The sequence below is a fragment of the Perca fluviatilis genome, chromosome 13 (assembly GCF_010015445.1).
Source record: "Perca fluviatilis chromosome 13, GENO_Pfluv_1.0, whole genome shotgun sequence".
NCBI classification, from domain to species: Eukaryota; Metazoa; Chordata; class Actinopteri; order Perciformes; family Percidae; genus Perca; species Perca fluviatilis.
The window spans coordinates 21,087,277-21,231,455 of NC_053124.1; the positions used below are offsets into that span (position 1 = coordinate 21,087,277).

Genomic DNA, 144,179 nt, shown 5'->3' on the forward strand with positions numbered 1-144,179 from the left:
GTAGGTATAAACATCAATTTAACGTTACAGTATCTGAAAAAAAAATTGTGGGTTTTAGCAAACAGCATCGAGTTTACAGTTTAAAATTAAAACGTACACATGCTGAGTGTATTATAAGCCGATTCCAGTATTTTTTAGACTTAATGTGTTTAAATTTGACTAAACTTTTAGGCCAACAAAATCATATATTAATAAAGACATGTGCCCCATTTTATTCTTGCTAGTTTGAAGAAGGCTTTGAAACACAATCTAGACCTTCAGATTAGAAAATAAAATTCACAGAAAGGATTATTGAATGACTGAATAAATAAAACACGAAAAATCCAAGTAATTTAAAAACGTAGTTCTGGTCAAACATTTTAAGAGTCAAGGGTGTGTTAGGGGAACTCATAGTCTCGCTTTGCCAGACCATCCTGCACACGCTGCAGAGGAGGGAACTCCTGACATCAATATCTTTTTAAAATTCTGGCTACAGCCCTGTTGGTGATCCACCATCTTCTACAACTGAAATAGCAATTCAAAAATATTAAGGTGTAAAGCTTGATTACAATATTTAGAAAAAAATTTAGAAAAACAAATCAAGAGGAACAACACAGTGACAAGATACCAACTGGGCAAAGTGGGCCCCAGACCATCAAGGGGTTGCAAAAGCTCCAGGTTCACTGTGTTGGGGGAAATTGTGAAACCAAACAGGGGCCCACAATTCATGCCTTGGGGCCCCCTAGAGCATTAAAACTGCCATGGCTAGCCTGTTAGTTATATTTTGACAACTTTGTGGGAATAGGTTGATGAAGGCCCTTTCCTGTTTTAACATACCCTGTACACAAATCAAGGTCTGTAAAAAAATTGTGTTTGGTGTGGACTGAAGAAATTGATCTCCACCCATCAAACACCTTTGGAAGGAATTGGACCAGAGACTGCGAGCCAGGCTTTATCGCCCAACCTCTGTGGCTGACAACCCCCCAAAATCTTGTCCCAAAATCAGAGGAGTGGAGGCTGGTAAAGCAGTATATTTATGCCCATGGTTTTGGATTGAGGTGTCCAACAATCACTTATGGGTGGGTTTCCACATAGTCTTGGCAGATTTGAAATTGAGGAAAATTGGGATTTAAGCTGTTTTGTGACAGATAATGATAATTAGCATTATGACAGGCTTTCCTGATAATGTTGTAAACTGTATATTGGAGTAAATGGGAGACAGGCTTAGCTAAAGGCTTGTCCTAATTTTATTGAAAACTTGTTTGAAACTATGCACCACTAAAGCACACTATTAATAAAACAAAGGGCCCCTTTTAGTTGACAGTGAGGCCCTATCTTGAAGAGAGTCTTTGTGTCACACATTTGTTATTATGTCGCATATTCATAAATGTTTAATTAAATTACCACACAATAAGAGGACAAAAGCGGCTGTTTTATGGGACATGTTTGGCTCGGTTTGCCTTTGGCTTCCTTGCAGGTTAATCAGGACATGGAATTGAGCCTGGACCATTTATTTTGGTTGACTGAAGGTACATCCCTTAAAAGAATAAACATATGCTATTGTTACCCAGAAACATTGTCCTGTGCATTTCCAAGCGAATACCGTTTTTAATGCTGGTTTGCCCAAAATGAGTGCGGTTATTTTTTAAATGAGAAATATACCTTCAGTATGAGGTTTTGGTCGATAGGGGCGCTAACTGTGCTTCATCAGGTGCTGGGGGCGCGTCTGCAAAGTGGGAAGCGGGTTTCAATTTCAAACCCAAACAGTCCGAGTGACGATGAGCCAGTGGGTTGTGGGATAACGTTAAAATCAAATAGTTATCGTGTTTAGAATTTGTAACGTTATTCAAACATAAACCAGAACGGTGTCGTTATCACCGACCGTGGTTAACGTTAGTCCACAGAATCCGCGGAAAAAAAAGTCGCCCGCCGCGTCTTCGCTCCAGTTTTCCGCGCCTGGTATTTGGATGACAAACCGACGCTTGGCTTGTTTGCAGCAGGTGTTGACCAATCCGGACATTGCACTACATTAAAACTACTAGCTATTGTGTTTTAATTCATATATCTGATATAGCAAGCCATTTCTGCAAGAAACATGCCGAGGTCCAACAGGCAAAAAGAATACAAACCTGGAGATCTTGTATTTGCTAAAATGAAGGGGTATCCTCACTGGCCTGCGAGGGTAAGCACTCGACATTAATTTCTTGTTTCCAGCTTAAGGTTTGTTATTCATTTTAGTCCTTTTGGCTGCATGTTGATATCACTTGTTTACCTGCAAGGCCTAACGTTAACAGTTAGCTACCATGAGTTAGCCTAGCTGTTAGCTCGGTCGTTGCCCAGCATCCACACACAGCCAGCCAACTGTAGACAGTTGCAAATTTCTTTCGGGTGAGTCATCGTGTAGACAGACACCAAATTACCCTACTCGGTTAACTAAATATGAATGTTGTTGCTAGCTCCTCTCTGCCACCAACGCTTCTTTTCATGTACCGCTGTCGTCTCCCAGGGGGCCTGTTAGGCTAATGTTAACTTAGCTTACCCTTAAAAAGAGCAATTGGGTAACGGGGAGAGTCAGTTACAAGTTAACGGTCATGTCATACACAACGTTAACGTCTGTCCAGTATAGTTAGCTAGCTAGCGAAGGATATCTTAACGCAAAGTTGGGCTATTTGAGGACACAAACAGGAATCCACGTTGTAACTTAGCTAACGTTAAGTTACACGATAAATAAGTTTTCCTTAATAACTGTTGCATTTTACAGACTACACATGGCTGCTTGTGTAGCCATATGCTTTGATACTTTGTAAACATGCCCACCCTTGTTGCGACAAGTAGCTAGCTAAGTGTTTCTGCTTGTAATGTTGGAATGACTTCCATTACGGTACAATTTTGTCTAATAAAAACAGTGGTAAGACCATAACGTAATGTCTACCAGGTCCATAAACACACAGCAGCCCAACATAGCACTTAGCGTTTCCTAATCATTCAGCAAGGGCGAAAACGAACTTTTAACTGGGTTACATTTCCCTCTCAAACGCAGCATCACTCAGAGCTTTATATGTGTGTACTTAATAAGACAAAATGTGGATGAAAAAATGTGTTATGTGGCACTTTATGCAGCAATAGAGCCACAGCTATAACGGATAAATGTGGAAACAAAATAACTTGTAACCCCCAACCACAACTGGCCTGAGCAACTGAAAGGATTGAAGTTTCTGTTTTGATGTAGCAATCTTTCCTACATTTTAATGATGGAGCAACCCATACAAAAAACACTCTTTTGGTTTATTGAGTGTCACTAAATAAATTAATCTGTACTATCACCTAAACTAGTTAGCTAAGTTAGTGTAAGTATTGATCTGCTTCTTCCCTCCTTTTTCTCAGTCTTATCAGCCATGTCCCTTGTCAGCAGGCTACAGGTCCTGCCCCACCTATCCTGACACAGTAGCCCTATCTGGGAATGCCAAAAGGCTTGTCTGGCAGTTTGCAAACGGACGCCATGCCTTCCTGTGCCCCAGTCGCTATGCTCTTTTGTAAAATACCAATAAATATTGTCAGAGTGGTGGAGCCAAACAGTGTACTGCAAGGATGTTAAACATGAGAATGGGTGCAAAATGTAAAGTGACCCCTGTTCTCAATTGGCTTTTTAGGAGTTGAATTAGAAGGGATGTTAACAGTACCTGGTAAAACCTATTTGAGTTGAGCAATCAATTTTAAAATTATTTTATATTTTATATATATATATATATATATATATATATATATATATATATATATATATATATATATTTTTTTTTTTTATTATTTGGACTGTCTTGTTTTCCAAATTTGAGTTTTTAAAGTCATAACATTCTTCAGAATATTAGTGACCGTCATCAGTTTGTTGATCCAGTGGTCCTGTGTTTGTCACTTTAGTATTTTAATCTTGATTTTTTTGATTTCTCAGCATCCTCTCTCAAGAAACTGTGTTTATAATTCACAGATTGACGAGTTACCTGAAGGAGCTGTGAAGTCCCCCTCAAACAAGTACCAGGTGTTCTTTTTTGGGACCCACGAGACGTAAGTAATGTGTGTTCATGTTTTCTTAATCAGAGTGGACCCGAAATGATGACAGAAACATTAGGAATTGAATAAAATGAAAACAAACATCCCTCATAAACTTGTTTCTGCCATTTGGAAAATACTGCTGAAAACTAGTTTCTTATCTGTATGTGTCCATTTAGGTGCATTACATTAACAATGGAATGCACCTATGCAGTACATATAAAGGTTCAGAACAAAACATCTCTGTAGCTATTTCTATGACCCTGTGACCTTCCCTGAACACTGTTGTCGTCAAAATCTTCCTTGATCCACTCTTTTGTCCAAGATGAGTTATCTCAAACTGGCCTGATTTCCATAACATTTTACATCTTCAGAGTTCACTTGAATGTGCTTGTCTGCAGATAATCCATTATATTGTGTTGGGTGACTCTTTGACAATTTTTGACCTCTGAACACAAAACCTTTCAAAGTCCAGTGCAAGCTCTCTCCAACATAGATAATTACAATAATTAATATTTATCTACTTGATGAACAGTCAGTTGTCAAAATAGTCATTGATTCATTTCTGTTGATCAAGTAATAATTGACTAATTTTGTCATTAAAGAAAGTTGATTCAATAAAAAAAAGACTATCTAATCAGATGAGTCACTTTATTCAAATTGAGGATTTTGTTCGAGGATTTATTTTTTTAGAGTGATGATGTCATAAAGACAGACATTCGAAGCTTCATTTGAAAACCTCAAAAGAGGCTTTGAGTGTTAAAAAAAGACATTCGGTACAGCCCTACTCATTGAGTTATGTTTGACCACCACAGGGCGTTCCTCGGGGCCAAAGATTTGTGCCTGTACGATGAAAATAAGGAGAAGTTTGGAAAAGCAAACAAGAGGAAAGGCTTCGCTGAGGGACTCTGGGAGATTGAGAACAATCCCACCGTCACGCATGAAGGCTACGAGGTATGTGTATTTCTAAGATAGAGGCCAAGTGTGTTTTATTGTACTGTCAGTAATCAACATTATGTTTGTGCCCTGTGTAATGTCACATGTTGTAAAGTAAACAAACTGTAATAGATGAAAGCCAAAAATGGCGGCAACAGAACACTTGTCAAGAGTTTTTAGTACAACCTCTCTTTACTTGATTGTTGAGATGCAAACAAAGGCAAGAAAAATATGTATGAAAAATAATGAGATGCTTTTTCTACCAAGCAACACAACCGATCATACGTTGAGAGTGTGATATAACTTGTAGTCAGTGCAACACTTTTCTACAAAACTCATGTCTGTATGAACCTGGTGAAATCAGTTTCTGCACAAGTTAGTCATTACATTAACCAGCATTTTAGAATGTGAGAGAACGGCACTGTTTACTAATTCAAGACATATATTAGACTTTGGTGTGTGCTCTTTGTGTCCACCTCCAGACTTTGCTTCCCTTTTCTTACACTATTTTTTCAATCTTTGCCTGTAGTCAGCGAAGAAGGAAAACGCGTCAGAAGGAGCAGGGGATACAGGCAGTTCAAAGAAAGTCGATGCCGAGGGCAGCAGTGATGAGGATGAAGGGGCCCTGGTCATCGACGAGAAGAACGAGAGGGCAGGAACTAAACGAAAAGCAGAGGAGTCCACAGAGGTGAGCTTTGAGTCGGTCAGTCGTACACAGTCCAAGTATAGAGCTTTCTAGTCACTTCATAGTTGAGCTTTCTGTCTCTCTGACCCTTCCTTAAACCTTTTGCTAGGCATCACCCAAGCGGCCGAAGGACACAGAGGCAGAAGGTGATTCTAAAGTAGACTGCAACAAGTCTAACGTGGAGGCCAAGCTCAACGATGTGACTGGACCCAAGGTAACTGCTCCCTCCTCACAGAGCGAGTCAAAAGCAGAGGCCCAGGAAAAGGCTCCAGCAGGAGGCCAGCTAACACCAGATAAGGTGAAACACTTGCCTTATTCAGCAGTAATGTTAAGTATAGATACTTAAGGACCATGCAAAAAATAAATGATAAAATTGTATGTTTATGTTGCATGTCCGAGACACTAAATGTAATAATTCCTTTAATTGCTCTCCCCTGTTCTCCCTGCAGCCTGTGACAGACAGCGCTTAACGTCAATTCTCAGAAGAAAACCAAGAACCTTTGATGCTTTTCTCTCTGGAATTTAAGCATCAACACGATCATTTGCAGGATGCCAGCTATCAGCTGTTTAATTAATAGGAGAATTTTAAAAACCTAAGTGTTTGTATTGAGAGACAAACAAATCCTCATTTGCCATTTTTGGGATATCATATATCCCAGAAACAAAACGTTTGCTAATCTGATTTCAAACAATTTAACTGGGCACTTTAATGCTCATTTATAAATGGATTTTGGTGTGTATATATTTTTTATTTCTAAGTGCAATTACATAATTACGAAGACTGAATGCTAGGTGTCAACAAAAAAAATCAGTTCAGAGGGAATAAAACACTGAATGAATATATATATATATATATATATATATATATATATATATAAGATTAAAACCACAAAAAAAATGTGATGGTTTTAAAACGTAAATATTGTACAGGAATATGAACAAATTTTCACCCATGCTCTCAGCTTTAGTTCAGAAATGACTTCCATTTTTTTCACCTAGCTTATCAGCCTCATCTTAAATCATATATTCAGTTATTGGATACATGATGAATTGCACTTTCAGAATTCAAAAAAAATAATAAAGTCCTGCCCCATTAATCATTGTATTATTCACTGTATGACGTTTTTATGCAACACAGGTTTTGTTGCTTTGGTGTCGTGAATGCTTCATTGCAAGTGACCAAACTACGTGATTCATTTTGCTAGATTGAATATGTAAAGCCCATTTGAGAAGAACTATTGTAGGATTAAAACAATTGGTTTGTAAACCCCTCTGTAACTTTCTTAAGCTGATTGATGATTATTGAAAGCAGAAAGACATTCCTGAATGTTGTTGCGTCAGAGCTCGGTCTTGAAACTTGGGTGGGGATAAAAGTTACTTGTCGCCACCTTTTTCTGGGGAAATGATCTGGAAAACACTTTAAAAATCCGTCAACTCAAATATAAATTTCATGTTATGTACAATTTCTTATTAAGCTCACATTAATGCTGCCATTGCTTGATACTTGAGATGTAGTTGGGTAGAACACTTAATTGCATTCAGTAATTTGTTGTACCAAATATGTTTCTTTTTCAAATATATTACTGACAGTTACTCAAATTGCAATTATTATTATTTTTTTTTTGTTGAAAGAAATTAATAGGATTGGGCATCAAGAACCGATTCCTACTTGGAATCATTTCAAAAATTACGATTCCAGGAGAATCGTTTCTTTATTGGAATCGTTTTGAGGATTTGATTTCTAATCCGATCATCACTTCCCAATTTAATATGCGCAAGTTTTAGTTTCCGTAGCGGCCAGGCGCTTGTTGTGTTGCAGCCTTGGAGCACAGTAAGCAGTGCTGTAGTGTGGCTTTATTTTACAGTGAAAAAGCTGTAAAACTGCAAACCACCTTTGAATGATAATAAAGCGTTCCTCTTATTTGTGAAAGTAGGCATGTGACCCGTTTCAACTCCACCCCTCAAAGAATCGGAATCGAGAATCCATAAGAACCGGAATCGAAAGGAAGAATCAGAATTGTTAAAATCCGAAACGATGCCCAACCCTAGAAACTAAAAGAATCTACAGTGAACCATCTTGTTTTCTGACCATTTGGTTACCAACCCTCTCAACTGGATTATGAGTCTGTTTAACTTTGGATGGTCTTATTTTGGCTGTGAAATCAAGTTGTGATGTTTTGAAGATGTGTTTTATTTCAACATTTGTTTAGACATGTTCAAAATGTGTTTATTTTCCATTGTAGGTAACTTTTAAGGTTCAAGTGTTTTCATAATGCTGGAGCTGCTCACATGTTACTTGGATGTTGTCATCGCTTTAGTGTTCTTTTCCTGTATTTGGCAACACAAGCCCACAGTTAATCAATTATGAACCTAAGGGTAATCTCAGCTTTTACAAGTGAAAATAACCCTCACTGCTGTTCCTAACATGGGTTATACCCACCTATAACATACTGCTGATTTCAAACGATAAAATGGTCAAAGTCAATTCCAATTATTAATTCCAAGGGTATAATTTGACATTAAGGTGTAATTCTTTGTTAAGCGTTCACTTTTACTTTCGGAAGCTGCCATTCATCTTCATCTGCTGCTTAGTTTACTGTTGTAGTTGCCAGGCCATTTAATAAACATGTTGATAAAAAAAAAGTGTTTCTGTCATCTCTATATTCAGTAAATCCTACTTGTTTATTGTAGATCCACTTCCTCAGTCTGGAAAGCAGCTAAAACAATCAGGTCTTAGTCATAGAGTTCTTTTTAATGAACAGGATTGTCTGCAATAACTTATTTTTTTTATTTTTTTATAAATCATCCTCTTGAGTCATACAGTACCTCCTAAACTAGGTACTCGGGTTGAATCTCTTACTTTTCAACCCAACCAAACCTAATTAATCATTTTAACATCTCATTTTTCATTCTGTTAAAAATAGAAACTAACAACACCTTTTTTCTTTTTGCTCTCAAGTGAGCCTCGCAGCACAGTTTAGGGCTTTGGGGCTGTGATATCTGAACTAGATTTGGTCTTGACAGCTTTGTGTTTGTCATGGGGTTTGGTGAGTAGGAGTTTTTTAAAAAAAAAAAAAAAAAAAAAAGGAGGCAAAGTTTTAAATCCACTTTAATTTGTCATTTTTAGAATACCCATGAGGTGCTGGCATTAAACGTTTTGATTTGTAAAAGTTCTCTGTGGGAGCTGGTACCTTGGGTTGAAAAGATTAATGACTGCTTCAGAGTGCTTACGTGTTGTTTGTGGTATATGGGTTCTATGAATATGAACTATTTGTTAAACTTATTGAGTTTTGTAAATAGTTTGCGTGAACACATTTGAAAATAAATCACAATAAAATTGCAAATGAGCATGAGATTTTTTTGTTGTTGATCAAAATATATTTCCATTTTATTTACCATAACAAAAATAGTAACGGTAAAAATAACTAATTTTGTAACATTTAATTGTGTAGTTATGTTTTTCTGTAATAATCTCATAGCAATAAAAGAATTTTAGATAGAAACCATGGGTTTTTTAAACCCCATTACATTTGTAATAAAATGAATCTCTGCGTTTTTACAAAATACAGCTATGTCACCTTTAACATTTTGTGTTCATAATGTTGCAAATGACACATCTTGGTTGCATTTGAAAAGAAAATGGTTATTATTAAATTATGCTGTCAACACAGAGTAGGCAATGGTCAATTCACACATTATAGAATGAGTGAGAATGACTTGAAAACTTATTTCCTGAATATGCTGTAGTATTGTAAGTATTTATGACTTTGTCAGACTTTGTTACAGTAGGCCATATCCTACATTCATACCAGGCAAAATGATGATTGTGAATTAGTCTGTTTTGCATTGACCACAAAGTGGTTGTTTTTATTCAAAGCTTACATATTACTATATTATATCACTTGGAAATGTATGTACGTAAAGTAAGTCACAGTACATATACAGTAAGCTATAGTATACCGTAATGCTCGTAAGGATATAACATTTAACCACAATTTACTATTCTGAAACAGACATTGAATACATATGAACAGGATTTTTTTGAAAAAGAAAATTGCAATTATTTCCCATTTTTTCCTTCATTGCAATGCTGCTTGTTGAATTAAGAATACATAAAGCCTGTAAACACATTCTTCATTGATTACGTGATGTGCACTAATAAGCAATGACATTTGTGCTGATATAAGGTGGATGTATGCTGAGGAGGGAACATGTGATTTAGTGTTTTGTACTTTGCACAATGGCACTATTGTGAAAAACTGAGCAAAAACAATTGTATAATTTCAATTAAGTCCAATTCCAAAATATGTTCAACCTTGGAGAGATTTTCCTTTGTCTGTGCAATTTGTTTCACATATCCGTATTATTTAATTTTGACTGTGAGATGAGATGCAGACTTCCAATAAACTACACTGAAGCGCAAAGCTGAAGTACACTGTCATCTTGCTTTCAGTGGCCTGCATCCTGCCCACAAGTCAATTTCAGCTGCTGCAGATGCATTATTTGTCTCCTGCGCATGCGTACAGTCAGGTCTTACCCTCCTGCCCACTAGGAGGCGCTGCCTACTGGTGATAGTTGGTGCCAGTCCTTCTACATGTGACATTGACACAACAGAACAACAGAGGGTAAGAGCTTTCTGCATGTTATACTTGTTTTTGTTATAACACTACAACGCTTTGATAAGGTAGGTAGCAGTCTTATATAATAGTTTAGTGTGTTAAAAAAAAAAATAATAGTGGCGTATGTTTAGGCGCTGTAACACAACGTTGATGATAGCTTATCAGCAAGCTAACGTTAGCATAGCTTGTGTTGAGAGTGTTCCAGTTGAGACTGGACACCTTTTAATAATGTACTAGCCTTGATTAATGTTTTGTCCCTGCAGCACAATGAGGTTGACCGCTCTCCTGTCTATGGCAGCCAGGGTGGTTATACCCAAAGATTACCGCTTTGGTACCAACAGACCGTGGACGCCTGCTGCTAAGAGGCTGAACCCTCCGGGGAAGAAGAGGAGAAAGGTGTTTGTGGAGCCGATAGCACCAGAGGACTGGTCTGTGCTTCGAGGGGACACGGTGGGTAACTTAACTTAAGTCAAGTCCCAATACTTAATAAGCAAACTGCAAGTCAGTAGCAAGTCCTTATAATTAAATATTCAATGTGTGTGAATTTGCCAGTCCTGTTGTGATTTTACAAGGTAAAAACTTAAACTTAAATGTGTTTGCCTTCTACTTTAAAGTTAAGTCTTTAGATGGTCAAGTCTCATGTAAGTTCTGTACAAGTCTCAAGTCCTGACTTCTTGTGACTTCTTTTTGTGAAGTCTCACCTCAGTCCAAGTATCAAGTTCTGTACAGTTGTGAGAACCTTTGTAACTCAGAACAATTCTAACAGGACAGGACATCAGTTACAATGCAGAGGTCAGAAGAACATACTTACTAAAGGTCCCATGACATGATGCTTTTTATATATATATATATATATATATTGTATCTGAAGTCTCTTTCCTGAAATTCAGCCTTGGTGCAGAATTACAGCCACTAGAGCCAGTCCCACAATGAACTTTCCTTAGAATGTCATTTCTTCTGTCATCTCGTTTGAAAGCCATGATGTCTCTTTCTCATGGGTGGGCCAAATTCTCTGGGCGGGCAAAGCAGAGAAAGGGGAGGTAACCTTGCTCATAAGGAGCCATAGTCCAGATTGGCCCATCTGAGCTTTCATTTTCTCAAAGGCAGAGCAGGATACCCAGGGTTCGGTTTACACCTATCGCCATTTCTAGCCACTGGGGGACCATAGGCAGGCTGGGGGAACTCATATTAATGTTAAAAAACCTCATAAAGTGAAATTTTCATGCCATGGGACCTTTAAATCTCTTTAAAGAAGGAACTATTTTTTTAGACGAATGAGCACAAGAAGTTCACTTCCAAGCTCACACTCATTTACTTTAGTTACATTAGTTACATTTTAAATTCTGAGCCATCTTTACATTTTAATGAGGAATTACAATTTTTACTTAAGATGTATAGATTTCTTCCGCCAGTGATAACACAACTCATGCAAGAAATATTGTAGCTACAAATATTAAAGTAATAAAAAAAAAATGGAGCAATTACTCCAAGAAAATCTTGTGGGTGACACTCTTAAGGCTCTGACACACCAATCCATCGGCAGAAAAGGCAGTCGGACTGATCATTCATAAGAAGATACTGGCGTTGTCAGCTCTCAGTGCTTCTTCGCTGTTCAAGGGCTAGCACTCCACCAATCAGATTGGTCATTGAGTCCGACTGCCCACTGGCCGATCTAACAAGTCAAATCGGCCAAAATGGATGCCGACGGCTCCTCCGACTGACGATGGCATGGAACACACCGAACAGACTCGAGTCACCGACCTCGCCAGACTGTCCAACGGCCGATAATCGGGTTGGTGTGTTAGAGCCTTTAAACGTTGTTGGCAAAACTTGAATTGACAAAATTAACTGGTACTACGAAGACTTAAGTATCTGCGTTTCATTCATTTCTCAGGTCGAGATTCTCAAAGGGAAGGACAAAGGGAAGCACGGAAAAGTGATCCAAGTCTTCAGACACAGAAACTGGGTTATGCTGGAGGGCCTGAACACAGTAAGGATCTACTGTCATTTGTTTCCCAGAGGAAACTGGAAGCTGTTTAGTGTATCGCAGTATAATTGGTGGTGCTTATGAGAGGATAAGAAGTTGGTCTCTTGCTGTTCTCTCTACACAGAGTGCTGATGCTTTATTATGCATTTAAGCAATTTTGGATACAGAAATGGCTTGTGAATCATCTTCTTTCACCAAAAAGTGAAATTAACAGTAAAGTTTTTGTGTTAATTACTATCGTAGCAGTGTCATACACTGTGAATTTATTTTTTCGCTCCACCAGATGGAGACAGCTGTCTAGTAGAACTTCAAGGAGAAACAATCTGGCAAAGTGCACCATAAAAATCCATTTGGCCACCACCCGGTTTTTAGAGTTGGAACTGTTGTTTTTTGTCTTAGCATTATAGGTATATTGGAAAAACTGGGGATTACCGTGGGACCTACATTGCCAGTGAAGCTCCCATCCTGCTCCACGATGTTGCACTCATTGACCCTTCAGACAGGTACAGTAAACCTCGCTAGACACAAGAAAAAAAGTGTGCCTATGCAAGTGCATACCCACCTCAGGACGTTAACACTAGCTGAACCACAGATTAGCAGTCAAAATGAGTTGTAATCCTTTTTCTAGATGGTCTTGCATTATTTTTATCTGGAGTCCTAAGTAGCATGTGCTGAAGTTGTGCTAAAAAGCTCCAATTCCTGGTGTTATTCTGAATGAATTGTAATAAATAAAAGTGTTACCAACAGAAAAAAATTCTGTTTGGGAGACTATCAACCTTTTTGCCAAATTAGCAAAGAAAAGAATCTGTGTACACACATTTTACATGTTATTGTTGATATTTGTGGGGCTTTGAATGATGTCATTGTGCATCTGTAACAGTTGTGTGCTGTAGTTCCTGCATGTTATTTCTTTACACTATCATCAAGATAAGTGCTGAAAAATAACATCTCTACACTGCTTTCAGTTATCTAAAATAGTCCAGGGTTGTTTACTGTATTGGTTTCATAACAGATTAATTATGACATGCTGATATTGATCTTCCAGGAAGCCAACTGATGTGGAGTGGAAATTCACAGAGGAGGGTGAGAGAGTCCGAGTGTCTCTCAGGACTGGTCGAATCATCCCGAAACCTATTGTAGAGAGACGAGATGGCATTGTACCACAGCAGTGGAAAGGTGGGGGGATTCTTTCAGTAACTAGTTTATTCCATGTGTAGCTAAGAGTCAGCACATAAAACTGTCTTGTAATTAATTTTTCCACCATTTGCAGAGTTAAAAAAAAAAAAGGGTCTCGGAGTGATGCAGTTGGATTGTTGTATAGTGGAAGAAACACATTTCTTTCTAAACTAGAATACAAATAGAAAAAGTAAACCTTTACCAATGCTGAACAACCTTCCAACTTGATTGTACTCCCTAAAGTCTGGGGTGTGCTCAAAACAAGCTAGTTTGTACTGCTCATCTGAAAGCACACAAAAGCTCAAATTCATGCCTTCTTATTCTTATGCTTTTCAAGTTGAATAGATTTTTGCATGTGACTGTTTTGTTTTCTTTCTGCTTTTACAGATGGTCCGAAAGACACCAGTCCAGAAGACACTTTAGAAAAAACCTACCTACCGTCTCTTAAAACCCTGGAGGAGGAAGTCATGGAGAAATTGGGCATCCAGGAGAAAAGAAGGCCCCGAAGGTCCTACTGGTACTGACAAGAAAAATCAGAGACACTCAGGACCCATTGTGCTATCCAGTTTTCACAGGGACTCTGAATACAACATTTTTGGTGAAAGTCGAGCAGAAGAACTATGAGGATGACATGAGTAAGGCTTATGGACTGTAAAATACTGGTGCAACATACATGTTATTATTAAGGAAATATGAGGAGGTGAAACGGCCCTGAATGGGTACAGTTTCAAGTGTTCTCTAATTACAGCAGAATTAGAATTTTGTTTCTTTCTTTGTAATTGTGAATAAATGTCATACGTAAACTAGTCTGACTCAACAGATGTACATTGCTGGGAAAAAGCCTGAAATTGTGCCGGATGTTTCCTCTATTTCCTCTATCAGCGCCACCCAGCACGGCTGTGATTGGTTTAAAGAAATACAAACAAGCCAAAGCATTTTTTTACTCTATCCCAGAATAGATAGCGGTGTAGCCAGACCATACTCCAGCACGGTGGAGATAGGTCTGGCAATGCAAGACCACATAAACTAATTTTTTTATGTATAACTGCTTCTATTCTGGAGGTTCACTCTACTCGGTAGAGGAACTTAATATTCTCAAACAACAATAGTATTAAACCACAATGTTTCCCAACTTAAAGATTTGGCTTTGATATATCAGCATCAACATGCAGCAATTTGGGCAGAGAAAATCCAGTTTTCCCCACACCAGGCAAATACTTCAAATATATTTACAGAGCAGGAATGAAACAATATTAATGCTAAGAAAACTTAACATTGTCAAGTAAGCTTGTATCAAAAAGCCATCATTTGAACAGCCATGACTGCTAGTTCACAGTAGATTTTGTCTCCGAGGGAATAAATCGGGCCATTAAATTGTAGAATGCCTCATACACTAGTGTAGAGTCTGCATGATTGGAAAATGAACCTTATTCTTGGTATTGGCAGGGTTGCTAATGGTAATAGTTGCAGCCTGTTGTGGTCATTCATAAGGCTGAAAATAGTCCTATTATTTAACAGAAGCCCAGACATGTTGCTCTCCAAAACTCAAAGCCTTTAGACAAATGTGTCTCTCTTTCCTACGTGTCTGGGAAACTGAGCAGAAGGAAATGGCTTGGGAGGAGACTACACAAACTGGCTAGTTTCAACAAAGTTCTCTCTCACCTCATTTGACTTTATACACTGGCACTGCATGTTATTCCTGTGATATGGTACAGGTTTTACATGTTTCGACTATGATCTCACATAGGAAGACATTTGGTCATGAATTTATGATCAAGTTCATCTGTATGATATTAAGAAAACAAAGTTCAAAGCAAAATCGTTACAATAATTTCTCATACTTTCAGCCACATCATGCATAGTTTGGTGCATAAATCTCCTATAAGTGACATATTGAGTCAGGGAATTCTCACAAAATCAATCCTAGTAGTAACCCAATCAAAGAAAGTTATTTTCAATGCATTTTAGAATTAAATCTCATGTCTTTTTCCTTTAGACCCATCCCCCATGTGCATGGTAGTGCAAAGTTAAAAGTAAAGGAGAATTAGCTTTATTATTAAGAATAATTGAAAGTAAGCAATTATGTTTAAAATACATGCTATTCAAGTATATCTGTAGTTACATAAAACTGATTAAAATCAGTTTATATAAGTGTGGAGAAGGCTTTGAAACAACATTTAGACCATCATGTAGGGAGTTGAAATGTACTGAAATTAAAGTGAACAGTACCTCAGTATTTTTTTTAAATCTTGGCTAAATGGTGTTGTCTTTAAATGTGTTTAGATGATCTTAAAATAGCCCTTTGTATCTATGAATATCCAGTTTTATCGGTTTCTATCAAAAGGATAACCCAGTCTTCTTTAAGCTTCCCTCAGCTGCACATTTATCTGTGATATATGAGGGAGGTGGCGAAATCTTTTTTTCCTCGCTGGTTAACCACGAGTGCTGATTTACCGGAAGACCAGGCTTGCCGGATCTCCAGCTGTAGAAGCAACTAACTTTGTTGCCAGGCAGTGACAAAAAAATGATGTGTCACAAATAATCTAACTGCGTTAGATTATCACAGTGGCAACCCATACCCTAATTTCTGGTCAGTGCAGTTACTTTGCGCAGTTACATCATGCAGAAAGCATGGCAAGTCGTTGGTTTGGCTGGTGAGTGGATGCAGCAGTTTCTCAGACTTGTCCCTCCTGAACCAGTTTGCCTCTCTGCATCTAAGAGGGAATAAAAGCAGCCAGTCAGCGGAAACATGGTTTTGAGGTTTTGCTTTTATGGGAGGAAAAATGATTCAAAGGCTGGTCATCTTTTCTGTCAATGCATGTGTGTTGTATGGATTTCAGTCTGGGCTTAGAGCAAAGGAAAGTGTAATGTTGGTGAAATGGCACCTTTGTATTGCTTCATTTGTCTTTATTCTTTCCATTTACACAGACAAAGCACAGATTTTGACTGTCTCTCAAGTTGTGCACGGTAGAATGAGTTTTGTGAATGCCTGTCTTGTTATTTCTACTTTGTGGTGAGTTGACAGCAATTCTGGTAACCCAGTTAAAGGAAACCGCGGAACATGACTCAAGCAGAATTAGGAATAAATAAAAATAAACTGCAGGCTGTGCTCTGTGTTTTAGCTGAGTCATATTTGCTTCACAGCCACGTAAACTAATGAATCCCACCTGGTGGTGTAGGTTGCAAATGTCAGAGTCACTAACAGAGTTTCTGCGAAGATCTTTTAAGAGTTTTTGTTCATGTAAAAACTGCTTACAGTATATAGCTTAATGTATTTCAGACAAATGCTCTTAGTTACTTAGTACTGTCTCTGTCTTTATATAGTTAGTGGTTGCAAGTTTGCTGTGCAGTTTTTGCACATAAAACAATGATTTCAGAAATACACTGCTGTCTGACTAGAGGTATTATAATCTCCTTGCAGAAGGATTTGTGATCGCTTGAACATCTCCAGAACATCTGAAGACACTTTAAAACTAAATTTGAGTGTTGCTTTTGACTCACTTGATGATCTAAGATCCGCTACAATATAATGATAGTGTCTAATTATAGGCTGGTTGTTTGAAGGCTGCTGGAAAATGTACCGTTAGCTTGTATGCAGGTCTGAGGCATGGCTTGCATGCATGTGTAACTGTGTTTGGTCTAATTTAGTCTCTTTCAGCGGATTCTTGTATATGGCCTCAATATGTTATGGTTAGCAGCTGAAAAGGAAGGTAGAACACTGCTTTTACTTTTCCTGTCAGACTTCAATTCCCTTGTCCAGGCTTGATTTATTGGTTTTATGTTCACTTAATTAGCAGACCTGTAGTTCACAGCTAAAATACTCTGTGCATAGCTTAAGGTATTGTATAAGACTATATTTCTAAGAATTACGGCACACACATCTGTGCATTAAATATCTTCCTTAAGTATTTTAATATTATCAACCACATGTGCTTAAAGAAGCAAAAGTATGCAGTAATATTATGCAGAGTGGCCCCTGACACTGTTGTATTATTATCTTTTATATTATTATTAAATTATTATTATTGTTAGCAATACATAGAAGCATTTGATTCGGTGTAGGTTGTAGTAACAAAAACCCCTGGGCGTGTTGAGCTGAGCAAGAATGTGTTTTAGCTGCTGTTCTATTAGCTTCTTTTATTCGATGCAATCTCTCATTCAGTCTTTCTGTAAAAATGTGATGTGTTTCTGGGTTACTTTAAGTTTCCCCAAAGCTTTTCTTCTCCAGTTTTGTAGTTGTCATCTCTGCTGTTAAAAATCTACAGCATTCAGTCCTCTGTCCTGCTGTTATTACAGACATGTCTGAGATATCTGCAGACCCTTGACTGGACATGGACTCGCTTCTTTTGTCGAGCTGTGATGTGGAGTCGCAAAGGTCTGGGACTTCTGGGAAATAATGTTCAATAAAGGCCACCAGAAATATTGAGTAAACAAAAATATTGGATTGCTTTTCAAAAAATGACTGTCCCACAACACATACTGTTTAGAAAAACTAAGTTTCAAAGCTGGTTGATTTTGGGTTAGAATTGTTATAAATGGTAATAGGATTTGGAATGAGGTTTCACTTTGGCTCTCTATTGCTGGAAAATTAAACTTTTCATTAGTCAATGCAAAATTTGATTGTATTCCCTCAGTAGTTACATATTTTCACATTGATGCTGAAGTTCAAGTTCATTCTTGACCTTAAACACTGCAGTTGAGAAAACAATCTCACCATGAGGTGCATTTAGTAGCTGTTCTGGAGATTTCCATCTTATTGCAATATCTTCATCAGCAAGTTATTCTCTTGTTTGCCCTACTCTACTCTTAGGTCAAAGGTCAGATGTGAGGAACAGCTGTGAAGAAAGCCTCCCCTGAATTGACTCTTTCTATCATAGAAGTTTCTGTTTTAAGGATGGCCTTTGTTTTCATTATACCATCCTGCTGCTAAAGACGAAAGACAGCAGAGAGGATGATGTCTCACAGTGAGCATAACTGCTGACTAGACTTGACTCAGTCTGGGTCACTGTGACAGTCAGTCATAGCTGGAACATAAAGCACACATCTGATCTTTGTCTGCTCTCTGAGTTTGACATTTCCTTCCCAGACACTCCTGTTGGTATCTGGGTGTCAGATTCCTCAGGTGTGAAGCACCAACCGCTGCTGCCGAGCCACAGGACGACCTCTACAAAGCACCATTCACCCTGTCTGCAGAGGGCACAGGTACACACCTTGACCTTATTCATCTATTGCATGTCTATGTTATATACAGTATGAACAGGTGGCAAGATACGGTAGTAAGCCTAGAAGATCCCTGAAAATATGCTGTATGTAACTCATAATTGGCACACAGCACGGCTATAAATCTTTCACATTATAGATAGATAGATAGATAGATAGATAGATAGATAGATAGATTATTGAAAGGGCAGAGCGGGCACCTGCTCCAGAGCCCCGACTGAAAAGGTAAAGGTGTCAATATGCTTTGAACAAAATGCCCGTCTGAACAGCATGATTGCTGAAACAGTAGTCAAGATTTTAATTTCTCTTTTTTTCATTCTTCAAACTACCCATGTCACTTGTGTTGTTTGTGCAAATGAATACAACACCATGGATGGCTTACAGGAGAGACTGAAAGTGTGCATCATTACCCCCTATGTAGTCTCGTATTGCCAGACCCATTTCCACAGCGCTGGGTTGTTTGCATTCTTTAAACTAATCACTATCATCTTGGGCGGCGCTAAGCTCCAGACTTAGTGACGACGCAGCAAAATGATCTCGGGAAGGAACTTGTTTTGGTGAAACATTTGCACCCGGCAAAAGAAAACGCCACATACAATATTAAACGAAGTGAACTGCACACAATACAGTAACGTGAGCTATATAAATTAGCTGGATTACATGGTTAAATGTAATTTGCTCTTTCCAGTGTATCGCAGTTTGTACTTTGTCCATAGCAAATCCCCACTACTCGGTCCCAAAACTTCCCAGTTAGATATTAAAAGTTGTAAACATATTCTTTGTAAATCTTTACAATCATTACCCAAAAGAACCAAGCAGACCTGCATTGTTGAACAATCAACATTTTTCAAAACTAAGCCATTTTCTATGTGTAGCTCGTAAGTTTGTTGTTGTTTCCCAAAGCGAACAGAGTTTCAGAACGGCAACACACAGACCGGAAGGTGAGGGACATCCTGTCATGTCAGGCAGTTGTCAGGCAATTATCCTGGAAATGTACTTCCGTTGATCCACACTACCCTCTGTGACACCAGGCTTTTCATCCTGCCTTCAACTTTGGCCATTTTAAACAACTATAAACTTTTAGAATATACTAAATACATTTGTTTACTTTAAGATGACAGGATGCATAATGCACAAAGGAAATATTGCATATGGTCAAATGCTCAGGGACCCCATGTAGATTTATCTGTCCGTAAAACCACAAACGCATTTATTGCTCTTCAACAGCATTTAAAATTTGAGCTTGCTTGATCATTCACCAATAGTCAACAACAGCCTAAAATATAATTGGTGCATTGGTGTGTTTGTATCAACAGAAAACTTCTATTTTAATGCTATCTGTTTTTTTTCTAAATGAGCTACAGTCAATGACTATTAAATTGTGACATATGCCTGATGAATTTATGGGTCACAAATCAAATGCTGCATGGTGTCAAACAAGCCCTGCAGATTGAAGTTTTAAACTGACAGACTGAGCAACTGCTGCTGTGGTCTGTCACACAGGGACTAATCCTCAGCAGGATGTTGCTAACTGAAACTGCTGGTGATACATTCAACATTCTTCAAGGTGATTTAAGAAGACCAATAGTCGACTTTGGTGTGGAGGAGGTGTTACTGTCAGCTCCCTCACCTTCCTCCTCCAGTATACAGTAGGTGACCGTGCTGCAATATCAGTACCTGCAGCAGCAGCAGCAGCAGCAGCAGCCGTCTATCGCTCCTGCGCTGACTCCAGATGACGCTCAATGCATTTGTCGTTTCCCTGCAGGCAAAAAAACAACCTCATAGGTCATCTCTCTTCACTTCATAGCCTATTACATCGGTTATTTTAGATGTCATCCCTCCCAATCCCCTTTGACAAGCACACGCCATCTCCATCCAGATTGTTGGGTGGAAAAGTGGGCAGTGATTAAATGTGATTTCATATCTGGCTTCACTTTCTCTCAACTCCCTCTTTTCTTACCGAGCCTCGGAGTCGCTCGGACCGCAATCCAAACTCCCCTCATATACCTGCGCACAGCATCCAGAGCTGCGTTCCTCCAACAGGACAGTCGCACTGCAGCAAGCTGAGTGGAGCTGACGGAAAATACTTTTTACAGCCGAGAAGTCATCCCGCATCAGCTGAAATGCTGCTGAGAAGAAGCCGGTAGGTTATTTTTTTTAATTATTTTATTTTTTTGCTGTTGTGTTAATGATAGGCAGTTGATGCGGTCTAACTTCTTTTAAATGTATAATGTCATTTAAATGACGGTGTCATTTAAGAAAATGACCAGTTCGTTACCAGTTAATGGCTTTGCAGTAGTTGCTGTCCTCAGGGGAGGTCCTGAAATTGTGGCCTTAGTTCATTTTCTCTGCAGAAAATGTCATTTTGTGGAACTGGCGCACTTAGCTAAGTATAACTTTCTTCTAATTGGCTTTGTGTTTTGTTTTTTTGCCAATCACGAACCCGTCACTGTGTTTTAAAAGAGCATAGCTGGTGGACATGTTTATCAATGGCGTTTGCCACTTCAACCACATCATCGTCAGTCCCCATGGTTATTAAATAATTGTGAGACGTTGTAATGATTTTTCACACAGGTGAGCATGCTTTCAGTGTTCATGAAACTCAATAAAAAACTGCGACAGCATTGACTTACTGTCCTCTGCATTTATAGAAAGCATAAAGCAAAACCTATTCATTTATTTAATTTAAATGTTATTTTCTTTGGGAGTAAAGCCTGAATGCTACTGATTTTAAACTCTGAAATGATGTGCCCTGCAGGAGACACAAGAAGCCAGCTTTTTGTCTTTAGTGCACATCTATCCTCTTCTGTTCATTGTCTCCACCTGAGGGTTCAGGTAGACTTCATTAATGGACAGAGATATAGTAACAGAGAGATAACAGACTTTTAAGGATTCCTATCTCTTTTATGTGATGGTCCAGTTGCTCTCTGGATATTAGCCAGTGGAGCAAGTCAAACTAAAAGCACTGGTTTGGTTTCTTGTAATTTCTGATCAAAATGTAGCCATTGATCACCTAAATATTTATAATATTTGACCCATCTGTGGCAAAAGCATTACAACTTGAAGATGGTCTCTTGTTAAACATCAGGTAATAGAAGCAGATTCTCAGTAAAGTGACTCTTGATTCTATGATGTAAATATTGTTGTCATCAGCGCTCATATTGACACAGAATGTCTGAAGAAAAGATTTTCACACTATTTTTTTTTACAAGTAGATATTTTATAAATTGGCTGTGCATGTTGTATAGAAGCAAAGGGCAAGAAAACCCACTGCTGTAGGTAACAGGTATGATGTTGAAGATGGTGACCAAACAGCCAACATGGAGACTCTGAAGTTCTAGCTGTTCTTGTGGAGGATGACGGGCCCAGAGTTGTAGTAGAAATAATTAAACATCTCTGCAGATTTCAGAATTGCTGCCCACATCTTTTTTCAATGACTCAATTTCTCATAATAAATAAAAAGTGCAAACGAAATGGCAATTCAGCCGAATTATCTGGCTAGAAACAGTGAGGTAGGACGACGCGATAAAATTGCTGTTTCTAAGGGTTTATGCAGAATAATACTTCTACTGCAATTACATTATAACAAGTCTGTGTTGAAGCAGAAGTTGAAGATACAGATTATTTTACTCATTACTCATATTCTGAGGATTGTTGATCCTTAGGCATAATATAAACTGTCAGGCCATTTATTTTCTAATAAATAGTTAATCATCCTAGAAAGAAATGCCTAGTCAACAATGTGAAGTAGCCAATGAGTATGTGTCCCCTTATTTTTAGTTAAAGCTGAGGAATAGCTTCACTGATACCAGAAATAACCAAATACATAATGCTGGTGTAGGAATAGTTGACTTTAAAATAAAGAGTTCTGTTTGCCCAGATTCTACTAAATTCATGGTTTTGCATGGTTTACAATGGGCTTTCTAAGCAAAGGCTGTGGTCAGTCCACGGATTTGATGAGTCAGGCCAGAAATCTGGTATTTGTTTGATCCTTTGACTCGTTCCCAGGCACGTTGGGTGGTGAATTATATGGTGGGTGGCTTTTCCAAATTGGTTATCTGGTTGGGAGGCAGACAGTGGGTTTAATGGAAATGTCTGCACAGTTTGGGAGGTGGGAAGAGTTCTTTGATTGATTGCAACTCATCGGATGTGTGGAGGTGTTACGTTTGATGGTGCAGAGAGTTGGAGGATCGGTGTTGAGTGAACAGTCCCTGTTAGGTCAGACAGGAGTACACAATGACCAGTGCTTTGAACTTGTGTTTTTGTATTAAGAAGTTGTGATTAATTGGGGATTTCTTTTTGATGGGCTTTTTCTGGTGCTACGTTACCAGGTGAATGTCTTCAGCATAGATAAATTTAAAGGATCCGGTCATTTGTGTTTCATTGATACAGAGGCCAGTTAGGCTAGGAGCAAGACATGATCCTTGTTATTCTGTCCTATATATACACTTAATCTGTCTGTTTGTTGACCTGAAATTGCAATAAAGACAATTGCTTATTTTGGCCTGATTTTCAAAATTCAGGGTAGAATAACAGAAAAACATGACATTGATGTTGGTGGCATGTTTGCATAAATGATCCAAGTGGCCCAACTGTTAGATTAATTTAGCCACTTCTGAAAACCTTTGATTTTAGCTATCGATAAAATGGAGGATAGTAGGGAGCGTCTGTAAGATGATTGTCACATTTTAAATGTAAGAATAAAAGCATCGGAAAGAGGGAAAGGTCCATGCCAATTTAAACTGTCCATCTTTGTTTAAATTTATGTTGGTATTACATTAAGATAAGACAATGTTATATGTAAATCAGGTGCCTTCTTAAAGAAACTTCTACCTTTGTTTAAGTAATTTACGTTGCACTTCTTTTCAATTGTACATTTAGTTTGAACTCCATACCATGTAACCACAGTCTTGAGTCAATAAATCTAAAAGAATTAGAGAGGTTTGGAGATGAAAGGAGAGGAATAAACACTCATGGGAGACATAAACGTAGACTAGAGTGGATTTCTACATATTTAAAACGTGCATTTTAAGAGATCCATACTTAATTTTATCATAGACTCATCACTGCCAAAGCCAGTCCCAGCTCAGCGCTCCACAGGGCTTACATCAGTCGAACCTGTTGTCTCTGTTTGACCTGGCTAAACTGAGATCAGGAGTAATTTTCCTGCTCGTTGGTGGAGTTGGGGTTTGCCTGAGTTGACCTTGATGCAGAGTACTGCAGAGGCCACCCACAAGATGTAGTGAGCAAGCTTTAGTAGTCAGTACAGCACCGACGGGGCTGTCAGCATCTGATTTTATGTTTCTTGTTCACTATAATCTATTACATTTTAGTTTCAAGTTGAAATACATGCAGTAGGCTTAATGTGGATTTGACTATGTTTCTGCAGGAGGAGACTGGATTAGTTCTGCTTGTGAATAATGCATTGGCTGCAGTTTCTAGACCTGTAAATCTGTGGGTGGCATTTATTTTAAGCTCGACTTTTCTTCATTGTTACTCTCATTAAAGAGTGCAGAGTTCCTGGTCACGGCGAGGCCAAAGACTGTGATCTAAAAACAAAATAACCAGCAGCAACAAGGATTTTCTCCTCTGTCATCAATCTGAATGCACAAACTCATACACAAGCAAACTCACAGAAGTAACACCATTTGAAACAGTGTGCAGTGTCTTAATGTGGCCTTTTGTACAAAGCCTGCTCCAGAACCATTCTTAGTGGTTGAAAACTTCTTTTTCCATCCTTTTAAAAGAAGCGAAAGAAAGGAAAGAGAAAAAGCAAGCAAGTGTGCCAGTGCCCCGTCCTTTAATTTCCTCCGAGGCCTTTTGTGAGGGAGTCGGCCCGAAGTGAAAGCACAGTGTGCAGCTGTCCTCCTGGCCCACTGCTTGCTTTTTGTGAGACATTTTCCCATCAAGAATACTAATAGTGATACCAGCCCTGTGGAGTCCACCCAGCTGGCTGAGGAAACAGACAACACTTATACTGCCATCAAAGAAGGCCATTTAATCTGACACAAGTTAGCGAGCTGTGTTTGTGTCGATGTATTTGATATACAGATGCAGAGACATTTTATCAATGCTTGTTTAACTTGTGGCTCACTTTTGTGGTTCTGGTAATATTTATAATTTTTTCTTTATTTACTAGAACCACCAACTTTCCCACCTTGAACACATGTATACTGTGTGTCACCGACATGCCTGTTTAGACGACTGAATGGTATATGAGTGACACATTATGCCATCTTATGTCTGTTTATTAAAACTTCCTTTTGACAGAAGTAAAGGAGGCTGACACACACACACACACACACACACACACACACACACACACACACACACACAGTACCGCTTTTGTGCTTAGCTCTTTTCATTTGTCCCTGGAGACTGATTTTGAAGAATTGGAGGTTTATTTTAGGAGTGTTGTGTGGCAACAGTCAAACAATCTTGGACTCTTTTAAGAGTTAAAGCTTTAGTGTGTAACTTTTTGATATTAATAAACGTCCGTTACATTCAAGCCATTGCCAAATGAGTTGATATGAAGCTAATTAAGACTATCAGCTCCACACAACTCTCTCTGTATTTCTCAGTATGGCTATGTTCAGAAGATTGTGTTGTCCGGTGACTTTACTGCGCCGATAGTTTTGTTGTCATTACTAAAAATTCCTCATGGGGGCGACAGAAACTACGGACTATAGCTTTAAAGAGTTTCTCTGATGAAAAAAAAATGCTTACTTAAGTACTACTTTATACTTCTACTACTACATTTCACAAGGAAATGTTGTACTTTTTACTCCATTACATTTATTTTACAGCTATAAGTGACCTTTCAGATTTAGAAACCAAACATATGACCGATTTATAAAATCCCCTCATAGTATATAAAGCAGTTATAATTAGCTCCACATCGACCAACTACAACATTGAAGTGCTTATTACATGGTAATACATAAATGATAATGATCCAATAATATAATATATAACTCTGCAAAATGCACTTTAATCCATTAATGGGGAATTTTGGTATTTTTCAACCTGGTTTTCCTGAGAAATGTAACAGGATATGTAACAGAATCTTGATATATATTTGATCAGTGCTGCCTAGTTTTACAGTTTGACTGCAGTTCACAAGCAATCATTGACACTGTCTCAGAGAATCCTCGGCTCTGATTGGTTGTTAAAGGTCCCATGGCATGAAAATTTCACTTTATGAGGTTTTTTTTAACATTAATATGAGTTCCCCCAGCCTGTCTATGGTCCCCCAGTGGCTAGAAATGGTGATAGGTGTAAACCGAGCCCTGGGTATCCTGCTATGAGAATTTGGCCAACCCATGAGAGAGAGACATCATGGCTTTCAAACGAGAAAAGTGGCAGTTGGTCAAGGCCACACCCCCACCATCCACCTTGCCACTCCCACTCTCCTCCTCAATAGCTACAGACACAGAAATGGCACATACTAAGGAAAGCTCATTGTAGGACTGGCTCTAGTGGCTGTAATTCTGCACCAAAGCTGAATTTCGGGAAAGAGACTTCAGATACAGTATTAGGGGACCACTAAGGTCTATATAAAAGCATCCAAAGAGCACCATGTCATGGGACCTTTAATCTCCGGGCACGGTGGAAACTTGCAAATGCCATTAGGGGCACTAAGGGGAGGAAGAGGAACATGATTTTTTTTCACATATAATCTGTTTTATGTAGCTCTGTCAGGATATAGTGACAGCACAGTGACAGTACATTTACAAACAAGCAAGAAAACCTGCAAATCGTTTAAAGGAAATGTAAAGTAAAATGGAATTCAGAGAGCTGCTTTTAAATGATAAATGAACATTTGCAGCTTTATAGTGGCCGCATCAGGAGGTTGTGTGAGGTCACTGTGAGCGTCCTGCCATGCCTTCTGGGTTAATAACAGGGCCATACTGGTGACGGAGAGCTGGCAGGATGCTGCTGGGCTGAGACGCCGTGCCATTAGCTCCCGGAGGTGATGAATGGCTTGTGGTCACTGAGGCTGTGCTCCCAGCTTGCCTTTGAAAATCCAAGAAGTTGCTCTTTAATACTTCATACATTCACTGAGCTTTACGATACATTTTTTCAGTTTCTTGTGGTACTTATGTGCTTTACACACGTTATTATGATTTTTTCCAAATGTACAATACATACACTCAGCTGACAGTTTCTAAGTTACACCTAGAGAAAACGAATGCAGTCTAATACAACAGTTTCAGGTTATAATATCCTGTTTTTTGGTGAAAATGTTTGCAGGAGGTGTTGATTCAACTTATTAGTTTTGGAGGCTTTAGCCTCTGTTGCATTTTATTGCATTACACTTGTAGATGTTTTTGATATTATTTCAGAAGATGTGTCAGTTTATTCTATTTTTAGGGTGCCTTTTTAACATCTTGACAAGGACAAATAGATGTAAATTAGACTTGTAGACTAATTTTGGCTCGTTCAGGTCTTTTTCTCTTGATCAATGAGAACTGTCCCTGTTGAATATAGTAATGAAAAAAAATTTCAAATCCATTTATATCAGTGAGAGTAGACTAAATATAAAACACCTCTTAGTGCTGTAAGTTTTCTACTGATATTTTATATCTGTACCCAGTATACAGGACTAAAATATCTCAACTATTGGATGGATTGCCGTGAAATTAATGTTCCCCTTAGTGCTAAACTGAGATGTCAACATGGTAACATTAGTATTTAACTTAAATCACTTCTGTTCCTACATACAGCCTCACAGATCCCTTGGCATCACTGTAGACGCTTAATCTTTTATTTATTTATAATATCTACTCCCAAGGGAAGGTTTTAGAGTGAACTTATTTTCTTTTGTTTATAAATGATATTGTTCCTCTCACCTTAAGGTCTAAATCCTTCCATTTTTACATAAACCCACATACAATAAAGCTTTTGTTTCTGTCTTTTTTACAGCATAAAATTTTGTGGTACAATTCAGCTTTAAACAGTATTACATAAGCATTAAACGCAGATAATAAGGCTAAAATTCAGAGCATCACAGTGTAACCATGGGTCTGTCTCTTCAGCTGCGTATCTACAGTATATATGTGCAAAGCTAAAACCACAGTAGGTGGATCCTGTAGATAGCACAAAGGTCTGCAGGTTTTGACCTTTAATAGTACAATAAATCAGTTAGGTGAGATCAGTGGAGCTGAATCAGCACAATACATGACTTCCAGGGTCAGAAATCGCTCGCTCTGCCTATTAAAGGTTAAACGTGTGAAATTGGAAACTGGTAAGGAGAAAAAAATATCATTAATTTGTTATTTCTTACCCTGAGTTTACAACAGGAATGCTTTATTAATCTTTGTGTGTCATATTTTATCTAATACTAGTACTACTACTAATAATAATAATAATAATAATAATAATAATAATATAATCTTGTGTTTCCTCTTTATCTCCACAGACATGTCCAAATACTTCCACTTCTCATTGAAGTCTGCCGCCTCACTCTGGCATTCCCCACACAAACTCCATCTGCATTTGGTACGTCTACATTTTCCCATTATCTCTTACTTTCAGGATCCATTCACATTCAGTTGTAAGCAAAGGCAAAGATAGGCCATGATTCACTATTCTCAGCAAATTTACAGAGCTGCTCACTTCTTCACACTCTTTTTTTTCCTACAGAAGATGTCCGGCAGCTCCAGGTGAACATCCCTCACTCAGGTCCGGTTTCCGCCCCACTGGGCAGCTCCATCTCCATCCCCTGCTTGGTGTCTCTGTCCTCTTCCTCCCCTGTTGCACCGCGGGTCAAGTGGACCGTGGTGTCTGGTGGCGTGGAGACGCAGATCTTGGTGGCGCAGGGTCAAAGGGTGAAGGTCAATGAGGTGTACCGAGACCGCGCTGCCTGGCTCAACTACACTTCCTCCCCTGATGATCTGTCACTGTGGCTGGGAGATTTACGCTCCAGTGACTCGGGTCACTATCGCTGCGAGGTGCAGCAGGGCCTGGAGGATGCCAGCGACCTCGTACAACTCAAAGTCAAAGGTAACAAAATGAAAGACGTGGATCATCACTGAAGCTTTGGAAAGAATTAGATGTACTGTATATACAAGTGATATAGGATACAACATATAGTGTAGTGTAGTAACAAAGAATATAATTGCGTGCTTTGTGATCGTCCTGTTATAAAACATCTGAATAATTTTATTAGATTGATGGTCACATTTGACATAAATCAACATTTACTGGCCACATACTGTTGTTCAAGAAGCATTTTTGTATAATCTGAATATACATGTGTGCTAATGTGTGTTTGTGTAGGTGTCGTATTCCACTACAGAGATGCTTTGGGCCGCTATGCGTTTTCTTTCCATCAGGCCCAGAAGGCTTGTGAGGCCATTGGGGCACAAATCGCGACTCCTGACCAGCTGCTGGCGGCTTATTATGACGGCTATGAGCAGTGTGATGCAGGCTGGCTGGCAGACCAGTCTGTCAGGTATCTCATTGCCTCTGTATCTGCTTGTTCCAACATAAAACTTAAACACTAATGCTTTAATGGCTGCACCTCTTTGTTTAATGAAAATATTCCAAACCTTTTTTTAACATTTCCCCAAAATTCAGCCTAAAGTGTAGATTATTTGGTATATTTGGAAAGTACATTATCTCCACCAGAATTTAAAGCCACTTTTTTAAACTTCAAGGGGTTAATATTACGGGAGAAATGCTGATTGTTTCCATTCTTGCAGGTACCCAATCCAAGTGCCCCGTGAAGGTTGTTATGGAGACATGAATGGTCAACCAGGAGTGAGAAACTATGGGACAATGGATCCAGATAATCTATTTGATGTTTACTGTTATGTGGAGGAAGCTGACGGTATGAATAATAATTAATAAATAAATAAGAATGAATAAGAGCTAAAATAATAAAACAACAATATATCAGCCATTATTTATTTAGAGTTTGAGCAATGTAAAATTTTTATATTTTGTGTTTGTAGGGGAGTTGTTTTATGACTCCATCCCACAGCAGTTGTCATTTGACGAAGCACAGTCATACTGCAGAGCTGGAGGAGCAGAGCTGGCTACAACAGCACAGCTGTACTTGGCATGGAGTGAAGGTCTGGATCGTTGCAGCCCTGGCTGGCTGTCGGATGGCAGTGTGCGCTACCCAATCATAGCCCCGAGAGAGCGCTGTGGAGGGCCTCAGCCAGGCGTCAAAACCCTCTATCGCTTTAGTAACCAAACTGGCTTCCCAGAGCCATCCAGCCTTCATGACATGTATTGTTTCAAAGGTGTGTATTTTGCGTCTTAAGTATTTTGCTGCATTCAATAATATTAAATGTACATGTCAAAAATGCAAACTGTTTATTCAAAAGAAATGTGTTTTTTATAATTCCAAAATCTCATTTTTAATCAGTTATCTGTCCTCTACAGATAGTAAAATTACTCCCACCGACTCTCCCATGGACTACGTGGCCACAGAGCCTGAGGACATTGGACAAGATGTTGTTATTCTTATGAAAACAGATCAAGAGCTGCAACTGAACCAACATTCAGAACAGGTGGAGCTCAAAGCTCAAAGGGTATTCGAATCTTTTCCCCTTTTCTCCAGCTCTTCCACTGAGGCAAATGACACGCACCCAACAGTTAGATCAGACACAACAGAGTCTCCTCTCCACACCACACCTATAGTGAATCTCCTCCAGGCATTGAATGAAACTTCATCTACCACAGAAAAGAGCTCCCAGCATCCTACAGCACTTATGAACAGCACTATCAACACCACAGACACCTATGATTTCCCACAAAACACGTCATTACTGCCCAGCGTTTACAATGAGACAGATTTCCACCGTAACTTGAACTTCACCTTTCACCAGTCTGAGCCTGAAAGCACCACAGGGTTTCCAGAACCATCATATGAACCTAAGACACATAACCAAACCATTCCAGACACTCATCCTGAACAGAATACATCTGAGAGGCCAAAGGATTCCCAAGAAATACAAAAGACCAACTTGCATTTTGACAAATCGCAAGCCAATTATAGTGAAAAGAACAGCAATCATGCTCAAGAGGAGAGCTTCTGGGAGTTGACCTCAATGACCCTTGACCCCGTGGTTCAAATGAAGATGGATGAGGCAGCAGTAGAAGATTCTGTGCAGGTGTTACTCTCAACTCAGGCCTCAAAAGAAGAAGGAGAACTTCTTACACAACCAGCTCAAACTACAAAATCTTCCATTAAAGAGCTAACCTCATTGTGGGCAATTCTGGATGGGTCTGGAGATTTTTCTCAAGGTATGTCAAGCATAGATTTGAGTTTCTAAGTCTTACAAAACAACAAACATCAATATCTCGGATGAATCGTTCAACATTTGAGAATTAGATGAGAAGATTATTAATACCACTCTTGTGTCTGTAGTATGGTAAATATTGAGCTACAGCAGGCAGTTAGCTTATTAGCACAAAGACTGGAAACAGTGGGAAACAGCTGGCCTGGTTCTGGTCAATGGTAACAAAATTAAATCAATTTACCAGTACGTCTAAAACTCTTTTTTGTAAGTATAGTATAGTTATATCTTGTTTGTTTAATTCGTATATAAAAAAAGGAAGTGTAACAATGACAAGTTGCGGTGTTACGGGGGTTTATGTAGTGGACTATTTCCTGGCTAGGAGCAGCGAGTTCCCCAAGTCTTGTCATGGCATATACTGTAAACTCCTGTAACACCTCCACCTTCAACTTGTTATTTTTTGTTTTTTTTTACGGATTAAACAACCCGGATAAAATGTGTTTATTAGTGAGTTTTAGAGGTACCGTAAGGCGGATTTTTACAGAACTGACTAGCTGTTTCTCCTTAAGCTAGGCTAACTTGCTACTGGCTGTAGCTTCATATTGACAGATATGACAGTGGTATCAGTCTTCTCATCTTAGTCTTGGCAAGGAAGCAAATAAGGGTATTTACCAAAATGTTAAACTCTTCCCCTAATAGATGGATATCCAGCTCTGAAAATGCATTATGCTTTTTTTCTAGAAAGTGACCTTGACGTCGAAGCAGTCAGCTTCATCTCCACATCAGATTCTTCAACTTCCGGCTTTACCACTGCAATCCCCGATCTAACCCGCTCATCTGGGTCACGGCATTCTGACAAACTAGGCTTGGATATCCTCGCCACAGCACCACAGTTGTGGGAGTCCTCCATTTCTAGACAGGAGGGAAGTACAAGTTTAGAATTTGAAGAAACAGTCACTTTGGAAAGTGACAAAAAACTTGTTTCTGGAGTACGTTTAGCTATTACTGAGTCTCCAGAGGAGTCAAACACCACCCAGCTGCCTACTGATTCCTCCAAAGCCCGGTTTCGCACATCAGGTTACAGACTGTATTTGGATACTGTGACCACTGGGTATGAAGAGGCAAGTGGACATGAACTTGCTACAGTTACTGCAACCCTTGGAGAAGATGTTAAAGTTGTCCCAACCTTTAAAGGGGATGTTAAAGTTAGCCAAATCATTGAAGAGGAAAATAAAATTACCCCAACTCTTGAAGAGGAAGTTACAGTAACCCCAATCCTTGAAGAAGAAAAAGAGGTCTCCACAACTCTTGAAGAGAAAGCTAAAGTTTCCCTTTTTCTGGAAGAAGCTAACGTTGCCCCAATCCTTGAAAAAGAAGTTAACGTTACACCAACCATTGCCCTTGAAGAAGAACCTAGCGTTACCCCAACCCTTGAAGAAGAAGTTACCGTTACCCCAACCCTTGAAGAAGAAGCTGGCGTTGACCCAACCTTTGAAGAAGAAGCTAGTGTTGCCCCAACCCTTGAAGAAGTTAACATTAGCCCAATCCTTGAAGAAGAAGCTAGTGTTGCCCCAACCCTTGAAGAAGTTAACATTAGCCCAATCCTTGAAGAAGAAGCTAGTGTTGCCCCAACCCTTGAAGAAGAAGCTAGTGTTGCCCCAACCCTTGAAGAAGTTAACATTAGCCCAATCCTTGAAGAAGAAGCTAGTGTTACCCCAACCCTTGAAGAAGAAGCTAGTGTTACCCCAACCCTTGAAGAAGAAGCTAGTGTTGCCCTTACCCTTGAAGAAGAAGCTAGTGTTACCCCAACCCTTGAAGAAGAAGCTAGTGTTACCCCAACCCTTGAAGAAGAAGCTAGTGTTGCCCTTACCCTTGAAGAAGAAGCTAGTGTTACCCCAACCCTTGAAGAAGAAGAAGCTAGTGTTACCCCAACCCTTGAAGAAGAAGCTAGTGTTGCCCCAACCCTTGAAGAAGAAGTTAACATAACCTCAACTTCTAACTGGGATCTCCTGACCACCACAACTGGACCCCAGGAGTCTGATCTTGATCTTGAGTACAGCGGAAAAAATCCCTCCATCACCTCCACAGCAGTTCCTGATTCTTCCTCAGGTACAAAACCCACTGCTGCTACCACAAAGACGACCACCACCACCATCACAAGCACCACGCACTGGTCCAGACGCACCTGGAGCCCGACCACCTCAGCACCCAATGTTTTCCACAAGACAGCTGAGCCCCGGAAGGTGACAGCCTTCATACCACCAGTGGATCAAGGTCTGGTGGATGTTGAGTTTAGTCTCACCCAGCCGCCCACCCTGCTTATCTTGCCCAATGAGAGGGCAGCTGTAGGCGGTACAGGGAAAATTTCAGGTAATGTTAAAGCCACTCTCATCAGCCTAACCGTCAACCTCTTGCTACTCGACGCAATGATGCACTAAAATCCCTGATCTGTCCTCAACCCACCTTTTTTCCATTTTCTGTAAAACACCTCCCCTCCTTTTTCAAACGACTTCCCACGTTTGTTTCACTTGTTGTCTCAGAAAGCCCACTCACCCTTCTGACTTCTCCCGCTTCACCTTAAAAAGCTCCTCACTTCTCCCCTTGTGACCCCCACCTCCCCTTCGAGATACTCACACTGGGACAGCTCCCGTTTGACAACTGTCAACAGCCCACTCTTGTTGTGCATGATGTTTTCTTCCTCATCCAAGGATTGACTTCTGTGAAGTACTGTTGTAATATACTGGTATGTTTATGAATGAGTGTTTCAGTCCTTCTTCTACAGTGATTTTCTGCCATACTGATGGTCACGTTGGTAAACCTTTTCTTAGTATCTTGATCAGTGGGTTTTATTTGAAAAAAATACATCTCTGCACCAAACAAGCATAGATTATTCTCTTCACAATAACTTTATTCTTGCTAACTCTTTCACAGTGTCTTTTGCATTATTCTGGAATAACTTGATAAAGGAACTTAATCTTTCAGTGGAATGTAACATCGATCAGTGCAACAGAAGTAATGTTTTATATTTAATCCATAACTTCACATCAAGTGTTAAAACTGTTTCCTCAGATTTTTAGTCTTCTATAGTTTTGTTGTTTCAGACAGTGTAGTACCAGAAACACAGAGGGTTCCATGTGTATAAGCACAAATATTGTTCAGTGTTGGTTTGTTGTCAGTGGTATCATTTAGCAGTATGTTTTTCAATCTCCTTTATGGGTCATTAATGTTTTATACTCAAGTCATGTCTTATTGTTTAATTATGAGTTGTACATTGTTGTGGTTTTAGGTGTAAGAATGATAAAATTAACTAGTCAATGTTTGTTTCTCGTGTCACCGTCAGTTGATAAATGTTATTTTATTTTCCTTCAAGCTCAAACATTTAAGTTTACTGTAAAATGTATATTTTGTTCCTACTACTAAAAATGGCAGCTGCAGAGTCAGTATTTTTGCAAGAATTGCCATCTATTTTTATTTTATTTTGGCTTCAACACAGTAGGTAGTTACAAGTCTTGTATTGTAATCAGAAAACAATACGAGGCAATTTAATTTATATGGCACGTCATTACAGGAAAACTCAATGTACTTTATATAAGATGCAAACAGCAACAGAACAGAACTTAAAATGATGCACTAACAAACTAGAGTGGCACTTCAAACTAGAGTGGCACTTCAGTGTGGCTCCATCCATCTTTACAGATGCCATCAGTGTTCTGCATCACAAAATAGACTTCTCTTTTCCGGCAATTCTGTCTTAGCAACTCCTTTACATGTTTTAATCAGCCATATTTGTGGTGATAATTGACACTGACTGCAACAGCTTCACTCAGCACATTTGCATTAAAATTGGTATCTAGAAATAATCTTCAAATTAACAATAGAACAGAAGTCAAAAAGATAACAATTGGAATTACGGGATATACAATAGCAGTTGATATAATAAGTTTGGGTGATTTACAATGTATTTTCATTTAATGGGGGTCAAATTACTGTTCTGTATTATGGTCTGTATTATCTACATTTATTCACATTTAAACTCAAGACTAACAATTTAGTTTTCTAGTGTTGTATAGATATTATGTAAACTTGTTTTACTATCAGCATGCTACTAATCATTGTGATGAAAAAAATGAAAAGCATCCACATAAATCTTCATGTATTAAGACGACAGAGATCTTCAAATGTACAAAAGCTTGCATCAGTAAATTAATATTGCTTTATTTTTTTCACATTTAATATAAGCTGCAGCGCCTCCATTGAAGTTTGGTGAGCTGTGATGACTATATATTGGTCTATTCATGGTGATGAAGACTGGAGACCCAGCAGTTTATGACAGTGAGAAAGCCACCACTCATTTAGTAACTGCAGTACTAACTTCACATAATCATTTACAAGCAATTTATTGTCTTGTTGTGTTTGAGGAAAACTTCACAAACAGGGAAATCTTGCAGACGTTTTGTAGAAAGGACTGAGAATTCAACCAATATCCGTGTTGCTGTGCAAACTTGAAAAGAATCGAAGTAAAGATGCCAACATACATGGGTGACAGCACATGGTTTCATTTTCAAGTAAAAGCAAAACTGAATGATGGTTTTACTTTGAGTGCATATGATTCTCATTTGACTTGTGTAAAACAGTTATTATCTTCCACACATACACACAACATACACACACACTGACCCACAGAGAAGTATGTGAGTATGCAGTATAATGACAGACACTGTAGAGCTACATTGTTTATAGGGTGTCAAAGGAAGCAAACAAACTAAATCCACTTGTAAAATGTTTAATTTCAATTTGGACATGCATGCCCTCCATTTTGCCTACTTTTTACAAATTTAGAAAATTGAAAAAAGAAACTCCAACCCCTCTTTTTCTTCAGGACTTTAAACAACTATAGGCTATTTATGTAACAACTACGTTTTGACAGGGACACTTTGCCCGAAGCCAACAGATCTTTTTCTTGTGCAGTGTAATCAGGAGTTTGACTACATAAAGTCATGCTAACAAAAGCCAATTTTCCAAATAGGACATCAACAAAAGGAACAGGTGTTATGGGAAACAAGAAGTGACTAACAGATTTATTTTATATTTTCCTCGAAATCCCTTTATTACCTCCACTAAATAATCTGCAAATTGCAATTAAGTTTTTTTCTTTAACATAGTTTAGAAATTATAAATAATGGTCATACGCAAGTATTTTTAAAAGCATGGAAGAAGAGATGCAAGTGCGAAACAAATGTACAGAGGTTATTTTAATAACGGAGTAGCCTATGTGAATTGCAGGGCGAGAGTGAGCTGAAGTTAAGTGTAAAAATATTTTAATGCATAGCATCATCATCAGAGAATTTTTCACAGGAAGGATCCAACACCAGTGTCTTTATCAGTATGCACCATTATGTATTTGTATGTGCCATAACATGTTTGACATACTATGACAGACCGTATGCTTTGGTAGAGAGTAAGCTATCAAAACAGATCACAAGAAGGTCTGTTGATAATCATGTGTAACTGTGTCCTTGCATTTTGATTTGCAAGTCTTTTTATGACCCGGTAACAAGAGTGATTGTATTTGGCATCATTCAGGCTCCACCCATTATTATTTGAAAGGTTTATTATTAATGAAAAGTGCAAGCAGAAGAACACATAAAGAAGAAGCTCTAAGACGCCAGAGATGTACCAAAGAAGACAGAAGAGGACCTTAAGAGTTTGACCTCGTGTCAAGTCTGTTCTCTGCTGCCATCTGTTGGCTCAGTTGAATGCTGGCGCTTCAACATGTCCTTTTAATGGCCTGTAGAATGCCACTATTATTATATTTGTACATATATATCTACCTCTGTAAATATAATAATGTAATGTAATAATGTATAATTCACTGGTATGCATGCACAATTGCAATTAGTGCATAATCACACTTTAATCTTTATTTCTCAAATCTTTTGATTCAGCAAATCCATGTTTTTCCTGATATTTATACACAACATAATACAAGCAAAAATTTTACTTAATAATATAATATAATCAATAATTAAATTAACAAAATAAGAAAATATGCAGACTGCAAGCTGTGCTCTCATGTAGTTTCAGCAGCAGAACAACCTGAAGTGGCTCTCTGTTTCGTTTCAGATGCATGTTTGGACGACCCCTGTCTCAATGGAGGCACCTGTACTGACCGAGACGGGCGGATTCAATGTCTTTGTTTGCCAACATATGGAGGAGACTTCTGTCACACTGGTAAGCTCTCTGCCTTTTTCCACTGGAAATTGTTTCTGTCATGTCTGTCAAACAAGTTGGGTAGCTGGTATCTGTTTCAAAGTAAATAAATGGGCCTTCCCACAATTATATCTGCAAAATAAAACCTGTGAAGGCATGTCAAAGACTCTTTGGTTGTCCGGTCTCCTCTGTGATGTTTTCAGATTTGGAGCGATGCGAACCAGGTTGGGATAAGTTCCAGGGTTTCTGCTACCGACACTTCAGCCAGCGTCTGAGCTGGGAGGTCGCAGAGCAGCACTGTCGCATGCTGGGAGCTCATCTGGTGTCTGTCATAACCCCTGAGGAACAGAGTTACATCAACAGTAGGTTATAGGTTCAACAGGATAGTTTGTCCTATATGAGTGATTAATTTACGTATTGTATCTTATGGACTGTTTATAATTGACTTATTGTGCTCCCCAGACCACTACAAAGAATACCAATGGACCGGTTTGAATGATAAGACCATTGAGGATGATTTCCGCTGGTCTGATGGCAACCCACTGGTGAGGAATATAAGAAACCATGAGTGTGACTGAGCTCATACAACAAATCTACTCAGTTTAAACATAATTTCACCCATGTCTCTTCTCCCCATGCATGCAGCTGTATGAGAACTGGTACAGAGGGCAGCCAGACAGCTATTTTCTGTCTGGAGAAGACTGTGTAGTGATGGTGTGGCACGATGATGGACGCTGGAGTGACGTACCCTGCAACTATCACCTTGCATACACCTGCAAGAAAGGCACCTGTGAGTAATATGAATAAAACATTTAGAGCTCCTCGTGAATGGTTTCAACTCCCTCATGTGGTTGTTTTGGGCTGTTACACCATCATACATCAGCCCCAATGAAGACCTAAATTGTGTCATCTCTCTTTTAACAGCCTCATGTGGTCCTCCACCCAAGGTCCGAAACGCCTCCATCTTTGGAAAAGTTCGACAAAGATACGAGACCAACGCAGTTGTGCGTTATCACTGCGCCAAGGGTTTCCAGCAGAGACTAAATCCTCTGATCAGATGCCTGTCTGCAGGAAGGTGGGAGAGGCCCCAGGTCCTGTGCATCCCAGGTAAGAGAAAATATTGTCATAACCCTGACAAACAAATCTATATTTCTTAAAAACCTTCATTAAATTATTTTTTTAAATTCTAAATTGTAACTTAAAGTAGAGTGTTCTTCCTGCACTCATATATGAAGTGATACAGTGACTATGAGGCTGTTGTAGGCTGTCACACAGGGCAAGTCTTTTCATTTTACTGATAAGGTGTTTATGTATCTTTTTGAGTGACATTTCCCTTCATCACTATATGGGCACTGAAGTTTATTTTGAATCAATCCCACACATACTGTAGTCCTGCCGTTAATACTGAGTCTAGCATTTTACATTTCTATTTACTGATACATATTTGTGACCCATTTCTAAAGATTTACATCTTCAGGAGGAACAGATAGGCTTGGTGTGAGTGCCACAGACAGGGTATAAGTCTGAAAGTATTAAGACACAGACAATCATTGGGGTTTGTTGACAAGAACAGAAATAAGGAATAACTCTTGAACGTTGTTTATGAATTACCTTCCAGAGGCCGGAGGTCCAATTCAACACCCTGAAGTGACGTCACTGACCAACAGCAACTCTGCTGCCATTGAAGATGACTTTGAAGCCACTAAAGAGACACCACAGTACTGGGACATCAAGTTTTAAAAGTCAGCCATGCTTTCCTTCCTTGTCTTCCTTTCCTAAATTCTGCTGTTGTAACATAACAAGGTGCCAAGAATCAAATCCTTTTTACCAATGAAAGCTCAAACAGGACAAAATGAACCACAGACGCAGAAAGACACAAACTGAAGCTTCCTTTCATCCAAGAAGCCTGAATGCACAGACAGGCTTTGTTTTCTTTTAATGGAGTTAAACATTCCTACGTTTTGATGACCTTTTCTACTGTATTTTGTTTTATCGTTCTGACTAGCAGAGCGCCAAATAGCTTAAAGAAAGAAAGAAGAAATACAGTAGGCTAAACTCCTAATTATTGTCAGCTCCAAATCTACAGAAAGAACTCTTCTCTTTGTGGTTTTTGTTATATCAGGAACCTTTTTATAAATGGTGCTAATGTCTTTAAAAACCTTTGTCTCCAACCAAGATATTTGTTTTCCCTGCTTTGTCAAAGAATCTAATGACTCCAAAGCACAAAGTCAATCTTAAGAAATTGTCAATAAGTACTGTACATATATTCGTTTTCACACCTGTTATTATTGCTGTCCACATTCTTCTGAGGGAAACCTTTTATTTCCAGCAGACGCAGTTTTGTTCGTCAGCTTTATGTTGTAATAAAGTTTTGTAGAACAGAGCAAAGAATAAATCGTTCTTTAATGTTACCTTTAGCACTGTGTGTGGGCTTCATTTCATGTTTAAGTAGACATCCAGCACTCACATTGACAACACAACAAAAAAAACTTTTGAGTTTTTATTTTCTATTACTGTTGGACAGAAAAAGTGGGAAGAGTAGTAATATCACTTTTATGGATTATGTGGCATTTCAAGAGAGGGACGGTGACAGATAAAGGTTTTGGTGAAATCCTTGAGGAAGTGAGTGATTAAACTCTTAAATGTTGTAAAATCGATTGGATAGATAAACTGCCCCTTTCCTCATGCAGGAACACCTGGGATGTTTATTTTGTTCTTAGTTTTATTTCTGAGGCTGCATCCATCACGCGGTATCACTTTTTAAGATATAAATGGTTTAAGGTGTAACTACCTTCTTGTTGACAACAGTGGAATTTAACTAAGTACATCTACTCAAGTACTGTACTTAAGTACAAATTTCAGGTATTCATACTTAACTTGAGTATTTCCATTTTATGCTACTTTACACTTTTTCTCCACTAACAAATAGTGTACTTTTTACTGAACTACATTTATCTGACAGCATTAGTTACCTTTCAGATAAAGATTTGATACCTCAAACATATGATCAGTTTATAAAATATGCAGTTATAGATGAAATTACCTAACAGTACATACAGCTGTTAAAATTAGCTCTGCCTTGACAACATTCAGATGCTGCTTAGGCGGTAATGAATCAGGAATAAAATTCCAAAAATACATATATAATAAATGTAACACTTTGAATGGGGCTATTTTGTATATTTACTTTTGATATTTTAAGTACAATTTGCTGCTAATACTTAGTTTTACTTAAGTAAGGTTTTGAAAGCAAGACTTGTACTTGTAACATAGCATTTTTGTTTATTGTGGTATCGCTACAATCTGAGTGGTTCTTCCACCACTGCTTGTTGCTCAATAATTCATTTATTAGTTTTTGAGATCATAATAAATATTTATTTTAAAAACTTTAGTGAAAATTCCTGTTGTATAATGGAAACAAATACTACCCCATTCAAAAGCATACTAAGAAAGCCACATTAGACAACAGACAAACTACCAGCAACCTTGTTATTCTAAACAGTGAAAAAATAAAGGTCGATGAACTCTTATAATTTTCTAACTGCACTAAAAATTAGAAAAGTTAATACAAACTGATTAATTGTCACCCTAATATAGAAAATAATAAATGGAGGTGCCATCTAATAAATATTTTCTAACTGCATTATCTAGGTTACAACAACAACAACAACAACACAATCATTTGGGGGCTTTTCCCTAGAGCCCTTTGGCCTTACCCAATTCCCATTTAGTCAGAACGTGTGTTTGTGCGTACGTGAAACCTGCAGATATGATATGATATGTTGCGTCGAGGTTTCGTCACTCAGGCAAAAAAAATGATTGAAAATTGAGGAAGCCTGGGATAACAACGAAAGAAAAAGATGTAAGTTCATGTTTATAAATGTGTGTTTGTAGAAGGTAAAGTTATCAAGTGTACATCCGGGAAACCTTCAGTGATAAAGAAGAGAACCGGTGTAAATTTGAACACATTTGTTTGTGCTAACGTGCGTATAGCTACCTGCCGCAGGTGAGCTAGCTTTCCAAAAAGCTGCTGTTGTCTCACCTCAAATAATTAATTTTATCACAAAAACAAGATGTTACATATGCATAAAGTAATATTTAACAGAGGCCTGGTTGTCACTGCATGTAATTAACAGCTAACTATGTTATTCTGTTCCCAAAGATGTTTCAAATCAGAAGTTTTGTTTACACCGGTTTCTGCATGTGATTAAAAGCAGCAGCTATATTACTTTGCCACCAGATGGCATCATTGTTCCATTATTTGATGGAACTGCAGGAAACTAATGGCAAAATGTCAGGGAATAATAAAGTGTTTGATATCATAGCCGAGTCCATACAAAAATATTTTGATCACCACCATGTTAACAGTAGAAAGGCTGAAACCAACATAGCTGCTACCAAGAATTGTTGCTAAGTGAGATACACAATAGCAACAACTTCATCAGTAACAATTTAAAGAGGATATGTTATCTCTGTTGTTCAGCTTTGACTGTTACACTTACTGCTGTCTGCCTGCATGTATTAAGAACATCATCTAATTTTTATAAGTGGCCAACACTGCTCTACACACTTTCCATCTTCCTTCAGGAAAGTATGCACTTACTTACTAACTGTACACTTGAATGTGCTGTTATTCTATTTTATGTAAGTGATACAGTTTATTAAGTAGCCATTTTTTACTAGATGACAAAATGTCTTTTGTCTGAAAAAGATAAATGAGAGTTACACCTACAACCTACCCTGTGTAATACAGATAGTAATGCATTTTAATAAATGCAGCACAGGACCTGTTTGAATCATTGCAAGCAGATAGCCTTTAAAGTTACCTTTAGTCTACAGTATGGTATTATTTTGACATTGTTCATTTTTACTTCCTTTGATATCTAACTATGACTACATAAATGTATTCGATTGAGTACAAATTGTTGGGGTAACACAATTAGGAAAGTCTACCAAAACGAGTGACAAAATGTGTATTTGATGCATGTGCCTTACCATGTGCAGCCAAATATACAGTAAGCCTTCATTCTGAATTAATCTGTAACCCAACTTTTACTTAAGTGAATAATCAATTTATCTCAGTTGATCAGCTCAATAAAAATAATAATTTCATAATCGATTAATCTTTTAGCAATAGGTTATTAAGCAAAAACACCTAACATCATCTGCTTTTACCTGTTGTATATTGAATATTTTTACGGTTTGGGATTGTAAATCAGACTAAGAGAGTGATTTGAAGACATTCCTTTGGGCTCTGAATCCAACTGCATTAAAGTTACTGCTGTTACAAGTAAAAGTACAAAAGTATTAGCATTGAAATATACATAAGAATAATGTATATTATGTAATTGGATTATAATTATTTATGCATTAATGTGTACATCACTTTAAAACTGCAGCTGGTAAGGATGGAGGTAATTTTAAATACTGTGTATACTGCTGATTAGCTTGTGACCCTGAGCCCCTAACCCCTAAATAATGTATTTTAAATTTTTTTATATTTTAATAATACATAATACTATCAAAAAATTAACTAGTGAAATACTAGTTAACTAGTGAAATACTCAAGTAAAGTACAAGTAGCTCAGAATTTGTTCTTGAGTATAGTACTTGAGTAAATGTACGTAGTTACTTTCCCCGACTTGTTTAGTGTAATATTGTACTCAGTTAATAGTGAGTTCAGGATCAATGGTAGACAGGCCAATAAACGTATTAAACACACATTTCCACCATTAGTACTCTGTATGTGCACTTGTCTTTATGCAGAATGCAAAAACATGTGGAGCAGTTTCACACCGAGGTAAATGGGAAGCACTTGCAGCAGTGTGCCTTTGAGCAAGGCATTTACCCCCAAACAAATCCACAGATTAGTGCTGCTCAGTGGCCAAAAATACAGGATTATAGTTGCTCCCGGCTGCTCCCCCGGTGTGCAGTATATGTGTGCAACCTTTCTTCCTTCTCACCAGCTCAATTAAGAAAGACCGGTCCACATTATTGGACCAGATCAGAGGGTAAAGTTGATTCATAAAGCTGGGCGGATGTTCAGAGAGGTGTTGAAGCAGGACTGTGGTTCTCAGGCATTCAATAGTGTCACGCAGCTCAGCCTGAATGCAGCGAGTTGCTGTCCGTCCCCTTGGTCACAGAGCCGATAACACAGCTCCACATGGGAGTGTATTGTGGCCTGTGACCCCGAGGTCACGGGGTCAGAACAGAGTGAACAGAGGCCAGTCGTTAAGGACTCCTCACAGAGTTCCTCTTTCTTTCAAAGGACGTGTGGCTCGCTAATTGAGGGCCCACCTCCCAAAACCCCAAGTGCAAGGTCCTTGACACCTAAAAATGACCAGTGGTGTGAACTGCAGGGGGAGGAGGGAGGTGCAGGGAATGAAAATGAGTGCGTTATAATTATTTTATCTGTGTTGTTAGAGCTGCAACTAATGGTTTTTGCTATTATGGATTATATTATTGGTGTTTTGTAGTGATTTATAAAATGTCAAATGAGTGGTAATCATGCATCATACATGTATTCATATTTTTTATTATCAATTAATCTATCAGCCACTTTGTTTTGATTAATCGTTTAGTGTATGAAAAGTCATACAATATGGTGTAAAAAATGGCAATTAAAAGTTCACAGAGCCCAAAGTGTTGCCTTCAGATTGCCTCTTGTTCAATTAACAGTCCAAAACCAAATATATTGAATGTAGAATGACATAAAACATAGAATATCAGCAAATCATCACTTTGAGAAGCTGAAACTAGAGAATATTCAGCATTTTAGCTTTATATATAATGTAATTATGAATTTATTATCAAAATGTTCCATTCATTTTCTGTCATGAAAATGTCTGTCTGTCAGTGTCTATCTAGATATATCTAAATTATGTTTTACCGCCTAAAACAAGGAAGTGAAATTCTCTTAATTCAAAGACATCACATCAGCTGCAAAACCCATCCACATTTCAGTTTCAGTCGATGTGAGGCGACTCCTGGCCAAACTGCCAGATTTTCTGGAAACGACAATGTTTGAATGGAAACAAATCGGTAATAATTGTTCTGTTAGTCCACACAGTCAAAAGACAGAAGGGTGGAAGAAGTTGAAAAGATGTGCCAATTTGGCTGGGAACCTCCACAGTAAGCGTTACCCACAACCCTTCACCCCCATCACTGCTCAAACAACCTTTGTGGCTTTTCTTGCTCGTGTTTTTTTGGGGTCTGAGCAGCGTCCCGACTTCCTTCCTGGTCTTACTACTACAATATGCAGGCATACATTGTGTGTGTGTGTGTGTGTGTGTGTGTGTGTGTGTGTGTGTGTGTGTGTGTGTGTGTGTGTGTGTGTGTGTGTGTGTGTGTGTGTGTGTGTGTGTGTGTGTGTGTGTGTGTGAGACAAAATTATTTAAGCTCTACACTTTCAATTTCTTACTTTACAGATTACAGAATAATCCATATATTTTAAAATGAAGATCCATTATGAATCATTTTTCTTTCAATGGAGCATCTTAAAACAGACATTTAAATCAGGTTGTCTTTTGTGGATAAAAGTTATAAATATGAACTTTACTACAAAGCCCAGGGAAGAAGGATGTAGGATGCTCTCAGGTTTTACTTGTGAGCTGCTCATTATAATCTTTTTGCGAACTTACCTGGTAAAAAACTTTGTGCTTCTTTGTCAATGGATAAATCTTTTATTTTGTTTTTATTTTTATTTTTTTAAAGCTAAAATAATTGTTCATTAACTTCTCCGGGAAAACACACCACAAAAAAGCATGCATGACTACACGGTTTCTATCTACCTCAGACGTACAGTATTGTTGGTTCTATCGTCCATCTTTGACAGTACTTATAGGTCGATTGATTGGCGGGGCTCTAGATCCATTAAAAAAAAAAGGTAAACCAGTTTATGATTTATTACTTTTTAAAGATTTTAACTATTTTGGTTAATAATTCAAAGGTTAGAGTAAAACAAGCAGTATAACTGTGTACAGCCACATAATGCCCAGGTTTGACATTTTCAATATTTCATAAAATATTGAGTTGCAGCTTAAAGGTGTTCAACTGAATTGATTAATCAGACCAATTTTCCGTATGCACCAAACATTTCATTCTCCCCACTTATTGGGCCATAAAACTATCTCCCAAAACCAAATACATCATTCTATTGTGGTAGTAAATATATTCTCAAATACAAGTCATTGTATCCATTTCATACATACACTGTTTTTACCATCGGCAATGCTGTGTGTAGAAGTAGTGAGCTGCAGCAGCTGGGTGCAGCTGTATCAGTTTCTCAGCATGATAAAAAAGTGTGGGCTGCCTGCAGCTCAGCAGCTCAGCTTTCAGATCAGCTCCACTGATATAATGGCTTCTTTAATCCGAGCCAATTAGACCCACAGGGCATGGGGAGTAGCTGTTTTCACACTGCACCAATTTGCGCTGGGGGTGGGAGGACTGATTGACAGGCAGCCGTGTGAAAACATTGAGACAAATAGGTTATAATTTGAACCCATGGAGAGGCAATATGGAGGACGCAGCCTGCATGGGAAACTATTTGTGGGAGTTTTCTTACTTCAGAAACAATCATTCAGAAACATTTGATCAAACTAAATAAGATAATTAAACCACTTGGACCATTAAAACACATTGATAGTTTCTCCTCAAATTTTCTATATAAACAATTAACCATGTAACACAATGTTAATTTATTCTAAAATCGTAGTTCCCAATTTTTTTTGTATTGTGACGCCTTAAAAACAAAAGCTGTGACCATTTGGATATGTTTACAAGCTGTAAGCCATATGACAAAGAATTATTTTTTTCTGTTTAAATTGTTCCATACATGTTTTACAGGCATGAAGAGATAAAACTGTGATCCCACAAAAAGGTGGTTGTTTTTCTTCTTTATCTCTGAAATAATTTCAATCGCCTTAGATTTACCTTGACTGCAGGTTGGGAAACACTGTTGTAGTCACTGTTAAAAAATACTCTAAGGTCTTTGTTAATTTGATGCTAATTTCCTATTAAAGCAAAAGCAGGCGGATGTTTTCTGTTCATATACAAAGAAAAACATTTAAACATTTCTGTGAACTACATAATTTTTTAAAATCTAGAAGCAAATCATCATAATCAACTCAAATTCCATCTTAAAAAAAAAACGAAAATAAATTGCCAAATAAATCAGCTTCAGGTTGAAAATCATACAGTTCTTTGGTCACAGGAGGTGATTTGACGAAGGGTTAAACATCTTGATGCTGGCTCTCAGTCCTGGCAGTGGTGCAAAGCTCCAGCTGGGGGCGCTCTGAGCTGAAGTTTACAAAAAAAATGACATGACATGCATGGGATTTACCTTCTTTTCAATATTCAGTATCTGTTTCAGTCAGTGTGATGGGAACGTGTGGGCAAAACTCCTGAGGATTATTGTTGAGTGTTCGTGTCATTCATGATTCTGTGAGGCCGTCTCATTCTCACAGCTGTTCCTCCGCACTGACCATTGATTTTCGTGTGTGTGTGTGTGTGTGTGTGTGTGTGTGTGTGTGTGTGTGTGTGTGTGCGCGCGTGTGTGTGCCTGTGTGTATGTGTGTGTGTGTGTGTGTGTGAGCTGTCACACACACGGATACCACATCCAAGCCCCCCGTGAGTGTTTAAATGGTGGTACATTATCCCCATAACACATGTTTTTTTTCATGTGTGTAGTATTTTTTTATATGTTAGTTTTGTTTTTAGCATTTATTATGTAGTGGACAGTAGAGACCTAACAGGAAATTAAGGGAGATGGAGATGGGATTCTAGCCAGACTTCAATATGTGATTACATGATCAGCATCTTAAACTCTAACAACACCAGGACACACTGTGATGTGTTGGTATTAGGGTCTCGCTGCATAACTTGACTGCTCTACAGTCTTTAGATACTAACCCGAAATACACTTTATCTAACACGAGGAAACTCACTCTTTTGTATAGACTACTTTAATTCATCATTTTCAAATGGAAATGGGAAAGAAATTGCTGTTAAGGCAATGCTCCCTTAATAACCACTGTAATTGTGTAAATAGAAGAACATAAACAAAAGAAGAACAGTACAAGTGTTGGGTACAACCAGTGGTAGAGATAGTATTCAGATATTTTACTTAAACATCAGTAGCAATACCATGATGTAAAAATACGCTTCTTACTTCAGTAAAAGATAATACAAAGTATTATCTGCAAAATGTACTGAAAGTACCTCAAGTAAATGGCCCCTGTGAGTATTATGACAATAACTGTGGAGCTAAATGTAACTATTTTACATTGTTGGGTAGTTTAATCTATAACAATGATATTTTATAAGATATTATAAGACAGTTTGAGTTGACAGTTTACATGTAAAAACTTAATTTTGTAAAATATCTAGTAGCTCCAGATGCCAGAGGGGAGTCAAAAAGAACAATATTTGTGTCTGAAATGTAGTGGAGAAGATGTAGCACAAAATCAAAATAATCAAGTACAAGTACCTGAAAACTGTATTCATGCACAGTGCATACGTACAAGTACCCATAGTATTATATAAAAAATGTATTCCAAAAACACATTTTGACAGATATGACTCAAAGTGTTCAGTACTCTGGTGGCTTCTGGTGACATTTTGGATGCAGTTTGTTCATCATAATTTTCTCTGCCATCTCATTCATGCTTGCATGTCCATATTTCATGTCATTTTGAAGGACATCCCCAATTTTAAACATTAGGCAACCCTAAGTCCTTCATATCCACCAGTTAAGTAGACATGTCCATCAAATGTGAGATTGTGACACATTTTAAACCGTGTCTTGACGTTATACTCACCTCCGACGTGTTGTTCTTGTGCTGCTCCAAAGCATTACCATGTGAAAGCCCTCAGTTCCTGTGAACTTATTTGACCTCTGACCTCTCCTCTATGTCTCGCAGACAACAAATAGCTGCAGCTGCAATGGAGGCTTCCCACTCGCTTCTCACCCACAGACTCCAGTTCAGATTGACTAGGCCATGTCTGCTCAGTGGCAACAATAAGTGAGTAAGAAGTGATTATTGTAAGTGGTTCTGACTTGTTTTGACCAATAATGACTTATTGAGACACATTCTTTATGCTCTCTTATACACTGAACATAGTTTAAACATATCCGAGGCTAGACCAGTATGAGCAGACACATATGCGTACACAGTGCAGATTAACAGCAGATATAAAAAAACCTTGTAAGACTGCAGATATTTCTGGAAACGGCCATATGATATTTGCTCACCTGCAGAGGGTGCTGTGTTGAAATGACAAAAAGTATGACAACAAATGACACGGAAGAATGTGAGGGAGCCATTTGATCCAAGCATGTCATGTTAGCTTGCTGGGAAAGACAGTAAATGCGTTAGAAAGCATTTTTATCTCTCCACTGAAACATTCTCATGGCTGATGGATATACAGTAAGTTCAGTTATTGTTCAACATTCACATTATTTACCATTTTAATGTGATATCTGAATATACCTCTTCATGAATTGTGATATTGTCAATATTTAAATGACAGATTTTTATACTCTACCAAGTCAGGGAATCACAAAACACCTCAAACATGTTCACACGATTACACAAACACACACACATGTGCCAGACACATTCCTACACGCAGACCTGCACAGCCGAGACTCAGACATGCAAACGACACGGGTACACACTTTCTCACAGCACCATCCAGACACATACACACCCACAGTGTGACGCAGACAGTTTGAAGGGCCTCATCTCGCCTGCCTTTCTTTGCCTGTCTGCTCTGTCTGACCCAGCCTTTTTATATGTCTAATTAAGTAGTCAGACCCTCCAGCGTGCCATGACATACTCATGGCTGATTTCTAGCCATGTTTTGTGCCTCTGTCTTCGTCTGGACGGATCGGTTTTATATCTATAAGATATTGTTTTCCCATCGAGCTCGCTGCCCCTGCTGTCAATGGTCTGGGAGAGTTGAGGGATGATTCAGAAAATGTTCAATAGCCCCCACAAGACTGTTTTTGTGGGAAACCAACGAGTGGATGACTTTTAGACAAAGGAAGAAATTTCAGATAATGTTCATTTGTGTAAAGAGGTTCCACTGAGCATTCCCATACATGATCTTTGTCACGCATTTATGAGCTGAACAGTATGTGGTGACAAAAAGGAAAAGTCAAGAGATTCTTTTAAAAACTGTGTGGTCAGTCTGTACTGGGTTTGCACAGTGTATGCATAATTTGAAAAGCCGTCAAGTTAGGATGTGTATCCGTCTGTGGACACGTGTGTAGAAATGCATTTCCACGGCTCACTGGGGATGGACGACACACTTCGTCCTCCTGCCTGTCCCCTCGACCCCGCCTGACTGAGTCCCGACCTCTGAGCTTTCATCAAATAGGAAGGCCAAAAGGTTAAACTCCGCAAACCAGGAGGTCAACAACCTCTTTATTCCCCCGCCCCCTCCCACCCCACCGCCGCTCTGCAGTTTTGAAATAATCGATTGACATTTCCAAAAACTCAGTTTTCTTTGTCAGTTTTTACTGTCACCAAACTGCTATCATACCCTTCAGGCTAAATTAGATGCTTTGGAAACCTTAAACAAGCTGAACATTTAAATTAGTAAAGAATTAGAAGTAAAGAACATCGTTATTGAACATTGTTTCTTTGCATCATGTAATCACCGAGTGCTGGAAAGCAACTAAGTAGCCTACTTTTACTTAAGCACTTTGTTACTTTATATTTCACTACAATTCAGAGAGAAATATTGTACTCCACTGCATTTATTTGACAGCTGTAGTAACTTGACATTAACACTTTACATAAAAACATAATAATCGTATCAATTTTAATATTGTTTAAGATTAAGCCAGTGATTTCCAACCTTTTTGGTGCATGAGCCCTCACAAAAAAGCAATGCTTAGTTGGAGCTTCTTGTCACATTTCCGATGTCCATGAGTTGTTCGCAGATGCACCTAAGACACATTTCCCCTCTAAACTTCTCACATGGTTTCATTTAAATAGCTGATCAAGGCACAATGAGGTACATGATTTAATATTGCACAAAAATGCAATTAAAGTCCAAAAAGCAGACCTTTTTCAGTTTTTTTTCTGCAAAGCTACTACTTGTACTTGTACTTTACTGTAAGTACATTTTGATGACGATACTTATGTACATTTACTTGAATTGTATTTTAAATATAGGACTTTTTCTTGTAATGGGGCATTTCTACATCATGGTATAGGTTATTTAACTTAAGTAAAGGATCTGAGTACTTCCTCCACCATTTGCTGCCCATTTTAGCAAGAAGTAATGGTATAAGGTCAGGAGGGTGTGACTCTATAAAAACTAACCAGCAGGATGTTGCAGGTGTCTTTATGAGAAAACTTTGCGGCCTGCGAGCACACACAACAATGAGAGGGATTAAAGGTCAAGCAACTTGTGGATTTAAAAGGCCATCTAAGAGGTTCACACAGCAACACACACACACACACACACACACACACACACACACACACACACACAACACACACAACACACACACACACACACACACAAACAGTCAATTGTTTAGAGAGGTGGTGAATTAAGAAGGAAGTGACCTTTGTCCGTCTGCCCTGAGGTCAGATCTCTTCATGTCACACTTAATTCCTGACCTTTAACAGGCTAAATATGTTACCTATCTTTTGGTACCAATACCAAAACAATTTTAATACCTTACTTTGAGAAATATTATCACGTTTTTCTATAACCCCTCGTTAAACTCTTTTTTTTTTTTTTTTTAACAAGGGGAGTAAATAATGAATCCTGTTTAAGCTAAACATCTTTACAATAACTTTGGCTAAATAAAATGCAGTCTAAAATTGGTGAAGTTGTAATTTAAATCATACACTGTAATTAAAAAAATAAGACAGCAAAACTACATGTCCTCAGTCTGTTCTTTCACATCATTCAGGCTGAATGAGGTCAGATGCCTTGGAAACAACAAATAGGTTAAGAAAGTCAAAATATGTGAAGATTGAGAAGTGGAGACATCGTCACTTCAGCAAAACAGTTATAGTATTTCATCTTTCTCTTGTCATGTGATCTTTGAACATTTTGCATAGGTATTACTCTTAATTAGACCGTGTCTTAATTGAGATTATAAGTAAAGAAAAGTGTAAATCTGAGAAAACATTTGATGACCAACTTTTAGCACTTGATAGATATTTAGTGCTACACTTTACTATACTATACTATATACTTACTATACTTGTATTACAGGTGGCATCAAAAATAAATAAATGTAGTGTAACTACAAATTACTGTAACATATGATATCTCCATATATACCAGAGAACTGTTGGAAGTTAAGATTTAATTTCAAAAGTCAGTTGTTTTGCTCTTGTATCATTCTCTCCTTTCATATCTGTTTTCTTCAATGTTTAATGGACTTTTGTTTTAGAGCAGAAATAAATGATTGACTAATAGTACATATATATATATATATATATATATATATATATATAGTATAGTTGATCGATAGAAGATTATTTTATATTCAAGCATTTATTTTCAAGCAAAGATATTTCCTGTAGTTCCAGCTTGTTGTTTTTCTTATGTGACAGTAAATTGAATACCTTTGGGTTTTGGACTGTTGGTCAGACAAAACAAGCAATTTGAAGATGGTAACTCAATGTTTTAGGAAACTGTGACCAGCTATTTTCACTATTTTTTGACATTTCATGAAATAAAAGATCTTCATCAGATAAATTGATGATAAAATATAGTCGTTAATTGCAGCCCTACTTTTGTCTGTAGTGTGAATCTTAATCTCTCTACACTGTCTGCTGCATTCAAGTTTTAATTCCAATTTGACATTTACATTTCAGATTCAGAGACGAAAAACGAAGCACATTTGACTGTTTGTGACTAGGCATGGGCCGCTTATCTGTTTCAACGTATACCACTGTTTCAAAAAGTCCCACCCAGAACCACTACATTTCTGTTACGACAGAAAGTGAAGTTTAGAAATCCATCTCCCTGCCAGTGTGCACTGTGTTTAAAAATAAAATACATTGTGTTCAGTGTTTTTTTTTAAGACATTTCAAAATAACACATTTTAAAGCTGTAATTGCAATACCGGGAAACCGTGATCATTTTGCTTAAGGTTATTATATTTGTGACCGCCTTTAAACTTTCTTTTTTTAAATTTTATTGACAAATCTGAAGCCACCACAAATGTGTGTTTTTTCTCTCGGTTTTCAGATAGTGTGTCTTCGGTAAGTTTCACCACAGTAACAGATTTAAACAGTTGTAGACACAGTTCAACTCAGACAGGATTCTTTCAGAGACATTTTGTCTTCATCACCTCATCATGCAGACAAGCATTTGCCGTTGAACTTGAACCCAGTTCCCTCACACCGCCTGTATTCATGACGGTGGCAGCCTCAAACCCTCCAGCATATCCACCCCCACCCCCAGCCCCGCCGTGCTTGTCTTTGTGAAGCTGTCTTCCTTGACTTTCCGCATCCCCCGTCTGGCCCTCTGCAACCTCTCTTCCATCTCTGCCCCCTCCCCTCCCGCGCAGCCATTCTTCACTTCTGGGTTGGGGGGCTCCAGGAGACGGCCCACAGGGACACGCAATACAGAATGCTAATCAGGCACTCAACGGCACTTCCCACGATTTTCCTCCCAGACATGAGCTTTTGTTTTGTTATTGATTCCATTATAATCAGATGGTTCCCGTAACTTTCCTGCTGTCTGGAGGCCGGTCTGCAGTGCTGACTGCAGCAGAGGGCCTACCTGTCATATAGCCTTTCTCACATTCAGTCAGGATTTAAGTTTACAAGATCTGCAGTGGTACGTGTGTTTGCAGTAACAGTGGGATTTTGCATTTTGGATACACTGCCAGTCAAAAACGTTTAGTCACCCTAAAATTAAATCTCCAAGAATATGGCCTAATTTCAAATGTACTGCAAATACCACAGTGTGAAATGAGAAATGTAAATATGTTGTTTATCTTGTTGAAAATATACTTAATCAAACTAGAAATCTGTATATAGACATTAATAAAACAGACAATTAACAATGTTCAGGCTCAGTGAAAGCAGTCAGGTGTGTAGAAAATGATCATTGAGACCACTGCACTAAAAGCAAGGACGGTCTTTCCTAGATCAGTCAGTTTAGTTTGTTCTTTGGGACCACTTCTCTTTAAGGCCATCTTTCCTAACTAGTAATAATAACAGAGCTGATATTTGCCTTCTGTGATGACTGTATGCTCTTGTTTTTAGTGCCTTCTGATTCAAAAGTATCTAATAACTGTTAAGCTCTTAAATATGTTAATATGTGGACAGTGGTCTTCCACTTTCTGATTATGATTCAGGCCTTCCAATTATACATATAGGCTAGGGGGATTTCAAATAATGGCAATTTAAATTATAAGCATTACTAAACTCACAACTTTACCAATCTGTACTCAAGTTTTATAACTTTTAGTGTATATAGAACAAGTACAAGTGAAGATATTTAACCAAAAAGGCTAGAATGAAGAGTATTTGGTAGAATTAGACTGATTATAATAGCAGTGGATGATTGTAAAAGGCATGTCTGAGTTTTAAAATTAAAACAAAACTGGGTTTTACATGCAAATGAAACTCCCAAAGCTAAATCTTGATGATGTTCGTTCTGACACTTTTGGGCACCTTCACTGCTGGACAACTTCATATATCGATGCATGTAAAACGGCAAGAAGATCACAGAACTATCATTAAAATGTTCAACATTCAATCATCTAAAACATCAAATTTATACTAACCTCCATCACTCTTGTCATTATCATTTCTGTCCTATAGTGAGTTAAAGGACAGTTTTGCGTTACGTACGCTTTGATAACCACTTACTATAAAAGATTCATATCCATCGTGTTATGCCTGAAACAAAAGCTCAGAAACTTTTTTCCTCGAGATCTTTGGCCCCGGAGTGTGTGAGCTGAACAAGAAACACGTCCTCCAGATGTTTCTAGACGCTGCACGCAACACAGCAGCAGCTGGATCCACTGGCCTATGCCACGCTGTCCCCAACGCAGCACATCATCCAGATGTGACTCTGATTTTCCTCTGCAAGGGTACAGCGCGTGTAAACATTGATCAGTGATTGTGTTTAGTGTTCATATGAGCATGTTGTCCTCTGTTCACTGCTGGAGCGATTCCGGCTGTCTCTATGAGGGTTTTGTGTATTAAGCTGGTGAGTACAGTTATATTACATTAAAGGAAGTAGAGTACAATCACATCTTGAATTCATGCCGGCATAAAATCCCAATAGAGCCGGCTCAAATTCAAACACGTTCCAAAATAGTTTAATTCAAATGGATCCACCTAACCTGAAACTTTATATTTTTAAATTCATCTTTAAATTCACAGCAAGGCGGTTTCTCACAGCTCATGCATTAATCATTAAATTTACCAAGATTATGTAATGTAAAGGAAAATCATCTTCAAGTCTGACAACTGGCGTCATAAATATCTCGAAATACATTCTCTATCGCAGACAACGCTGGTTGGATTTGAACAGAATTTGGGGAAATGATGCATCACTGTTCTATTGTATTTTCACATTGGAATGATTCTTCCCCACAGATTGTTCCAATTACAGGTTACAGGTTAAATTGAGTATAAATCAAATGTGTGAGTGGATAAGAGTCTCATGCTCCAGTGTCAGACCTGCTGGGAACCGCTGGGTAGGAAAGTAAGAGAGCAAGTCGTCTTTACGACTATAACTGGCGTGCCATAGAGCAAGGCAGCGAACCACCAACTGACGGTGACCGTTAAGGACTGTACTGGATGACACGACACCCAAGAGAGAATGTGTGTAACTGACCTCTTTCATAAATACCGTAAGTGATAAAAAAAAAAATCAGCTAATAGCAATACTTATAAAAAAATTATTTAAAATGATTTTAAAGCACACAGCTCGATGCTTATGAACCAAAAACACAGCCCCATGAAGTAGTGCACGCTACAGTAGGAATTAATCCACATCACTCTAAATCTAATCTCAATCTATAAATGAAGCTCCATGCAGGACAATCATCACTTATTTTCTTTGCGTCTTCTGTTGCAAAGTGGGAGTCTGTTTTTTTTCTTCTAAATTGTTGCACTCAGTGTGGATTTGCATGATTTAGGGACTAAACCGGAACAGAAAGGCTCAGATCTTCTCTTTAGTTTTTTTGTCAATCGTGTAGTAATCATTTAAAATATCTCATACTTCATGATTTAAAATGTATTTTACACATAACTGGCAAAATGTGCATGGCTTTTCTTGTGTTTATGAAACATCAGTATGTGGATGATGAGCTGTAGAAGAAGCACAATGCAGTTTTGTAAATTTGACGATCCAACTAATTTGTGAAATAATGATTGTGTCATGGTTGATTCTACATCCTTTACATACCATATCATAGATAATACTTTTAGTAGCTCTTACACACAAACATCGGAAATCCACAAATAGTTATTGTCTCATTGTAAACATTCATATTTTTATTGATTTCAAATGAACTGCAGTAGAAACGATTGCATAGTACAGATATCGAGCACATTTACATCAGCTCATGTGCAAATCCTGCTTATTAGACCCCTGAAACAGTAGTTCATAGTGCATTCTAATATAATAAATTTTTCCCTCTGAATAGTATTAAAAACTGCATAAAATCTATTGCACATATTCACATTCTCCACACTACATCAAAACAAAATCCTATGCATTCAAGTATTCATATTAGATTGTCAGAGGAACTGATTTAACAAATAAAATGTGGAATAAATCAAAATTGTAGTCTCTGAGACTGACGCAATTATTAATTAAATCACTATTTCTAATCAAACCTACTAAAAATACACTTTAACAGCACACACATTGCACCTGTGCTCATATAGTGCATATTAGTAAAACATCACAATTCTAATACACAAACTGAACCCGTACATTTAGCTAGTAATGTGCAAACTTAACAATGCAAGTCATGTGCAAACACTAATGCAAATAGTGCAAATTTAACAAAACCCCCTACCCATTTCTTTTGCATAGATAAAAATAAAACAAATATATTGTGGTTTTGCACAAAATGCTTCATGCAGTGATAGTTCCTCTTGATTAAATGTGTATACTAAAAATAAAAATACAATTTAATTAAGATGTATACACAAAGTCAAAAAGATAAAATGTCATGTACATGATAGGTGGCTGAAGCAAGAGCAAAATAAGATAATAATCGTTTAGCATTTTAGGTTATACGGTCCTTAAATAGAAATGTACAAAACACTCTAATATCTAGGTATGAGATGGAAAAATATACTGCACCTGTCTATAAAAAATGGTCAAATCATCTGAACGATTGATAAACAATTCATAGTTGATGGATCAAGTCCATAAAACATTTTTGACATTGCACCAGAAAAACAATTTCAAATGTTTCAAGAAATCCACATAGATTGTCAACAATTTGATTGAAATATCCAAAGTTGTACATGAGACAAAGAGACACATTTAATTGCTAGCTGTAATAATTACATACAAATAGGATTCAAAAGATAAGTGAGAAAAATAAATGTAAAATTTAAAAATAAAAAAAAAAAAAAAAAAAAAAAAAAAAAAATAAAAAAAAAAAAAAAAAAAAAAATTCAAAACATCACCACAGCTATTTTTTATCATCTTCTAAACTTTAATATTACTTTATTTCTAAAAAAACACAAAACACACAAACACACACACACACACACACACACACACACACACACACACACACACACACACACACACACACACACACACACACACACACACATACGCAAATCACTTTATTGTACTTTACTCTCTCAGCTTTAGCCTCATGATGGCCAAATGTTTGTCCACTTGTATCAAAATCTTCTGTCTTGTTTGTTTCTGTCTTCATTCAGAAACAGATGTTCTGCTGCAGCAGCCGAAAACGGTTACTTTTGTATCCATTACCAGTTTTAAGACCTGACCGTTTTAACTCTGCCCACTGTCTGCCTGCTTTCACAAAATCTGTGTGTTTCCTCCTGTATTTTCACGGTTAATGATGTAGTCCTGTGTGCAGCGTACATTACTCGGCTCAAAGTCACAGTCCAAAAGAGTCTGAGAGGCAAAGATCTGATGATTCCCAACTCCAGACTGATCAGAAACCTTAAAAGAAGAGATAGAGGAGCATTAAAATCAGTCCTTCAATAAGGTGAAAGATAAAACACAACCACATTTATCTACAGCCTTTTACACTTTGCATCTAGAATGCCCAAGAACATGCAGCGATGCAAACAATCATTGTTTTATCATGTCCTGATAAGATGTACAGTTTCTGCAGTATGTGAAGCAACAGAACATATGTGTATGCATTTTTTAATAATGTATTTCATTTAAATTATGTAGGTGAACCAGTTGGCTCAAATCCCTACAAAAAATCCAGTTGCTCTGATTCTACTATTTTCAACTTTACTGCATTTACAGTACAGTATAGGACTGGAGACGTCTATAAATCTAGATCCCAGGAGGCCATGTTGGTTAAATAAGGCTCAAAAGTATAGCATCTACACAGTAAATTAATAATCCACCACGTGCACATATCCAATACTTTGGAACAATCAGCCTTTTTGGAGAAAGCCAAAGCATTTTCTCTAAATCTTGTTCATACTTAGAAGCTCCTAAAGATTGCAGCCAGATTTTGAGTAACACATCATGTGCACAGACTCAAACATTTGTGGGACTCTGAGCTAAGCCATGCATAATTTATCACAAAGCTTGGTATTACTGTTTACTGTATCGCCTTCTGAGTGGCCTTCACTGTAAGCTCCCTTTTACTGCCCATAGATGGCACACTAATAACAGAGGGAACAAACTCAACACACACACAATCAACCCAGAGAGACAAGATAAAATATGGCCCCCAACCCCCAAAAACACCAAACTACAAAACAACCATGTCTGTATTTGCCAGTCTAGACACAAGCTGCTCTTCCAATCACCATCACACCTCCTTCTCCCACTCTTCCCTTATTTTTCTTTTCCTTTCCTTTCCTTTCCTTTCCTTTCCTTTCCTTTCCTTTCCTTTCCTTTCCTTTCCTTTCCTTTCCTTTCCTCACCCCCACTATCATTGTCTGAGCCACCAAAGTGTTTTTTCCCACGCTTTATTTTTCTCCGTCCTGTTTGCAGCCAGGCAGGAGGAGAAGGAGGTGGGGGTAGAGTGGTGGTGGGGGGTAAGAACTGATGGGGTCGCCATGGCAACCCCACATTGGCATGCCCCTGATTGGACTATGTGGTGGCTAATTATTCAGCGCATATGCTTAAAAAAAACAATAAAGTAGGACGTATTTAAATGCAGAGCCAAGCATCGCCGGGTGTGTGATTAACATATGAGCCCAGCGCTGCTTTTGATGAAAGACGCCTCAGTTTCATTGCTCTATGTAGAACTTAAATGCAGTGTTTGATTTAATGTGCATGTTAAATACATTAAGACATTTATTTAAAATTTCAACTGTAACCTTTTTTCTTCATAAATGTATTATTTTTCAACTTTTTGTCATGAACTTTGTTTTGGTTTGAAAAATCTACTTAAACTAATTATATTTATCTATGGGAAGATTAATAATTTACTTATATGCCAATTTACATGAGAGGATCAATGCAAGCTTCATCATCGAGGCTGCCAAAACTAAAACAAAAAAACAGGGCAGCATGCTAATGGCAGGCCTCTGAGCACTGGCATGACAGACAAATTGTGTGTGTGTGTGTGTGTGTGTGTGTGTGTGTGTGTGTGTGTGTGTGTGTGTGTGTGTGTGTGTGTGTGTGTGTGTGTCCTATGCACTAGGGATCGAGGGTCTGCAGAATGAAAGAAACCCGTGGGTAGGGGTTTGTATGTGTGTGTGGGAGGAGGGGGGTTACGTTAACAAAGGCCGGCATTGTTTACCAATCTCCCTCGTCCATTAATCAGGACGATCCGGTTCTAATTGGCGTTTTGGTTAAGCTGGTCTCCAGACCCCCGTTCCCTCCACTGGCCTAAATAATGGCGTTACGCCACAAGTGCCGCCGAACATTGGGGAGGACAATGTGCCGCTTGTCTGAGGGCCCAGGATAGGATCCCCACCCTCTCCTCTTCCCCTCCTTTTTTAGCGCCCCCCCCCAAGATAAACCTCACACAGAAACACAAAGAAGGCCTCTCACTATTGAGATCTCACTGTCGCAGCCTCCCTCTTCTCATCTGTCTGCCCCCCTCTCCTCCTTCCAGTCTTTCTCAGTCATTCACTTACTACACTTTTTCCTCCCTGACCTCACAGGTCCGTCCCCTGTTTCTGGCGGTCGTGGTGAGAGTCGCAGGTTCAGTGGTCAGGTCATAATACCACATTGAAGGAGGAGATCCTACTCACTTTTTATTCCCTGCTCATAAACTCCTGCTGTCATATAAAAAGATTTTAAAATCTCAAAGTGTAGAAGTTAAGAAATGAGTTAAAGTTAATGATAATCCATGTGCCAACACATTTTCTTCTACAGGCCAAATAGGAAGTCCATTGCCCATGTGAGAAAACTAAGTGTGATAACAAGCGGAGATTTATGAAGACCACTATGTTGCTAATTACGGCTCCTTGTGGATGTCAGGGAGCATGTAGGTGTGTTTTTTTTTCTTCCACATCATCTGACAAAGTTGTGCACATGCCTGCAGCATAAATGTCGTGTAAATGCTCCACACGCCGTAATAATGCCAGGAGAGCAAAATTATAACTGTAAGAATAATTGAATTAATGTCCAAGAAGCTGAGCAGTCAAAAGAGTTTTCAGAGCGTCTTGGAAATCCACAAAATGGTCGATCGTCAGCGTCTGCAGTGTAATGACGGGCACGACGAAAGCAACGCAGGAACCGCAGCTGCCCTTAAAAATGCCAGCTTGCCGACACTAAAAAGCCACTGGCTCTGCGCTTTCCTCCTAGCTCATCCCTTCCCGCATGTCTCTTGGGGGGGATCTCTACAATTAACACACTGGCAGTAATTAACACTGTCTTGAGGCAACCAATGGCGCGGAAAGGATCAGGGTCAATATGAAGTGGGGGAAGGTGCAGCTCTGGCTATCCACATTCCCCTTTTTTCAGCTGCCATTTTGTGCCAGTCTTAACACCTAAGATGGTGGCAGGACTGTGACTTGCCGTGTGGGAGAGGAGGACAAACTGGCAAGGGAGGGGTCGGAGAAGCTGAGGATTATGGGATTGAGGAGGGAGTCTCTTATTTTCATTTTTCTAATCGGTACATCGCTGAACGGTTACCAAGACAGGAGAGAGAGAGAGGCGGAGAGACAGAAAGAAGCATGATCGTCAGATTGGTGCCCTACATGCACCACACATAGAGGAGGAATTCTCCCACACATGGACACACAAAGACACACACACACACACTCACATGTCAGAGAGGAAGAACAAAGTGTGTATACAGTGTGGGCGCGAAACAAACAACAGCCTGTGATGGTCTGTTTGTGTTAAAAAACGTGTAATTTACATGTGCTTAATATACGGCGCACACATATAAACACACGTGCCCATGCATGAACACACACACACACACACACACACACACACACACACACACACACACACACACACACACACACACAAACAACCAGCACAGCCGTTCTCATGGCATGGTCTGCCCCTGAGCATGCAAATGACATTCATTATGCAAATGCATACAAATCAGAACCAACCATCTGAGAATCCAAGCTGGGAAAAAAAAAGAAAAGAATAAAATTAAATGACTGAGGAGGGGGGGGGGGAAGCATAGAAAAGAAAAAGAAGCATGTTGGGATGTGTGCGTGGGGAAAGTACAGTGGCACATTAAGGTGCAAAAAGTGGTCATCAGAAAAATAGCGTAACCAATTTTTTTTGTCCACCGCAATATAAGGTTTAAAAATATAAAAAGTTGGATAAATCTCAAATATTACAAATTAAAATGCAGACATTAGCAATGTATAAAAAGATGAATGACCTGGAAACAGAGACGTTTTGAGAACAGTTCAATATATGATAACATTCTTACAGCCTTATTTTCACTGATTTAGGGACTTTTCCAGATGGATACACTTTGTGTTTCGTCACAGTACAATGTTGATGGAGTTTGTAGCCTATTTTTTTTTTTTTTGTTCCTTTTCTTTAGTTCCTATAGTATTTATGCTTAACAAATTTATGCTTACTAAAGATGGGAGAAGATGTACACACACCATCTTTCCTCACTGCCCCAATGATGTCATACTGTTGACTGTTTTTGTTTTGTTTGTGAGACAAAGCTCATTGAGTTCTTTTAGCAGGAAAAGCAAAAAATCAGCTGCAGAAGAGCATCGACCAGAGGGGAGATGCTCCAAATGATGGTAAAGTGCCGCTAATTGCCTCTCGAGGTGTTCTTTGTTTTGTTTCACCTTTCTCATCACCACTGCTTCTGTAGGACATGCTCTCTAAAACCGCACAAGAGCTGCATGCAAATCGTCGCCCTTTTATGGATTACCCTGAAGCTCACCAAAAATAGCGGAGATGGTTGTGTATCTTTGAATTGTGTAAAAAGAAGCTGATGAGGTTACAGCTTCATCATGTCAACCACGTGTAGTTCACACCTCATCTACTACAACAACAACCAAACATATTTCCCTCCTAAAAAAAAAAAAGATTCAGGCAAGAAATATGTGCTAAGACCAAAATTTTGCCAAGTATCTGGCATTGATACAAAGGCAAAATAAAGGCTAATTAGAAACAGATTGAGGCCAACTACTTACGCAAACAAAGTGCAAAAGACAAAGGTGTGTGTGTGTGTGTGTGTGTGTGCGTGTGTGCATGTGTTTGTTTAGGATTTTCTAGGATCTTAAAATCAAATCCGTGTTTTTCTTTTAGCGCATTTATCTGAACATCATATTCCAAGTCCCTCCAAATTCGTCTTTTTCAACTTGAAATGACTGTAGCTCATGCAAGCTAATTGCTTCATTCTTCACTAATGTGTACCTGTAGGGATAATAAATTCATCAGAAACAAAACCACCAAACCAACCAGGTGTCCTCGCAGGAAACCTAATTTGATTTGATTTGATTTGATCAATTGAGGAGGCCTTAAAAAAATAGAGACAGGATACAACTATGTGAAGGCCATAAATCTCTGAGGCACAGTGTAAAATACTGTAGTACTAGCAAGTCATTTCACAGTTTACCTCTCTAATTATAGATGGGTGGAATAAGAAAGTGGCAGAAATGTTTGTCAATCAATCAATGCTTTTCGTATAAGACGCTATCTGAAATCTAATTTGGCTACACAGTTTGGTCTAATCTGGTACAACTAATCAGATTAAAAACCTGAGAATGAACTTGAAAATAAAGTCCTCGAGTGTTTGTACGTCAGCAGTTTAGGTTTGAGTAAAAGTCAGCATAGCTTGAATTTGGCCCTACAGTGTATGTTCTTTAGCAGAACACTCCAGCCCTGCATGATCTCTCACTACAGAGACACAGAAGAATAAAGTAACAGTGAAATTGATTTTCATATTGTACTTTGTTAATTTGATGCCTTTCCTCCTGAAGCGAGATGTCTGGACAGAATAGGAAATTATCAATTTAATGTGATGTAATTTATGGAGAGAAGGGCAGTTTAAATATATGGTATATAAATAAAGGTCACTACTAGACTACTAAGACACTAAGATTCTGTGTTCTCCAGGAGATAAAACAACATCTTGGATGTAAAAATACCATAGTTTTGCCCTTTTTATGCAATATATCTTCAATGGTAGTAGGTGCACATATTTAGTATTAGCTATATCGATCATTTTGCATTTCAGTGTGAATTTCATTGCATATTGGGGAAGGACAAAGAAAACTTAAATGTTAAATTCATCTTTTCCATTACCAGTGGTTTGAAATGAGGCGGCATGAGGAAACATTCACACTACTATCTTGTCACACAACAGCACAAGCTATACACCACCACTGCAGTAATATTGGGGTTTGTATACAACAACCAGATTTGATGTATTTTGTAATAATTGAAACGTTTTCTGTAATTACAATTCAAATATTGATTCTTTGTGTTGCCTGGTGCACCTTAAGATCCTCTATGAGAGACCCTGCACCCCCTCCCCTCCCTTTATTGAAATCGTCCCTTATGTAACACAGCATCATACCTTCATGTCATTGGTAGGAAACGTCCATCGTCCGAGCCCATTCCTGGTTCTATTTGTGTGGGGTTTTTTAAACTTAGTTTTCTTCCATTGTGCAGGCGTGTAATGGGATTCTTGTTACTTTCGGTTATCTAGCTTTATGAAGAATGTACGTCACTCATACAGCTAGATAACCAAAGATAACAGACAACCCCTCAGGCCTGCGAACACAGCTCTCTGCCAGCAACACGCACACACACACACACACACACACACACACACACACACACACACACACACACACACACACACACACAACACCCCCCCACACACACACACACACAAAACCTCCAAAACACCTGTAAGGACAAACAATGAGAGGGAAAATGCTTAAAGGGGTAATTCACCAAAACAAAGCTACTTTACTCTGTTTTGCCCATATTCCAGGGGTTGAAATAATGACAATAATAGTCATAAATCTGGAGTGGTAATGCAAATGATTTATCACATGGTGTTAAAAACGCCTCAGTGAAATGAGATGAAAAACAAGCATGACTAAAGATTCACAAGGGATACTGCTGAGAAAACACATTTTCCAAGCTATTAAGTGTCTTTTATATGACTGAAATGTGAATGGGCTCTTATAGGAATTCAAAACAACGCATTAAAGCCGACTATCCAGTGAACTAAAGACAACAACAATAAAGATCTTTATGAGGGGCATCAGAAGCTTGGGATGAAATAGCACTGCGGGGAATAATTTACACAAATAGTCCTGTAAAGAAAATATTACAATATGGCTGAATGAAGAGGAAGGGGGATTCCTTTAAAAATTTGACATATTAACTCATTTTAGGAGCTGTAAATACTCAATTACTTTATTAAGGTAGGCTATATAAAGGTATTAACATTAAACTTTCACATCCTCAAAATATTCAATGCACATAAGCCTACTTAAAAAAAAAAAAAAAATAATAATAATATATATATATATATATATATATATATATATATATATATATATATATATATATATATATATATTCAGTTCAGATGCAACAGCAGCTGGAAAGGAATTTGTTTGATATGTTTCTTAGGACATGTCTAAGTGACATTGTCTCCACAAGAGACTTGTATAAAAATGTATTCTTCACCACTAACGGCAAAAACCTGATAAGATTAGAAAATGTAAGTAAATCGATACATTTATGGGAATTATTGTGGATATGTTACGTTTCAATTATTTATATTACATTATGATGCAATGTTTTATAGCCTTTATTAGGCATATATATTTATTACATGTTTATTTAAATATAATTTGAGTAAGATCCTTTATTTGGAGTTAAGTAGGTCATATAGCCATTTTTTTTATTTTTGCATAATTTCCATAATACATAATTATCTGAAAACGCTTAAACATTTAGACCCCTATAGTTAAATACATTGTGTGTTTGAGTGTCTCTATAATGTTATTTATATTATTATACATTTCCCCATAAACTGCTTCTTTTTTTAAAGATAGCTTTTGGCGAGAGGGGAGTGACGTCACTAGCATCGCTGGCTTTCAATTAATGCAGCGAGGTGTGATGCCTAATTAACACACACACACACACACACACACACACACACAGACAGACACACACACACGGGGGGGGGGTCTTTCTAACAGTATCGTGGAAATAGGCCACTGCTTCCATCCACACATCAAAAACACACAAAGTCTCTAAAAACGCATACAGATATTTAGCACACACATAACACATAATTTCATGCTTAACATTTTATTTTTTACAACTGCTTTCTGAAAGGGCTCTGACAGAGATTATACGCAGCAGGCTTTGGATATATGCCAACAACAACAAAAACATCCATTAGAGATCACTTTGCTGTTTTACGTCAGCAGGCCATGACACACATGAGCTCACGAATTCAACGTTCACATTCACTGCTGATGACTTGAACTCCCATACAGACAGCGTATTCTCTTTTATTAATTATTCTACTACCAGTTCCACATGAGCCTAGTTTTAAAGCTTATAACATTTGGGAGTTGTTAGATTTGTGATAACAGTCTTTCTTTCCCTGCCCATGTAGGCTACGTGTATCTGTTAAGATGCTTCATCACCTTACAGGTATATATAAATAAAGTTGAATTGAATTCTCTGGTTATTTATTGTTCCCAATCAATCCTATGAGTGTGTGTTTTAGTTTTTAAAACGCTAAAATTAGACTTGGGAACTGCATAAGATTTGAGTAAGATGATCTGCTAGTCAGTCACGTAATAATCGTTTTATATAATGACGCATGTGTATTTTGGTTTACATTTTATAAACATAGGCTAAATGCAATACAATAAACAGTATTATTGCAACACTATTTTTTCGTGTTATTCAGATCTCTGTCAGGTGCTAATTTAAGCTCTTTATTAACAAAGCATTCGTGAATTAAAGCAATCAATAGCCTAAATACTGAGCACTGCTGACTGTAAATTAACAGCTCAAATGAGACGATATAGCCTACTCTAAATTAATTTTCTTTTAAGGCTATCTGATTAATTTCCTGGATACAGGCAATGTGAGACCAATATATCAGACTATACCGGTGACACGGTTTAGAGTAGCTATTTAAAACACATATCATACTTTAATACAGAAATAATGATAAAGGAAGAAGGGGGAAAACACATTATTACGTCCAAACTGACTTGGTATACCGCTGACTCTTAAGTCCCTGTTTAAGGAAAACGGCAATTAGCTACTCCACAGGTTTCGTTCAAGGTATCTTGGCAGTAATACAGTGAAAAATGTTCTACTTTAATAGATGGCCAGGGCCATAAAACGTTGCTGTAAATGCTGCAAAATCTGAGCGGAACAGTCGCGTCCACAGAAGGATCCCGAAAGGATTTTAAAATGATTTCCAGGAGTAATCAATTAGTTCCACATGCGTGCGTGCATGCGTGCGTACGTGTGTATGTGTCTGTGTCTGTGACGTGGGCTACTATATGTAGTTTCCTAATTTTATTGAAGTGCAGGGTTACACATGCAGAGTGATCATTATAGAAGGATTGAGGATTGGCGATAGTAAATCCATTGACAAATAAAAAGTGAGATCACTCAAATCACCTGGAAGTTGGAGGAAGCCCTCATCTTCACTTCTGATGGTGCTTTCAAAAGTTTCTGGGGAAAAAATGGAAGAATGACTTGAGGATATAGGAAAAACGTCCAATAAAATCTCCCAGAAAGGCATGCATTCTTTATAATTTGGATGAATAACACACGGAACATTTCACATTTTTTTTTTTTTTTTTTTTTTTTTCTCACCCACACACACACACACACACTCTTTTTTTTTTTTTTTTTTTTTTTTTTTTTTTTTTTTTTCCCAATCTTTCTAAAAAAACCCCCAACAAGCCATTAAAATTTCTTTTTTTTTAAAAAAAAAGCGCCACGGCACGCCCGGTTTTTTTTTTTTTCCGGGTTTTTTTGTATCTTTAGCTTCACTGACTCTGCAGCAGAGGGAGGCTCCAGAGATGCTGCTGCAGGCAGCGGCCCCTTCAACATGTTATAGACTTGTGTCTCACACAGTCTCCGATACATGTCTGCTAAATTCCATTTCCATCTCATATTCGTGGCTTCAGAGGAATTTAACAGACGAGGTCAATCAACATGGGTCGTACATTTTTTTGGATTCACCTGTTCGGTGTTAAGTGTGTCATGGTTAGCATACATGCTCATGATAAAGCCCCGATTCATGTCTTCATTTTGTGGAAGCACCCGATTAATTTGGCCTTTGCGCCATCCGGCCTGGGCCCTGCACGTGCAAGTTATGCTTTTCAGGGCCTCAGTGATGACGCAAAATACAATAAGTCCCTTGCACGTGTAAAACCAGTTTCGTTCCCCCACAAATTCTCTAAATCAGTTTGATTATAGATAGTCCAACAATTTAGTAAATAACCTTATTTAGGGCTTCCCGGTTGTCAGCTACAGTTTGGCAGCAATCATGAATACATCCCCATACAAATCCTATATTCAATGGCCTACTATAGAAAATGTTATGTAATAATTACAGAAATAAAACCTATAGGCCTACACGCATGAGAGGAATGTCTTACTACCCACTCATACAGATTAAGCAGGCTTTATGTAAGAGCTCTCCTATGCTGGCACCGCATAATCCCAGGCTGCAGGAAGCCGTGCATTGCTGAGTTCATGTAGCCTACAATAATGACCTTTTGCTTTTTTTTTACATGCTTCCCCGCCCTGCTTAGCCTTTTCAGCGCGTAATATGTTGACAGCAAACGGGCCAAACACAACACTGAGCTGTGAAAGGCTGCACCGCCCGAGGCCACTCTGACACCGCCACAGGCCGATGTTATAGACCCATGCATGCAAAATTATCTGCAACGAGATGGATGTCTTGTAGCTAAAGAAGCGGCAGGGTTTACCATCCAGTTTGTGAACCAAACTCGCGGAAATGGTGCAACATGAACGTATGCAATGGTAATAACAACAGAACATATGGCTGACCCGGGGTAGGCATCACTGATTCAACATTTCTTTATTGGTATCAGAGAAACTAAACCAATGTTGCCCAAGCATAACTTGAAGTTGCAGATGAAAAAACCCTCTCGTTAGAGAGATATTTTCTAGGAGTCATCTCTTAAAGGTCTGTTCAAAATGTAGGTTAGTGGACAAAAGGATGGGAGAGAGAGGGAACATTGAGATCATCATTAATTGGTACAATATTAACATGCATAACAAATAAAGATGACTGGAACTAATCAAAAGGCCTTGTGGGAGACAGGAGATCACCTGTGACGGTAGTCAGAGGAAAGACCACTAAAGTGCTGAAGTTGCAGACTTGCTCACACTCCCATGCTTAGATTTCAGCAAACTACACTGGACATGTATACTGTAGTATCAAGTGCCAAACAAAAGTGGCTGCAGCCACAAGTGTAACCACGTCTGTGTTGCTGCAATCAGATGATGTTCAGCCTTTATCGCAGATGCTGCTGCTGCGCACCGTTCATACAGACCTTAAACTGATCTGAGAACAGAACAAGCCTCACTGGACGAAAATGCTGATTTAGTCTGAAGCATCTGGTCGGCCTGTAGATCCTCACTTATTTCACAACAGGGTTAAACACATTATACAATGTGTTGCAGCCTAGACGCGCCTGTGCTCGCCATATAAACCCTCTCCTGCGTCGCTCCTGCGCCGCCCCTGCATGTTTTTGTTAAAACTAACACACTCATATGCCACAAAATCACTCATGATACATACAAAGGTTCTTACTGTTTCCTCCTCAGATGCAGCAGGGTGGGTTCCACTGGGCTTGGATGAGCTTCTGGTAACCAGCGGTCCCTCCGGACGTGCGGCATGCTGGGAGCCAAATGAGCGCGTTTATGAGCGGCGTATTGAGCTTTGTGGCGACATCGCATCGTGACGTCCCACTGGACCCGTCCATTTTCTAATCTAACGGGTCCGCTCGTTTCTTTCCGCGCATTTCCTCGCACGGCTGTCCTCCACATCCACAGCCCCCGTCCTCCCCTCACCAAACATGGGAGTTGGGGCTGTCCGCCAGGACGGCTACATCTCCACCACCGTTGTCTCCAAATGGTTTAACATCTCATTTATCCTCAATCATATACGCCGTCCAAGGCCCACCCCCTTGTGAATCAGTGAGGTAACACTGTTCCCACCCTCTGAGATTTTTGATATTATGCAAGACGGCCGATGTAATTATAATAAAGACCTATGGCAGCATCTCTCACGCCCCCCAACAGACGCATGCAGAAGTGCATGGTGGCACCATCATTCATTCATCCACCAAACATCACTCTAATTCCTTTAGAGGTTTTCAGTGTGTGTGTGTGTGTGTGTGTGTGTGTGTGTGTGCACTCCATCTGCATGACTTTTTCATCATTCCCGGGTAATATCCCTATATCGATATAATACAGACTTATACATAGTTGTTTACATGCCAGTGAAGATATATAAATGACATCACCATGTTTCTATTCCTGGAAAAGCAGTCTATGTGCTCATTAAAGTTCTCATATCGTGCTTATGTTTTACCTCAGCATCATGAACATCATGGTACAACTTTGGGCTATACTCTGCTGTCATATTCTATCATTTTTTAAATTGATTGTAAGCCAATACTGGGATTTAGTCATGAACGTAGTGCAGACTTTACTATTAAGATAGAACATATAATTAGAAGTTAAATGTGAAAAGTCATGTCTTTTTTTGTATTTGGCTTCTCACCAGAATTTATATATCTCAAAGATGTTTGCTGTCTGCAGCTGAAACTTGTATAGACAGACTAGAGAGGATCTTCAGCTTGGCTAATTATCATGATAATCACACCAGAAATCTTTTGAATCAATGAAAGACGAATCCTCTCAAACGTTATTGTATGAGGTCTCAGTCTTGTCTGTGTACATAGCAGACAGCACTCATCATTTGCATTTAATAAAGTTAACTCAGTCATGTTGACCTGTCTAGACCATATCAATTGTGTAGAAATGCCTTCACACACAGATTATTGTATTCCCCACACACTGCAAAAATATATTTTCTACATTTACACTTCAAAGACTTACAATAAAAAGAGATGTTATAAAAGGTTCATAAGATGTATAACCAATGGCTTTTGGATCAGTTATCAACCATTAATAAGAGCAAATTTTGGTTGGCCAGGTTGTGAATGCCTTTGACTGATTGGAGCATGTGACCACTTAGCTGCCAGTAATAGAGAGATTCTGGGTCCATTTATTAACAACTTATTAAGCATTTATTATCATCGTTTATGAAAGCAACATTATGCTATTGGAGTTTTCTTTCCACAACCTGGCAACCCAAAATGTGTTATTAATGGCATAAAACTGATAAGGAATCAGTAAATGATTTATCAACCATAAACAGAGCCATTAGTTAGCCTTTAATGTATAACCACTCTATTAATGGTTGTTTATTAGTGGTAAAGTGAAACCATAATGATACACTGGTGGAAAAATCGCTACAGCGAACAGAGGCACGCTCACATCTCTGACTGTTGAAAAACACTGATGGGCCAAAAACCACCTGCAAAAACTGTCATTTGTAATTCAGAATATACTTTACAGTGTATAAAGTCAACATTATGCTAGGCTAACGGCTACTTGTCAACACAGCTGAGTTGTAGTTCAGTTACTATATTTGAACTGCTGCCTGGAAACAGAAGCTTCAATGCTAACTTATTAGTCTAAGTCAAGTTAGGTTTAGTTAGGCTATATAGCCCCAAATCACAAGTTGGTCTTAGAGGGCTTTATAAGCTATATCCTAGCCCGTCGATTCAGACAAGGAAAAACTCAAGAAGAGCAACAGTTGAGTTGAGTAGGCCTACCTCAACATGCAAGCCTACAGAATGGACAAACATATAAATAGTAGAATTAGGCTACAAAATAAAGAAACAAAGATACAGTATACAACCAAAAACTACAAAGTAGTATAGGTTCAAAGAACTAGAGCTGCAAACTATCAGAGCAGAATTACTGAGAACTTGATGTAGCCCATAAAAAAAATTAGCCAGGCATAGATAAAAGTGAAAGAGTTTCAATAATGTGTAGTGTAAATACTCCAGTTGTAGAATAATAAATACCACAATGTAAAATATTTTATGTAAAAATATTAGGCTACTTAAAAATCATAGGCCTACTTATTTAAAAGTAAAAAAAAGTATCCAAATAAATATTACTATTTATGCAGAAAAAACAGTGGCATATTGGATTATTAGGCTATTCTTATGTAGTAATGTGTATCAGCATAGTTGGTTGTGATTATAATTTCAACTAGCTACTTTATATTGTTGGGTAATCTATAACAACACATTTATGTGTAAATCTTAGGCTGTATTTTGTAAGCTATAGGCCAGAGCAGTGAGGTAAACGACTTGTAACGTGCATACAGTGGAAATAATCTAGTAAAGTAGCGAGAAGGCACTTCAGAGTTACTTCAGTATATAATAGTTGCATACCAGCTGATAAAAAGCTGAATAGTTTTTCTTGATGGGGAGCACATTTATAAAATAAAAATAAAGTGGTTGATTAAAATGAGTTATGTTGCCATGGAAACGACGGCAGAATCCAACTTCTGTCGCCATAGAACTGTTTCTGAGAGAAACGTAGGCCTAGCCTACTATTATTTCCACTTTACTTGGTTCGTACAAAGTCATAAAAAAACAATAGCTTGTTGCCCTGTTACATAGTGTAACGCGTTACACGGGCCGTGAGAAGCAGACAGTCTTTTGGCTGGTGGGTCACAGTCTGTCTCAGACCCTCCGACAGCAGTTAACCACCCTACATCATCCCTCCATTGTTTTACTGCTGCCAGCCACACACACACACACACACACACACACACACCATGCAGGCTTCACTGCACACAGAGGCGGCGTGCATCGCGACATACAAACAGCTTTTACGCACGTCGACGAACATGTTTGCACAATCGATATGTACAAACACCTCACCTGTTATTACTGTAAATATGAGATGTAATTCTTTCGCCTCACCACAAGGATTCAGTGTGTAGGCTATTTGTGTCCAATGCATTCAGGGACTCTTAACACCCTTTCACCCCAACGTCGCGCCAATATTCAAATTGGGATCCTTTGATTTGAATAGGAGCGTAATGAGGTATGGTGGTGTATAATAAACGAAATAGGGGGTACTTCATGAGATTGAAGGCATGCTCCATAATTACCAGATTTATTTCAGAAATGTTGCAAGAAATTAGAGGTTTGCATATAGCCTAACTTAAATTAGGGCTATTTTTATATTTAAAAACCAAACAAAAAAAGCTTAGCAATAGCCAATAGTACCTTTGACCCCAGCTTAATGTAAATCATAGCGAAAAATGTAGAAGTGTATAGGAGAATATATTTGCTGTTAAAATACAGTAGGCTATATTTAGATTACCTGACAGCTGAAGCTCTTCATAGGATTGCATGAAGTCAACTGGTGGTCTATGAAGAAGGACCACCAGCAAGCTCTACCTCACTCTCAGGGGTCAGAGGACTCCTTGTTGTCAGATAAGTTGGAGCTCATTTACATAGTGTTCCTCCATGTGTCAGGACAGTCCCAATACAGCTAAACATCTTGAATGAACCTTGAAAATACACATCTCCTCCTTGTTATACATACCCCATACCCATATGCAGTGTATTCTTTTTTAGTGTTGTTTATTTGTTAGTGTTTATTAAAGGATTCTATACCAAAAAAAAGAATAAAAAAATTGCAGTAATCAGCTAGTCTTCTTGGGATCCACACATAACACACAGGACAATAATTACATGGAACATATATAACAATTACAAACAAAAAATGAGAGTAACAAGGTTTTACTAAAGTCTGCAGTATGTTTTAAAAGACATACACTGAACAATCTCCTGAGTGAAGTGGGAATCTGATGTGACCACGTCAGACATGTGTTGTTGTTTTTTAGAAGTAGAATAATAGATATTCGGCCTTATAAGCATGATTTTGAAAAATTAAAGGGCACAAAATAAACTCTCTCTGTTATCATCCTCGGATAACCTAGTTAATTTTAATGAGGATAACTGACAGAAAAGACCGAGACGAGCCTCTTATTATTCCTGTAGCTGATATAAAAATTGACATGGATGCCTCAAAGATACTGAAGATAAGATAGATAGATAGATAGATAGATAGATAGATAGATAGATAGATAGATAGATAGATAGACTTAAACAAATATTGAAATAAATGAAATAGGACTTCTTGATTTGTAAAATACTTTTGATTTGTCTATATCTTTTACAGAATAGTTTTCTATGAACCCGGTTTGTTTTTCTATATTAAAAAAAATTGATTTTGATTACAATAGACTATATTTTTTTTTTAATCGAATTTATGCTTTCCTTTATCACAAGTGAACCGAAATAAGCCTAATTTGAATGTGGATAGTAACGTTACACAGTTACAGAAACAAAGCTACAGCAGACAGAGTATGAGAAATGAAAAGTCGTTATGGGTCGGGATTCAACAGACTTTTTGTTTGGAGCTGGTCGACAGGATAGGCCTACCGGTTCTGCATGAGTTACTGAATTGAATAAAAGTCAAGAAGACACTGCTTGTAATTCTGAGACCAACACGTTGATTTAGGCACAACTTAATTGGGTAATAGTTTAAATAAACACAGAAACATATACGTTTTATGAAATAAACAGAATACATTTCTGTTTGCGCATGGCTCAAAGGTTTAAGAGGTTTTATTTCAGCATTTTATTTAAAACCAATTGCATTCAGCCGTCCTCTTTTTGTTTCTGCTAATGATGTTTATGCACGTAACCGCATTTTCAACAATCGACCCTTTGACATCATATCTTCAGTTCTAAACCCGAAAAAGTAACCTATTTGTTCATTTTCAAGCTATTTTTGTTTTCTAATTTCACGTTTTTCTAAATAACGCATTTCGGAATAGCCCACATAGAACGACTATTATTTTTTATTTTATTTTTAATCGTTTTGATTTATCCTCCTTTCATGAAGTTACAAAAGAAAAAGCTAGGACAGCACTTAATCAGGTGAAATGCACCACCGTCAAAAAGGCTGCATTCCCTTTATTCTCATTTTTTATAGCTGAAATTGCATGGCGACTATACTTCACATTTTCAAATATGAATTGTTTAAATATTTGGCTTCATAGTCTTGTAATTTTTTGATTGGCTATTAATAATAACAATTTCGGATGCCCAGCAGCACAGGTGTGACTCACAGAGCTGCTTCCAGCTGATTACTGCTCATTTTATTAACTAAAATATTGGTTGAAGAAATATGACACTGTAGCCTATTACATATTTAGAGCAGCTGCAGTCTTTGAAATTAGTTTTTATCTTGTGCACAAGAGATCAGCAAATCGTCTTTCTTTAAAATGTAAAAGCATCATAAAATCAAACGTATCGATCTCAGATGAGGAATCTCAGCATGATATTTTCCAATGCAGCGCATATGTCATGCAGCAGATGACAAATCTTACTTGCAACGTGTTTTTTCTTTTTTTTTTTATACATTTTTATTGTTGGGGGCCGGCTATTCTGCTCATTTTTGCTGCTGTGGTCTTGAGCTTATAGCCTATCAGCAGTGTTGGTAGGTAAACATGTTTAAATCCCTCAGTCCACTACTACAGTATGTGATGTAGGCTATTTGCAGTGTTTTCAGTAAAACCAGATGGTTTAATAGGCCTACGTTTTTCTGAGTGAACACTAATTAAAAAAATATATCAGCGAAATATTTGGCCCCGTAACAGCGAGGTGATAATGCTGTTTTTGGCGCAGGAGTCACAGCAGGATGCATGTTTCTCTGTTCTCCTGCTGCCATCATGAGGACATTGTGTGTATTACATCCACACCACCGTGGATTATTAAATCCTACCTATCTGCTGCCCCTCCTGGCCAAAGAGCGTACAGTCAATGATAATAATCTTCAACTGTTTTTATGCACCTATAATAGCCCAAATGCTTCACCCCCGCCCCCCCTCCACATGTTTATGATATTGGCTGAGAAATAGGCTATGTTATAAGGCTGATATTTTTAACAGTTTTTTGGCAAAAAGTAAACATTACAGTTATTTAGGCTTTTAAACAGCTTTTTCACCATCAATGAATAATTAAATGAAAGACTAACATGGGAAAGAATTATTCAGTTTAAGTCAGGTGGGGTTAAACTGAAAGAATTTGTAAATATGACTTCAGTACTTCCTCCAGATGTAGTGAACTGCTAGTAACTGCAGTCAGATACAGAACAGCATCTTACCAGAACATCAGCTCTTTTCTTTAGCATCTATCATCTGCAAACCCATCACCACCAATTTATATGTAGCCCATGACTGAGCAGGCTGCATTCATATCCAAGTTGATGAGAGAATGCTTTTGAACCTTAGGAATAAATGTTTTCTATCTATAATCAAAATGACAGCTCTCTTCCAAAATATTGAAAACACATTCAGTTTAAAAAAAACTGTTCTTAAACCAAATATTTGGTGACTTTCTTTATTAGTTCATCCATGATGGTCTTAAAAGAACACCTGGATTCATGGAGGTGAAAACTTTGTTTTATTTTATTGATATACATAAATGATATAGGGTGAGATTGCACATTGATGGATCGCTAATAAAGTATGTTCACAAATGTACATGCAAGCAAATGTACATGCATATAGCAATGAACTACATGAGAAAACAATCAAACAAAACACATCACACAATAAGAGGTGAAAACTTTGTTGATTTTATTTTTTCAAATTGCATGTTTTTTTTATTAAAAAAGTTAACATTTTCTTGAGGAAAGGCGCCTGCCGAATATGTGCACCTAAGTCTTCCACAAACCGAGGGAAAACACTGTGATGGTATATGTTTTTAGCTCCTGCAAGCATGTGAAATAACATTAAGGTGTAAAAATGACTTCCTTGTGTCTCAGTCAATGTTCAATTTAATGAAGCATTTAAGGAAAATTAGATTTTATGATTTTGTTATTTATTGTCTTGTCAGTAATCTTGTTTTATTCTAACTTCATGTTATTTGATCCATATTCAAACATTCTTCTGTGGACCAAACACGGCCGCTGCTTTATCTATGAAATTACTTGCAACTGAATTATGAGATTTCTCTCTTTGTAGGTCTACATGTTTATGGGCACATTTATCAGTGAAAATGCATTTATGAAAAAGACAAACTCCCTGCAGCAATAGAATGGAGACAGACTGAGGGAGAAGAATAGAAGTCCAGAATAGGAAAAGCCACGAAGGAACAAAGAGGAAATTTAAAATGTGTACTGCATTGTGTGAAGCTGCCGCCCTCTGGTCAAATTACTTTTTATTGTTTCTTTAGAGTAAACAGTAAATGGTCATAACATAGACAGTATTTAATACACTGACCTTATTAAGGGTCAGTGGTGAAAGAAGTACTATTTTACTGAAGTGAAAATAGCAATACAGCTCTCTACAATTACAAGTCTCACATTCAAGATTTCCCCTTAGTAAAGTATTAAAGTAAAAGTACATGTTGGGCATAACTGTGCCTTTCAGAGAGTCATATTATTATATAATATATGATATTATTGAAATACTATTACTGATGGTTTAACACGTAAGCAGTATTTTAATGTTACAGATGGTGGAGGTGGCTCACATTAGAACTACTTTATATAGCCTACTGTTAGATAGTTTCATCTATAGCATTTATAGTCAGTAACCTATCATATTTTATAAATTGATGGAGTTTTGTTTGTAAAATCTAAATCTGTAAAGTAACTTAAGCTATCAGATGTAGAGTAAGAAGTACAATATTTCCCTCTGAGATGTAAAAATGTACCATGCTGAGGCTCTGCCACTGGCATGGCTAAGAAATGGTTTTGTCCCAATTAGACTGACTGAGATCCAGATAGAATTTGACAAAACTACTACTAGCTTTTTCAAGAGCTTTCAACCATATCAGCCAAGTTTGCTCGGTTGTAATTGAGGTTGACTAACTTGGCTTAATTTATAATTGATTAACTTCATTTGTTTAAACTGTATGTATGATATAAGTCATCACAAGTTTGCATGTTATTTTATTTAGTATAACTTGAAGATGTATCTTATAAAATCAAGGCTGACCTATTTATCTTTACAGAAATATGAATCACCAATACTAGAAAACATCCTCATGAGTAATAAGAGTGACAAATGGCTCTAGTTTCCACGATAAAACAAGATTATAAAAGAATAACATGATGGCAGTGTGGAGTGTGGGCAGCAGAGTGGGGCAGACATGCATAGAGAGCACTTTGGCTTGTTTATGTCATTACCACAGAGACCGTAAAGCACATTTCCAGGCATGTAGATGGGATATGACGACCCCTCAGGTTTGGTCACTCCTGATGATGGAAACACATTTGTCAAACAGTGAACTTGCTTGTTATGCTGCCATTTGTTCAGGTTGCACATGTGAACAGGATGACTCGATGACTGAGTTGGCTGCATAACTCCAACCGCTGTTTGTTGGAATATTTACTGTAAACTGATGGAATTATAACTTGGATTTAGGTTTGTGCAATATGATGATTTAGATATGTACTGTGAGACAATATGCATTTGTCAACTATCAGGAAATCTTGCCATATACGGTTGTAGCTCTCTTTTTCACATCTCTGGTTGTAGACTGTTGCATCAATGCGGTTAAGCACCTGGATTTGTCAGGTGTTTCATTTGCTGAATTAACCAAAAACAGACTGGATTTTATCCATATGACAACTACTGACTGAAAACAATAATTATGTCAATGTATTTCCATCTAGTACAATAGTCCTCTAATACATATTACCTTGGACATTTTATAATATTAAATATTTGTTGAGAGCATGTCAGAGACATGTTTGTTTCAACTTTAATGTAATTTTAAGGCTGTTATTAGTACTGTTGTTGTCCAGTGCAGTATTATATTGAGGTGTCCATGCCTAGTGGATGCCTACTGTATATACATACTGTCTGTGTATGCCCCTTAAATTGAATTTATGCAAGCAGCATGAAGCTGATCTTAGTAACAGTGGCATGCTGCTGAAACAGTTCTACAGTAACATCCTCTTCACATATTCATTGAGAATACTATTATGGTTTTAAAAAAAAAGTTTGAACAGCATTATCAAATAAGCTTTTCACCCAGGTAGCACATCTCTTAACAAAATCTCTTTTCAGAGAAGCTTCTATAGACTCTTTGCAGTTTACTCTCTCTCTCGTGAAGAGAGTTTCACCACAATGGAAATAAGTCTTGGAATTTGAGTCATCCTTGACATTTTGTTGATTAAGATTCTCTGCTTTTTCACATTCTTTTTTACTTAAGCCACTGCTGATGAAGTGTCCTTGAGCAAAACAATGAATACCAAATTGCAGAAACTGTAAATGTGAGGGGTTAAACTGTACACAGAGGAGACGGCTCAATTGTTTAAGGATCAAACTGCCAACCTTGTAATTAATCTGCTCTACCAACAGCAGCCACCACACTAAATAGTTAAAGCTATTGAACTGTAAACCTTTTCTCAGCTGGTGTAGAACATTTAACACATGCCCACTCTGTTCTTTTGAGGAGCCTGAGGCCAATTCTTTCTGGAGTTTCTTCAGCTGAACTTCCTTCCTTTGCGGACTGATCTCTCTGCCCTCTGTACCCTGCATTTCATTTGTTATGTCTGCCTCTGGACACTATTATGCTACAGACTTTGAGTTAGTACTTACCGCTGGACTTGATTCAAATGACTTTTATGAACTTCTCAAAACTTCCAGGTCATCACAGGATTCTTGAAATTCTTAGCGGCTTTTCTTGGAGGCGTTTAGATCCCTTTACATGGTTCTTCTTATTCTCTGCTGCTTAACTATTCTGCTTCACTGTTCCCCCTGTCCATAGTGATGTCCATGCTTGAGCTGGGTGTCCATGACGTATAGTATCTGTATGCCTAATTGTAGCTTGTGGGTTTAAATCCAACAAATCGAGCCAGCTTTTGATACTTTGTTTCTATTCCAAGATGTCTCATATGAGGCAACATGTCGTGTTTTATCTCTGTCAGCCGCTCTATTCCCAGTGGTACACAGCATTAGATCTGATACAGCATTTGTTTTTAAACTAGGACACACGTTTGCCTAGAAACCCAGAGGAAAGAAGAATAATGCTGGCAGCACGTTACTAGAAATGTAAAACTTTTTAAAAGCAATTTTGTTTTAACTCCCTGGAGAGTCAGTGCACATCGGTGTGATCTCAGTTACAGGATGAACTGTGTCCACTGGTTTTCCACTGGTAGCCTATATAAGAGCCAACTGTCATGACCAGGATAATTTCATATATTAACATATTTAAAATTTGCAAATGGCCTCCTACTGTCCTCACCACCCCCTGTGCATTGTCCATGTACCTTGTCATCTCTGAATTGAGGAAATAGTTAAACATAATGGCAAATGCACTTATTTGCTTGAGTTAGACAAATAGAGTAACTGCCCTGATATGTCATGTCAATACTGAGCTTTAGAGGTGGTAAGCCAGGCTAGCTAAGTGGCTAAACGAAGTTCTACCATTCAAACTGCAATTGAAATGTCCATTGGCCTTCATTCGTTTGCAATTTGAACTGTGAAGATAGCTCTTACCAATCTCTTTTAGTTTATATCAAGAACATAAAACTTCTCATTCTCATCTCACTAGTACTTTATTTTTCCAAAATGTGGAACAGTTCCCTGAAATACAGTGCAGGTAAAGCAGAAACGGACAGCTTCATCATGCACCCAGAGACCCAGATACCAACCAATACTCCTGTTGTAGAATAAAATATCTGTTCTCAGGGCAATAACATGTATGTTCAATTATAAACTTTCTGTTTTAAAATGCAAAAAAACTTTTGACATTTTTAAAAAAGCTCAGGGAGACAAAAGCGATAACTTATAAGTTATTTAGCTGAAGTATAAGTTTCTCTTTCACACAATGAAAAACTCCTTCAAAGCGCCTGTCAGTTTCTCATTAAAAAGAATTGGACAGATACTGCTGCAGAAACCTAACAAGCTATACTGTCGCACTGCAGAACCCATTTGAATGAAATTGGGCGCGATAATAAGTTTTTCTGGCTCACAAGGACAACAGACAATTTTCAGTATCGAGTCACAAACTGCTTGTTCATTCTGATCAAAACAACATTAAATGCACCCTGAAAATTAGAATCAGCTTTATTGGCCAATTATGTTAACACATACAATAAATGTAGCTCCTGTTCTATACTTAAAAACAAATTTACATGAGGATACAAATGCAGGCATGCAGCTAAACAAATAAAAGCAAACTTACAGTTAATATATATGGGCAAGAACTGGACAGCAAACAATCTGTGTACAGGTGAGCTTGTTACTGTACAGTGTAGACTACTTTATATACAGGGTTGTGCTACAGGGAGTGGCTGAAGGGGGGCAGTTTGGCAATAATGTTTTGGTAATTTGATTTAATTTATTTTTGTTTGGAATATGAATAACATTTAATTTATTAGTTGATATTATACTTACATGGTGCATTTTCCAAATAAGTTACTGTGTAATCACAATATTTAACAATACCTTGGAAAGTAGATTTGGCTGGGGTGGGTGGGTTGGGTTTGGAATAGGGAGGCACCTATAGGTAATTTTGCCCCATGTCCCTCAAGAGGGTTAATCTGGCACTGTTATCGATAATAAATTGGTCTGCATACCTGCATGTACCTTCATACCCTACATCCCTACACTGACATAAACTACTGGTCAAAAGTTTTAGAACACCCCAATTGTTCTAGTTTTTTATTGAAATCTTAGCAGTTCAAGTCCAATGAATAGCTTGAAATGGTACAAAGGTAAGTGGTGAACTGCCTGAGGTTAAAAAAAAAGTAAGGTTACCCAAAACTGAAAAATAATGTACATTTCAGAATTTTACAAAAAGGCCTTTTTCAGGGAACAAGTAATGGGTTAACAATGTAAAGCTGTTCTGCAGCAATGGAGGTTGATCAAGCTTTGAAAGTTGGTGCTACCAATTCCCTCAGGTGTTCCAACTTGTCTGAATTACTAACAACCCCCTCTGTTTGTATAAAAGTATTGTTGGAACACACTGTGGTACCACAGTGTGAACAGTATTGTACTGCAGAAAGTAGTGTGCTGCCATAAAAATGTCGGGAAAAAGGCAATTAACAATGGAAGAGAGACCATCATAACACTTAAGAATGTTGGTCTTTCTTACAGAGAAATTGCAAAGATAGTCAAGGTGTCAGTGAGTAGGCTACAGTATTCTTCACCATCAAAAGGCACTTAGAAACTGGGGGAAACTCTGACAGGAAGAGGTCTGGCAGACCCAAAGCCACAACAGAATCAGAAGACAAGTTTCTGAGTCAACAGCTTGCGTGATAGGCGGCTCACAGGACAACAGCTTCAAGCACAGCTTAATAGTGGTCGTAATAAGCAAGTCTCAGTTTCAACTGTAAAGAGAAGACTTCGAGCTGCAGGTTTGATAGGTCGAGTTGCAGCAAGAAAGCCATTGCTAAGATGTCAGAATAAGAAAAAGAGGCTTGCCTGGGCCAAGAAACACTGTTCGGTTCATCACGCAGGATTTTTATACGCCGTCGAGTAGGCGAAAGGATGGTTCCTCAGTGTGTGACATCAACTGTCAAACATGGAGGAGGAAGTGTGATGGTCTGGGGCTGTTTTGCTGGATCCAGGGTCGGTGATTTGTACAGAGTGAAAGGCACCCTGAACCAAAACGGCTACCACAGCATTTTGCAGCGCCATGTAGTACCCTCTGGTATGCGCCTAGTTGGTCAGGGGTTCATCTTACAGCAAGATAATGACCCAAAACATAAGTCCAAGCTATGCCAGAACTACCTTAGCAAAAAAGAACAAGATGGTAAGCTTAAAAACATGGAGTGGCCAGCACAGTCACCAGACTTAAACCCCATTGAGCTGGTTTGGGATGAACTGGACAGAAAAGTGAAAAGTGGCACACATTTATGGGAACTTCTGCAACAGAGTTGGGAAGAATATTTGATTTCCATTGTAGAAAGAATGGCACGAGTGTGTTCAGCTGTTATATCTGCCAAAGGTAGGCTACTTTGATGAATCAAAAAATTTAGAATACATTTTGGTTTACAAATTGATTCCATGATTGCTTTTTTTACTTAAATTGTTCATTTGTTCTATTCTTTCATTTCAGAGTAAAATAAGACATTGAACTGCATGAATTTCAATAAAAACCTGGAAAAATTGGGGTGTTCTAAAACTTTTGACCAGTAGTGTATGTCAATAGTATGTGTGTTGCACTATATTACACAGCAGGCCTATGATTGTGTTGCTTTTTATCTGACACATATTATAGACCTCTCAGCTGATTTAACTGTCTATGTGTTCCTGGTTACTCTACATAGGCTATGCAGCTTCTTCTTTTTTACAAGGCGACTAGTTAAAAAAAAAATTATAATAATTTCAGCAGTCACACCATAACATCTGACATACCGCATGACAATTCAGACGATTAACGCCTGCCAAGACTCAACATTTCTCTATTTAACAACCTAGCAGGTCTTAACGGTCGGTTATTCGCTTTACAGGGCTGTGATGGTACAGACGTGAAAAACAAATGGCCTAGCGGGTTCTCTTATGGAAAGCAGGGAGGGCACAGTGGGGCTACAGTGACATTTTCCCCACATGCAAAATCATGCAAAAGGTAAATACTGAAGCGGAGGGATACAAACACAGTATTGCAGAACATGGCCGTCACCTCCGTCATGTCCTCTCGCAAAGACCAGCCCACTTTTGTGACACTGCGCTCTGATTGGACGAGAGGTTCGCACGTCAGCTTCTTATTGGATTTTCGACGGGTCAATCACGGGCTAATGTCAATGACGTCGATCGTATACTGGGTACGCTGTATGCCTGGGTGGACTGTATAGTTACTTCAACATTAAATGGAATAAAAATGCTGCGGATTCATGTAAATAGAGACGTCGCTTCAGCGTAATTAATTAATGCTTCTTAATTAAGACATTAAGACCCCTGGAGCGCGTGTCGACTGGCTCATTTTCGGCTTTTTATCAGCAATATTTCAGGGTAAGTGGAGTGATACATTTCCTTCCTGCGTCTTTTCTCCTCGAACAGATCAAACCCTGCTATCTTTAAATATAGCAAAGTAATTAAGCTTCACTGTACTGATTTATATTACATAGAAGAATAGTTTTAATTTGAATACAAATCCGTCCGTTATGTGATTTAAAGTAGTGCGTGCTATATAACGTTACCTCGCATAGCCGAGTTATATGGAGAGTGTAAAAGGAAGGCAATGGCTGTCGGTCTCGTAACTTGAAAATTGTGAAATGGCCTGTTTAGAGTAGCAAGTCCTTTGCTCTGTAAATTAACCCCGGTTGTGGTGTTTTAAATCAGGGTATTAGGTTTGTTTAAAAATCAGGACACACGATTTGATAGCAGTCTTAGCTTCCAACCTGTCACATTAGAGTCGACCCTGTGTAGGGTACCTGTCGGCCGTCAGTGGGCCTACTAAGTCTCCAGACTCCATCTGTCATAATGTTCGCAGCTGTTCCAGCTGCATTTTTCCAGCGTCCTTCTAAGAGGCTCAAGAAAAACAATATTTTCCTGCACTGGTTTAAGTTTGTGTGTAGTAAATTGGTGAGATTTTGTACAAAAGACCAACTAATATTTATAATGCCAGATGCCAAGCGACGATGCTGTTGGCAGGCAAAGGGCATTTGCATGGCTTTATTCACTGTAAGTTTAACTGCATTCTTTAACATATACTGTACCGTAAGAGCAACCCTATTCAAATAGGGCACTGATTGTGGTTTAGCATGGGGCTGTATGCATTCAGTGCACTGGAAATCAGCAGTTATGATTTTTGGTGCCATCCCAAGGTAGATACCAAAGTGGTTTGTAGGCCAGTTTAACAGAGTGAAACACCACTTGCCATCCCTGCAGATGGACTCGTTTGAAGGTAGTACAGTCCCAGTGATTGAGAGCATAGATGACAATCATCAATCAGTTCTCAGACAGCAGCATGTTTATTGTAATGTGTAATATGTGTTTTGGATTTACTGCTGAATCCTTATTTTTTAGAAGTCCAAGCCAAGTCCTTCATGTCCCAAAGATTCCCATTTCTCTTCTTGCCTCGCAGCAGGATCAACAACTTGGCTGCCCAAAAACTTTGCTACAGTATCATCACATCAACAGAAGTATTTTATTAAAACGCTTGAAATAAGTGTTGAAACTTGCAGCTCCTGTGGGTAGGACTTTGAGCTGACAAAGCTATAATGGTTGCCAAGATGAACAGAATTAAATCAACCAAGGCTTTCTCGAAGTCCACAGCAGCATAAGATTGCATTCAGTTGTTGAATTGTTAGCATCATTTGTGTGTATGGGAATTTTAACTTTTGTCTCTCTGGTCAAATACAAGACTGACAACGAATCAAACAATTAATGATATTTCTTGACTTTGCACAGATGTATATTCTAGCAATACCAGAAAAAAACATTTTATTTTGCAGCTAATGTGAGAGAGGAGAGACCAGAATGGATGAGAATTTTTAAAATGATTGAAATAGACATTTAACTACTAGGTCTATATAAACACTTTAAGTGTACAGCATACAGTAAATGCAGTGGCAACATCTTTCATTCCAAGTTTCAGTACTGTATGTTGGTTGAAATACTTAAGGTGTGTCTAGAAAGTTGTAATTTATTTTCTCAACTTCTCAAAAATATATCATAGTGATAGGATTTACATTTTTATTGTAACTCCTTTTGATTGGGTCAAGTGCAAGAGTGTAAGACCTCAGGTTTTTCATGGGAGGCCTTCATTGATTTGCCTGCTAATGCAAATTTTATAGCAAGACATGAGGGGAAAATAATATTGCAAAAGAGTTTAGTAAGACATGAGTAGGCATTATGATTTGAGGAGATGTTTTTATAGCAGTCAGTCAACTTCTAATTTGTCTCATTTTCTATTTTTTTATTGTTACAACAGCTTATTATCAAGTAGACTTATTTCACAGCTCCAACATAAAAAAATGCCATTTACAGAACTACAAAATATGGTAAGTTTCTACTGTTCTTCAGGAACGATCGATCGGTATGATATTCTGTGAACTGAAATAAATAGCTTAGTGGTCAATTAGTTGGTTGACAGAAATGTAGTCAAACTATTTTGATAATTAGCCTAAGTCATTTTTTAAAACAAAAATGACCATCATTATTTGATCCAGCTTCTAAAATGTGAGGATTTGTGCTTTTTTTTTTTTTTTTTTTCTTCAGAAAAAAAAAAATTTATAATGGACATTTTCCCTATTTGCTGACACTATAAACAAATCTGCCGAGAAAATAATCTGCATGTTGATCGATATTAAGACAATGCTTAGAAATCAGCTTTAATTGTGTGTAATCCTTAGGTAGGGATGTAACGATGCATCGTGAGTCGGTTAAAAATCGATTTAAATGTGTAAAGATTACAACCAGATGACATCAAAAATGATTTGCTATGCTATTTTTAAACAGCTCAGGGTGTGACGCTATCTAACATTACACAGCAGGTAATGTTAGCCTGCCGTTAGCTAGTAACATTAGATTGCTTAAACACAGTTAAAATGCTGACAGCTAAACGGTGTAAAGTGTGATGTATTTCACTGGAAAGGATTCCATCACCAAGTCATAAAACAGTTTGCAGCTAAAGACACAGAGGAGACTAGCTTGTGATTGGCTTTGACACAACATGACCACTGCCGCTGTAAACAACAGAGATAGGACTGGTGTTGCTTTTGAGTACAACTCTGTAAGCTTGTGTTGCGTTTAATGTTGTTGTAAAATACCTTTCTGCCATCAAGAGTTTCTTTGGTTTTGTCATTTAACAGCAAATGACTGGTAATACAAGTTGTTCTTATAAGTTATTTAAATCATTTACATTTAACCATATGGCCTTAGCAATAAACAAGCCTTTCTTTAATCTTTTTTTATTATTATTTAAGATAAAATACTATGAGTGCAAATCAATGGCTCTGTCCATCTTTGGGGAGTGGAAATTGAGCCATTAAGGCCATCCTAAACCCCTGTCTGAGAGCTGTGGATGGGCAAACTCCACTGCAAGTCATGTTTGAGGCTCTACCATACATGTCAGGGCTTTGTCACATTTCATTGGCTAGTGCATAATCTGCTAAAGGTCATGGCCACTAATTACACTCCTCCAAAACAGACAGATGTCTACCCTAATCTTGATTGCGCTCTCCTTCATCAGAATAATATTCAAGGTTTGCACTTGAATGATTCAAATAACATGTGCGTTGCTCACTTTTTTACCTGAGTGACCAAATGTATGCCCTCTTAAGATAATGAGGCAAACCGGGTCCTTTTTCCCACTATTATACACTTCTATCTATAGTGTCTTTAAATTGACATGTCAACAGTCTTTTCTGCTCCTTTTGGCTTCCCATATGTCACAGAGCGAGCTTGGTTTGGCTGCATGCAGGGCTCAGTTTTAGCCAAGCGGCGACCTCTTATCTTGGCGTCCAATCAGTCCTCCGGCCAGCTCCTAATTGAGCCATCAGCGCCTTAAGGGGGAAGAGGAGGAATGAACATGTCAATTACAGTAATGAGGGGGCAGCCATGCAAAGGGCAGTCAGGGAGAGGGAGGCTAGACAGAAGCCTTGCAGTGTAGCCCCATTCTGGTCAATTCACGGCTAATCAAAGATAATATTGTAGCATGACAGTGGTAAAGTCAGTAGGGAAGAACAGTTTTTTAATAATGTTTCCCTTTCGCAGTGGGAAATTTCTACATGTCTTGTGGAAATTGTTTTGGTGAGTTTGTGCTTTACAGTTGATGTTAATGAATGATCTATGATGATGTCTGAATACCGATTATATTATGTATGAAAAGCTCCATGCAGGCGCAGCACAAACCACATAATAAATTATTCTTTCTTTGGAGTATTGTGTTAGTTTTGCAGGCTGTCCAAAGTAATTGCTAATCTGTATATAATGTTGTTTGATAATGGACATCATTAAGAGGGATTTAAACACTTAGGGTATTTTATCATTGCTGCCATCACAGAACATATTTGTTGTATAAACATATTGTAGCATTTGGAACCTCAAATATAAATGTACTTTTTTTTTTTTTACATGATTATGTTATTCAAAAAAATTGGCCAAGTAGGTCCTTCTACAGCAGTGATTCCCAACTAAATGTGCTTGTATTTAGAGGGTAGCTAATTTAGGCTAATAGAAGCTATAATATACTGCAGAAACAATTATCGGCAGAAATTTGCATAATCTTTCAAGTCAATTATCAAGCAAATGCCAAAGATTCCCTTCTCAAATGTAAGGATTTCGAGCTTTGTTCACTGTAAAAAATTAAGAATGTGGCAGTGGCTCAGTCTGTAGCAGCCTGGTTGACACCAGACTCTTCTCAGTTGTAACTGAGAGTGGGTCTGGGCAAGGTTCATTCGCAGCTCATTTCCAAAGGGGCATCACAAACAGACACCCTCAAATGCCTCTGGGTGCATTGGATAGTCCTTCAACCAATCAGACCAAAGATCTGGGTGACGCAGCAGCGACAGCGGCATCAACGGGTTGCTGCGCTTCGGTAGCCGTCATGTTGAATGTAAACAAAAAGCTGCTCGCCAACGCTGCTCTATCATCATCGTGTAAAGCCCGCCTCAACGATTGTGATTGGTGTAAAGCCCGCCTCAATGGTTGTGATTGGTGCCTCGATTTGGAAAAATTGGAAATGGGCTTTAATGCCAGACTGACTTGCAGAGCAAATTTCAAATTTGCTGGAAGTTCGTCAGGGTTTTCCCAGGCTAAGTCTGTAGGTAGTTGGGTTGGGAATAGAGCTGGGCTATATATATATATATATATATATATATATATATATAATCGATATTGTGATATGAGAGTAGATATCGTCTTAGATTTTGGATATCGTAATACCGTGATATGGCATAAGTGTTGTCTTTTCCTGGTTTTAGAGGCTGCATTACAGTAAAATGTCATTTTCTGAACTTACCAGACTGTTCTAGCTGTTGTATTATTTGCCTTTACCCATGTAGTCATTATATCCACATTACTGATGATTATTTATCACAAATCTCATTGTGTAAATATTTTGGGAAAGCACCAATAGTCAACACTACAATATCGTTGCGGTATCTATATCGAGGTATTTGGTCAAAAATATCGTGATATTTGATTTTCTCCATATCGCCCAGCCCTAGTTGGGAACCCTATACGGACCAAAGTACGGAGTGTGAACTGGTAGCTGGAGAGGTGTCAGTTACCTCCTTGAGCAAGGCACCGAACCTTAACACCAAATGTAAAAAAAGAAGAAAATGCTTAAAATCTGGTGATGCACTTATTTGCCGATATCATGTAACTATCTGTATACTTAACTACGTAAATAGAAGTCGTAGTAATAATTTGTATGGGTAACATGAGGCTAGGGATTGTTCTGGTGCCAGAATGAATAGTAATAGGGAAAACACAGAATTTAATGCTGACGTAGAAAAATAAACTGAATTACCTCACAGCCAACACCTGACCTGATTAATAAGGTCAGTATTGGTGCCGATACCAATCGAATTGCTGTAACCCTTGTGAAAACTAGTTGGCAAGCAGACCGTAAAGTGAAAATGGATTACTTAAAGTAAATATGATTGATACAATGGGCTAAAGTTGCATATGCTACTGTTGACGTAATACATGGCACTGATAAATGACACTGAGATTTAAACTTCAAAATATGATAGGTTTTATTACAATTTCTGCCTAATTCTCAAGCTAAATTCTCTGAAGTTTTGTAATGTGGTTTGCGGAGGCCCCATGTGCACTCCTCTGGCGTTTTTCAAATTTTCTATCTGGCCTAGGAGAGCATGGACATGGATGGTCAAGACTGGAGTGAAAACCTAACACAATTGCCACAGGGCTAAGTCTCTGTGTAGGAAGAAGAATGGGTTTTTAGGGAAGCTCATGTTTTTAGAAAATGTGAACTTCTTGTTTTGTTTCCAGTTTTCACTACAGAAAGTGAGACTGGAAAAATGTAGCTTTGGGATCCATTTGCAGTCACTGTCAAATTTTCACCTCCAGAGGTGTGGTTGCCTTGTCAAACCAGTTCATATTCCTCTTGATTAAGGATATTACACACACACCAAAAAAAAGCCCAAGGTGGTATAAGAAATCTTCATATTTGAGAAGCTGAAACCATGGTCATGTTTGGCATTTGTGCTTGAAAAATGACTGAAATGATTATCAATTATCAAAATGGCTACCAATTAATTTTCTGTCAATCTTCTAATTAATTGCCAATTAATTGACCATTCCTTTCAGCTCCAGGGAACACTTGATTTATGCACCAGAGCAGCCACCCTAAATGCAAAGCTTCAGCATCACACCTGACCAGGTTTAATTAACTGTTGAAGCTAAAATTGTGATTATATTATTAACTGTGCAGCGCTACTGTACACTTAAATCATTATGATCCATATCATGAAGATTAAGTGACTAATTTGTAAATCGAGCTGTAACAATTCAACATTTTGTGGTACAATTAATTGTCTCAGAAATAATTTAGATTAATTTGTCTCTTTCAGTCATATTTAAAAATATTTATTTATTACTTTTTTAAACAAATTAAATGTTTGAATGACTTCCAGCATATATCTTTTATATCACGGTTATGTGACCCAGGTATTGTAATAACATAAATACACAGCCTATGAAGTAAACAATGCCTTTTTATTATCATAAAACATTTTTTCTGTATCCCCCCCTTGTCATTTTTGTTGCTATGAACGTATATAGGGTCAAGTGCCAACAACTAACAATTGAAATAATAAAAATATATAGTCTGACCAATATTCACTTATATAATTACAATTTCAGGATGTCAGGTTGACACGACTAAGCATAAGAAAAACTGTTGTCACTGCTGTAGTATATTCTAAATATTTGTTATCTATGCCACCATTAAAATTCTCCTGACTATCACTATGAAGGCTGAATGACAACGTCTCGAAGCCTGAGATCAAATCAGAAATCAGTTACATTAAGAGTGCTGTAAAGGTTGGAATTAACCAAATCCTTATGCCAGTGTATTTCATCTGTTATTTTGGTACAAAGTGTTGGCTAGATAGATGCCTTAATGTGTGTCTGTGACCCCCCTGCTGTAATAATCAGAAAGCATTGTTTCCGTTGTTCTCAAGTAAATTTTGATAGATTACGTTTTCCTTTTATTTCTCACATGACCTAATGATTTATTCATTTTTAAATGCATGATCCTCATCAACTAATATCATTGATTTTATTTCTTTCATGTCTCGTTTTGATATTTATATGTATATTTGAGTAACCTTTCTGTCTCTTGCAGGAGAGGACCGCCGCCCTCCTCACCACAGCAGCTGCAGGGAAGTTTGTCCCTTTCGTCCTTGTTGTACAAACAATGAACTGAGGACCCCAGCGCCTCAACATCACATATCTCCGCAGCACCCAGTATTCACCCTTGCCGTCCCGTCAGTAAAAAGAGTCGACAGCGTTGCCTCACCACACCTGGGCAAAAGAAATGTGTGTGTGCGTGTATCCTCGGATGCATGACTGTGTCTAAATGTTTTTGGGCTAAAGTAAGCGGTAGTAGACTGCACTTCCTCTTTCACCCTCTGAGAGTCTCTTCTCCACTTGACTGACTACGAAATTCGTCTCCACAATTGCAAAGCATCATGGGTAGGAAAAAGATTCAGATCCAACGGATCACTGATGAAAGGAACAAGCAGGTAAATCTCAACTTAGTTTGAAACATCGGTGTCTTTTTTTCTTTTTTTTTTTTTTGTGGCTTGTTATTATGGATGAGGGCTGCGACCAAAAAGTGTTTTGATAATTGATTATTCGGATCATTAGGCCTACTCCTAATCAAGTTAGCACCTTTTGTATAGGGCATTTATTTTTAGGGCTTTGAATCTCCATCCTTTTTTGGTACCTTCTAAAATATGTAGCACAGAGTATAGAAAACTTAAAACTACCACAAATTGGTATTAAATGTCTCATCAGATTTATAATCTTGTCTATTTATTCTTTAGCTTATGATTGGAATTTTCAAATTTTAGACTGTATTCTGTTTAGATGCAGCAATAATCTCTATTGCGTTTTTGTTTTGTAAAATACTAGTTAATGTGTTCTTAATATGGCCAAACTTAATTTAATTGATTGAATCAGAGTACGGTGCCACAGGACTCTGTTATTTAGAAATTGAGTGATCAGTTAAAAATCCAGCTGTCTTAGATATTTAAAAAAAAAAAATTATACTGTTGTACATTACAGTTCATCATGACATTTCCGTCATTTTATTTTGAGTGCTTTTAAAACTAAAAAGTAGTATTTTCCAGGCAGTAATGTGTAAAAATTGATTTTGAATACATATAATAGTGCGCCCTGAGATTAAAAGAAACTGAGCATCAACATTTTAATATCATGAGTAGTATGATGTAAACTGAGTGATTGTGAGGTTTAGGGCTGAAACGATTCCTTGAGTAACTCAAATAATTTGATTACTAAAAATCCTCGATGCAAAATGATTTGCCTCGAAGCTTCGTTTAATTGATGTTACTAACGTTGTATCGCTCATGGTGTTTCCGCACAGAGGATTATTACTGTTGCACACCGGGCTGACGCTGCTGGCGACACATGCCATGAAGACTGATTATAAAATGAAGAAAGAGTGTAAGGGGCTAAGAAACGAGGCAGGCTGGAGAAAACGACAAAGTGTTCAAAGTTTGGAATAAGTTCAGACGTAATTAAAATGAAAACTCTGTACAGTGTGTCTACTGCAAAATCGAACTTGCTTACCACAATAATAGCACGACGTCAATGCTTTAGCATCTCAACAGGAAACATAAAGTCTAACTTAATCATCCATTCCACGAAGCGGACCCGACAACAGTAAATCGCAGAGTTGTATGGACGATGAAACTACACCAAACGCAACAACTACCAAAATCAAAGACGAGAAAATACGTAGTGGTTTGATCAATTTGATCTAAAGAGCCAAAAAAACAGCTAATCGTTGAGCGCACCATTTTCTCTCACTCTCTCTCTTCACGGAGAAACAGCTGATCAACGATCTACTAGCATAAGTGAACCAGAGCTGTGTGACATTGTAATCAAATACATAAATGAAAATAGGTTGAGTATAACTAATATTTAGATATAGGCCTATATACAGATCAGTCTCAGGTTGAAACTTGTAGTTCTGAAAGTTAAGTTGCACAACTTAAGGTAATGTTTAGGTATGTTTAATGTATGCCTTAGTTTGAGGTTGTTATTGCATTTCAGAAAATGTTTTCTTTAAAAACAATGTAATATGGCACTTAAACACAGATTTATTGTCATTCTGAAGCTGCTCTATTGTTGATTTGGCTTTATGCTTGTCCCATTGTCCCATTCAAATGTACACATTTGCTGCAGTGAAAGGTCTATAATACTCTGCAACATGCTGTCCTCAACAATTTGCCCTTTTTCAGTACCATTTATTTTGTTTCCTTTCTCCTCATTGCATGAGGCGGCCACCCCGCTTCACAGTAGGGGAGGTGTTGTGTGAGTGATGAGATGACTTTCAGTTCTGCCACACAAAGTACTTTGGTATCACTGCTAAAAAGTTCAGTTTTGGTTTTATCGCACCAAAGAATATTTTGCATAATGCTCTCAGTCCACATGTTTTTTTCTGTCTTTCAATATCCAAGCACATTGCCATGTGTCATGTCTTTTTCTTTCTATTTGCCTGTCTGTCATGCAGCCCAGATCTGTAAAATGCTGCATTGTTTGTTGTTCTTTTAGATCCACAATCACAGCAGCACCTTCAGAATGGCTCTTGGTTTCCTAGCCAACGTTTTTTTATTTATTTGTATTCTTAGTTTGGTCTGATGAGTCTTAAATGTTAATTTAGTATTTTTAGGGGGTTTTGTGTCTTTCAGTAAATTACTGATACATTCATCAGTTAAATTGTTGCAACGTACGATATTAAGAATAATTTGTATGCAGCATAATTAAGTTAAAGGTGTCACTGAAAAATGGTTACATTTAAAATATGTCAATCTGTGTTTATGTTAAGGTACATGGCAAAGAATTACAAAGGTAAGTCAGTTTTGAATTCAGGTTATAACTGTCCACCTCACTATTGACTAGCTGGTTAATGGAAAACCAGTCCAGTCCTCTTGGCTTTTGACCTCTACTGTGGCACTGAAAATAAACCCATTCCCATTCATCATTAACAAATGTTTTATTGTGCCACAATGTAAATCTCTGGTTGGACCAAATAGTGTTCTGTATGTATAGTAGGTCAGAATACAGAAGTACGGACTGCATCTAGTGGTGATGGCAAAAAGAGGGAATTCAAAAATTCATGAGTTGCATGTTGTGAGTTTTGGACTATTCTTAGCTGATATCAGCTGTTTGGAACACACACACACACACACACACACACACACACACACACACACACACACACACACACACACACAATCACCATTTAAGCATTGGGTATACTCGAGCGTGACCCCATGCTCTTGCCACCGTAGCTGTCGCGAGCATTTAAGTGCAGATACCCGACCCGAGCCCAACGGGACCCGACAGACCGGGCCGGATTCAGACAGGTATTTAGAAATGATGTTCAGGTCGGGCTCGGTCACATCAGCGCGATAAGGCAACGAAGCAATCAGGAAAGGTTAACGCATTGAACATTTTAAATTTAACAGCTTATTAACGTGCGCTTGTTGCCCCGTGTGCGCTGATGTGCTCATCTGTTGACCTTTCTGAATGCCTTCCTACAGTTGCTTAATAAAAGCGGGCTTTCCACACAAACGTACATGTGTCATTAGTATGAGGAAAAAAAATGAGATTTTAACTGTCGGGCTCGGACATAAATGTCTTAATGCCTGTCAGGCTCTGGTCGGGTTCGGTTACTGCTCTGTCGGACGCGGACAGAAAAATTCGGCCCAATCAGCACTCTAACGAGCATGCAAGGAGACGTTTATGCTCAACGCATTGTTCGTTGCAGTATTCTCCAAAACACTAGAGGGCGTACAGACACTCTCCACTTTAAACACCGATGTACCGCGAAACATTACAATGATCTGCTCTAATCCTTAACGTAACTGTTGTTTATCTCCAAATCGAAATGACTGTCTGCCTGTAACACTTAAGAACACTTTCCATGAAGCTGTTTTTTAGCTTTGACCACATATGTAAGGCTGTTTGACTCCCTGTGGTCTGTACATGAAGAATCACACAGATGTTTGTACAGACAAACCTGCTGTTCCCAGCCGACTGTGTTGAACTGAAAGCGCAGTGGGTGCTTGGTTACAAAAATTCAGAGGTGTGCGACCATGCGCCGCGACCGCTTGCAGAGCCTTTGCGCTGGAAACGACTTCATTTTATGGAACCTCGCGCCCAGAACACTAGCTTAAATACAAAAATTAAGATGAAATAATAACCATAATATTCAATACTATAAAATAAAAAAATAGACAGCTGTAAACAAAATAAACATTTATATGTCATAATAAATATGACAAAACAATAGGTAAGGAAGCTTTATTTGTATAGGACACTTCAGCAACAAGGCAATTCAGGGTGCTTAACATAAAACGATTACATAAAGAAAGTCAGCCTATTACTTAAAGAAAGTCAGCATCAAACCGAAAAGTCTTCTTGAAGCACATACAATATGCCTCTCCACAGTACATGGCTTCTTAGGAGCCCTCCAGAAAACGTAAATACTTTACCCATTTTCTAGTGTAGACATTCAATCTTACAAACTGTTTGTATGACATTTTTTCAAATGCTGCTAAAGGCACCTCTTCATTCCTCCATCCTCTTAGAAGAATCTGTCTGGCTATCCTTAAACTAGTTTAGAACCATAAGTTTCTTATGTGCTTATCTATCCCGCTTAGGCTCAAACAATCTCCTTAGGCTGATTGGAACCTGCAATGAGACATATGTTATCATGTATTGTATGTATTTTTGTTATCAAAATTGTAATATATTAGTCCAATTATTTTGTTTTAAGTAGTTTTACACAATTCGAGAGTCGAGGCTAAAAATAAAATCAACAAATTTCAAAATTCAGAGCATTTACTTTCAATTTATAAAACTGGTTGTACTAGTATTACATTGAATAATGTCCTGTCAAAGGTGGAAAAGAAATCTTAAAACAGTTACAGGTTAAGCTATTTCATTGTTGTGCTAATAGTTGGGAGTCATAAAAGGTCCACAAAAACAAGGATGCTTAATTTATTATTAATGCAGAAACCTGACTCTACTGTGTTTCAGTGATTGTTCTGACAGCAAAAAATACTATTTGTTGAATTTGTTACCCAGTGTGTCTGCAAGTAATGTGACTGTATATACTTTCTTCATTGTCAGGAACCTACAAGATTATTCACATGTCATCAACTTCTTCTCCTGAACTGTGAATTTCAATTTGACTTGCAATTTTAGACTTTGTGAAGATCACAGAATACCTATTATTAATAAGATTTATCTCAATAGCAAAGTGTTGAAAGACAGGAAAATAGAGAAACTCGGATAATTTATACACAGAAAAGGTCAAGTTGTATACCTGAATTTGTTTGTAGTTTTTAATGAAGGGTATGTAGTCACATACCTATTTTATTTTTTATTTTTTCTCTGCCTCGTTTCCCCCTTTACAACTTTCTCTCAGGTGACATTCACAAAGCGAAAGTTTGGCTTGATGAAGAAAGCCTACGAGCTGAGTGTATTGTGTGACTGCGAGATCGCTCTGATCATCTTCAACCATGCGAACAAGCTGTTCCAGTATGCCAGTACTGACATGGACAAGGTCTTGCTCAAATACACAGAGTACAACGAGCCTCACGAGAGCCGAACCAATGCAGACATTATTGAGGTAAATTCCTCACAACAGCAGCGTTTGTGTACTAGCTAAGATTTACAGTTCAGTTGCTGAAGTTTTAGGTCATCTAAAACATTCCTGTGTTGCAACATTTATTATTTTGTCTTTACCTTTTAAAACAGAGATAAAATGCCAACTATTATTTATGGGTGTCAGTTAAGGTGCCACCTTGTAGCCTTTATATAGAAACAAACCCAAGAGTCAACATGTGCTTGGTAGCACATACAGGTGTTTTCCACGTAATGTGGAAAAATTGTGACCACCTTTTTGTACAAGAGATATCAGGATGCAAATAAGTAGTTACCATTTAGCTGAGTTTTGGCTTACCCTAAGGTGGTGTGGTGATGTGGCAGAAACAGCATTTAAACATTTAGATAAGTATCGGATCTGAGTTGGTGTTGTAAATATAGGATCTGGTTTGGCGCAATAAAAACTTTACCAGTGTTTAAGCAACTAAACTGACTGATTTTACACTACTCTCACGTTTTAATTATTTTCATAGACTTTGAGAAAGAAAGGCTTCAATGGTTGTGATAGTCCAGAGCCAGATGGTGAAGACTCCATCGACCAAAGTCCCCTTAATGATGACAAATACCGTAAGACCACAGAGGACCTGGATGTTCTCTTCAAACGCTACGGAGTAAGTCATATAATATACTGTAAATACTTTGTTCTGCTTCTCTCTTGACTGTAGACTACAAACATTTGTCTGTTATCATTCAGTGTTTGGCTTGAGTGCCTACAGGAAACAGCTACTGGGGTGAAGTTCGTCTAACTAATTGTTTCACACTTTTTTCACTTGGTATTTTGCAGAAGACCAGAAACTTTGATTCATCATATGAGACCACAGATGTGTGAACAGTTTTCTTTTGACCAATGTCATATCTTGCCATAGTTGTTAAAGCAAGTTAAGGAGACTACATTATGTTTTAAAGTCATTCCATCTTGGCTAATATGCTTGACACACCAGAGCGTTTTGTTTCAACCTCAACATTTCCCATTTAGGCTGCACAGTTTCTTAGTTCTTCCTGGCCCTATGTGTACAGCTTTTGTTTAAAGACCTGAAAAGTCCACTAAACCCTTACTTTTACTATATGCTGATGATACTCGCCTGTATTTCTCACTTAAATCAAACTGCCCCAGTGGCATTAAATTATTGCTGCACTTTATCTTAAGAACCAACTTCAACTTAATGTTGGGAACGAGAAGATCCTTAATATTTACTTTTATCTAAACACATTTGGAGAAATAAAGTAATCGGGATGTGGTGATCAAACATGTACATGCTTAACTGTCCATTTTGTTGATCTAGGATGGTAAAATAAATTCTGAAGTTTGTGTTGCTAACCTGTAGTTGGAGCCACCAGACACATTGTGTTGAATATTAGCTTTTAAAGACTCTTAGCTTACCAAAGATACTGTAGATATTTGTTCAAATGTGCTGTCTAAAAAAAGTGAATGGAGCGGTGAGAAGTTGTCCTACGATGAAGACTAAATGTGAAATTCTTTCATCCCGCTTTGCAGCAGTCGACAGCTCCACCCCAGACGTTTTCCATGCCAGTCACAGTCCAGGCGTCTAATCAAAGCACACTGCAGTTCAGTAACCCTGGCAACGCACTGGTAACTACCTCCTATGTAACATCATCATCGCTCACGGATACCCACCTCCTGTCACCACAGCAACCGGCTCTTCAGAGAAATACGCTGTCTCCTGGGTTGCCACAGCGACCAGCCAGCGCAGGTGAGCGAGTGATACTCTTCCTAGTGTGGCAAGACTAAAGTCGTCCATAGACTTATAAATACCAGCAGAAACGGACTGTAAACCATCAAACAGCCTCTTCCTTTTGCTAAGAGATATTTCTGACATTAAGAAAAACAAGGAATACTCCTAAAGTAGTAATTTTGGCTATAGCCTCGAATTAAGTTATTTTCTACTTCTACACTTTCTACTCCCCTTCATGTTTACCTCCTCAAGGATAATATTGTAATGTTGTAGCTCTTGTTTTTACTTATTATTTCACAGACCTGCAGTGGATATTGTGTGTAGTTCCTTATTATTACATGTCAAGAGCTGATTAGTTCCTCAGAGAGTGGTGCACATTCCTCTGCACTGGACTATTCTGCAGTGGTGACATTTACTTCACTCCTCCTCCAACTTAGAATTCTTTTTTGACCTTTAAATTATTAGTTCCTAGATGTATCAACCAACTATTAAGCATTGAAGAACTGTAGTTAATAAGTGTGGCTTGTAATTACATATTACCTTTACACTTGTCATTTCTAGCAGACCCGTCGCTAGACCTCAGTCTTAAGGGGGGCACATGAAATACATGGGGGGGCACAATTATTATTGGCGTACAGTACGTATATGTATAATAATCATATACTCTTGTTATACTATTCGCACGTAATCATCACGTTAAACATAACCAACAGCAATATGACCAGGTAGCCTATATAGCCTACAACACATTACATAGAAGAAATGTTATGAATATCCATAAAACACGTGACTATACAACATATTAGATGTAACACCAGAAGCATCTCTCAAACATTGCATTTTAAAGCAGTCAACAGAAGGATATGCATTGCTATGCATGTGCCATGAGACACGCACGCACGCACACACACACACACACACACACACACACACACACACACACACACACACACACACACACACACACACACACACACACACACACACACACACACACACACACACACACAGACTTCGAACCTACCGGTACTTTGAGTGGAGGCAGCCTGTCCCTCTCCAGTCCCTCCTGTCATTTGAAGCTGCATGCTTATTTAAGCCCTTGTCTGTAAATCTTAAACCCCTTAATGAAGAAGGTCGCGTCCGATGATACAGATGTGAATTTCTTGCAGGCATAACAAAATGCGGAGTCCTTTTCCACCGAGTAGCCTACGCAAGCCAGTCCCTGTTCAAATACCAGCTACAGCTACGTTTTTTTTCTTAACCAAACATTTTGACTGGATATTTCCTCAACACAACCTGTTTGGGTTTGTCCGTCACACCCCCTGATTCAACAGTTAGTTGTGGCCCAAATGCTGCCCCAGTCGCAGTTGCACTTGACCTGCAGGTCCTGCCAGGCCCAGGGTCGGGCTCCACGGAGCTACTAGCATCAGGCTCAGACTGTCGTCCAGGGGCTCCTTCTCCAACGACAACATCAGGAGGCGTCGGTGCCGTATCCAATTTGGCAGAGGAGAATGTTGGTGGGCTTTTCAACCACTTACGGATATCCATGACGAACTGAAGCGGATAAGCCGCGAAAACTCATCCAGCTTTTAAAAATGTGCGGTAACTGTTGAGCAGCTACACTGACGTAGGCTGCACGCGCCACCGTAGCCTAACTTTCTTTTTAGTAAGGCCGTGATAGGCTGTTGCAGTGTACGATTTTCCCATCAATCAAACAAAAATCACACCATTGTTTATTTATATTTATAATGTTTTAATGATAAAGAATGCAACATTAATGCAACACAAAATTAGCAACTATGATAATATAAAATTAAAGTAATTTTTTTAAGAGATCTGTGCCTCAAGTGGGGGGGCACAAGCATTTTTGGGGGCGGGCCCGGCCCCCTATGGCCCGCCCATAGCGACGGGTATGATTTCTAGTATGTCATATCTGGATAAAATCCAAATGACATTTAAAGTGCCCATATTATGAAAAAAACACTTTTTCTGGGATTTGGGGTGTTATTTTGTGTCTCTGGTGCTTCCACACACATACAAACTTTGAAAAAAACCCATCCATGCTATTTTGAGTGAGATACGGTTTCTGAATGTGTCCTGCCTTCAGTCTCCTAGTGAGCTGTTCAAAATCGGCCCGGATTGTGACGTCACAATCCGGAACGAGCTGGCTAACCACAGCCGTTAGCTCGTAGCGTTAGCGTTAGCATGCTAACGCTAACGCTAGCATGCTTCATCGTTCTCAATAGCAAAGCACTGCTACAACACACACAAGTTCACCATAATCTCCAAAAGAACTACTTCCATGTACGCCTTGGTTTAGAAGAAGTCTCCCAGGCCCAGCTAATCCTGCCTTGTAACTGACCGAAGTTGGAGAAACAGGCTTTCTTTTACTGTCTCTAGAGTTAGCTAGCTGACATGATCTACATCTGAGCTACTGCGCATGTGTGAGTGCAATCAAAGATAGTACAGAAGAAGAAAAGAGGTCTCACTCTGTAGCTAAAACAGAAACCAGGTGAAAAGAAAGAGCTGTGCAGTACAACAAAAATATGGTGTTTTTTGAAAAGTAAACCATGTAAACCTATTCTGGTACAACCTTAAAATACAGTTATGAACCTGAAAATGAGCATAATATGGGCGCTTAAAGACACTTTCATTTACACTTATTCACATCTCTGAGTCTCCATTGGCCACATCACAATTCTGGTCTCAGTCCGTTTCGGTTTTCCTGGCTACATGCAAACCAGGGTCGTCCCTGAAAACTAATTGTTGACCTTGGAATAAGTTTTTGATTAAATTGTATATTAGTTTTTTCAGAGATGCAGCATGTGGTCTGACAGTACAAGTTTCAACACATTGTTGCTTCGTAATTTTTTAAATTTTTTTGTCAGAAGTAATAGAAGTTTGTACAATGTGAAAGCTTCTAGTGTTGTTTTGGTTCTTAATTCACATCCTTTTTACTCTTTTCATCCTTTTTCAATAGGAGCTCTTCTTGGAGGCGAGCTGAATAATTCAAATGGAGGATGCCCAAGTCCAGTCCGTGAGTACTGTACTACTATATATTTTCAGATTCTGAGTTTGGTTTATTGTTAACTTTTTAAACGCCAAGAGTTCCTCTGCTATCTGTTCTGTACTAGAGTATTTTGACCAAATCCTCTCCTCTCTGCACCATCTGTGACTGTGCCTTGAAGGGATCAGGGGATGCCACCAGTAACATGAACAGACATACATGGGATTCCCAGCAGCTTTAAAGAACACTATTTAACAATATGGCACGTTACTGTCCATTTATTTTAATCAGTTCTTTCTTTTGAATGTTTGCACAGGAAAATGTTTTCGTATGCTTAATTTTCATTTGATATTTAATATAAAAAATTAAACCCCTTTTTTTTATAGGTCTTTTGGCTCCCAAATCATATTTATTATTTGAGGAAATGTTGACATTTGAAAGAATATTCACATCATGTCCAATAATTACCAACACAAAAAAGATTATGAAATCATCTTTTTAGCTGTTTTTAGATTGGATTTTTACCCTGGATAAGGTGATGTTAGCTTTTACAAACAGCTTTATTCTGTTACCGTTGACATGTCTTTAAATTAGTGTCTCAGAATAGAATAACTTTTTGGGAAAGAAAGCTGTGGTGGATTATTTCATCACAATTTTGAGTGCACACAGTTTCCGTACCCCGCTGTCTGCATTCACCTGTTTGATATTCCTATTGATTTCTGTCCATTCGCACCTCTTTCTCCCCGCAGCTAATGGATACACCAGTGCCAGGGCCTCCCCAGGCCTCCTCACCGTTTCCAACGGCAACAGTCTAGGGAAAGTAGTTCCGGCCAAGTCTCCACCCCCACCTCCAAGCCCCCAGATGGTCAACAGCCGCAAGCCAGACCTCAGAGTCATCACCTCACAGGGCGGAAAGAGCCTCATGCAGATGGTGAGCTTAACCAAGCCGAACTTGTGCTGTCTGGGTCCTTTCAGTTAACATTTTGAACCTTTTTATACAGTGAAAAAATGGCACTTTATGCCTTTTGTTAACCTGCTTAGTTACATAATTATAAAAAGTAAGGATCTTATAGCAATTAGAAAACCAGACAGCTAATACCTGAAACCCTGATGATTTATTCAGGGACATGAGAGGATAAAAATTATTTTCATTTGATCTCAGAAAAGCATGCCTTCACTGGTCCAATGAAATGGAAAACTAACCTAAAACATAAACCGTCTGTTAGAGGCTGTTTGCCATTATTTTTGTGTTTTTAGTAAAGACCTGAGAGAAGAGATTTGTGCTCTCCACTCTATGTTCAACATCTCATTATTTATTCTGGCAAAGTTAGTAAAGTCTCGGATTAATCAGTCCACCCCACTGACCTACTCATAACCTTTTTAACTAAACATGCACCCACGTTAGCTTAAAGCTATAACTTATGGCTAAAACAAACGTGGTCCATTTAATAGCTGTTCTGGAGCTTTTGATTTTGTCACACAATCTTCCAAAGCAGTTTGCAGTCTACAAATTTCCATTTTTTTTTACCACACTTTAAACCTGCAATATTTCTATATTCACAATGAATCACAGGATTTCTTGTTTGTTAAACGGGTCAGACAGACCAACCGAGAATTATCTCCTGCAGTTCCTCTCAGCTCAATGGTTTTCTTTTACAGCTCACAACTTTACTGTTTTGATTGTCTAACCACTCTTGACATTATTTCAGCAAAAAGGCTCTGATAAACCACTGTACTCTACCTGCCAAGCACCAAACGGCAGACAGACACGATTAGTGACTAACAGGTGAACAAAGTGGAGCATTTAGCACCTGAAAAGCAAGATATTCCCCTCAGGAGTTGGGGCAGACCAAAACAGAGCTAAAAGGAAAACTGGGCTTACAATCATCAAGTGACCAGAGACGCAACTCCAAATGAATGCTAATGTTGCTCTGTGTCTGCTAGCTATATCAATCGGCATCTGTTTGATAACATGTTTACAAAATCAACTTTATAAAGTGAAAATATGTCAGTGTTGTGTGGCCAAAAGTTATTGCAGGTTTAAGGACCGGTTTAAGGACTGTACAAAACAGAAAACTGTTGTGGATGATCTTGTGATGTATACAAAAGCTGCAGAACAGCTGCTAAATGGATCTTGTGGTTAGATTATTTTTTCAACTTTTTCACATGTGCTGTCTCCTGGTGATTGGAGGGAGAGTGTTGGCACCTTCTGTGAATTCAGGTCCCACACATTCAGTGTATGGAGGATATATTTATTCATAATTCAAATTGAAAGTCCAAAGAGAAAATGAAGCATGATCAAATTAAAAATATTATTTTACTACGCTACTAGGAAAAATCATGCCATAATTTAATTTAAAAAGGAAACTGAAAAAGCAAAGTTGAAATGTAAAGTGATAATTTGAAAATGTAAGGTGCAATGCAAAAAGTCAAATTTAAAATGCAAAGCTTAAATATAAATGCTTAAACTGAATTTGGCAATTGCCCTTTGACATTTTAAGATTCACCTTTTTCCATTTGGACTTGACAGATGTCAACATCTGGCTGCAGCTTCGCTACCAGGCTGGCTTGGCCTCTTGTTTCACATTAGATGATAGAAACTGATGATATAGGCTAAACACAAACGACATTTCATGCAACAACAATGAAGTTTTCATGTAGTTACTGTAATTGGGCCTGTGTACTTTTTCGTTCATTTGATTTCCGATTTTGAAACGATATCCAAATTTGAAAAATGGGTCATTTTAAACCTTGTTAATATTGATGACAATGTGTTCAAACGATAAACGAGCCATATTTCAGGAAATAAGCTTGTCCATGATTCTATTGAGAGACTTCCAGCTGACAGCGGGGTCTGTGAGCATCACTGGCCACCCGGCGAGCAGGCGATCCCGGCCGCCACCAGCTGGCTGTCACGTCAGACTGGAGCTTCTCAAGCCCGACAACATCGGAGCACTTGTGCAATTGGCCATACATTTTTGTAAATCTGCCCATATTCAAACTCTACACAGTTGATTTCTCGCATAAAAAAGTCTCAGAAGTGAATTCAGTGGTGAAATAGCAGACAAAAATGGTAAAAAGTTTCCAGTTGTTGGCTGCTGCTACTACGGCAAACTCCGATCTCAATTGCTTTTTTACAATTTTCACAGACCCCGCTGTCAGCTGGAAGTCTATTTCCTGAAATATGGCTCCTTTTTCCGTTTGAACACATTGTCATCAACAAGGTTTAAAATGAGCCATTTTTCAAATTTGGATATTGTTTCAAAATCGGAAATCAAATGAACAAAAAAGTACATGGGCCCAATTACAGAAACTACATGAAAACTTCACTGTTGTTGCATGAAATGTTTGTGTTTAGTCTACATCATCAGCTCCCCCTGCTGTCCATAAGGTGCCTCTGCACCCCTTTTGTTTCAGACCCGCCCACCAGCCTTTGGGCCCACCTCCTCATTTACATATACTTTTGACATCTCTCAAGTCCAAATGGAAAAGCCAAATGTTAAATCCAAATGGAAAAGGTGAATCTTAAAATGTCAAGGGCAATTGCCAAATTCAGTTTAAGCATTTATATTTAAGCTTTGCATTTTAAATTTGACTTTTTGCATTGCACTTTACATTTTCAAATTATCATTTTGCATTTCAACTTTGTTTTTTCAGTTTCCTTCAATTATGGCATGATTTTTCCTAGTAGCGTAGTAAAATTATATTTTTAATTTGATCTTGCTTCGTTTTCTCTTTGGACTTTCAATTTTAATTATGAATAAATATATCCTCCATATTCAGTGTAACAATTAGTATACATTGATTTATTTCAGAGGTAATCTAAAAGTAGCCTGCCACTATTTTTGTTATTGCTCTATTTACTATTATTTACAAATATAGAGTTGTAACTCTCTCTGTTACCACCCTTTGCAGACAGAGGATGAGCTGGAATTGGTAAACGAGGTGATTTTCCCCACGTCATTCACTCTGTCTGCACATTATTAGCATGGTTAAATACTGTACAAGACTTTCTCATTGGTTTGGTCTTGCTCCACTGACATTTCTTGGGATAGTCTTCAGCTTGTGGTTCCCCCCCCTGACTGCATGTGGTTCAGGGCTCATGGTTGTGTTGTTAGGATCATGATCTTTGCAGTGATAATCAGACCCCCACAGTAATCAGTGCTCTAGCAGAATTGTCTTTGAGTAATAAGTCAGTTTTGAACCAGGCCCATTTACGTCATCATATGATACCATTTAGAGTAGAGCATGGGTGTCTCTTCACTTGGCATTGTGGTGCGAAGCGCCGCAGAGCATGTTCCCCCTTCACTGACACTCATGTTCACCATTTCATGTTTACAAACTAAATGGCATTACATTAAAGGCATTTCACTGAAATGTTTTTCCTCAGTCACATCTTTAGATGTAGCTCAAAAGCATCTGCAGCAAACACTTAACTTAAAGTGTTTAATGCTTCAGGATTGTGTGCCTCCCAATCTTTGGTTGTTTTTATTTTGAAATCAAATGTTACACATGTTATATTGATAATTGATCAAAAGTTTCACTTATTCTCAAGCAAATGTTTTTTCTCTGTCATGTATGAGAATAAAATATGACTAAAACATAAATAAATAATAATAATAATAATAATAATAATAATAATTAATAATAATAATATACTTAAATAGTTGGGGTTTTTGACTATTGGTCAATATGTCACCATAATAGGTCACCTTCACCTCTGGGAAATTATAGAGGGCATTTTTCATTATTTTCTGACATTATATGGACAACGTAATTACATACGATAAACACACATTAGTTATTATGAAATGAATATAAACATTTAAAAAAATAGGTTATTATACAAAATGTACGTATAACTTACTGATTGAGAATGCTTGTTATCCTGTAAAACCTCATTTCATTTTAAGCTTAATTTACTCGGAGAGATGGATGATGGCTGCTGCCTTGTGCTGCTGGTGCGGATTGTCACACCCCTTTTACAATTCCACTCAAAGTTGACAGGCAAGAATCTCATTTTCTAGAGGATAGTGATTCATTTTCATCACTTTCACCCTGCCGCCCCTCCTCACTTCTTCAGTAAGGCAGTTAATTGAATCGGGCCCCTCTTCTGGTCTATCTCCTCTCTCTCTGTAAATTCATCCAATGTTTCCTCCCAGGATTATCTGCATTCACAAGGTCTCACAATTCAGAAGAGTAATTTCAGGCCAGAATTATAGCATCTTTGGCTTTTTGTATGCAGGACCTTTTTTCCCTTACAAAGGACCTCCGTTTGATTTTATCAGTGTTATAATTCAGCTGAACCAGACTCCAGAGTGTTGTGCTGCTTCAGAGATTTGTGTCTTTTTGTGCAGGTACATGATAATAAAACCTCATGGTAGCAGTTTCACAGATTTAGCAGCATGTCTGTTGCACCTGTGTTTGAGAAACACTAGATATTTTGTGTTCCAAGTGACTGACATAATGTACAAACACTGAGCAAGCAGCAGCTTTGTTCCCTGTTCTCTAAAAAAGTGACATCCACTGGAGAAACATGAGATGAGCTGTACATTGAGTTAAAAGTCAAACAGGATCTGGGTCACAATGGTTGAAGATAACTTCCAGTGCCTGATTTAATCTGCATGGACGACTCAACAGTTATAATTTATAAAACACAACTTGTACTATTTGTACAGTATAGTAGATAGTATTAGAGCTGAAATTGTTAGTCAATGAATCGATAGGTCATTCTTCAAAAAAGGTATCTGAAGAAACAATTATAATAAATTAAATATTCACTGCTTTTAGCTTTTTAAATGTGAATATTTGTTGGTTTTCTTGTTCTTCTGTGATACTAAACTGAATACCTAAAAGTTATGGACTGCTGGTTAGACAAAACAAGGAATTTGATTAAGTCAGTTTAGACTTTGGGATCTTGTTTTTTACTATTTTCCAACGTTTTATAGATCAAGCAATTAATTGATGAAGAAAATAATTGTTGGTTGCAGCCCTAAATAGTACTGTATTATATAGTTGTATATATGATGAGAAACTTACACATTTCTTGAGAAATGATTCTAAACTGTACAGAATAATTAAAAATGATTTGTTTGAATATAGATACATAAGTAGTGAATATGACACTTTCTCAATATAACTCATCAAGTTAATTGGGCTTTAATGACTTAATTTAAAGTCTTGTTAAAAATAAAACCCATGGTGGGCCCTGGTTGCCTATAAACTGCAATATCCCTGGTTAATGTCGCTCACCCTCCTGTGTTTCCCGTCATCTCTCACTGTTGCTACCTTATAAAAGCATGATTTGCTCAAAACAAATCCTTAAAAAAAACGACCTGATACATAATTATATATGTGGTTGGATAAATTGCCTTTAATGTAATACTTCTGTTTATGGCACACACAAAACAATGAAACTGTTTTTGATGCATGATATCAAGAACATCCTAATAGTAAATCCACTCGACTTTGAGATTTACTTGACTCGGTACATCATAATGAATTCAGCCATACACACATTTCCATTTCCAGCATGTCAGAATTTACATCAAAATAAGTCTTTTAGCTTGAAGCCACATGTGAAAATTGTTTGCGCTGTGAATAACATGTTGGTGTCCTCTCCTGGCAGAACGCCCAGCGGCTGGCAGCAGGAACCCAGGTGGCACAAAGCCTGACCACACCGGTGGTCTCTGTGGCCACGCCGAGCCTCCTGGCACAGGGGCTGCCCTTCTCCGCCATGCCCACTGCGTACAACACAGGTGAACTGAACACATGGGAGTGAGAATATCCTTTTAGTTGAGGGAGAAAGCTCAGGTGGCTGTAAGAAAGTCCTAGATATATTTTTATTAGAGTCAAAATACATTTAAAAACCAACAGAATTAAAAATGTATCCCAGTAAATTAAATTTAGAAAATGTGAGCTTTACGTTTTGACTTTTGTATCCTTTGTCCTCTTTCAGAGTACCAGCTGACCAGTGCAGACATCACTGCTTTACACGCTCTGGCGTCACCTGGCGGCTTGTTGCCAACCAGTGTGTCCACATGGCAACAACAGCAGGCTGTTTCCCAGCAGCAGCAACAGCAGGCGCAGCAGCAGCAACAACAACAGCAACAGCAACAACAACAACAACAGCAGCAGCAGCACCAACAACAACTTAGTCTTGCATCGCTTAGCAACTTGGTGTAAGTCTTTTCCTAATTTTTCTAATAATTCTTTTAAATCTGGTTTCCTAATAGCTCCTCCGTCACTCACATCCAGTGTCAGGGATGATGATGATGATGATGATGGCGACGGCTGACATATTTGTGGTGTAAACGCTCCATGTACGGACAACCTTCTTAACACTGAAATACTTTACTGCTGACGTTCCCAGTCAGTTTGCATGATATCCATACCATGATGTTTATATGCAAGCAATTCACATTCCTTTTAGTGAATTGATCTCTCACCCACATCTCACCATCTCAGCCTCTTCATAACATCAATCTGAATACCTGGTATTCAGTGTTTCTGGAGTTGATGCACTTCAGCAGTATGAAACAATTTCACAGTCTCAAAGATCCTTTATTAATAATATGAGTAACATTTGTAACTGCAGAATTGATTGCTTATTATAATCTCAACATCTTTTATTATTGGCAGTGGTGGTTAGAAACACGTTACATTTACTCTATTACATGTACTTGAGTAATGTTTTAAATAAGTTGTACTTCCAAGTTGTTTTGCAGAATACTTTTTACAGTAGTACATTTGCAATAAAATATATGTACTTCTACTCCATTACATTGGGCAACACACTTCTTGCTACTTTTTACTGATACATTTAGTTATAAATATTTTTTTATATTCAGCACAACAGCAATTATCCGACAGCGAGCGATAAGAAAGCCTACAAGCCAATCATAGCACCACAGATGGAAGGGAGGTGTGGCCTGACCCCTTCCACGCCCCCTTTAATTGACTACAGTTCAAGATCATGGTAGAAGATGAAACACCTTTGTCTCCTTCAGGAGAGGCACATGCACATCCCTGTCCCAACATCCAGATCCTGTTTGCCTTTCTACAGTCATACTGTATTATGCGCTGCCTACTTTGGACATCTAAATCTACAAGAATTCCACATTGAATCTGAAAAAATGTGTGATCTGTTTAAACGTGATACATTGATGTAATAAATTGCATCTAATAAAGTCACTCACTACTTGAGTAGTTTTTTACAATATACGTTTTTACTCTTACTCAAGTAGTTTAAGTAATTTTACTCCAGTGCCTTTTTTGTTTACGCTACCCGCCATTGATTATTTGCTTACCCATAATGATTTTGAACCTAGAAACCCAAAAGTGGTACACTGTTTATTTGATCTATAAAACAATAGTAAATTATGTATTAACCATTAATTAAGCCATTACGTACTTTCCTATTTACATTAAACTTGTAACATTAAGCTAGAACTGGCTGATATAATCGCATATCAATATTTAAATGTACACATAAATCAGCCCATTTTACCTATCGTTCATTTAAAGCTCCTTGACTAATTAAACTCTGATTTATTTTCCAGTATATTTACATTTACTAAACAAAAGACAAATAGTTTGAATTAAAGAACGTGCACTTAATTTTTTTTTTTATTTTTATTTTTTTTTTACCTCGGTTTATTACAAAAATGAAAGGAAATCATTTATGTAAACCTTTCCACTAAACCTCTGCACTGCTGCATTAGGTTGCGGGTTAATTATTGGTTTAGGTTAAGTGTTCTTATGTTATTGTATAAGTGTGCCCTCTACTGGCAGCCACACCCCCTTCAGTGGCTAAAATGTGATTTACGGAACAGCTCACAAAAACACATAGCAGGGAGGTATATCTCCTAGCCCTAATACAAACCATGTTATACACAACTGGTGCATAGTCATTATTTACAGTATATACAATGAGGTTCAGGGTTTAGAAAGTGATACATAGCTAAATGTTTGTGTAGATGTAAAGTTTAAGAGCTACTGGATTTCCTGCATTTTAGTTACATACTTTGTAAGTTCAGGTAATTAAGGGTCCCGGGTATAAATTGGGGGCCTTGCTGGCAAACTTCTATCAAAGTTGATTCAACAAATAACCTTTTTAAATTACAGTCTGTGTAACATTAAGTTAAGTAACCTTTAAAGTAATGAGTTTGGAGACAAAACATTAAACAGAGTCACAGTGTCTTGATATGTATGGATCCGCATGTTTGGGAGAAACGCGTAGACACTTGTTACTGTCCCAGTCAGGAGCCTTTCTATAAACACAACTTTGTTCAGTCCTTCAAAGACCTTCGTGGTGACATTTAGTCTCAAATTAAGGATTAAAAATAAACTTTTCTTTAAAGAAGGAAAAGATTCTGCCAGTGGTGTACAATAATTTTGCTTGAATTTAATGTAATTTGCTCTGTGGATAATGAGACACAATGAAAAATCACAAGTATCAAGTGATTTGAGGAAACTTTATTTAAGTTGAGATTTTTGGGAACACTCTTGGCAGATGTTTTTCACTTTTTTCTTCTTTTATATAAGATTGTATGTCAAGATGTAATGAAGAGGACTATGAAGCCTTTGTATTAGTTAAAAAATGATAGCAGTTGCAGTGTGACGAGAGCTGCGTGAGCTGAAAGCTGCAGGGTTCGAGTTGTGTCTTTGGTAGCATGAACACCAGATTCTTGAAGTGTGTTCTCTCCTCTTGTCCACAGCATGTGGGGCCTGGACAAACAGAGCAGTGAGCTGTCTAGCCAGGTGTCCAGTCTGGCTGCCAATCTGAGGTGAACAGCCACTACTAGTGTGTGCGTGTGTGAAATGTAATGACCTTGTCTGTAGCAGGGTTTGTAATCCACTTTGAAAACAAAACGCATACAGTAAATGTCTGACCATATACATACAGGAGAATTTACATTTCAAGAAATATTTCATTTTTATTAAATTTAAGTTGTAATATAGCTTGTGATGGTAAGTAATTCCATGAAGTTCTAAGGTAGTTTACCTTAAAATATATGTGATACAACGGCTATTAGCTAAGCATATTAACTGGTAATTAAATTAATATTTTAGGTTCTGAGCACCTTAATAAAGTAACTTTGGTCTATAGAAACTGTACATCCATCAATCACTACAACGATGTATTTTAAAGCAGCACAAATAAAAAAAATTTTTTTCTGGAACACCCACATATATGGTGGCCTCTAAGGACCAAATGCATGCAAAGGTGAAAGCCCAACTCAAAATCATAAAATGCTAAAATGCAAAAAGTCCAATCCAAATTTACAAACCATGCAAATATCAACCTATCAAAGCTTCAATATTTTTGCTGTAATTTCCCTCCTCTGTGTTCCTTCTCTTGCTGCACATTTCTGTTGTTTTAGTATTTGCAGCCTTTGAGGCACAGTTAACTTTATAAAAAAATATCCTTAATTTACCATGAAAAGTATCTTACTGAAGAAAAAAAAAAACTGTTAAACAAGTTAATGTTTTTGCATTCACTCTTGTATGCATTTTTGTCCTTAAGAGCCACCGTACAAAATCTGTCCAACGTTCATAACATGTCACTTTGCTAATTAACACATTTATTCTTTTGTAAATGCTCCATTTACTGTGTTTGTAGATCAGAAAACATGATCAGATTATCATGTCTGGATTTTTATGTGTGCAGGAACAAAAAATGTAGCAGGTTAGGGTTTTTGTGTTTCTGATACTAAGACATTATTAACATTATTGCTGTTGAAGAAACTTTGCTTGCAATAATGTTTCACACTTTTCTCCACACATGCCTTCTAATCCACCTCTTTCCCTTGGTTTGGGCTCCAAATTTTTGTTTTCTCCCCACAGTGTTGGCTCTCCGTCCAACCTGCTCTTGGGTAGAGATGAGTGGTTGGGCCGGTACTGTATCACACTTCCTTTTTCCTGTGTGTCTGTGTGCTTTTGGCTGGCTCCCCCTAAGCATGTCTGGTGCTGCCTGCAGTCAAACAGGAAATAAGACAAAGTTCCGGCTTCCACCATGTTCTCTAACCCAATATAATTTTCTGTTTATCATCTGTAGTTTCTTCACATCATAGCTGACTCACTGCGAACCACCCTGTCACGCGAATCATTTCATGCTTCCTGGGCTGTTGTGTTGATCTTTTGGGAGCAGTGGGGAGGGGTACTTCTGCTTTGAAGGCTCAGAATTGATTGGATTATTGAATAATCAAGTGTGGCTTTTCCCTGTTGGTGCTGTGCCTTGTAATTTGGGTTTTTGTCTTTACGTGACCTTCCAGTTTCTCATACGCCTTTTTATTAAGTAGCTAATCATTTGTATGTCTTTTTTTTTTTTTTTTTCTTCTCGCCTTTCCTCTTTGTTCTGTCCCATATCTTCTGTGGTCTCTCTCTCTCTCTCTCTCTCTCTCTCTCTCTCTCTCTCTCTCTCTCTCTCTCTCTCTCTCTCTCTTCCGTGACCCTGTTCTCAGGTCTGTGACCCATATACCTCAAGGTGCCATGCTGACCGTCAACACAAACACCAGCGTGAGCATCAAGTCAGAACCCGTCTCGCCTGGCCGGGATCGCAGCACCCCTTGCCCTCCTCCATCTTCCACCACGCCGTCCTCAACCTCAGGGGGAGCCATCCTGACCGCACCGCCACAGTACCCCGGCTCCCTGCTATGCCTGGAGCCCCCAACTGGCCGCTCGCCTGCAGACAGCGTCAGCAGCAACGCCAGCTCCTTTGAAGGCAGCGATCGTGATGACACTGGTGCAGCTGGTGGAGGAGGTGCAGGTGGAGGGGGCAGCGGTGGGGGCAGCGCAGCTGGTGCTACAGGAAGCACCGGTCCCGGCAGCCGCCCTGACTTCAGCCCCTCGGCCGAGCATCTCAGGGCCTCGAACGAACCAGAGCAGGAGGGAGGAAACATCAAGCGCATGAGATTGGACGCCTGGGTCACATAGAAGCGCCTGCCACACCTCTTTGCACCCACAGTGAAGTTTTGTTGACACTTAAACATCCACAACACACACCCACACTCATCCTTAAACCTCCACTGCCATGTGACACTATCATCACACATCTGCCTCTGTCCAAAATTATACAGCTCAGCAGCTTCACCCATACCATACCAGACTTCTGAGGCTTTGCCAAAAAAAATAAATATATAAACATCCTTTGGGGATCGTGCTCTGAGTGAGGAGAGGATGACTTAGTGCTCAGATGGATATTTTGTCCTGTTTAGATCCTTGATTAGAGGGACAGTAGACAGTTGTTTTTTTTTAAACCTTCTTGCTTGAATGGACTCACATATAGTAATTTTCCATAGAAATGAGGTGTTGAACCTTTTTTTCAATCTCACAAAACCATAAAAAAAATTCTCTTTCACATGGTTTCACCTTCATGTAATTGCATCGAGCTCTGCTACGTTGTTCAGAATGGGATTGGTGACTTGTCGACGTTGTGGGACTTGTATGACTCACCACTTCCTGCTCTTTGAAATCCAACGTCACTTGTATTGTGTGCTGTCCATTCTTCCATTAGTCATTTCCGAACTGCTTTTGGATAGAACTTAATCTGGACAAGTTTGAGGACTGAGCATCTATCTGGCACTGAGCAAACTGCCTCAAACTAGGTCTTCTAGGTAAAGATACTTCACCATGAGTGGTTCTTTCTGCTGCCACATTTCCCAACCTCGTACACCCAGGCAGGCCCGAACCCTCAGGTGGAACCGAGCACCTTGCCAGAGTGCCAATATCAACCTCTCTTCAACAACAACAAAAATGCCAAATGCCTCTTGCACACAGTGCAAGGACTATGACGAATTATCACGGTCACGGAAACAAGTACTAGAAACTGTTGATGCTTTTCAGGCTTTGAATTTGCCGTCACTCTCTCCTCAGACGGGGTGCTCCTCCCGTCCTCTCACCTCATCTGGAACTTGGACGGAAATTGTTGCAACAGAAATCCAGCCAGCCACTCAGCTTACTACCAGGAGTAGATGCCATCCAGTTAAATGCATAGTATGAGATTATTGAGCCTAGCTGGTGGCTTTTTTGGGTCTGAAAAGTATTTGGTTCTTTATCTGTTGGTATTTAAAAAAAAAAGAAAAAAAAAAAATCTGTTTTTGAAGGTCCGTTCGTTGTCCAAAAGTAGAAATTCTGACTTTGTATAAAAACCCTCCTTATACAAAAGCTTTGATGTCCTCTTTAGCTCTCTCTAGCTCTCCTTAGCTCTTTGCCGTGTTTCAAAAAGTGAAAGGAAAAAGACATTTTCTATATTTCTACCACTTCAGTTGGCGACAAAGTAAAATAGCTTTTCGGCTTCAACAACGTGTATGTACATATGACTATATTTGCATAGACTTTGCTAGGTATCCCTAAAAACAAGCAATGTGTTGATTCTCAGTGGATCTGTTTGCATATATGAGTGTGAATTTAATATGTTCCGAGCTACGGTGCAGGGGTTTCACCACACTAGGTAGTGCTGGTGGATCGGACTTGTTTCAGTAAACTTATTTTTTGCTAGTTGATGGTGTGTGCACTTTCTGTCTCTCACAGAGGCCTGCTTGGTTGTGGTGTCATCATATTATCCTACCACATATTTAAAAACCCACGATCAAATTAAAATTCCATGACCACCTGATCACGAAATGATTAGGACACTGACATTCACTTATAGTGTAGTTAAGAGATAAAACGCACTTCTTTGATGCATATTTTGACATTAAGCAGACACCGATTACGACTTTATCCACTTTGAAAATAAGTTGAGGGATTGGCTACCAACTACTGTGTTTCTTGTTCAATTGTATGGTTTCTAGTACAAATTTGTTTAGTTGAAACCATTTCAAGTTTGTGTGTATGAGTGTGTGGACACAGGTTGTTTATAGCTTACAAATAGGAAGTTTCTTCAGTGATTGCTTGACCTTTTTTTTTTTCCTCCTTGTGACGATGCTCAAAGTGCAGACTGTTGTGTCCACTGTTTATTGACTGTTTATTATCTACTTAAACAATCCTATACTTTTAAGTCGGTGTAGGTGAAGTGGACACGGCAGCTTTTATGAATTGATGCCGTTTGGTGCGATTATTCACAGCCCCCAGCAGAGTGTGAAACCAGTGTTTGACACTGTGGGGTTGTGGCGAGTGTCCGGTAAAATGTTTTCTATAATCAGGTTAATTTTGGGTAGCTTTTCACTCTGCTAATTTCAGGTTAGTAGTACTGTTTTCTTCTTTCAGTCATAAATTTACCATCCAACACTTTCAATAAACTCATGTTGGAGAATATTTGCCACTGAAACCGTTAAAGGAATAATTCTACATTTTGGGAAACTCGCTTATTCGCTTTCTTACCGAGAGTTAGATGAGAAGATCAATACTCATGTTTGTGTGGTAAATTTGAAGCTACAGCCAGTTATCTCAGCAGGAAAAGGAAAACTGTTATCTCTAGAATCTCTCTAAAATTTTCATCAAAATGTAGCATACATTTTACACAATTTCTTTACAAAATCTACAAAAGAAAATGTGAATAATACAAATTTCCATCCACTACAATTATGCGAATATAAGGAGTCTGGTGCATCGAGACAGACAGTTAGTGGTGCTAATTCTCTTTCGGATGCCATTTAACCATTGCAGAAGAACACGGAGCAACAAGATGATGTAATAAAAGGAGTGTCCGTCAAACCTCAAATGAAAAAAATGTGGAACACATGATGGAAAAATAGCATTTATATTTGTTTCATGTAATAATTGGGGAAATTGAGAAATGTTAGTCTTATCATCACTCAACGCAGATCTTATGTTTGTACTTTGTCGCATTTGGCTTTTATTGATATACCAACTTTTCCACCTTAGTGCGATATTTACTTTTTTTTCTTCAATTTTTCACTTACGATCTTTTAAAATCCAATATTAACACTAATACAATCAATTCAGCTTTGTATCTGGATAACATGTTAACGAATCGTTACAAATACAGAACACAGCAACAGTAGCTAATTCAAGCTTTTTAAATAATGTGAATACAAAGCTACCTGCGATGGGACACCATCTTGGAATAATGCGAAAACACTCCCGAGTTTGAATAAGGGACAAAGCTCAAGCAAGATTTAAGGTGTTAATTTGGGAGATTGATGTTAGTATGCTTCTTTTTTTACCTTTTGGAGGGAGCCATGCTAGCTCTTTCCCCCGGCTTTATGCAAAGCTGGGCTAACCCGCTGGAGCTTCATATTTAACAGACAAACATTAGAGTGGTATCAAACTTCTCATCTAACTGCCCGCAAATAAGCGCATTTCTCAAAATGTCCAACTATTACTTTAAAGATCCAACTGATAAGTGGTACCAGCCTTCAGGCAGAGCTAATGAGTCATTTCTATTTTTCCAACTAATTTCAATAGAACTTTGTCTTTGTGGGCGCTGATGGTTGATTGAAATGTGACACCACACCGATTGGTTTCCTGCCTCATGCAGGTTTTGTTTATGTAAAGAAAGGTTCTCTGTCCAATCTAGCAATTTAGTCACAAGACAATCTATATGAGAAATGAAATCCTGCACCCATGTTACTTGTTGTGTACAATGTTTTTTAGAATCTCACTATTTTTGGATTATTTTGTGCTGGTGACAGTTCCATTGTCTATTATTATATTATTATGGAGCTTTTATTTTATTGCTATTTTGTGTAGGATAGTTTTTATTTTCTCTTCCTTATCATAAACATAGTACTGGTTTCCTTTTTTTAAAACAACTTGCTGAAAATTGCACGATCAGTTATTGTGGTATTAGCAAATGCAATGAAGGAAATACCAGTTAAATGCTGCAATTTTAATTAAGATATAGAATATATTTATAAAAACGGGAAACAACTGAAATTAGTAATCATGAAATTTGAAAAAAATGTAAATGCATGGGATACAGGTAACAATGTATGTTACGTACAATAATGATAAAGGACATGCATCAACATTACAACTCAGAATAATGTAGCATATGAAATACTAAAGATGAAATTTATAGCTAATATATTGTGTTGAGCTAGTCTGCTTTTCTTTTTTGTTGTAAAGAAAATATTTCTTTTTGTTTTTTTGAGAATGATATACAATTTGTGTATATTTTCATATACAAAGTATGCACTGATATGTTATTGAAATTCTATACCGCTTTTACAAAAAGTGTTTGTTGTACCAAAGTATCCAAGTCCCTTGAAACCTTATTACCCTTTTGCGTATGTTTTACCGTATTTTATATATTAAATAGACAAACTGAGTGAAATTAATGAGTTTGTGGTTTTATTTTTCTGTATACTGTGTAACAAAGCTGAAGTGCCTCTAAAATTATTCATAAAGACTAAAGTCCTCCAATCAAGGAACATATGGTGTAAATTAAATCTCTAGAAATATTTCTAAATTCACTGAAAATGTAAGTCAGTCCATTTCAGAGGTGCATTGTTTGTCCTCATTTTATCATCAGTTTTTTTTCTCTTCATCCTCAGCTCATTCTCACAGTTGCAAACGTGCGATGAAGCTTAATTTCACACATTTAGTGATAACTACATGGCTAAATTTAGATGATCTCTCATAACCTGTGAGGTGAGCAGCAACTCTATAAGTGAGGCAACAACAAAGTCGATAGACTGAGATTTAACAGCAATGTTTTTCTCTGGTGTCGCCTTCTTTTTTTTTTTTTTTGATTTTAATAAAAGTTGTTTGTGTTGGAATGATGTACTGGTAGCAATACTACAATGCAAAAAATAAATATTAGATTACTAGGAAAAGTGCATTGAAAATAATGTACTTAATGTACCAAAAGTTTCTTTTAAATTTGGCCCCTAAGAGTGTTTATTATATATTACAAATCTGAAACGTTTGATAGTTAATTGCAGACTATTTTGATATCAAATATTATTTGATCAATTATTTGTGTAATACATTTTTTAAGTAAAAGTGCTAAAAATTCTCTAGTTGTAGCTTCTCAAATCTGAGGATTTTCAGATTTTCTAAGTCTTCTATGAGATTACACTAAATATCTTTAGCTTTTGGACAAAACAATACATTGGAAGTCATCAACTTAAACTTTTTGAGATGGGCAACATACTATTTTATCACATCTTGTGGACCTACTAATCACTCAAAGTAATGGACAACTTAATTAATTCAAGAAAATAATTGTTAATACATTATTTTATTACTATTACAGATGCAATTCTGTGCACGTTGCATTTTACTGTAGTTGGTGCCAGTTTAAACTACTTTATATACTGTTGGGAATATAAATGTCAGAGTATAATATGCCATGACAAATTTCATGATCTAGTATATCATAAAAATGTCATAGTAGTATGTCATAAAAAGTCATAGTATAATATGTCGAAAAATAGTCATTGTATAGTAGGCCGAAAAATGTAATAAAAAAGTCATAGTATATTATGTCCAAAAATGTCATAGTATGTCGAAAATAGTCATAAAAAAGTCCTAGTATAGTATGTCCAAAAAATCATCGTATAGAATATCGAAAAACAAGTCATAGTATAGTATGTCGAAAAATGTCATAAAAAAGTCATAATATAGTATTTCGAAAAAAATTCATAAAAAAGTCCTAGTATAGTATGTCGAAAAATTTCATCAAAAAGTCATAGAATAGTATGTTATAAAAAGTCATAGAATAGTATGTCGAAAAAAAGTAATAGAATGGTGAAGAACTGAACCCTCAACCTCAACTTTTCTTATTTCACCTGTAGCAGTTTATGTCACTGAGTTATTTGTGAAGGCAATAAGGAAGTGGTTCGGGGCTGTATTTATTGTCCACACTACTGAAGACAAAAAAAGTCACAAAAACTTATCGTATAGTAAGTCAAAAAAGGTCATAAAAATGTTATAGTATAGTATGTCGGAAAAAAAGTCATAGTATAGTATGTAGCAAATAGTCCTAGTATAGTATGTCCAAAAATGTCATAAAAAAGTCATAGTATAGTATGTCGAAAATAGTCCTAGTATAGTATGTTGAAAAATGTCATAAAAAGTCCTAGTATAGTATGTTGAAAAAAAGTCATCGTATAGTATGTTGAAAAAAAGTCCTAGTATTGTATTTCGAAAAATGTCATGAAAAATTCATAGTATAGTATGTTGAAAAAAAGTCCTAGTATAGTATGTCGAAAAATGTCATAAAAAATTCATAGTATAGTATGTCGAAAAAAAGTTATAGTATAGTATGTCGAAAAATGTCATAAAAAAGTAATTGTATAGTATGTCGAAAAAAAGTCATAAAAAAGTCATAGTTTATTATGTAGAAAATAGTCATAGTATAGTATGTCGAAAATAGTCATAGTATAGTATGTTGAAAAAAAGTCATCGTATAGTATGTTGAAAAAAAGTCCTAGTATTGTATTTCGAAAAATGTCATAAAAAATTCATAGTATAGTATGTCGAAAAAACGTTATAGTATAGTATGTCGAAAAAAGTCATAAAAAAGTCATAGTATATTATGTAGAAAATAGTCATGGTATAGTATGTCATAAAAAGTCATAGTATAGTATGTTGAAAAAAAGTCATCGTATAGTATGTTGAAAAAAAGTCCTAGTATTGTATTTCGAAAAATGTCATCAAAAACTCATAGAATAGTATGTTATAAAAAGTCATAGTATAGTATGTAGCAAATAGTCCTAGTATAGTATGTTGAAAAATGTCATAAAAAAGTCATAGTATATGATGTCGAAAAATGTCATAAAAAGTCATTGTATATGATGTCGAAAAATGTCATAAAAAGTCATAGAATAGTATGTCGAAAAAAAGTAATAGAATGGTGAAGAACTGAACCCTCAACCTCAACTTTTCTTATTTCACCTGTAGGAGCTTATGTCACTGAGTTATTTGTGAAGGCAATAAGGAAGTGGTTCGGGGCTGTATTTATTGTCCACACTACTGAAGACAAAAAAAGTCACAAAAACTTATCGTATAGTATGTCAAAAAAGGTCATAAAATGTTATAGTATAGTATGTCGGAAAACAAATCATAGTATAGACTGTCATAAAAAGTCATAGTATAGTATGTCGAAAAAAGTCATATTATAGTATGTCCAAAAATGTCATAAAAATTCATAGTATAGTATGTTGAAAAAAAGTCCTAGTATAGTATGTCGAAAAATGTCATAAAAAATTCATAGTATAGTATGTCGAAAAAAAAGTTATAGTATAGTATGTCGAAAAATGTCATAAAAAAGTCATTGTATAGTATGTCGAAAAAAAGTCATAAAAAAGTCATAGTATATTATGTAGAAAATAGTCATAGTATAGTATGTCGAAAAATGTCATAAAAAAGTCAGTATATGATGTCGAAAAATGTCATAAAAAGTCATAGAATAGTATGTCGAAAAAAAGTAATAGAATGGTGAAGAACTGAACCCTCAACCTCAACTTTTCTTATTTCACCTGTAGGAGCTTATGTCACTGAGTTATTTGTGAAGGCAATAAGGAAGTGGTTGGGAATGGTTTTTTGTCCACACTACTGAAGACAAAAAAGTCACAAAAACTTATCGTATAGTATGTCAAAAAAGGTCATAAAATGTTATAGTATAGTATGTCGGAAAACAAATCATAGTATAGACTGTCATAAAAAGTCATAGTATAGTATGTCGAAAAAAGTCATATTATAGTATGTCCAAAAATGTCATAAAAATTCATAGTATAGTATGTTGAAAAAAAGTCCTAGTATAGTATGTCGAAAAATGTCATAAAAAATTCATAGTATAGTATGTCGAAAAAAAAGTTATAGTATAGTATGTCGAAAAATGTCATAAAAAAGTCATTGTATAGTATGTCGAAAAAAAGTCATAAAAAAGTCATAGTATATTATGTAGAAAATAGTCATAGTATAGTATGTCGAAAATAGTCATAGTATAGTATGTTGAAAAATGTCATAAAAAGTCATATAGTATGTTGAAAAAAAGTCATCGTATAGTATGTTGAAAAAAAGACCTAGTATTGTATTTCAAAAATGTCATAAAAAATTCATAGTATAGTATGTTGAAAAAAAGTCCTAGTATAGTATGTCGAAAAAACGTTATAGTATAGTATGTCGAAAAAAGTCATAAAAAAGTCATAGTATATTATGTAGAAAATAGTCATGGTATAGTATGTCATAAAAAGTCCTAGTATAGTATGTTGAAAAAAAGTCATCGTATAGTATGTTGAAAAAAAGTCCTAGTATTGTATTTCGAAAAATGTCATCAAAAAGTCATAGAATAGTATGTTATAAAAAGTCATAGTATAGTATGTAGCAAATAGTCCTAGTATAGTATGTTTAAAAATGTCATAAAAAAGTCATAGTATATGATGTCGAAAAATGTCATAAAAAGTCATAGTATATGATGTCGAAAAATGTCATAAAAAGTCATAGAATAGTATGTTATAAAAAGTCATAGTATAGTATGTAGCAAATAGTCCTAGTATAGTATGTTGAAAAATGTCATAAAAAAGTCAGTATATGATGTCGAAAAATGTCATAAAAAGTAATAGTATAGTATGTCGAAAAAAAGTAATAGAATGGTGAAGAACTGAACCCTCAACCTCAACTTTTCTTATTTCACCTGTAGCAGTTTATGTCACTGAGTTATTTGTGAAGGCAATAAGGAAGTGGTTCGGGATTTAATTTATTGTCCACACTACTGGAGACAAAAAAGTCACAAAAACTTATCTTATAGTATGTCAAAAAAGGTCATAAAAATTTTTATAGTATAGTATGTCGGAAAACAAGTCATAGTATAGACTGTCATAAAAAGTCATAGTATAGTATGTCCAAAAAAAAGTCACATTATAGTACATCCAAAAATGTCATAAAAAAGTCATAGTATAGTATATGTCGAAAATAGTCCTAGTATAGTATGTTGAAAAATGTCATAAAAGGTCCTAGTATAGTATGTTGAAAAAAAAGTCCTAGTATAGTATGTTGAAAAAAGTCCTAGTATTGTAATTAAAAAAAAAATAATAAAAAAATTTTATTTTTTTATTTTAAAAAAAAATTTTTTTTTTTTATATATAAAAAATTTATAAAAAATCATAGCATAATATGTTATGTTAAAAAAAAAGTTATAGTATAGTATGTCGAAAAATGTCATAAAAAGTAATTGTATTATAGTGTGAAAAAAAAAAGTCATAAGTATAGTATGTCGAAAAAAGTCATAAAAAAGTCATAGTATATTATGTAGAAAATAGTCATAGTATAGTATGTCGAAAATAGTCATAGTATAGTATGTTGAAAAATGTCATAAAAAGTCATAGTATAGTATGTTGAAAAAAAAGTCATCGTATAGTATGTTGAAAAAAAGTCCTAGTATTGTATTTCGAAAAATGTCATAAAAAATTCATAGTATAGTATGTTGAAAAAAAGTCCTAGTATAGTATGTCGAAAAAACGTTATAGTATAGTATGTCGAAAAAAGTCATAAAAAAGTCATAGTATATTATGTAGAAAATAGTCATGGTATAGTATGTCATAAAAAGTCCTAGTATAGTATGTTGAAAAAAAGTCATCGTATAGTATGTTGAAAAAAAGTCCTAGTATTGTATTTCGAAAAATGTCATCAAAAAGTCATAGAATAGTATGTTATAAAAAGTCATAGTATAGTATGTAGCAAATAGTCCTAGTATAGTATGTTGAAAAATGTCATAAAAAAGTCATAGTATATGATGTCGAAAAATGTCATAAAAAGTCATAGAATAGTATGTTATAAAAAGTCATAGTATAGTATGTAGCAAATAGTCCTAGTATAGTATGTTGAAAAATGTCATAAAAAAGTCATAGTATATGATGTCGAAAAATGTCATAAAAAGTCATAGTATAGTATGTCGAAAAAAAGTAATAGAATGGTGAAGAACTGAACCCTCAACCTCAACTTTTCTTATTTCACCTGTAGCAGTTTATGTCACTGAGTTATTTGTGAAGGCAATAAGGAAGTGGTTCGGGGCTGTATTTATTGTCCACACTACTGAAGACAAAAAAAGTCACAAAAACTTATCGTATAGTATGTCAAAAAAGGTCATAAAAAATGTTATAGTATAGTATGTCCGGAAAACAAGTCATAGTATAGACTGTCATAAAAAGTCATAGTATAGTATGCGACAAAAAAGTCACATTATAGTACATCCAAAAATGTTAAAAAAAGTCATAGTATAGTTATGTCGAAAATAGTCCTAGTATAGTATGTTGAAAAATGTCATAAAAAGTCCTAGTATAGTATGTTGAAAAAAAAGTCCTAGTATAGTATGTTGAAAAAAAAGTCCTAGTATTGTATTAAGAAAAATGTCATAAAAAATTCATAGTATAGTATGTTGAAAAAAAAGTTCTAGTATAGTATGTCGAAAAATGTCATAAAAAATCATAGCATAGTATGTCGAAAAAAGTTATAGTATAGTATGTCGAAAAATGTCATAAAAAAGTAATTGTATAGTATGTCGAAAAAAGTCATAGTATAGTATGTCGAAAAAAGTCATAAAAAAGTCATAGTATATTATGTAGAAAATAGTCATAGTATAGTATGTCGAAAATAGTCATAGTATAGTATGTTGAAAAATGTCATAAAAAGTCATAGTATAGTATGTTGAAAAAAAAGGTCATCATTTAGTATGTTATGTTGAAAAAAAGTCCTAGTATTGTATTTCGAAAAATGTCATAAAAAATTCATAGTATAGTATGTTGAAAAAAAGTCCTAGTATAGTATGTCGAAAAAAAGTTATAGTATAGTATGTCAAAAAATGTCATAAAAAAGTCATTGTATAGTATGTCGAAAAAAAGTCATAGTATAGTATGTCGAAAAAAGTAATAAAAAAGTCATAGTATATTATGTAGAAAATAGTCATAGTATAGTATGTCGAAAAAAGTCATAAAAAATCATAGTATAGTATGTCGAAAAACAAGTCATAGTATAGTATGTTGAAAAAAGTCATAAAAAGTCATAGTATAGTATGTCGGAGAAAAGTCATAGTATAGTATGTCGGAGAAAAGTCATAGTATTGTACAGTACAGGCCAAAAGTTAGGACACATCTTCTCATTCAATGCGTTTCCTTTATTTTCATCACTATTTACATTGTAGATTCTCACTGAAGGCATCAAAACTATGAATGAACACATATGGAATTATGTACTTAACAAAAAAGTGTGAAATAACTGAAAACATGTCTTATATTTTAGATTCCTCAAAGTAGCCACCCTTTGCTTTTTTAATAGCGCTGCAAACCCTTGGTGTTCTCTCAATGAGCTTCATGAGGTAGTCACCTGAAATGGTTTTCACTTCACAGGTGTGCCTTGTCAGGGTTAATTAGTGGAATCTTTTCCCTTATTAATGGGGTTGGGACCATCAGTTGTGTTGTGCAGAAGTCAGGTTGATACACAGCCGACAGCCCTATTGGACAACTGTTAGAATTCATATTATGGCAAGAACCAATCAGCTAAGTAAAGAGAAACGAGTGGCCATCATTACTTTAACAAATGAAGGTCAGTCAGTCTAGAAAATTGTGAAAACTTTGAATGTGTCCACAAGTGCAGTCGCAAAAACCATCAAGCGCTACAACGAAACTGGCTCACATGAGGACCGCCCCAGGAAAGAAAGACCAAGAGTCACCTCTGCTGCTGAGGATAAGTTCATCCGAGTCACCAGCCTCAGAAATCGCAAGTTAACAGCAGCTCAGATTAGAGACCAGATGAATGCCACACAGAGTTCTAGCAGCAGAAACATCTCTAGAACAACTGTTAAGAGGAGACTGCGCGAATCAGGCCTTCATGGTCAAGTAGCTGCTAAACCACTGCTAAGGAGAGGCAACAAGCAGAAGAGATTTGTTTGGGCCAAGAAACACAAGGAATGGACATTAGACCAGTGGAAATCTGTGCTTTGGTCTGATGAGTCCAAATTTGAGATCTTTGGTTCCAACCGCTGTGTCTTTGTGCGACGCAGAAAAGGTGAACGGATGGATTCTACATGCCTGGTTCCCACCGTGAAGCATGGAGGAGGAGTTGTGATGGTGTGGGGGTGCTTTGCTTGTGACACTGTTGGGGATTTATTCAAAATTGAAGGCATACTGAACCAGCATGGCTACCACAGCATCCTGCAGCAACATGCCATCCCATCCGGTTTGCGTTTAGTTGGACCATCATTTATTTTTCAACAGGACAATGACCCCAAACACACCTCCAGGCTGTGTAAGGGCTATTTGACCAAGAAGGAGAGTGATGGAGTGCCAAGAGTGTGCAAAGCAGTAATCAGAGCAAAGGGTGGCTACTTTGAAGAAACTAGAATATAAGACATGTTTTCAGTTATTTCACACTTTTTTGTTAAGTACATAATTCCATATGTGTTCATTCATAGTTTTGATGCCTTCAGTGAGAATCTACAATGTAAATAGTCATGAAAATAAAGGAAACGCATTGAATGAGAAGGTGTGTCCAAACTTTTGGCCTGTAATGTATGTCGAAAAACAACTCATAGTATAGTATGTCGAAAAATGTCGAAAAAAAGTCATAGTATAGTTAGTCGAAAAAAAGTCATAAAAAAGTCCTAGTATAGTATGTCGAAAAATGTCATAAAAAGTCCTAGTATAGTATGTCGAAAAAAGTTATAGTATAGTATGTCGAAAAAAGTCCTAGTATAGTATGTCGAAAAATATCATAAAAAGTCCTAGTATAGTATGTCGAAAAATATAAAAAAGTCATAATATAGTATGTCGAAAAAAAATCATAATATAGTATGTCGAAAGAAATTCATAAAAAAGTCCTAGTATAGTATGTCGAAAAATGTCATCAAAAAGTCATAGAATAGTATGTCATAAAAAGTCCTAGTATAGTATGTAGCAAATAGTCCTAGTATAGTATGTCGAAAAATGTCATGAAAAAGTCATAGAATAGTATGTCGAAAAAAAGTAATAGAATGGTGAAGAACTGAACCCTCAACCTCAACTCTTTCATTTCACCTGTAGCAGCTTATGTCACTGAGTTATTTGTGAAGGCAATAAGGAAGTGGTTCGGAGCTGTATTTATTGTCCACACTACTGAAGACAAAAAAAGTCACAAAAACGTATCGTATAGTATGTCAAAAAAGGTCATAAAAATGTTATAGTATAGTATCTCGGAAAACAAGTCATAGTATAGACTGTCATAAAAAGTCATGGTATAGAATGTCGAAAATAGTCCTAGTATAGTATGTTGAAAAATGTCATAAAAAGTCGTAGTATAGTATGTTGAAAAGAATTCATAGTATAGTATGTCGAAAAAAAGTTATAGTATAGTATGTCGAAAAATGTCATAAAAAAGTCATTGTATAGTATGTCGAAAAAAGTCATAGTATAGTATGTCGAAAAAAGTCATAAAAAGTCATAGTATAGTATGTCGAAAAAATTCCTAGTATAGTATGTTGAAAAATGTCATAAAATGTCATAGTATAGTACGTTGAAAAAAAGTCATCGTATAGTATGTTGAAAAAAAGTCCTAGTATAGTATGTCGAAAAATGTCATAAAAATTCATAGTATAGTATGTCGAAAATAGTCATAAAAAGTCATAGTATAGTATGTCGAAAAAAGTCATAAAAAGTCCTAGTATAGTATGTCGTATCAAAGTCCTAGTATAGTATGTCGAAAAATGTCGAAAAAAAGTCATAGTATAGTTAGTTGAAAAAAAGTCATAAAAAAGTCCTAGTATAGTATGTCGAAAAATGTCATAAAAAAGTTATAGACTAGTATGTCATAAAAAGTCATAGTATAGTATGTAGAAAAATGTCATAAAAAAGTCATAGTATAGTATGTCGAAAAAAGTTATAGTATAGTATGTCAGAAAATAGTCCTAAGTATAGTGGGAAAAATGTCATCAAAAAGTCATAGTATATCCATCCATCCATCCATCTTCGTCCGCTTATCCGGTATCGGGTTCGCGGGGTTTAGCAAGGCCGCGGGGACCCCAAACTTCCCTTTCCCGAGCCACATTAACCAGCTCCGACTGGGGGATCCCGAGGCGTTCCCAGGCCAGGTTGGAGATATAATCCCTCCACCTAGTCCTGGGTCTTCCCCGAGGCCTCCTCCCAGCTGGACGTGCCTGGAACACCTCCCTAGGGGAGGGGGCGCCCAGGGGGCATCCTTACCGAGATGCGAACCACCTCAACTGGCTCCTTCGCTGAAGAGAGCAGCGCACTCTAAGCTCCCTCACGGATGACTGAGCTTCTCACCCTATCTCTAAGGGAGACGCCAGCCACCCTCCTGAGGAAACCCATTTTGGCCGCTTGTACCCTGGATCTTGTTCTTTCGGTCATGACCCAGCCTTCATGACCATAGGTGAGGGTAGGAACAAAAACTGACCGGTAGATTGAGAGCTTTGCCTTCTGGCTCAGCTCTCTTTTCGTCACAACGGTGCGATAGATTGAATGTAATACCGCACCCGCTGCGCCGATTCGAAAAGTCATAGTATATGATGTCGAAAAATGTCATAAAAAGTCATAGTATATGATGTCGAAAAATGTCATAAAAAGTCATAGAATAGTATGTTATAAAAAGTCATAGTATAGTATGTAGCAAATAGTCCTAGTATAGTATGTTGAAAAATGTCATAAAAAAGTCAGTATATGATGTCGAAAAATGTCATAAAAAGTCATAGTATAGTATGTCGAAAAAAAGTAATAGAATGGTGAAGAACTGAACCCTCAACCTCAACTTTTCTTATTTCACCTGTAGCAGTTTATGTCACTGAGTTATTTGTGAAGGCAATAAGGAAGTGGTTCGGGGCTGTATTTATTGTCCACACTACTGAAGACAAAAAAAGTCACAAAAACTTATCTTATAGTATGTCAAAAAAGGTCATAAAAATGTTATAGTATAGTATGTCGGAAAACAAGTCATAGTATAGACTGTCATAAAAAGTCATAGTATAGTATGTCGAAAAAAGTCACATTATAGTACATCCAAAAATGTCATAAAAAAGTCATAGTATAGTATGTCGAAAATAGTCCTAGTATAGTATGTTGAAAAATGTCATAAAAAGTCCTAGTATAGTATGTTGAAAAAAAGTCCTAGTATAGTATGTTGAAAAAAAGTCCTAGTATTGTATTAAGAAAAATGTCATAAAAAATTCATAGTATAGTATGTTGAAAAAAAGTTCTAGTATAGTATGTCGAAAAATGTCATAAAAAAATCATAGCATAGTATGTCGAAAAAAAGTTATAGTATAGTATGTCGAAAAATGTCATAAAAAAGTAATTGTATAGTATGTCGAAAAAAAGTCATAGTATAGTATGTCGAAAAAAGTCATAAAAAAGTCATAGTATATTATGTAGAAAATAGTCATAGTATAGTATGTCGAAAATAGTCATAGTATAGTATGTTGAAAAATGTCATAAAAAGTCATAGTATAGTATGTTGAAAAAAAAGTCATCGTATAGTATGTTGAAAAAAAGTCCTAGTATTGTATTTCGAAAAATGTCATAAAAAATTCATAGTATAGTATGTTGAAAAAAAGTCCTAGTATAGTATGTCGAAAAAAAGTTATAGTATAGTATGTCAAAAAATGTCATAAAAAAGTCATTGTATAGTATGTCGAAAAAAAGTCATAGTATAGTATGTCGAAAAAAGTAATAAAAAAGTCATAGTATATTATGTAGAAAATAGTCATAGTATAGTATGTCGAAAAAAGTCATAAAAAATCATAGTATAGTATGTCGAAAAACAAGTCATAGTATAGTATGTTGAAAAAAGTCATAAAAAGTCATAGTATAGTATGTCGGAGAAAAGTCATAGTATAGTATGTCGGAGAAAAGTCATAGTATTGTACAGTACAGGCCAAAAGTTAGGACACATCTTCTCATTCAATGCGTTTCCTTTATTTTCATCACTATTTACATTGTAGATTCTCACTGAAGGCATCAAAACTATGAATGAACACATATGGAATTATGTACTTAACAAAAAAGTGTGAAATAACTGAAAACATGTCTTATATTTTAGATTCCTCAAAGTAGCCACCCTTTGCTTTTTTAATAGCGCTGCAAACCCTTGGTGTTCTCTCAATGAGCTTCATGAGGTAGTCACCTGAAATGGTTTTCACTTCACAGGTGTGCCTTGTCAGGGTTAATTAGTGGAATCTTTTCCCTTATTAATGGGGTTGGGACCATCAGTTGTGTTGTGCAGAAGTCAGGTTGATACACAGCCGACAGCCCTATTGGACAACTGTTAGAATTCATATTATGGCAAGAACCAATCAGCTAAGTAAAGAGAAACGAGTGGCCATCATTACTTTAACAAATGAAGGTCAGTCAGTCTAGAAAATTGTGAAAACTTTGAATGTGTCCACAAGTGCAGTCGCAAAAACAATCTAAGCTGACGAACAGGCTCACATGAGGACCGCCCCAGGAAAGAACAAGACCAAGAGTCACCTCTGCTGCTGAGGATAAGTTCATCCGAGTCACCAGCCTCAGAAATCCGCAAGTTAACAGCAGCTCAGATTAGAGACCAGATGAATGCCACACAGAGTTCTAGCAGCAGAAACATCTCTAGAACAACTGTTAAGAGGAGACTACTTGCGATCAAGCCCTTCATGGTCAAGTAGCTGCTAAACCACTGCTAAGGAGAGGCAACAAGCAGAAGAGATTTGTTTGGGCCAAGAAACACAAGGAATGGACATTAGACCAGTGGAAATCTGTGCTTTGGTCTGATGAGTCCAAATTTGAGATCTTTGGTTCCAACCGCTGTGTCTTTGTGCGACGCAGAAAAGGTGAACGGATGGATTCTACATGCCTGGTTCCCACCGTGAAGCATGGAGGAGGAGTTGTGATGGTGTGGGGGTGCTTTGCTTTGACACTGTTGGGGATTTATTCAAAATTGAAGGCATACTGAACCAGCATGGCTACCACAGCATCCTGCAGCAACATGCCATCCCATCCGGTTTTGCGTTAGTTGGACCATCATTTATTTTTCAACAGGACAATGACCCCAAACACACCTCCAGGCTGTGTAAGGGCTATTTGACCAAGAAGGAGAGTGATGGAGTGCCAAGAGTGTGCAAAGCAGTAATCAGAGCAAAGGGTGGCTACTTTGAAGAAACTAGAATATAAGACATGTTTTCAGTTATTTCACACTTTTTTGTTAAGTACATAATTCCATATGTGTTCATTCATAGTTTTGATGCCTTCAGTGAGAATCTACAATGTAAATAGTCATGAAAATAAAGGAAACGCATTGAATGAGAAGGTGTGTCCAAACTTTTGGCCTGTAATGTATGTCGAAAAACAACTCATAGTATAGTATGTCGAAAAATGTCGAAAAAAAGTCATAGTATAGTTAGTCGAAAAAAAGTCATAAAAAAGTCCTAGTATAGTATGTCGAAAAATGTCATAAAAAGTCCTAGTATAGTATGTCGAAAAAAGTTATAGTATAGTATGTCGAAAAAGTCCTAGTATAGTATGTCGAAAAATATCATAAAAAGTCCTAGTATAGTATGTCGAAAAATATAAAAAAGTCATAATATAGTATGTCGAAAAAAAATCATAATATAGTATGTCGAAAGAAATTCATAAAAAAGTCCTAGTATAGTATGTCGAAAAATGTCATCAAAAAGTCATAGAATAGTATGTCATAAAAAGTCCTAGTATAGTATGTAGCAAATAGTCCTAGTATAGTATGTCGAAAAATGTCATGAAAAAGTCATAGAATAGTATGTCGAAAAAAAGTAATAGAATGGTGAAGAACTGAACCCTCAACCTCAACTCTTTCATTTCACCTGTAGCAGCTTATGTCACTGAGTTATTTGTGAAGGCAATAAGGAAGTGGTTCGGAGCTGTATTTATTGTCCACACTACTGAAGACAAAAAAAGTCACAAAAACGTATCGTATAGTATGTCAAAAAAGGTCATAAAAATGTTATAGTATAGTATCTCGGAAAACAAGTCATAGTATAGACTGTCATAAAAAGTCATGGTATAGAATGTCGAAAATAGTCCTAGTATAGTATGTTGAAAAATGTCATAAAAAGTCGTAGTATAGTATGTTGAAAAGAATTCATAGTATAGTATGTCGAAAAAAAGTTATAGTATAGTATGTCGAAAAATGTCATAAAAAAGTCATTGTATAGTATGTCGAAAAAAGTCATAGTATAGTATGTCGAAAAAAGTCATAAAAAGTCATAGTATAGTATGTCGAAAAAATTCCTAGTATAGTATGTTGAAAAATGTCATAAAATGTCATAGTATAGTACGTTGAAAAAAAGTCATCGTATAGTATGTTGAAAAAAAGTCCTAGTATAGTATGTCGAAAAATGTCATAAAAATTCATAGTATAGTATGTCGAAAATAGTCATAAAAAGTCATAGTATAGTATGTCGAAAAAAGTCATAAAAAGTCCTAGTATAGTATGTCGGAGCAAAGTCCTAGTATAGTATGTCGAAAAATGTCGAAAAAAAGTCATAGTATAGTTAGTTGAAAAAAAGTCATAAAAAAGTCCTAGTATAGTATGTCGAAAAATGTCATAAAAAAGTTATAGACTAGTATGTCATAAAAAGTCATAGTATAGTATGTAGAAAAATGTCATAAAAAAGTCATAGTATAGTATGTCGAAAAAAGTTATAGTATAGTATGTCGAAAATAGTCCTAGTATAGTATGTCGAAAAATGTCATCAAAAAGTCATAGTATATCCATCCATCCATCCATCTTCGTCCGCTTATCCGGTATCGGGTCGCGGGGGTAGCAGCTCCAGCAGGGGACCCCAAACTTCCCTTTCCCGAGCCACATTAACCAGCCCTCCGGGGGGGATCCCGGGGTGCCCTCGCGGCCAGGTTGGAGATATAATCCCTCCACCTAGTCCTGGGTCTTCCCCGAGGCCTCCTCCCAGCTGGACGTGCGCCTGGAACACCTCCCTAGGGAGGCGTCCAGGGGCATCCTTACCAGATGCACGAACCACCTCAACTGGCTCCTTTCGACGCGAAGGAGCAGCGGCTCTACTCCGAGCTCCTCACGGATGACTGAGCTTCTCACCCTATCTCTAAGGGAGACGCCAGCCACCCTCCTGAGGAAACCCATTTTGGCCGCTTGTACCCTGGATCTTGTTCTTTCGGTCATGACCCAGCCTTCATGACCATAGGTGAGGGTAGGAACAAAAACTGACCGGTAGATTGAGAGCTTTGCCTTCTGGCTCAGTTTTTCCCACAACGGTGCGATAGATTGAATGTAATACCGCACCGCCCCGTACCGATTCGAAAAGTCATAGTATATGATGTCGAAAAATGTCATAAAAAGTCATAGTATATGATGTCGAAAAATGTCATAAAAAGTCATAGAATAGTATGTTATAAAAAGTCATAGTATAGTATGTAGCAAATAGTCCTAGTATAGTATGTTGAAAATGTCATAAAAAAGTCAGTATATGATGTCGAAAAATGTCATAAAAAGTCATAGTATAGTATGTCGAAAAAAAGTAATAGAATGGTGAAGAACTGAACCCTCAACCTCAACTTTTCTTATTTCACCTGTAGCAGTTTATGTCACTGAGTTATTTGTGAAGGCAATAAGGAAGTGGTTCGGGGCTGTATTTATTGTCCACACTACTGAAGACAAAAAAAGTCACAAAAACTTATCTTATAGTATGTCAAAAAAGGTCATAAAAATTTTATAGTATAGTATGTCGGAAAACAAGTCATAGTATAGACTGTCATAAAAAGTCATAGTATAGTATGTCGAAAAAGTCACATTATAGTACATCCAAAAATGTCATAAAAAAGTCATAGTATAGTATGTCGAAAATAGTCCTAGTATAGTATGTTGAAAAATGTCATAAAAAGTCCTAGTATAGTATGTTGAAAAAAAGTCCTAGTATAGTATGTTGAAAAAAAGTCCTAGTATTGTATTAAGAAAAATGTCATAAAAAATTCATAGTATAGTATGTTGAAAAAAAGTTCTAGTATAGTATGTCGAAAAATGTCATAAAAAAATCATAGCATAGTATGTCGAAAAAAAGTTATAGTATAGTATGTCGAAAAATGTCATAAAAAAGTAATTGTATAGTATGTCGAAAAAAAGTCATAGTATAGTATGTCGAAAAAAAGTCATAAAAAAGTCATAGTATATTATGTAGAAAATAGTCATAGTATAGTATGTCGAAAATAGTCATAGTATAGTATGTTGAAAAAATGCCTCAAAAAGTCATAGTATAGTATGTTGAAAAAAAAGTCATCGTATAGTATGTTGAAAAAAGTCCTAGTATTGTATTTCGAAAAATGTCATAAAAAATTCATAGTATAGTATGTTGAAAAAAAGTCCTAGTATAGTATGTCGAAAAAAAGTTATAGTATAGTATGTCAAAAAATGTCATAAAAAAGTCATTGTATAGTATGTCGAAAAAAAGTCATAGTATAGTATGTCGAAAAAAGTAATAAAAAAGTCATAGTATATTATGTAGAAAATAGTCATAGTATAGTATGTCGAAAAAAGTCATAAAAAATCATAGTATAGTATGTCGAAAAACAAGTCATAGTATAGTATGTTGAAAAAAGTCATAAAAAGTCATAGTATAGTATGTCGGAGAAAAGTCATAGTATAGTATGTCGGAGAAAAGTCATAGTATTGTACAGTACAGGCCAAAAGTTAGGACACATCTTCTCATTCAATGCGTTTCCTTTATTTTCATCACTATTTACATTGTAGATTCTCACTGAAGGCATCAAAACTATGAATGAACACATATGGAATTATGTACTTAACAAAAAAGTGTGAAATAACTGAAAACATGTCTTATATTTTAGATTCCTCAAAGTAGCCACCCTTTGCTTTTTTAATAGCGCTGCAAACCCTTGGTGTTCTCTCAATGAGCTTCATGAGGTAGTCACCTGAAATGGTTTTCACTTCACAGGTGTGCCTTGTCAGGGTTAATTAGTGGAATCTTTTCCCTTATTAATGGGGTTGGGACCATCAGTTGTGTTGTGCAGAAGTCAGGTTGATACACAGCCGACAGCCCTATTGGACAACTGTTAGAATTCATATTATGGCAAGAACCAATCAGCTAAGTAAAGAGAAACGAGTGGCCATCATTACTTTAACAAATGAAGGTCAGTCAGTCTAGAAAATTGTGAAAACTTTGAATGTGTCCACAAGTGCAGTCGCAAAAACCATCAAGCGCTACAACGAAACTGGCTCACATGAGGACCGCCCCAGGAAAGAAAGACCAAGAGTCACCTCTGCTGCTGAGGATAAGTTCATCCGAGTCACCAGCCTCAGAAATCGCAAGTTAACAGCAGCTCAGATTAGAGACCAGATGAATGCCACACAGAGTTCTAGCAGCAGAAACATCTCTAGAACAACTGTTAAGAGGAGACTGCGCGAATCAGGCCTTCATGGTCAAGTAGCTGCTAAACCACTGCTAAGGAGAGGCAACAAGCAGAAGAGATTTGTTTGGGCCAAGAAACACAAGGAATGGACATTAGACCAGTGGAAATCTGTGCTTTGGTCTGATGAGTCCAAATTTGAGATCTTTGGTTCCAACCGCTGTGTCTTTGTGCGACGCAGAAAAGGTGAACGGATGGATTCTACATGCCTGGTTCCCACCGTGAAGCATGGAGGAGGAGTTGTGATGGTGTGGGGGTGCTTTGCTTGTGACACTGTTGGGGATTTATTCAAAATTGAAGGCATACTGAACCAGCATGGCTACCACAGCATCCTGCAGCAACATGCCATCCCATCCGGTTTGCGCTTAGTTGGACCATCATTTATTTTTCAACAGGACACTGACCCCAAACACACCTCCAGGCTGTGTAAGGGCTATTTGACCAAGAAGGAGAGTGATGGAGTGCCAAGAGTGTGCAAAGCAGTAATCAGAGCAAAGGGTGGCTACTTTGAAGAAACTAGAATATAAGACATGTTTTCAGTTATTTCACACTTTTTTGTTAAGTACATAATTCCATATGTGTTCATTCATAGTTTTGATGCCTTCAGTGAGAATCTACAATGTAAATAGTCATGAAAATAAAGGAAACGCATTGAATGAGAAGGTGTGTCCAAACTTTTGGCCTGTAATGTATGTCGAAAAACAACTCATAGTATAGTATGTCGAAAAATGTCGAAAAAAAGTCATAGTATAGTTAGTCGAAAAAAAGTCATAAAAAAGTCCTAGTATAGTATGTCGAAAAATGTCATAAAAAGTCCTAGTATAGTATGTCGAAAAAAGTTATAGTATAGTATGTCGAAAAAAGTCCTAGTATAGTATGTCGAAAAATATCATAAAAAGTCCTAGTATAGTATGTCGAAAAATATAAAAAAGTCATAATATAGTATGTCGAAAAAAAATCATAATATAGTATGTCGAAAGAAATTCATAAAAAAGTCCTAGTATAGTATGTCGAAAAATGTCATCAAAAAGTCATAGAATAGTATGTCATAAAAAGTCCTAGTATAGTATGTAGCAAATAGTCCTAGTATAGTATGTCGAAAAATGTCATGAAAAAGTCATAGAATAGTATGTCGAAAAAAAGTAATAGAATGGTGAAGAACTGAACCCTCAACCTCAACTCTTTCATTTCACCTGTAGCAGCTTGTCACTGAGTTATTTGTGAAGGCAATAAGGAAGTGGTTCGGAGCTGTATTTATTGTCCACACTACTGAAGACAAAAAAAGTCACAAAAACGTATCGTATAGTATGTCAAAAAAGGTCATAAAAATGTTATAGTATAGTATCTCGGAAAACAAGTCATAGTATAGACTGTCATAAAAAGTCATGGTATAGAATGTCGAAAATAGTCCTAGTATAGTATGTTGAAAAATGTCATAAAAAGTCGTAGTATAGTATGTTGAAAAGAATTCATAGTATAGTATGTCGAAAAAAAGTTATAGTATAGTATGTCGAAAAATGTCATAAAAAAGTCATTGTATAGTATGTCGAAAAAAGTCATAGTATAGTATGTTGAAAAATGTCATAAAATGTCATAGTATAGTACGTTGAAAAAAAGTCATCGTATAGTATGTTGAAAAAAAGTCCTAGTATAGTATGTCGAAAAAAGTCATAAAAAGTCATAGTATAGTATGTCGAAAAAATTCCTAGTATAGTATGTTGAAAAATGTCATAAAATGTCATAGTATAGTACGTTGAAAAAAAGTCATCGTATAGTATGTTGAAAAAAAGTCCTAGTATAGTATGTCGAAAAATGTCATAAAAATTCATAGTATAGTATGTCGAAAATAGTCATAAAAAGTCATAGTATAGTATGTCGAAAAAAGTCATAAAAAGTCCTAGTATAGTATGTCGGAGCAAAGTCCTAGTATAGTATGTCGAAAAATGTCGAAAAAAAGTCATAGTATAGTTAGTTGAAAAAAAGTCATAAAAAAGTCCTAGTATAGTATGTCGAAAAATGTCATAAAAAAGTTATAGACTAGTATGTCATAAAAAGTCATAGTATAGTATGTAGAAAAATGTCATAAAAAAGTCATAGTATAGTATGTCGAAAAAAGTTATAGTATAGTATGTCGAAAATAGTCCTAGTATAGTATGTCGAAAAATGTCATCAAAAAGTCATAGTATATCCATCCATCCATCCATCTGGCCTCGCTTTATCCGGGATCGGGTCGCTGGGGTAGCAGCGCCAGCAGGGGACCCCAAACTTCCCTTTCCCGGAGCCACATTAACCAGCTCCGGACTGGGGATCCGAGGCGTTCCCAGGCCAGGTTGGAGATATAATCCCTCCACCTAGTCCTGGGTCTTCCCCGAGGCCTCCTCCCAGCTGGACGTGCCTGGAACACCTCCCTAGGGAGGCGCCCAGGGGGCATCCTTACCAGATGCACGAACCACCTCAACTGGCTCCTTTCGACGCGAAGGAGCAGCGGCTCTACTCCGAGCTCCTCACGGATGACTGAGCTTCTCACCCTATCTCTAAGGGAGACGCCAGCCACCCTCCTGAGGAAACCCATTTTGGCCGCTTGTACCCTGGATCTTGTTCTTTCGGTCATGACCCAGCCTTCATGACCATAGGTGAGGGTAGGAACAAAAACTGACCGGTAGATTGAGAGCTTTGCCTTCTGGCTCAGCTCTCTTTTCGTCACAACGGTGCGATAGATTGAATGTAATCCCGCCACCCCGCTACCGATTCTCCGACCAATCTCCCGGCTCCATTGTCCCCTCACTTCGAACAAGACACCAAGGTACTTGAACTCCTTCACTTGGGGTAAGGACTCATTCCCCTACCTGGAGAAGGCACTCCATCGGTTTCCTGCTGAGAACCATGGCCTCCGATTTAGAGGTGCTGATCCTCATCCCAGCTGCTTCACACTCGGCTGCGAACCGATCCAGTGAGTGCTGAAGGTCAAAGGCCGATGATGCCATCAGGACCACATCATCTGCAAAAAGCAGCGATGAGATCCCCAGCCCACCGAACTGCAACCCCTCTCCACCCCGACTACGCCTCGATATCCTGTCCATAAATACTACAAACAGGATTGGTGACAAAGCGCGCCCCTGGCGGAGGCCAACCCTCACCTGAAACGACTTACGCCGGGAACCGGACGGACACAGCTCTCGCTTTGGTTGTACAGAGATTGAATGGCTCTGAGAAGGGACCCCTCACCCCATTCTCCCGCAGCACCTCCCACACTACCCCCGGGGACCCGGTCATACGCCTTCCCAGATCCACAAAACACATGTAGACTGGTTGGGCATACTCCCAGGCTCCCTGCAGGGTCCTTGCGAGTAAAGATCTGGTCCGTTGTTCCACGCACCAGGACGGAATCCGCATTGTTCCTCCTCAACCTGAGGTTCAACTATCGAACAACCCTCCTTTCCAGCACCTTGGGTAGTAACTTTCCCGGGGAGGCTGAGAAGTGTGATACCCCTGTAATTGGCCCACACCCTCTGGTCCCCCTTTTGAAAAGGGGGAACCACCACCCCGGTCCTTAGGGCACCGTCCCCAGACTTCCACGCAATGTTGAAGAGGCGGTTCAACCAAGACAACCCTTCCACACCAAGAGCTTTAAGCATTTCTGGACGGATCTCATCAATCCCTGGGGCATTGCCACTGTGGAGTTGTTTAACTACCTCAGCAACTTCCACCAGGGAAATTAACGACAATCCCCCATCATCCTCCAGCTCTGCCTCTACCATAGAGGGCGTATAAGTCGGATTTAGGAGTTCCTCAAAGTGCTCCTTCCACCGCCCTATTACCTCCTCAGTTGAGGTCAACAGTGTCCCATCCTTACTGTACACAGCTTGGATGGTTCCCCGCTTCCCCCTCCTGAGGTGGTGAACGGTTTTCCAGAAGCACCTTGGTGCCGACCGAAAGTCCTTCTCCATGTCTTCTCCGAACTTCTCCCACACCCGCTGCTTTGCCTCTTTCACGGCAGAGGCTGCATCCCTTCGGGCCCCTCGATACCTTGCAACTGCCTCCGGAGTCCTCTGGGATAACATATCCCGAAAAGACTCCTTCTTCAGTCGGACAGCTTCCCTGACCACCGGTGTCCACCACGGTGTTTGTGGGTTACCGCCCCTTGAGGCACCTAAGACCACAGCTCCTAGCCGCGGCTTCAGCAATGGAAACTTTGAACATTGTCCACTCGGGTTCAATGCCCCCAGCTTCCACAGGTATGCACGAAAAGCTCCGCCGGAGCTGTGAGTTGAAAGTCTGTCGGACAGGGGCCTCCTCCAGACGTTCCCAATTTATCCGCACTACCCGTTTGGGCTTACGAGGTCTGTCCACAGTCTTCCCCCACCCCCTGACCCAACTCACCACCAGATGGTGATCAGTTGACAGCTCCGCCCCTCTCTTCACCCGAGTGTCCAAAACACACAGCCTCAGATCAGATGAAACGATTATAAAATCAATCATTGATCTTTGGCCTAGGGTGCTCTGGTACCAAGTACACTTATGAGCATCCCTATGTTCGAACATGGTGTTCGTTATAGACAATCCATGACTAGCACAGAAGTCCAACAACAAACAACCACTCTGGTTTAGATCAGGGAGGCCGTTCCTCCCAATCACGCCTCTCCATGTGTCTCCATCATTGCCCACGTGTGCGTTGAAGTCCCCCAGCAGAACTATGGAGTCCCCCACTGGAGCCCCATACAGGACTCCACTCAAGGTCTCCAAGAAGGCCGAATACTCCGAACTCTTGTTTGGTGCATATGCACAAACAACAGTCAGAATTTTCCTCCCCACAACCCGCAGGCGTAGGGAGGCGACCCTCTCGGTCCACCGGGTAAACTCCAACATAGCGGGCGCTCAGCCGGGGCTTGTGAGTATCCCCACACCCGCGGGCGGCCCACACCCTGGGCAACTCCGGGGAAGAAAAGAGTCCAACCCCTATCCAGGAGTACGGTTCCAGAACCGAGACTGTGCGTAGAGGTAAGCCCCACCAGATCTAACCGGTAGCGCTCCACATCCCGCACAAGCTCCGGCTCCTTCCCCCACAGAGAGGTGACATTCCACGTCCCCAGAGCCAGCGTCTGCTGCCCGGGTCTGGTCCGTCAAGGCCCCTGACCTTCACTGCCACCCATGTGGCAGCACACCCGACCCCAGCGGTTCCTCCCACAGGTGGTGGGCCCATGGGATGGAGAGGGAGTTGCCACGGAGCACACAGCTCCAGACAGCACAGCCCTCAGGTTCATAGGGACACACAAACCTCTCCACCACGATAAGGTGATGGTTCCCGGAGAGGTCATAGTATAGTATGTCGAAAAAAGTTATAGTATAGTATGTCAAAAATAGTCCTAGTATAGTATGTCGAAAAAAAGTAATAGAATGGTGAAGAACTGAAACCTCAACTCTTCTTATTTCACCTGTAGCAGCTTATGTCACTGAGTTATTTGTGAAGGCAATAAGGAAGTGGTTCAGCTGTATTTATACTTGTCCACACTACTGAAGACAAAAAGTCACAAAAACTTATAGTACGTCAAAAAGGTCATAAAAATGTTATAGTATAGTATGTCAAAAAAGTCATATTATAGTATGTCCAAAAATGTCATAAAAAGTCATAGTATAGTATGTCGAAAATTCCTAGTATAGTATGTTGAAAAATGTCATAAAAGTCCTAGTATAGTATGTCGAAAAACAAGTCGTAAAAAGTCATAGTATAGTATGTCAAAAAGTCATAAAAAGTCATAGTATAGTATATCGGAGCAAAGTCATAGTATTGTATGTCGAAAAAAGTCATAGTATAGTTAGTTGAAAAAAAGTCATAAAAAAGTCCTAGTATAGTATGTCGAAAAATGTCATAAAAAAGTTATAGACTAGTATGTCATAAAAAGTCATAGTATAGTATGTAGAAAAATGTCATAAAAAAGTCATAGTATAGTATGTCGAAAAAAGTTATAGTATAGTATGTCGAAAATAGTCCTAGTATAGTATGTCGAAAAATGTCATCAAAAAGTCATAGTATATCCATCCATCCATCCATCTTCGTCCGCTTATCCGGTATCGGGTCGCGGGGGTAGCAGCTCCAGCAGGGGACCCCAAACTTCCCTTTCCCGAGCCACATTAACCAGCTCCGACTGGGGGATCCCGAGGCGTTCCCAGGCCAGGTTGGAGATATAATCCCTCCACCTAGTCCTGGGTCTTCCCCGAGGCCTCCTCCCAGCTGGACGTGCCTGGAACACCTCCCTAGGGAGGCGCCCAGGGGGCATCCTTACCAGATGCACGAACCACCTCAACTGGCTCCTTTCGACGCGAAGGAGCAGCGGCTCTACTCCGAGCTCCTCACGGATGACTGAGCTTCTCACCCTATCTCTAAGGGAGACGCCAGCCACCCTCCTGAGGAAACCCATTTTGGCCGCTTGTACCCTGGATCTTGTTCTTTCGGTCATGACCCAGCCTTCATGACCATAGGTGAGGGTAGGAACAAAAACTGACCGGTAGATTGAGAGCTTTGCCTTCTGGCTCAGCTCTCTTCACTAACGGTGCGATAGATTGAATGTAATACCGCACCCGCTGCGCCGATTCTCCGACCAATCTCCCGCTCCATTGTCCCCTCACTCGCGAACAAGACACCAAGGTACTTGAACTCCTTCACTTGGGGTAAGGACTCATTCCCTACCTGGAGAAGGCACTCCATCGGTTTCCTGCTGAGAACCATGGCCTCCGATTTAGAGGTGCTGATCCTCATCCCAGCTGCTTCACACTCGGCTGCGAACCGATCCAGTGAGTGCTGAAGGTCAAAGGCCGATGATGCCATCAGGACCACATCATCTGCAAAAAGCAGCGATGAGATCCCCAGCCCACCGAACTGCAACCCCTCTCCACCCCGACTACGCCTCGATATCCTGTCCATAAATACTACAAACAGGATTGGTGACAAAGCGCAGCCCTGGCGGAGGCCAACCCTCACCTGAAACGACTTACTGCCGAGAACCCGGACACAGCTCTCGCTTTGGTTGTACAGAGATTGAATGGCTCTGAGAAGGGACCCCCTCACCCCATTCTCCCGCAGCACCTCCCACACTATCTCCCGGGGGACCCGGTCATACGCCTTCTCCAGATCCACAAAACACATGTAGACTGGTTGGGCATACTCCCAGGCTCCCTGCAGGGTCCTTGCGAGAGTAAAGATCTGGTCCGTTGTTCCACGACCAGGACGGAATCCGCATTGTTCCTCCTCAACCTGAGGTTCAACTATCGACCGAACCCTCCTTTCCAGCACCTTGGAGTAGACTTTCCCGGGGAGGCTGAGAAGTGTGATACCCCTGTAATTGGCCCACACCCTCTGGTCCCCCTTTTTGAAAAGGGGAACCACCACCCCGGTCCTTAGGCACCGTCCCAGACTTCCACGCAATGTTGAAGAGGCGTGTCAACCAAGACAACCCTTCCACACCAAGAGCTTTAAGCATTTCTGGACGGATCTCATCAATCCCTGGGGCATTGCCACTGTGGAGTTGTTTAACTACCTCAGCAACTTCCACCAGGGAAATTAACGACAATCCCCCATCATCCTCCAGCTCTGCCTCTACCATAGAGGGCGTATAAGTCGGATTTAGGAGTTCCTCAAAGTGCTCCTTCCACCGCCCTATTACCTCCTCAGTTGAGGTCAACAGTGTCCCATCCTTACTGTACACAGCTTGGATGGTTCCCCGCTTCCCCCTCCTGAGGTGGTGAACGGTTTTCCAGAAGCACCTTGGTGCCGACCGAAAGTCCTTCTCCATGTCTTCTCCGAACTTCTCCCACACCCGCTGCTTTGCCTCTTTCACGGCAGAGGCTGCATCCCTTCGGGCCCCTCGATACCTTGCAACTGCCTCCGGAGTCCTCTGGGATAACATATCCCGAAAAGACTCCTTCTTCAGTCGGACAGCTTCCCTGACCACCGGTGTCCACCACAGTGTTTGTGGGTTACCGCCCCTTGAGGCACCTAAGACCACAGCTCCTAGTCAGCGGCTTCAGCAATGGAAACTTTGAACATTGTCCACTCGCGGGTTCAATGCCCCCAGCTTCCACAGGTATGTAACGAAAAGTCCGCCGGAGCTGTGAGTTGAAAGTCTGTCGGACAGGGGCCTCCTCCAGACGTTCCCAATTTATCCGCACTACCCGTTTGGGCTTACGAGGTCTGTCCACAGTCTTCCCCAACCCCCTGACCCAACTCACCACCAGATGGTGATCAGTTGACAGCTCCGCCCCTCTCTTCACCCGAGTGTCCAAAACACACAGCCTCAGATCAGATGAAACGATTATAAAATCAATCATTGATCTTTGGCCTAGGGTGCTCTGGTACCAAGTACACTTATGAGCATCCCTATGTTCGAACATGGTGTTCGTTATAGACAATCCATGACTAGCACAGAAGTCCAACAACAAACAACCACTCTGGTTTAGATCAGGGAGGCCGTTCCTCCCAATCACGCCTCTCCATGTGTCTCCATCATTGCCCACGTGTGCGTTGAAGTCCCCCAGCAGAACTATGGAGTCCCCACTGGAGCCCCATACAGGACTCCACTCAAGGTCTCCAAGAAGGCCGAATACTCCGAACTCTTGTTTGGTGCATATGCACAAACAACAGTCAGAATTTTCCTCCCCACAACCCGCAGGCGTAGGGAGGCGACCCTCTCGTCCACCGGGGTAAACTCCAACATAGCGGCGCTCAGCCGGGGGCTTGTGAGTATCCCCACACCCGCGCGGCGCCTCACACCCTGGGCAACTCCGGGGAAGAAAAGAGTCCAACCCCTATCCAGGAGTACGGTTCCAGAACCGAGACTGTGCGTAGAGGTAAGCCCCACCAGATCTAACCGGTAGCGCTCCACATCCCGCACAAGCTCCGGCTCCTTCCCCCACAGAGAGGTGACATTCCACGTCCCCAGAGCCAGCGTCTGCTGCCCGGGTCTGGTCCGCTAGGGCCCCTGACCTTCACTGCCACCCATGTGGCAGCACACCCGACCCCAGCGGTTCCTCCCACAGGTGGTGGGCCCATGGGATGGAGAGGGAAGTTGCCCGGAGCACACAGCTCCAGACAGCACAGCCCTCAGGTTCATAGGGGACACACAAACCTCTCCACCACGATAAGGTGATGGTTCCCGGAGAGGTCATAGTATAGTATGTCGAAAAAAGTTATAGTATAGTATGTCAAAAATAGTCCTAGTATAGTATGTCGAAAAAAAGTAATAGAATGGTGAAGAACTGAAACCTCAACTCTTCTTATTTCACCTGTAGCAGCTTATGTCACTGAGTTATTTGTGAAGGCAATAAGGAAGTGGTTCGGAGCTGTATTTATTGTCCACACTACTGAAGACAAAAAAAGTCACAAAAACTTATAGTACGTCAAAAAAGGTCATAAAAATGTTATAGTATAGTATGTCAAAAAAAGTCATATTATAGTATGTCCAAAAATGTCATAAAAAAGTCATAGTATAGTATGTCGAAAATAGTCCTAGTATAGTATGTTGAAAAATGTCATAAAAAGTCCTAGTATAGTATGTCGAAAAACAAGTCGTAAAAAGTCATAGTATAGTATGTCGAAAAAAGTCATAAAAAGTCATAGTATAGTATATCGGAGCAAAGTCATAGTATTGTATGTCGAAAAAAAGTCATAGTATAGTTAGTTGAAAAAAAGTCATAAAAAAGTCCTAGTATAGTATGTTGAAAAATGTCATAAAAAAGTTATAGAATAGTATGTCATAAAAAGTCCTAGTATAGTATGTAGAAAATTGTCATAAAAAAGTCATAGTATAGTATGTCGAAAAAAGTTATAGTATAGTATGTCGAAAATAGTCCTAGTGTAGTATGTCGAAAAATGTCATCAAAAAGTCATAGTATAGTATGTCAAAAAAAGTTATAGTATAGTATGTCGAAAATAGTCCTAGTATAGTATGTCGAAAAATGTCATAAAAAAGTCATAGTATAGTATGTCGAAAAAAGTAATAGAATGGTGAAGAACTGAAACCTCAACTCTTCTTATTTCACCTGTAGCAGCTTATGTCACTGAGTTATTTGTGAAGGCAATAAGGAAGTGGTTCGGAGCTGTATTTATTGTCCACACTACTGAAGACAAAAAAAGTCACAAAAACTTATCGTATAGTATGTCAAAAAAAGTCATAAAAATGTTATAGTATAGTATGTCGGAAAACAAATCATAGTATAGACTGTCATAAAAAGTCATAGTATAGTATGTCGAAAAAAGTCATATTATAGTATGTCCAAAAATGTCATAAAAAAGTCATAGTATAGTATGTTGAAAAAAAGTCATCGTATAGTATGTTGAAAAAAAGTCCTAGTATAGTATGTCGAAAAATGTCATAAAAAATTCATAGTATAGTATGTCGAAAAAACGTTATAGTATAGTATGT

General features: G+C 38.0%; 4 protein-coding genes and 1 long non-coding RNA gene across 13 annotated transcripts; 4 read left to right on the forward strand and 1 right to left on the reverse strand.

The window, feature by feature from the left end:
- The first annotated feature begins 1,706 nt into the window (after positions 1-1,706).
- On the forward strand, positions 1,707-6,911 carry LOC120571248 (hepatoma-derived growth factor-like). The gene is made up of 6 exons (XM_039820096.1): positions 1,707-2,161; positions 3,962-4,038; positions 4,839-4,977; positions 5,489-5,647; positions 5,754-5,942; positions 6,094-6,911. The coding sequence occupies exons 1-6, from the start codon at positions 2,075-2,077 to the stop codon at positions 6,112-6,114; spliced, it is 672 nt and encodes a 223-aa protein (XP_039676030.1). The 5' UTR covers positions 1,707-2,074; the 3' UTR covers positions 6,115-6,911.
- A 3,228-nt stretch (positions 6,912-10,139) lies between these two features.
- Positions 10,140-14,232, forward strand: mrpl24 (mitochondrial ribosomal protein L24). Of its 2 annotated transcripts, none has more exons than XM_039821072.1 (6): positions 10,140-10,269; positions 10,527-10,713; positions 12,158-12,253; positions 12,650-12,753; positions 13,296-13,426; positions 13,814-14,232. In XM_039821072.1, exons 2-6 carry the CDS (start codon positions 10,531-10,533, stop codon positions 13,948-13,950), a joined length of 651 nt encoding a protein of 216 aa, XP_039677006.1. In that variant the 5' UTR covers positions 10,140-10,269; positions 10,527-10,530; the 3' UTR covers positions 13,951-14,232. The 2 variants fall into 2 exon arrangements, with proteins under 2 accessions (XP_039677006.1, XP_039677007.1); XM_039821073.1 differs by having other exon boundaries at positions 10,248-10,328.
- Positions 14,233-20,345: 6,113 nt separating this feature from the next.
- On the forward strand, positions 20,346-39,524 carry LOC120571934 (brevican core protein-like). Of its 2 annotated transcripts, XM_039821092.1 has the most exons (15): positions 20,346-20,789; positions 28,068-28,147; positions 28,292-28,651; positions 28,928-29,102; positions 29,353-29,480; positions 29,605-29,898; positions 30,041-30,904; positions 31,639-32,427; positions 32,485-33,267; positions 37,021-37,128; positions 37,311-37,469; positions 37,570-37,652; positions 37,753-37,897; positions 38,032-38,214; positions 38,726-39,524. In XM_039821092.1, the coding sequence occupies exons 1-15, from the start codon at positions 20,770-20,772 to the stop codon at positions 38,845-38,847; spliced, it is 4,293 nt and encodes a 1,430-aa protein (XP_039677026.1). In that variant the 5' UTR covers positions 20,346-20,769; the 3' UTR covers positions 38,848-39,524. The 2 variants fall into 2 exon arrangements, with proteins under 2 accessions (XP_039677026.1, XP_039677024.1); XM_039821090.1 differs by having other exon boundaries at positions 20,347-20,789; positions 31,639-33,267.
- Positions 39,525-56,844: 17,320 nt separating this feature from the next.
- Positions 56,845-68,925, reverse strand: LOC120571937. The gene is made up of 3 exons (XR_005641322.1): positions 68,543-68,925; positions 66,370-66,423; positions 56,845-57,270 (listed from the first exon to the last, which is right to left on the reverse strand). It is a non-coding gene; the product is annotated as an uncharacterized LOC120571937 (long non-coding RNA).
- A 13,744-nt stretch (positions 68,926-82,669) lies between these two features.
- On the forward strand, positions 82,670-116,712 carry LOC120571132 (myocyte-specific enhancer factor 2D-like). 7 transcript variants are annotated; one of them, XM_039819837.1, is made up of 14 exons: positions 82,670-82,876; positions 90,186-90,585; positions 92,916-92,938; positions 95,526-95,729; positions 96,238-96,375; positions 97,260-97,476; positions 100,439-100,495; positions 101,215-101,396; positions 104,381-104,410; positions 107,094-107,223; positions 107,424-107,646; positions 110,185-110,253; positions 111,314-111,364; positions 111,931-116,712. In XM_039819837.1, the coding sequence occupies exons 4-14, from the start codon at positions 95,556-95,558 to the stop codon at positions 112,400-112,402; spliced, it is 1,743 nt and encodes a 580-aa protein (XP_039675771.1). In that variant the 5' UTR covers positions 82,670-82,876; positions 90,186-90,585; positions 92,916-92,938; positions 95,526-95,555; the 3' UTR covers positions 112,403-116,712. The 7 variants fall into 7 exon arrangements, with proteins under 7 accessions (XP_039675771.1, XP_039675768.1, XP_039675770.1 ...); XM_039819834.1 differs by lacking the exon at positions 92,916-92,938; XM_039819836.1 differs by lacking the exons at positions 92,916-92,938; positions 111,314-111,364.
- The last annotated feature ends 27,467 nt before the right edge of the window (positions 116,713-144,179 follow it).

Coding starts and splice junctions, on each gene's coding strand:
- LOC120571132 (XM_039819834.1), top strand. CDS start 90,532: ATGGGTAGGAAAAAGATTCAGATCCAACGGATCACTGATGAAAGGAAC. Junction 90,586..95,525: donor CTGATGAAAGGAACAAGCAG/GTAAATCTCAAC, acceptor ACTTTCTCTCAG/GTGACATTCACAAAGCGAAA. Junction 100,496..101,214: donor AGGATGCCCAAGTCCAGTCC/GTGAGTACTGTA, acceptor TTCTCCCCGCAG/CTAATGGATACACCAGTGCC.
- mrpl24 (XM_039821072.1), top strand. CDS start 10,531: ATGAGGTTGACCGCTCTCCTGTCTATGGCAGCCAGGGTGGTTATACCC. Junction 10,714..12,157: donor CTGTGCTTCGAGGGGACACG/GTGGGTAACTTA, acceptor TTCATTTCTCAG/GTCGAGATTCTCAAAGGGAA. Junction 12,254..12,649: donor TGCTGGAGGGCCTGAACACA/GTAAGGATCTAC, acceptor TTTTTGTCTTAG/CATTATAGGTATATTGGAAA.
- LOC120571248 (XM_039820096.1), top strand. CDS start 2,075: ATGCCGAGGTCCAACAGGCAAAAAGAATACAAACCTGGAGATCTTGTA. Junction 5,648..5,753: donor AAGCAGAGGAGTCCACAGAG/GTGAGCTTTGAG, acceptor ACCTTTTGCTAG/GCATCACCCAAGCGGCCGAA. Junction 5,943..6,093: donor GCCAGCTAACACCAGATAAG/GTGAAACACTTG, acceptor TTCTCCCTGCAG/CCTGTGACAGACAGCGCTTA.
- LOC120571934 (XM_039821090.1), top strand. CDS start 20,770: ATGCTGCTGAGAAGAAGCCG. Junction 37,470..37,569: donor GGAACAGAGTTACATCAACA/GTAGGTTATAGG, acceptor TGTGCTCCCCAG/ACCACTACAAAGAATACCAA. Junction 38,215..38,725: donor CCAGGTCCTGTGCATCCCAG/GTAAGAGAAAAT, acceptor ATTACCTTCCAG/AGGCCGGAGGTCCAATTCAA.